We start from the raw sequence: 144179 nt of genomic DNA, 5'->3' as shown, positions 1-144179 counted from the left end.
CTAACGTTTACAAACATTTAAGTTTGACCTTTCAGATATTTTGCCACATATATTTCGCTATATATAATTCATCAGAAAAGGAGCATTGGAATTTATCTTGCTTGGACAACATATCAGCTGTTGGGCAACAGGAAAATTTTCACTAATTTTGATTTGGCCTCCCTTGATTAGAAATTACATTCCGGATATTAAATTGCAACTATGCATGGTCATTGCACCTTGAAGCCTGCCAGCTAGAGCGGCAAAATGAGCAAATTTGAAATGGCGCCTGTCAACTGTTTATGCGTGCATGAGCGCGCGGGTAAAGATCTTTACCAATAATTTCGCGAACACTGTCCCAAATATTTGCTGGATATTAGCATCTATGGAGAAGTCAAGGCGTTTTAACGCAAGCATATATAAAGGTTAATACCAGGTATGAACACTAAATGAAACATTAGCTATGATATAAGGAAAGTCATGACTTGGCCACTTTATTAGGCGCGCTTGCAATTATTTTCCTCCAAGCATTGAAATCAGGCTTATTGATGAATCATCAACAGAATTCGTATAACGGTTCTCTCGATTTAAACTAAAGTTTTTTTTCCTTGAGTGTATTTGCTTGGCTAAACTGTAGCTCTCTATTGACCATGCATATATATCGAAATATGACACGCATTCGAAGTAAGATTTCATATAGATGATCATGCAATTGTATATAACAAGACGTTCTCAATTGCATTTTATATATATGTTAACGCGAGTAAAATGTATTCGGATATAAATGCGCACTGCAATATACCTCTTTAGATTGCTTATCATGGCCGGTGGAATCAAGTTGGGCCACGATCATCCAATCATTCCGAATAAACATGACATGAAAGGTTGCCAGACCTTGAAAATGGCTTGGCTGAGGTTAGAAAAGTTGTTAGCTTGGGCCGTGGTGGTTACAATTTATAGGATGCATTTGCTTACATTGAAACAACAATTGTTTACAAACTTTGCTGACATTTTTCATAAAAAAGGGGTAGATGCTACCTCGAAATATATATAATTATATGATATAAAAAGATTTCGCCAGACAAAATGGATTAATGCTTTCATGCATGTCTTAAATAATCTTGATTAGTTAATTTTACTGTAAGCAGGAGGCACAAATTGTGTCACAAGTAGATGTCTCGAAGATGTTGAGGATCGTTTGTTTCTTAAAATGGTGAGTATAAACTCCCCTGTGCATGCATTTGGCATTGTCGTTTCTATATGGGCGGCAGCATTGCTATATGCTTTGCAGAAAAAATTATTTGCACTCTTTGTGATTTAAAAACCCGGTTTCTATATGGGCGTCTGCTATTGCTATATGCTTTAGTGAAAATACTGTGCAATCTTTTCTTGCTGCCGGGGTTGAGTATTAAGTTGTTTTGCAGGGCGGAACTGAATTCGGACCTTCGGGATTGCGGATTGCCGCGGTGGTTTGAAATGAAGATTTCGAAAATTATCCCATTAATTTACGCGCGTTCTATTTCTTTAGGTCACTATTGTTAGGCTCATGCAGGTAGCATAGGTATTTACACAGTTACCTATGTAGATGGTCGAATATTTGGGGAAAATAAAATATTTCCTGATGAATATGACCACCAGGAATTTAGTTAGCTAATTTAATATCACAAGTAACACATGCATATGTGGTCGTATGGTCACAAAACATATCACTTACATGAAAAAATATGGCGGCAGAAATAGGGACATTGCAGCTTTAGCTTTGCGAAGAAAATATGGCGATGGTGCATGCAGTGGATAAAATAGATTATTATCAAATTTTTAAATATTCTTAAGGTGTAATGATGCCCTTAGTTGCTACTGACAGTACTGTGTATAGGCGACATTCCGCGACAAGCTTGACCGCAGCTAGAGGCTATTGCCGCACGGAACATATTGTGAGCACTAGGTAAATATCCAAGCTTATATTTTAAATATTTTATTACCGCGCAATGCATTGCTGAAATTGAAATGTGGATTTTCACGTGCATAAATGGTTGGGATATTTAATGTAGTAGGCTATTTATACCAAATAAGTTTTGACAGCATGCAAGCACACGTTACTACGCTGGTTCGTATACAAACGAGCTTTGCGTATGCGATATTCTGTATAACTGTTATTAATGTCTGGTTATCATCTGTAAACAACTTGATCCTTGCGATAATTAATTTAGTCGTTTGCGCGTCAAAGAGTATAAGCAATAGTGTACAATGGAATCTCTTGTGTTTAGTTTAACATAAAATATGTATCCAGTAGCTGAAACTCAACCAAACTTAGACGGTGACCAATGACATTGCCTATGATATTATTATCGAAGCCAGGCCATTTATGGCAATCTTCGTTTACTCTCGGTTTAGAGCCGTGTTAATAAAACGGATGCATGCATGATGTGTTTATATGTCCTTAACCACCCATACATATAGTTTGTCCGTGGAAGATTTACAAAATCTGTTACGTTGTTGCAAATAAACACGCGCTGAATATTTTGATGGTATAGTTGCAGATGATGCATTGATTAATTTGACGTAACGATGATAATTTGTACTAATAACTGAAGGCTTTCTAACGATTAATAAACCCGAATTTTGATGCAAAATGCAAATGTATATATGTATATAAAGTATAAAATAATGTGATTTAGGTAGTTTAGCTAATAAATTTAGTTAAACATTCAAATGAAGGTATAGCTATTTATATGTACACGCATACTTGCGCCAACACATGTTACGTGTTTGAAAATATTTCCTATTCTTTTAATTAGTCAATAATATCTTGCGTCAATCATACGCGCAACAGGCGTTCAGACTAATTCGTTAAAACCGCGTTCATAAACATAAATTGTTCAAACGGCTTCAGATTGAACGTTTATTTATCCGTTCGTATTCTCGACTTTAAACGTTCACATTTTAGCTGAATTCGTCAAAACGTTTTTTGGGTTCGTTGAAACGTTATTACAGATCGTTCACTACCCGTTCGTTATCCGTTCGTTTTGCTGTTTCAACGAAATATCGTTAACGTACGTTTTCCCGTGGAAGGTCACAAATGTTAATCCTCTCATAAGTTGTTATACTGGAGATTTTACCGTGTTTTAAATAAATTTTTTTGTTTGATTGATTGATTGATTGGATTAGGCCAGCTGCATGTGTGAGAGTTGAACCGCTTTCTATATAGAAATCATTTCATATTATATTTGACATAACCATTTTTCATGCTGAAATAAATACGTGCATGTGTAAAATGTGGTGCAAAAGACAAAAAAATTGTGCTTACGAATTGTTCGCACAGCATATATTTATAAAGCTAATATTCGATGAAGTTTCATGTAACATCGAAATGGTGAAACTTGCATAATAGAATTAGCTCTTCGCGCATATTCGATTCGAAGGAATTTAGCGACCTATACTCAAAGATTTAGACAGTAATCTCTATGGATATTAATTCATCAATTCGGACAGAGATTGATACGTTTCGTCTTCGCACAGACGTCTGTCGGGACTGAGCGACAACGGGGCGCACGAAATAATAGGTGATGACACGCACTGCACAGAAATGGGAAGCAATATGGGTAAAATAAGGGATCTGCACAAAATTGAGTCAGTTGGTGATAGAGGGTCATAGTGTGCGAAACGGTCTGTGACTCGAGAGACGCGATATTAATTCGACATAGCTGCAACGTGAATTTTGGGTGAAGATTTAGTATAACTTTTAATTTTATTTGTTAATCAATATATTTCATAAACCCAATCGAATTGTGTGAATTGAGACTTGTCGAGGACAAACGATACTGAACGGAGGCTAATTCTCGACACCTGGCACCTCCGAGACGGGATTGCGAACTCGTTGAACAACGATGGAAGAAGAAAAAGAGAGTACTGCTGGAGAGACAGTTACGGAGATGGCCGTTCAACCAACCGGAGAAAGTATACCTCCAGAATTGACAAAGGAGACATCGAATTGGAGACGAAATTATCCCAGCTGAAATTGGTTACGAGAAGGTCAGATAAAATCCTGGCAACAGGTAAGCGTGAAACTATAAAACGCCATATCGAAACACTGCAATCTGTAAACACCGCGGCTAACGAGTGCAAGCGCAAAGTTGAGGAACAGAAAATCGCGAGAAAAACAAGCATGAGCGAAATTTCCGATTGGAGCGACAGTGTTGAGGCGACACTCGAAGTAGCTGATTTACAGATTTCAAAGTTGAGCGATTGGTTAGCTGAAGAGAAACGTAACGCTAAGGCTGCAGGACTAGAGCAGCAACGTGAAGCAGAACTAAAGTTGCATGAACAGAAACTACGCATGCAAAGGGAAATGACCCCACCCAAACCGGAAACTCAGGAATGCCCAAGTCGAAACGCAAAGCTACCGAAACTTGTGATCACGAAGTTTAATGGGTCATTTAAAGACTGGCCTAGGTTTTGGGGACAATTTACCGAAGGGATTGATAAGAGTTCCGTGGCCCCCATTACCAAGTTTACGTATTTGTTAGAATTATTGGGTCCAAAGGTCAAAACATGCGTCGAGTCCCTGCCCTTTTCAACCGAAGGTTACAATAGAGCCAAAGCCATTCTCCAAGACAATTACGGCAAGGAATCCGAGATTGTCAAAAGCTATATAAGGGAGATTCTCGATCTACCTCATATTACGAACAGTAACCCCCGTAGAATTGCCGAATTTAGTGAGACTTTGACCTATTGCGTGCGAGCCTTGCAGACCTTGAGGAAACTCGATCAGGTTAACGGAAATGTCTCGATGACATTAGATAAATTGTCAGGTATCAGGGGCGATTTAGTTAGAACCGATCCTGAATGGGAAACATGGGATTTCGAGAAGTTAGCTGAGGCATTGCGACAGTGGGTAAAACGCAATCCGGTAAACGAAAGCGACCCTCCGCGCAAAGATGATTACCGTAAGAAGTTGTTTCGCGCGAGCGGAAATGAACAAAAACTTTTGGGCTGTGTTTATTGCGGCGATCTTGGCCATAAGGCGGTTTCATGCACAAATGTCGTGAATCCCAGTGACCGAAAGCAAATTTTAGCAAGAAAGGGTTTGTGCTTTAACTGCGCTACGAAATTTCACCGAGCTTCGGACTGTGCCAGCAAGACGTCTTGTGGGCATTGCAACAAGCGTCATCACTCATCCATCTGCGAACAGTACAAGCATGAACGCGACGAAAGGTCTGGTCAAGATCATACAAAAGAAGGGGACCAATCACCCGGGGCTAAGAAAGTGATGACAGATGGGGCAAGCGCGGAAGGGATATTTCCAGTTGTTGTTGTGAAAGTTAATGGTGTAATGACTCGCGCACTTATTGATTCTGGCGCCGGCAGTTCCTATGCGTCCGCGAAACTTGTCAACGCGTTAAACATTAAACCCAGCGAAATAAAGAGCCAGCGAATAGACATGTTGATGACTTCGCAAACAAAGCGAATAGAAGTTTTCGATGTAGAAGTTAGTTCCTTGGACGATTCGTGCAAAATAAACGTGAGCTTGAACAAAGTTGAAAAGAGCGAGCTTCTGACAACTAGTAACCCCAATTACGACCAACTCGTGAGACGATATAAACATTTGAATTCGGTCAAAATGGACGAACGCGACACAAAGAGTGAGCTACCCATTCACCTCGTGCTGGGAAACGGCGAGTATGCTCGGATAAAAACAAGGACCAAACCCCTGGTAGGAAAGGACGGTGATCCCGTGGCGGAATTTACAAGGTTTGGTTGGATGATCATGAGTCCTGGAATCGAGTTGGACCAGAATACGATGCTACTGACCACAACATCTCAAAACGATTTCGAGCGATTGTGTCGGTTAGACGTCCTCGGTCTTGAAGATCCCACCGAGGAAGGCTCTCAAGCGATTTACGATGATTTTAAAGACGAGCTCACACGCGACAAAGAAGGCTGGTACGAGACTAGCTTACCGTGGAAATCGCATCATCCACACCTTCCGTCGAACGAAAGAGGAAGCATAAGGAGACTTAACAACCTGGTGAAACGTCTCGAGAAAAGAGGAATTTACAAAGAGTACAACGACATTATTCAAGATCAGCTCGTGAAAGGTATTGTCGAACCAGCACCTGCCACAGCAAAGGGTAAAGAGTTTTACATTCCCCACAAGCCCGTCGTAAAGGAGACCGCAGAGACGACGAAACTTCGGGTCGTTTACGACGCGTCCGCCAAAGAATCGGCATCTGATCCATCCTTGAACGAATGCTTGAACCCTGGCCCACCACTCCAGAACCACCTGTGGGATATTTTAGTTCGTCTACGTTTCCTCCCCATCGTGCTGACCGCTGATCTCGAGAAAGCCTTCCTGCAAGTCCGGATACGCGAAAACCAACGAGATTCCCTACGCTTCCATTGGAAGGCACCAGATAGTGACGACCTCACAGTCTATCGGTTTACTAGGGCGCTGTTTGGGCTGACCTGTTCTCCCTTCCTTCTTGGAGGTGTCCTGAACGAACACCTAAAGAGTTGGGAGAAAAGATATCCGGCTCTGGTGGAAGAGATAAAAGGCGGCCTGTATGTCGATGATGTGATGGAGGGAGGTGATAATGTTGAAGAGGTCAAAGAGAAGAAAGCGAAGACGGTTAGTATTTTTGAGGATGCCACTTTCCACCTGCATAAATGGCACTCAAACGCCTCTGAACTCGAGGATACCGACCAGAGCGCCAATGAAGGCAACGTGGGCAACCCGGAAACTACCTTCGCGAAACAGCAGCTGGGCACAAAGGGGACTGAGACAAAGATCCTCGGTATGGGTTGGAACAAAGCTCAAGACCGTTTAAGTGTTGTAGTAAACAAAGAACGAGACGCAGCATCTACGAAAAGGGAGGCCCTGTCGCAGGTTGCAAGTGTGTACGACCCACTCGGCCTGGTTTCCCCAACTACCCTAGTAGCAAAACTACTGTACCGTGAAATGTGTGAAGAGCAACTTGCCTGGGATGAAGAACTTAACGGTTCTTTGAAGAGACGGTGGAAAGAGTGGTACGAAAACCTGCCAGGCCAGTACACGGTCCCTCGAACTTTAGCCCCTCACAGAGAGCCAGTACAGTCAATCACCCTTCACGGATTCGGGGATGCCAGTAAGAACGGAGTTTCTGCGGTCGTCTACGCAGTCGCAGAGCAAGAGAGCGGAACAACCCAAGGTATCGTGTGTGCAAAGTCCAGACTTGCGAAGAAGAGCCTCACGATTCCCCGTTTAGAGCTTGTCGCTGGTCATATGACCGCAAACTTAGTGACGAACGTCGAGCGAGCGATCGGAATGGAGAAGGTGACCGAGATACACTGTTGGTTGGACTCGACAGTCGCGTTATATTGGATCAATGGACAAGGCGAGTACCGGCAATTCGTATCCAACCGAGTGAAAAAGGTCAAAGAACTCGACCGGATCAGATGGCATCACGTCCCAACGAACGAGAATCCCGCTGACCTAGGGAGCCGCGGAGGAGATGTGGTGGGAAACGAGTTATGGAAGCACGGTCCTACGTGGCTTAACAACCAGGAGACGTGGCCACCGGAAGTTGTGCCTGTGGCGAGTTCGGATTCGAAGCAAGAGGAAAAACCGTCGACGCGAGTTTTGGTCACGATGAATCAAACGGCACACGAGGACGTGTTTGACCAACTACTAGAGCGGTATACGTTGCGGAAAACCCTTCGAATTTGTGCTTGGATTAACCGCTTCATTCAACACACCCAAAGGAAAGCGAAGTCCCTGGGACCGATAAAGACGCAGGAGATCGAAGACGCACGGTTGTGGTGGATTAAACGAGTTCAAGATGGAGCTAGGGACGCACCGGAATTCGAGAGTACGAAAATCGAGCTAAACCTCCAACCTAACCAGAACGGAATTCTAGAGTGTCGCGGGCGAATCGAAGGCGAGTATCCGGTATACTTGCCTGCAAATTCGCAGTTTTCAAAGAAACTAGTCGAACAAGCGCACATCATCACTCTTCACGGGGGAGTACCGGCGACCATGGCTGAAGTTCGTGAGCGATACTGGATACCTAGACTACGTCGCCTTGTGAAGCAGGTACGAAGCAAATGTCATGGATGTGTGCGATTCCGCGCTCGTGCGTATCACAGACCACCGCCTGGACGACTACCAGTTACGCGAACGCAAGGAGAAACCCCATTCCAAGTGATAGGAGTCGACTTCGCTGGACCAATCAAATACAAAACAGCAGGAAAAGCGGAAAAGAAAGCGTATCTGGTACTTTACGCGTGCAGCCTCACAAGAGCAGTTCATTTGGAGCTGTTGAAATCATTGGAGGTTGTCCAATTTCTGCCTAGCCTAAAAAGATTGATCGCTCGAAGGGGGAGACCACAAATCATATACTCAGATAATGCCACTACGTTCAAGGCTGCGGCAAACTGGCTGAAAAAGGCAATTGGAAATGAGATCATAAACGGTTTCCTTACGGACAAGGAGATCCATTGGAGGTTTAACCTGAGTCGCGCACCCTGGTGGGGTGGACAGTTCGAGCGGTTGATCGGGCTCTTTAAACGATGTTTTTATAAAAGTATCGGGAACGGTAATCTAACCTTTGAAGAATTATCAGACGTGATCCTAGACATAGAAGTTGTAATGAACAATCGACCGTTAACATACGTTGAAGACGACGTAGAACAAACTGTTCTCACCCCCGCAAGAATGTTGCAGATAAATCCAGTTATCTTACCTGAAGTGGAATCTTATCACGTTGAGGACCACAGCCTTCGGAAGAGAGCGAAGTTTCTTCGTAGATGCAAGGATTTGTTGTGGAGACGGTGGTATAGAGAATACGTTCGTGGGCTAAGAGATCGACACCGACAAGATAATGGGAAAAACGCAGATCATCCCAACCGTGGTGATGCTGTTATCATCGAAGGAGAGGAGAAGAACAGAAATTTATGGAAGATGGGCGTAGTCGAAGAGCTGATTCGAGGGCGTGATGACGTAGTACGGGGAGCAAAGATCAGGACGCCAAATGGAATTCTTGAACGTGCAATACAGCAACTCTACCCGATAGAACTTTCCTGTGACTTACCACCTCCAACCACGTTAAACCCAGACACCCCTCCCTTCCAACCCCGACCGAAACGTGATGCAGCAGCAGCGGCAGCAATCCGCTTACGGGATCAAGCAGAAGAAGATGAACGGTGACACTTATCCATATTAGGACACTAATATTAGATTGCATTTAAGGCTTGAATCAGTAGCACTAGCTCAGACCCTTTGTAGACATATATCACAGCACTAAGATATATGGGGGAGTGTGTCGGGACTGAGCGACAACGGGGCGCACGAAATAATAGGTGATGACACGCACTGCACAGAAATGGGAAGCAATATGGGTAAAATAAGGGATCTGCACAAAATTGAGTCAGTTGGTGATAGAGGGTCATAGTGTGCGAAACGGTCTGTGACTCGAGAGACGCGATATTAATTCGACATAGCTGCAACGTGAATCTTGGGTGAAGATTTAGTATAACTTTTAATTTTATTTGTTAATCAATATATTTCATAAACCCAATCGAATTTGTGTGAATTGAGACTTGTCGAGGACAAACGATACTGAACGGAGGCTAATTCTCGACACGTCATACATAAGTATAATTTTCTTGAAACAGCTATTTTCTGTAGTGCGTATAATTTATATACATAATAAGAAGCTTAAGGGTTGCCAGCCTTTTTCTCGCCCGCTGTTCTATGGCACAACAGCAGACAAACATTGACTGGAAAAGTGTCACAGGGGCATTTCGAAAACCCCAAAGACTTCGCCTGGAAAGAGGTAAAGAAGGATTCTCTCATGTCACAACCCCAAATTGTGATCATCAAGCTCTTTCCTATCAAAGAGAATGCCGAAAGCATGTGAAAATAAAGCACCCATCGTCACACGTACTTTGAAACGCCGATCCTTGGAGGAAGCCATGAAATAACATCTGATATAAGGCAGTCGTGTTCGACGGCAAGCAAGGCAACAATGCCATGTTGTGCTACAGATTCTGAGTTAGGGCGATCATTTTGTGTTTGGCTTCAAAGCACGACCGCCGGTGGAAAACAAGCGGAGCAAACCGAAATATCGGTGCCAGAGCATTCAAATTCGTAAAGTACTGATGCGATCAGGCGCAGATGAATAATCGGTGTTGTCAACGGTTGAACTTTTTTATGTTCTTCCAGATTTTGAACAGACTTTCACGATCATTTAGAAAGTGTTTGGCAAATAGGACAATCTGGCGGCCTTGGCTACGTGAACGGTATAGCATATTTCATTCACCTGGGCCCGTCCTTCAAAACTTCTCCGTCACCGAAGTATATATAAAGCGAGCAAGACAATGTTTGACAAAACATGCAGATGCGTTCTCACTGGACGAAAGACTTAGATATTGAAACCCTGGAATACGGAAATACCTTCATCCGATAAGATATAGGCAGATCATATAATAGAAACAGAAAGCGCGAGCAGCTTAGATGTGCAAGCACAACGACGTGTATCATGACCAGAAACAGAGCTCAAACGTAGCAAGAGTTCATCATCGGAAGCTGCAAACTCGTAATTTCGCTCCAAAAGGACGATCCCATATGGAAAAGTTGCGCGATCAAAATGGAAAAGTTATGGACATGTGCGTGCAGCAACTGAGATACAGCGAGTCCAACGTTCCTTGTCAAGAAGTCAAACATATGAAAACAATGATACCTTGCAGAACCCTGTCAGTGGAACGCCAATTCGTGCGAAAGATAAAACAGGCAAGTGCAGATACGAGTAATTCGACTGACGCAAGAGGAAGATAATTATCTGAGAAAAGGACTGGAAAAGTTTGACATGCGCTGGACTTGCATTTTCAAGTGCCCTCTCCACAAATTTCAAGAATGCAGAATACCAATGTAATTATAAATGATTAGTCTACAAGTGTATAAATATATTGTTTTCTTTCAACCGAAATGTTTTGCAACGTTAATTAATCGGAACATGCGGTTCCTTTGATTGAATTTGATATTGACAGAATCGCAAGGCATTGAAATGCAGATAGTATAAAGTGAAATAACAAAATTATCATTCACGCCTCCTTATCCGGTCGTTCAAAATAAAAGTAAAGAAGGAACTGCCATGCAAAACCGTAATGAGTCACTGACATGAAAAGCGTCCTTTCTGTAATATTTAATCATTTGCAGACGTTTATATAGAAAGGCCACCACAAATTAAGTTTATGATGTATTGAAACGTTCCTTAATTAACGCATAAGGAACCATTCATGCATTAGTTCCGATAATAGAGTACGGAAAATTAATGAACAAACGGTTGCTGTTGTTCTTTTGCTCAAAAGCGAAATATAAGTTCGCATTCATGGCTCTTTATTATATAGGAGAACAACTGAATTGTTCCGAAAATAGAGTTCCTAAAATAAGGAACGAATTTTTGCAGTTCCTTTACAAAAACAATTAACAATACATTATATAGGCATGTAAAGAATCGAATGCGTGCAGTTCCTAAACATAATCGGTCCATGCATTAAGTTCCATTCACCACGTCCCAATAACCAAGACAAACAACAGCTTATATCATACTTGACCGTAAAATTGCTTCGATATTTGCTCATTGCCACGTTTATGGTTTGATTAATAGTACAGAACACACCTAACCGTATAGTGTATACGATCCCGTCGAGGCCTTTTCGCTTATAGAGAGACAACTTAGAGATACAACAACCGAAAATCAATCACAATTAAGAACAGAATATAAGGAAATGTCATAAACAATTTAAAGACATATGCAAAGACTTAACGATTAGATTAATATCTAGCGATAAATCAACCACAATTGCGCAATGGATTAATTCTTTCCATTAGGTATAGACATGGTGGCATGATACATTTTCTGAAATATAATTTTGTGCTAAAAATATTCATACTTACATTAAATATTTGAGAGACTTGGTCATTTGTTCTAGCAGGCTTTCTCAAATTCCGGCTACAGGTGAAGTACTGGCGTGAGTTCATTGGACCGACTTCTTGTAGATTTAAAAAATTAATAGCCTATAAAGCAAACAAAAATTCGAAATTAGGAGAAAAATTACAAAGAAATCAAATGATGCGTGAGGTCACAAGGCACGAACATCAAAGCTTTTTGCGATGTTGTATTTTTGCTATACTAATATACAAATTAAAGCAATGATAGCCAATAAGTAAATTTATAAACAATATAAAACTCTGTTATAACGTCTATAAAAGATGTATTAAAAAAGAGGTAATCCAAATTTTTCGCGCTATTGTACGTGAGCTACTCATTCTAGTAACGAATTTTTTTCGCATTCGGAAAGATCAGGCTTTTAACTATTGAATGACATGCTTTTAATACCAAAATAAATAGCGAAAAAGGAGCAAATAGGAGGTTGATAAAAAAAGTTGGTAAAAATAGCTTATATATTTTATTGAAAAATTCCGCTTCTGAGTAAACTCGCCGCACATGCATATTAAATAGGAATAAATCACATCAGAAGAACATTCCAAGCAATGCAAATTTTTTTCATTTCTTGTTTTCGTGCGTAGCGAAACTCTCGAAGCATATTTCCGGTGTTAAAACTTAATTGCCATTTCGTGAAGCTAAGATATCTTTAAAATTTTCCGTTTGTTGGAATTAAGAGCCTTTAATTTTATAGAGTGCTCTCCTGATCATGGATTTATCGACAAGGGAAACGGTTAGTTTATTATCATATATATTAGGCTATACATGCATCTATATTTCTGACGTTTACGACAGACACTGATGCATTAGGAATCCATCAATGTCGTTGGTATCATCCGTCTTAATAATTTATATAATTGTCCCTTTAGTATTTCCCACACAAATCCTGCTTGTTAGTAGATAATATATGGTCTAAATTATATAAATTATGGTGATGTTATAATTATGAATACTCAGCAGTATTAATCACCTCCTTTTTTGATATTTCATCTGATTCTTTCAAGAGTAAAACACTTTTATCCAGGGCAGAAATAGCCACACGCGAGCCAGGTTTGGCTTTCATAACAATTGTTGTTTTTTCCCCGGGCTTTTTCTCTTCGTCGACGAAATTCACATACAACTAAAAATAAGGCAGCAGTTAATATCAAGCAAACTCTGATCAATCCCTAAATTTCAGTAATTCTTAACAACAATTTTAATATATTGCTTTCATTGATTGGTATTTATAGACTCATTGTACGTGAATTTCATATTTGAGCCCATCAAATCACAGGCAACAGAGACATGCACCGCTGGCGGACAGGGCTCATATGTGATGGCTAAAACTAGGTTGCTCCTTGCAATCACACTCGGTTATATATCTACCTCTCTATTATTGGAGAGTAGGCATGATTAGAGCTCTGAGAAGGACGATAGTTAGATGATATAATGCTATTAGGGTACAATAATTATTAAAAACAGGTAAACATTTTAGAACTCTCAATCCTTATGCACATATTTACAGTGGCGTAGCCAGCCTGACGATTTTGTCCCTCTATGTAAATTTCGAGTTATCATAATTATTCATGTCTTTAGAAATCTTTTGTTTTTACAGTCAGTGAACACCAAAATATTAGGATAGCGGGACAAATCGACAGGCTGGCTACGCTACTGCATATTTACTATATATTATACGTATATTTTGTCAGGAGAGCTACCTAGTATGATAGAAAAAATAGCACGTGCCTTCTGTGAGGGCGAAAAAGCGGTTAAAATAAACAAATAGCAAAAAAACCCAATCATTTATTGCATCTCATGCAAGAAAATGTCGTTTGCTTTCGGTGAAAGTAGAAATCTCTATGAACAAGGTTTAATCAAAAGCGCGAGTCTGTTAACTATACCAGAATGACTCTTGTTAATAATTTTAGTATTTTTTCGTCTGGGATACGCCTCCAAGATTGCTTGCTATTGTTTTCATAGTTCACAATCATACGGCGTCTCCCTGACAACGGTTCTTTTTGGTTTATTTTTCTGTGTCATTCTCTTTTATAACCCGAGGTCAAAACGTCGATAAATATTTTGTGTATATTGGCAATATTTATTTCTTATTTCGTGCAAAGCTTTAAAACGCGCTCACACGTTTGGCCTAAAGCGGAATTTTTGTTAGGTACCTGATTCTCAAGTTTATCTTCCACGTCATAAACAACACTGTCACCGATAGTCTCCTTATCCATCTTGACAAAGTATACTAAGATTCTGCAACTCGGAACCATTTCCTGAGTAACATTGAAGTAAAGCTCAAATTTATTCATTGATCTTCCAGCTATGCTTCTTCTGTTATACGTAAATTGTCTATGATTACGATTCGAGGAATTTTTCAGAGTTTGCCAATCCTGTGTTCTCCAAGTAACGCCAGATAACAGCAGATTTCCTTTACACAAAATCTTTAAAACGATGAATAATGTAATGAGTCTGGTTACGCGTTTAGCAAAAAATAAGTTGATAATCTGAAGAATTGTGTGAGGAAGATTAATTCGAAGAATTGTGTGTTACAGCGAGTTCTGCCTAACATCAATATACTCCCATTAAACAATCCAGTGCCAAATTAGTTTAAATAACCATGTCGTGATCATATTAATGGTGATACATGGCTTAACAGCTTTTCTTCGAATAGTCATTATGTACGACGTTAAAATGTTCGTACCTCGTTTAAGTGAATGTTTTATAATTTAATATTTAATAACTATACTTTGTAAAAGAATGGAATATTTCTTCGCATGTTATCAGGGACAGTGTAAAAGACTTTCACAGATCCTTCGCTTCCGACCTGAAAGAAAACATTATATCATCCTAAAAAATACTAATAAAAGTTGAGAAAAAAATTGGTGAAAAGCATGCATTGCGGAGTACATATATATAAACTTAGTGTAAGCGGTTTGATAAAAAGCTGTAAATACACTACTGATCAACCGAAATAATAGCGCGTGCACACTATATGCGTAAGGCGACACGTTCTCTACTATGTGCTTATGCGCATATGAATATTTTACAGAATATGCGCAATATAAATTTGAAATATTATTATTATTATTATTATAACGATCGTCCATTTTAATAAGAAACAAATTTTAGACTAATAAATTCCCAAATCCTAGCTTGCCTATATAAATAGTTAATATTCCATTAAATTTACCTTCGCAGGTAAGCCGTGATCAGGTAAGACCAATTTCAAAAAACAAACTTGGAGAGTACCAAGAATTGGAAGTTTTTACTTTCAACAATTGGTCTGAGTTGTAGTTGGCCTAAATGTTTAAAAAATAGCCTAAAGTAAGGCTACAGGTAATAAATTTTAATTCCAACTTAAAAAGGGACATTTGCAGCAATACCACATATATCCAAATCTTATTTACGAAATATATTAATATATAAATATATAATGAGTTCATGAATAAATTGAACCTATATAAAGTGAACCTACAAAATTTTTCTCGACGAGATCCTTCTTGAAGTAACATATGTACGCAGTTTTACCCGCGGTTAATCGCCATTTTACAAAATAAAATTATTATAAATCATATATATCATCCGCATCGATTTCACAACTATACGGACTCTGCATGCAACTGCTCAAATTCAAACGCAAATTAATCCTTGTGAGGATTAATTAATTGTACTAAAATGTTACAAGATTTGATAGCTGCATTAGATTCGGATTATAGCATTACCGTAAAGGTGAGTGCCTTTGCGTAAGGCGACACGTTCTCTAGGGGGACAACAATCACACCGTTTGCCACAGAATACCACCTGCGGAATATTTTACTTGATGTTCGAACATTGTGCTGACGTTCAGACACGTCAACTCGTATTGTTCCATCAGTTACAGGTGTCCCATCAAGGTATTTAATCTGGACCTAAAAACGAAAAAAAATTTTCTCGTGGACACCGTGGTGCGGATATTTTACGTATGTCACGTTTAAGGGTGATCGACATAATGAGTTTCCCCCCCATTTTCTTTGTTGTTGCTGTGAAAATATGGTCTTTGTCTGGTTCGTATATAAAACGAGATTAAAGTTGGAAATACAAACGAAAACACTTAAAAGACATATTTAAATAAGTAATATTTATTCTACTTTAATGTTTAGGCTATAATTTAAAAAAACATTAATTAGCTTTTGTAACGGTCTTTCACGACTTATTCTTCCGCCGATAGGAAGTGGATATATTTCTTCTGAATATTTGTCAAACAAGGCTTTGAAATGTTAATTATCACTGAAACCTTTCTTTAGATATCACTTCGAATTCCCAAAAGCAGAACATTTTTCATTCAAGCAACCATATTTAGCAGAAGATAACTTTGTTATTTCTGTTCGTGCTGATTCTTTTAAATTGTAAACGCTGGCTTTAAAGCATATATTCAACAACCCCCCAACTAAGTATTCAAATCGCTACAAAGTTTATCTTAAAACAAAATCAACTACCTTAAATTTTATTGGAAAACCAGGTTTAAATTTCTGAGGAACATCAATTAGTGACATGGCTTTAGACTTCAACACCATATTAGGACTTCGGGCTGTTTCTTTTATTTTAACCCCAGTAGAGATTTCGGTAAACATAGCAGTAATATGTAAATAATATCCAACAGGGGTATGTGAATTGATTAGTTCTTTAGCATCAATATGAGCGCATCCTGTTATCTAAAAAATAAAACACATAAATATTAGCTACAGGTTTGACCATGAAAGCCTTAAAAATAGATATAGTAGAATAGTAAAAATAAATAGTAATTCACCTATACACGTTTTGAAATTTTACTAAAAAGCGTCCTATAGATGGTAAGCAGGGGTGCCCATAAGTAACGGAGGGGGGAGGGTAACAAATTATATGTTTTTGACTTTTAAGTATTATAAATAACATAAACTAACTATTTTGTGCCGTTTTTACTAACGTTTAACGATCTCCTATTTTTTTCCGGTCGGTCACGATTGTCATTGTTTCGTAATTTGCAGAATGACGTCACTGCCATAGTGTTCGTATTCAAAATGCGAACGAATTGTAGTAAGGCTTTTGTCACGAACTAGTGGCCATGATTGAGTGAATGCGCTCCAATTAAAGGGGCTTTATATCCATGCAGTGGGGGGAACAAATATAATTATATACAGAGTAAATTCACTATATTATTACACCACGAAATAAGTGCGGTGTTAGTCAACGTATGCAATGCAACATGTTTGAGGTTTTAGCGCCTTCTTTTGCTACATGTACGTACATTTTTGGTTTCTTTCAAACAATTTTGTTCCACTTGGTTGTTCTTGAGACACAATGTTGTTTCCAGTCGACCAGTAACAAATTTCCCGTAAGTATACCTTTATGAATCAAACGTCAGAAGAAAAAATGAAACTTTTAAATTGACAATATCCCAATTTTCGCGAGTTATAACCAAAAACGAATTACGAAAATGTTGGCATAATGAAAGTAGTTATCACAAAGGGGTTCCAGTTATACAGGGTTGTGGGGGAAGTCAGGAGGTGGGAACCCGTGAGAAAAGGCTAGAGGAGAGGGGGGGGGTTGTGGGAGGAGATTGAGCGGCATGCGGGGGTCATGGGAGGACGGGAGAAGAATGAGGGACATTCCAGCGGTTTTAATAACTTTTGGTTCCTTTTTAAGCAAACTATGAAAAATCAGAACGCAAAAAAATTCTTAAGCTACTGCAATATTTGAACGTCAGAACCTACACACACTAAGTGTTTTTGTAACAAGTACAATCCTAACCAAAAGTTACCTCGCACATATTGTAAAAACAATTTCCCGTTGATCCAATGCAAAGTATGCTGGTGGCTTTATGTCCAGTTCAAATTTAGGAAGAACTAAGTAAAGTAAAGTAGAGCAAAATTCTATTGGGCTTATAATAGATTTATAAATTATTTTGGAATGCTCTGTAGCTACTAGAAGGTTGCAGAATAAATTACTACAGCCTATAATTTGAATCGCATTAGCAGACTTTAAAAAAATATTCAATATGTAAAAATATTATTTTCAAATCTATAACTAATAGCGTTGTTATTAAGGTGTTTAGAATTTAAAATTAAGCTATGTAATTTATTCTCCACACCCATAGATCCGTCACTGGTCGAATCGTTATTCACTGATTTCGGAAGTAAACTTACCATACTTGTCAATTTCGATAGCTTTTGTCACCGTCTTTCGCTAAATACCAAAATTCTTTTTTTTAAAATATATCACTGAGATCATCAAATATCATGCTTTAAACTGCTGCCTGCTTATACGAAAATAATGTACGTACAAATTTTGCAGCAATTACATGCAGTACTGTCCCGAAATAACCTAACAAAAAGCGCGGTTAGCCTAGGTCAAACCTCGCTTCAAGTGATGTCAGACCGAGGTCGAACCGTGGTGAGAAAACTCGCTCTTACTGAGTAACTGACTCTGACAGAAAGAGTACTTCTTACCAAAATCAAGCCGGCTTTTGTTAGAATGCGTTATGATGAATTTACGATTTGAATGCCTGAACCCTTCATTTTATAGTGTCATTCTTTACGTAATGAAAAGAAATGTTTCAACAAAAAAAAACCTTTTACTTACACGGCTGTTGGAAATTAGAATCATCTCCCCCCCCCCTACACACACTTTTCTGTTCATATTTTGAAAAATCTCAAAAGCGAGTGGGGGACTCGTCCTGGCGATGCCACTCCCTGAATTTGAATGCTTTTACCTAACTACATACTATGCTATTTCACCAGTGCATTAACCATGCATTCAAATTTTAACAAAAGATTAATTTCAATAAGGGGTTCTTTTTTGATATAGCCTAATTAAGACTTTTTTTCCTTATTGCGAAGGGTTTCCCAAAAACTCTTTGTTTTATTAAATGAGTAATTGACGTCAACATACAATAGTAAAGTTGTTGGAGAATGCGATCTTTCATGCTGTATTTGCTTGCAAAATGTAAGGGGGTACGTTTGATTACAATTAACGTTTCGCACATTTTCAAGACATATTCATTAATTACATAATCATTTTGTCCTTTTTGGCCTTTTCAGGGAAGCGACGCCACTTGCTATTCTTAATTCTGTACTGCGCAATATGTATCGACGCACACACATCAGTAATAATTTTTGAGAGCATGAACTTCTTGCATGCAAGCCCGTTATTAATATTTGCAACTTTATGATACCTCAAAGGTTACTTTGATAAGCCATTTACCCAGAACTGGCTCTTTTGACAGCTGAAGTTCCAAACTACCGACACCTAACAATTTTAATAATTTTTATGATATCATTATAGCCGCATTTCTTGATCAAAACATCATTTCGTTACCATTTCATTGCAACAAGTACAAAAGTAGTTTTACCGTCTTGTAGTTGAACATCGGTCCATTGCATAATCTTGGAACCACTTGGTTCCTGTGTGACAAGAAACACAGAGAATATTTTTGTTAGACTGTATTTCGTAAGTTAACGTAATAGATTTCTGCCAAAACAAAGGCACTTTACAGTCGATTTACGCTGCATTCACAGTCTTCAGCTACATTTGAAATTTTTGCTCTAGGGTTTCCCTCTCATCGCCGCTATGAATGTGTATTGTAACATTAATATTATATTACTAAACCAGGTATGGTCGTTATAACAACTCACTTATGCTAAGCGTCGATAATGTAAAAAATAAAGTAGGTATACATACCTGAATTATCACCGAGGAAACCTATTAAGACGAAAGAATAGAATGCAATGAATCTATTACTTCTAATCAATTTAGAAATTTTATTGCATGAAAGGGGGTTATTGAGATGGAAATTTTATATATATTTGAAACGATTCGTATGCATTGTCTATGGTGATTATGGGTTTCGAATATGAGTGTTGTAGTTTTAATATTTTTCATCCGTATGAAAAATATCAATTATACGAGTTACGATTGCGTCGAATACCTTAGGTCCAGCGGGCCTCATTTCAGCATAAAAGAACGCTTAAATGATAAGATTACTTTTCATTTCTTTTTTTTCTTCCTAATTATCACCTCTCAGCTAATTGTATGAATTTTACAGATTGTATTCTCTCCAACGAAGAAGCAAGAATTCTGAAAAACCTTTTTGTCCAGGTTTATAAATTGGTTTATCGGTTTGAATGAAGACTTTCTTTAGCGGAGAAGCTTTGTACGAAACTGCTTTTCTCATTGTTCTAACTCCACACACTGTAGCTTCAACCTTTGCAAGAGATAATCCTTTAGGTACCTGAAAAAAAATCGGTGTCAAAATGCCGATTGCGATAGCTACTTGGAAAAAATTTCGCTCGATCTGTATTCGCAGTGGCGTATGAAGCACAATAATCGGAGGGGAGGGGTGCATATTCATATATTCATGTTCTGTCTGATTATCTCTACAGGCAGTTAAGAAGTGGCATATTTTTTATACTTCACTTGGAAATTTTTTCATTTGATTTGATTTGAATTTCCTTCATTAAAATTTCAGAACAGGCATAAATCAATTTTGTTAAATGTGTTTTTTGCGGATTAGAATTTGGGCGACTATATTGCCAACCTGAAGCTCCAGTGTTCCGGCTTCATTTGGTTTAAAATGACCTCTAGCGCGGCTCCTGACGACATTGAAGGATGAACCGTACAGTCTGACCTCCACATCACAGGATACAGTACCAAAAATATTTATTCCCAGCTTGACATTTTCACCAGCACGAAAAACTCTCGGAATTGTGATCAAATAATCACCATTACCTAACGCACCACTTCTGTAAAATAATAAATATTATATTGCGTCAAGCTGTTTGTCCCTGCCCAAGATACCATTTCAGACCTAATTATTTTGGCCTTTTCTAAAAAATCTGCGTCGTTTCTGGGTCGTTTTTGACGTCCACACGAAAAGATGAAAACGATTTGAAACTATTTGTTCTCTTGTTTTTAAAAACACGTGGACGTAACCTGTACCATGAAGAGATTAATATTATCCGTTTTTAAATATCTCCAGATTTGTATTTAGCTATGTTTTCTGATGTAGCAGGTTGCAAGGTTGAGTGCCGGTCTTTGGCCTGTGGTTTGATATTTTTATTGGACAAAATAAGAACTCTTTTTTCACATGCAAGAATTGGCCCTATATGGCTTGTGGAAAAAACCTTTTAGCTAAAAATGTTTCACTTGAGATATTATTTTTCTAAAAGTATACTAATAAGCTCAGGGTTTCTAGCTTCTCTAATCTCTCTTTTATGTGTATAAATCAATGTTTTCTTATGAATAGTGAATTTAATACATTTGATCTTGTTATATAGGTGCTGTGTATTTTAAATGTAATGGGTTTATTCCTAGTCACATGACTATAAATAAATGCAATGTTTCCCGCCAGTGAAACAAGTGAAAAATGATTGCTCGCTTCTTGTCACAACAAAGTAAAGTGTTTTTTTAATTAAATTGTTCTGTAACATGCATGTTTTTGTTCTTATATAAAAAAACCCTTATTTTACATTACTTTGGGTGGGAAATAGTGAGTTTTGTTTTACTCTTTTAGACTCTTCGAGTCTTAATGTTTCCCTCGACTTCCTCTCGGGAGACATTCAGGTCTTGGGAAAACAAAACTCACTATTTCCCTCGGGAGCTTACAATTATTAAGTGCATGATAGCCAGCTCATGCACAGTTAAAGGCTTTTTCAAAATTTTTTAGTTTAGAGATTTTTCTTTCAAGGTGATATATATATATATATATAATTATATATATACAGTAGGAGGCAAAAGTTTGAGTCCAGTCGTTGTAGAATTCCAGTATTAAACCCTGGCAGTGTATTCGAGCTAAGACATGCGTATTAGTGTTTCAGTATTTTAAACCATATTAATTACACACTGTTTTGGTCCTAATGATCTAAATCATAACAAAATAAAGTTCTTATTCCTTTACACTGCCCAAGATGGGTGGGAAAAAGGGCAAAGTGATGGTGCATAAGGACAAATAGTTGCATTAAGTATTGAAGGATTCTTTCCTCGCAAGATCGCAGAAAAAGTGAGAATTTAAAAAGGTGGTATGCAACTAACCTTGGAGAGGTTCGAAGAAACTAAATCCTACTCAAGCAAACTTTTAGCTTCTTCGGTCATGCTCGGTTTGGCAATATTGAAATATATATAGGATCCTAATTAAAGTAAAGTATCATCCAATTCTTCAAGGACATGGAATTTCATCTGGTACAAGGATGATCGCGTGTCTAACTACATGATAATCCCCCTAAACACCTGCACATCTTCTATGTGCCAGAAATCTTTTAGAAGCAAACACGTTTTGGTGCTCTCGTTCTCATGGCTTTCCACCTCAAATTCCAGATCTGAAACCTATCGAGTACTTGTAGGACCGTTTTAACCGGAAAAGGGCGAGGCACAGGCCCGCCAGCCAGAATGACTTGAGACAAGTGGTCAACGAATGCTGGCAAGGTATTAAACGTGCGACATTAAAAAACCTATGGAATCTATACCAGCAAGAATAAACGTCATTTCAAGAGCAAAAAAGAGGGACACTAAGCATTGACATGAAATGCATTTTTGCACATTAACATACGTAAAATGAATATCATAACGTCTCATAGTTGTTGTACAGCATGTATTTTTCTGTTTACTCGTGTACTTTTTTGTAGTTCACTTATCGGTAAGGTTTTCTGTAGAATATTAATATATGCTGCTAAAACAATGAAATACAGTCACTGGACTCAAACTTTTGCCTCCTACTGAATATATATATATATATATATATATATATATATATATATATATATATATTTATATATATATATATATAATATATTATATATATTATATATATATAAAATATAATACTTGTATAAACTTGGGTTAAAGGTAACGTCAACTCAAATCTTGCTGCCACCTTGTGCCAAGCTTTGTTATCACGTGTTATCCCATTGTATACAAACGAGAAAACTTTAAAAACTTTAAAAACAAAGTTTATTGACTTTATCCTATTGCCATTTACACAAAAATGACGTACAGTGATCACGTCTCACTAATTTCCCAAAGTTATTAGAGCCGATCAGCCTTATTCTATCCTGTCACCCCTTGCAAACACTATGCGTCATTAGCCAGCATGTACCAGCATGTGGAAGTCATTATCCGTGATTCACAGCATGATCAGATTAAAGGGAAGCAATTTTCACTTTCATAGGAAGACATGCAAAAACACACATATATATGAACATTTGCAGAATTAACTGCAAAACGACATTTAAGGACGAAACTCCGTAATGTCAATAACAGTAAAAATCACTGTCGTTTCCAACTTGGCCTTGTAGCTCAGACGGTAGAGCATCGTTCTAGAATAGCGAAGGTCGCGGGTTCGATTCCCACCGCGGTCAAGTAGAATTTCTGCTTGCCTGGTTGGCTATACTTATGAAGAGGAACATATAAAACACACAACCTACACACATATATATATAGCTATATATATACATTAGCGAGGTATTGCATTTAAGGGAGAATGAAGCACGGTATCAACTATGAAATTTTTACTAAAATAATCAAATTAGCCTTATTAGTTCTAACCAGTCACCCCTTGCAAACACAAAGCGTTATTAGCCAGCATGTGCAAGTCATTAGCCGTCATTCACGACGTGATGAGATAAAAGAGAAGCAATTTTTACTTCTATAGGAAGACATGCAAGACCATCAGATTTGTGTTTATTATATTATACGTGAATTATCCAGTGTGAAAATGGAGAAAAATAGGACAAAGCCAAATTGGGAAACCGTAGCTACATCATTTGCTCTCCATACAGCGAAAAATACTATCGTTAAGGTTATTTCGAACTTAGGAAAATACTAATCGAAGTTTTACATTGTCAATAAATAGACTATAAAACCATATTCAATACCGACAATTCGCGTGGTTTTTTGCAAAAACTAAAAGTCAGTATTGGAACATATACGGAAAATCAAAAAGAAGAATATTAAACATTGAAAAACACAAAAACCCCCGATTTCGTTTAAATGCAAGAAAAAGCACAATTATAGATAAAAACGTGTGGTCAATAAGTTATACTAACGTTGAATACAATAAAAAGGCTATCCAGCTGTTTTTACTGCTATAGCTACTACGAGCGACCTGGGTCAAAATGAATTTCAAGCTAAATAAAATTATTATGAAGCTAGGGTAGGCGATATGTAGACAATATGTAGAGTAGGCGATACGCTGAAAGCCAGCATCAAAGCTAATATTTCATGCCTAGTAACACAAGAACAATTTTCTTAGAGGATGGGGTCAGAAAGCCTCACTATCCTCTGGGTTATTAGAGAAAGCAGTTGTTTGTTCAAGCTGTTTGAAAATGTAAAAAATCTTTCCAAATATGAAACCAAAAGTACATTCCTACACTATAGTCTTTACATAGGTATTCAAGGCAGTTAACAGAGCATATAGTTCTTTTTATTCGAACTATAAACATTTTAAATATCCTGCTCAAATTGTTTTCAACATGTACTTACTTAATAGTATATTTTACATGAATCATTGCCCAAGCGATTTTTAACTCGAAATTTAATAAACTTTTAGCCTATGATAATGAATTAAGATTGAAACTGTCCATTTTGGTGCGCAATACTTGTTTAGCTCTTTGAAATTAACCCTTCCTTTCATATCGATACAAAATTTTTTATTCAAACTCAGGGTTAAATTGTTAAGTGACCCTAAAATACCTATAGTTCTTGGTGTTCACGTTCAAGGCTTTATTAGACGAAGTGGCAGACGCATTCAACGGAATTTTAGGAAATAGCAAGTAGTTTCTTGAACCGGAAAATATATATTTTTCCCGCGTGACTATAATACCTGTCTATAGCGTATACGTCTATAAAAACATATACAAACTGAAAGCGGATTCACGTTTTGATGCGATGAAGCCGAAGCGAATAAATTATACAGTATAACGATATATATATGAAACGTTTTAGTAATGCCGCGGACAAACTAAGATGCTGCTTAATCCCACTGGCTTCAGAAACGCTCCCTCCACATGCAGCAATGAGCAATATAGCGACAAGCAGTCAAGCAACTGGCCATTGGATCATTTGGATGGTTGGTGCCGACCATAAACACAAGGTTTTATTAAACATAATAATACCTGCTGATCTACTAAATTGAAGTGCTGATGATGGCATTGGCATACGCTTTCAACAGAGTTTCAGGAAAGAGCAAGTAGCTATTTGAACCGGAAAATAATTTATATATATATATATATATATATATATATATATATATATATATATATATATATATATATATATATATATATATTTAGCAAAGTATGCCTCCTACTTATAAATAAAGTGGATTCACGTTTTGATTTGACGAAGCGATATAAAACCTTTCAGTAATGCAGGACATCGAAAGAGACGCTGATACCTAAATTAAGTTAGCGCTTTCAATATGTTTAAAGTAAGCTAGAAAGTTGTTAACTCATGTCCAATCGAACGCTTCAACGCTTTCACGTCGCAATTTAACCCATGCAAGTTTATAACCATGTATTATTCACACAATTAATTTAATACGACTAGTATTTAGCTTAATAACGATTATTAGTTCCATTCGATACGTTTTACCAAATGGAAAATGATGCAATCAATGACTCACCTTTCAGGAAAGGTTGAGAAAAGATGAAGAAAAAATGTCAATATAAATGATTTCATCGTTAACTTTTGCCCAACCTTTGCTGTTGAGCCGTGAACAATAATCTGATCATGTTCTTAAATAAATGTAACTTTATATGCCTATTGTCACTAATAGAATAATCACGTCTCGCTAATTTCCCTTTTAACAGACAAAGTCATCAGAGCTGATTAACCCTGATTGTATAATGTATCCAGCCACCTTTTGCAAACACAATGCGTTATAAGCTACAAAGTTCACAGCATTGTAAGTATGTGTGGATTGATTAGCTTTTCTCCCGCTGCGAGTAAGCCAGTTAATTAAGAAGTAAATATTATTGTAGGACAGACAGAAATGTCCAGAAATAACCGAAACGAAAACCGCTGTTAAATCTTGGTCAAATCTTGGCCTATCATTTTTGCTAGGGCTGCTTTCCATATACCTGTTTTTTAAACGCACGTATACACGCACGTGAAAGTCAAAATCCTTACCCATGTCATAATTATTTGAAAAAGCTATGTGAATAAATCGAAATAACTCAGTTTTCCACATACTTTAGTATGCATTTGTTGACAAATGTGTTATGCATTTGTTGACACATGTATTGCATGTAAGTGTAAGGAGTAAATAGAGTAAGTAACGAGTGTTTTCGCTTGTGCTTTGGCCGGAGAAAGTTTATAAACGAAACTGAGATGAGAGCAGTCGTGAAGTTTTGATCGAAGAGGAGAAGGCAGAATTTGCGTACAGACCTTTAATTTTGATCTCCCAGAATATGCTTGTCGTCGTTTAGTTTTATTGGGTATACAGAATATACATGCAGTTTGATTTAACTTTGATGAGTACACAACAGATGCATGTGCTGTCCTTTAGCTTCGATTGAGTACGCCTAGAAAGGGTACAAACAGACTGACACTGAAACAAAAAATACGTATGTGCACATCACAAATGACAAATACCTGCCCTGGAGCTATGCAGGGTGCCCATTTTAAAACGCACTATCATTACAGTTTTTTAATGTAACGTGTCATATGCCAGAAAACGGCATTGGCAGTTGACAGAAGATATAGTTTGATTTTTTATGAGAACTAAAAAACCAAAACACTGATTGTATAGTAAATATCCTGCTCAAATTGTTTTCCGTATTTAGTTTCACTTTACTTAGCCATATAGTACGTACAATTTCCTGTAATTTCATGCATGTTATATATTTATTACAGATTAATCTGAGATTAATTTCATGCTATAAACAATTGCGCATTTAAGCAAGGGGCACACGACGTGATTTTTCACTATGCCTCATAAGCCACAAAGCTCACTGCATGGTGAGATTAATGGGAATCGATTTTCACTTTGATAGAAAGCTGGTCTATTTTTGGCGCGAATAGACAACAGCTGTGGACATTAGCATTTCTCCCGCTGGGAGGGAGTCAGGGAGTTCGCATTTTGTGAATTAGGAAGTCAATATTGCGCCTAGAAATTAAAATATTCCAATATTGTTGTCCCAAACCGGGATCGCGTATAATGGATCGGCGTGAGCAAAGGTTGTCCTATATTCAAACAGTAGACACAAAATGGTGCAAATCATAAAATCATTATTTTCTCCAGGCCCCTTCCCTTTCTCTTCGCCGCCTGCATTAGGCGAAGAATTCTTGAGCTGCAGCTATCTCGGTTATTTTTTAATGGCTGTTTGATGGGCTGGATAACGTAAATCTATTCAAATCGTTTCGAGACTGTTTCTTCACAGTGTTGCATTACCATCACGGTTATATTTTGTCATATGTAATATTATTATTAACTCGCATTGCGTATGCGTGTGCAGGCGAGTTCTTAAAATGGGAAGCGTTCTTATTAATATTTTTATGTTCGAGAATTTCGCGACCCGCAAGGTGCGATAAGGTGCGCTCACCTGCAAGCCACGAGCTATGCAGGCGTGGTTGCTAAGCTAACGTGCATGCTGCACTGCTGAGTGCATTCGTTCATGACGTTCATCGTTTTCTTGTGGACAAAAGACGATAAAAATTCAAGATATTTCGAAATGTGGCTTCCAAGTGTCATGTTTATCTTAACGCTGACCTTACATACAACTGCACACGCCGAGCACAGTAGCCCTACACTAAAAGATGCCGAGCGTTTTCGAACGGGGTGTTCTGTTGCTCTCATGCTTTCAACTTCATATCGCTATGAATTCTCTGATCAAACTGAATACAATCTCAAATCAATCTCACGAGTTCTCACTAGTACTATCAATTGAAAACAATACAACGACGTTGTCAATGAACTGTGTCATGACGTGCTACGAATATCTGAACATAGCCCTACGAATATTGTCATAGCCCTAGCTCGACTCAAGCAATGTCAGTTTAATGCCTAGCGGGCATCTTGTTTATTATATAATATGCAGTGTTTTATTGACGAGTCCGCCATTTTGAAAAGCGATAATAACGCATGTGCGAATATTCATGATATTAAAGCCGGTTTTCCACTAGCGATATTTTTCGCGCGAAGCGACATTTTACTTTTGTTTCAGAGCTCTTAACTGCAACCATCTGGAACAAATACAAAGGAATAAAGGCGGTTTTCCACTAGGCGGAATTTTTCGATCGAACGAAATTTTTCGCTCAATTTTCTTTTCAATTGTGAGAAGTCGACCGAAGCGGATTCGCTTGACCGACCACAATTGAAAAGAAAATTGAGCGAAAATTTTCGTTCGATCGAAAAATTCCGCCTAGTGGAAAACCGCCTTAAAGTCGCTTCGCGCGAAAAATATCGCTAGTGGAAAACCGGCTTAAAGCCGGTTATCGTGTTTGATCCACCGATGTGGAATTAAGAAGGGGGATAAAAAACTTTTCAAAAAAAACAGTTTTTATTATATAATAAGCAAAATAATACATGGATGCTTGGAAATATGGAATTTATTTCTCGTGTTGAGAAAGATATCTCACTCATTCGCTGCGCTCACTCGTTCGATATCATTCTCAACACTCGAAATAAATTCCATATTTCTGCGCGTCCATGTATTATTCTCTATAATATACTCCATCGAGTTCTACTGATGGATGGATATTATTTATAGACTTTTATTCCATTTTTTTGGTTGTTTTTTAAAATTGTGTATTTATATTCATTTACTTTTAATTCCTGTATAGCGAATCCTATCGTGCAGATAGCTTTTTTTAATTTTTTTATTTTGCATTGCTTCAAATCGACCGGTATGATTTGCAAGCCTAGCTCACAATTAGCTACAACTCATGGAGCAGTTCTATTTATTTATTACTGAAATGAAATGGCATTATGAGAAAGTATGTTACCTAAAAGTTCCGTTCAATCGGCAAATAATAAAAGCTATCGTTTTTAAATTAAGAGGGAGCGCATTTATCTAACTACAATTTAGCCGCAGATCTTGATGAAACATCATTAATAAGCTGGAACTCGGAACATTAGACTTGTAGATTGGCGATCAACTCGATGTTATTTAAACTAACCGGCTGTTAAACAACTGGTTACTAAGCTAGCTGTGATAGCCTGCATATCCTGGAGTTCTGCGCACGGGTACCCTGAGGAAGTTAATTGAAGCAAAACAATATGACACCTACATTCTTTGCTGGAAAAGCGTTCAACCAAAAGTGACAGCTTATAATAGATAATATTATTGCCTGATTATTATTTTGAAAATATATTTTGCTGCTCTGCGTGTACGTTAAGTTTAAGGTGGTGGCAAAGGTGGTAGGAATGTATCCTAGCTTTAGTAGCTAAATCTCTGCATGCCCCCGCCACAAAAACTGTTTTCTTCGCCCCGGCATGCATGAATATAGTGAATTAAATAAAGTACATACTTCTTTATTTTCTTGTCGAAACCCTTAGCTTAGATCGAAACTTTCAGAATTTCAGATTTTTTTGCGTATAATAGCTATTTGATATAGCTATATATATATATATTTACACAACACGTATATGATGCTGAAAATTGTAAATCAAAGATCTAATAAGGTCTGGGCTTTTGCGGTCGAGTTGACAATCAAATAAAACATAATAATAAAAATTAAAGACTTCGCTGTGTATACTGTACATAGTGGAATGATTTGAAGTTGGATTTCAGTTTTCCAGCGCAGCGTTAAATGTCGTCCTCTTTGCGAAACACCATTTTGATAACCTCAAGGCTATCCATTGTAAATCCGACGGTGTTATATAAAAACAAACGATTGTTGTTCCTGTCTCCTGAATACGTTTGCGGCGATAAGGTTGCGTTAAAACCCTTTTAGACCATGCGTCATATTTCCCACGAACCGAAAGAAGCCTACATTTAACAGACGCCAAAACGCACAGTTTGTAACAAGTCTGTAAATAGTTTGTTCACAAGCTGACAACAAGATGTGTTCACATTGCTTAATCCAAGTCAGTGTAGCTTGCGACAAGCTGTCAACAAAATGTCACATTGCTTGCTTCTAGTTGTTGTAACAAGTTTTGACAAGTTGTTGACAACTTGTGGCAAAGTGCGGTGACATTTAAATTTCAAATTATACTCTTAGGCCGAAGTTACCTCCGTCGGAATATTATCATAAAGTTTATAATATGTTACATGTTTGCAGGGAGTTTTTTAGGTGTATTTTATCATCATGAGAGCTTTATTTAAGTCCCAACAGGAGGGAAAGTAAAGTAAATATTTAGCTATTTAATCATAGATAGTTGCTGGGAAATCATAATGCACTTGCGAATTAATAAGCTATCTAAACGTTATATTTGTAGTTTGGTGGCATCTCGGCTTTAATTAAACTGACTGGATGTTGAAGAAGGTTGCTTCCATGCTGTGTTGGACGACATATCCCGGAGTTCTACGCACAGTACAACCAGAAAGTTCATTGAAGCGGAACAATATGACACCAGAAAAATATTCAACCAAAATACGAACTGCATGAATATCCATAACTATTCCTATATTCATCACTAAAAATATGCTTCAATTTTATATTTATTTCATAATAAAAATGATCATTTTGAAAGTGAATCATACTGATGATGAAGGCCTATGCAAACATCTTTCATTTCTTCTCATTTGGGTTAAAATCAATCATCCGGATAAATGACATCAACGCTAAAACATTTGAAAGCTGAAGTTTTATAAGATGGGCATGTCAGAGATAAGAAGCAATCCTTCTATCTTCGTCTTCGCGCCGGTAAAGTTCTTTGCAGCGCAGTATCTGGATCACTGTTTTTCCAAAATTTAGGAGAGGAATTGAAGTTATTGTTCACAGAAGATAAAGTAAGGGTAACACTGCCTTAACAGTCCAGTCCACTGCATGAACATTTTTATTCAAACTCGATTGTTTGCAAAACTTATCAACAGAGAACGTAATGCTAGAGATTGCCGTAATATAATTATGTAAATTCAAAGGGAAATTATTCATTTTTTACATTTTACTATGAAACACGTGTGATTGTACCGTTTAACAATTGAGTATAATGAAAGTGCATTTTTTCGAAGATTTAGTTGAGTTGATAAATTTTATTTTTAATTTTTAGAACATCAACGAGCGAGGATAGAAATATGAACTGCGCGTTTGTCTTAATGTTCGTTGTTCTCGTTCCGGGAGCAATTTCAAGTGTTGCAGTTGGTAGGTCGTCAAACACAATGCAAACATGAATATTGTAGAATAATATCTCTATTAAAACTTAAAAGTTGTAGACGTGTTAGAACTGGTAACTAACCAACGTGTGATTGTTTAATCACAAAATTTTGGGAAAAAGTATTTCAAACTATATATTTGAAATTTCGCGAAAACTGTTTGTATGTAGTACATTCATGCACAATTGAATTTTATAGCTCGAGTTAATTGTATTTGATTTTACTCATGTGACTATAGTTTTGTCTTTCACTATACTTCTCTTGTTATTTAAGGGTTAGAGACTGTTTTAGCCGAGAGCAATCTTGAACTTTTTAGTTCATTTTAAGTAAAGAAAATACGAACATTATAGTCTCTAACAGTTTTAATATACAATCTGAGTTAATTGATTGCTGAAGATCCAATGTAAGAGCTATATTTATATTAAGAAATGATATTAAAAAGACGTTCAAAAAGGAAATCAAACGGTTCAACAATTTATCATCAAAATTATTTAACCAGAAGAAATTTAAATTTGGCTTCTCCACATTGTTGTGTCATTATTGTATTTTCCAATTATACCTTTAAAGATGGATACACTCCATAATAACTTTGCTTTTACGGTATGGAATCATCGATAAATCACGGTTTTCATTGGTTGTTGCGAATAAACTAGGATTCCTATGATCTGTCGCCAGGCAACAAGAAACAACGTGGTTAATTTGATTGATTGAATCCACGCGATGATTGTATGATTAAATGCATATGCAAAAAAAGAGAACTGCATTTCACAAGAACTTTTCACTGTTGAAAATGCTAGCATTTTATATTAGCGCCAAGGGACTTTGGATGCGTGTATTTATAGTTAGAACTGAGTATTGCTGGATATATAGATACTGTAGTAAATATACTGATATCTGCCCAGTCCAAACATATTTATTTGGCAGACCCATTCAATTCGAGATGTTTACAAAATAAAAAAAATAACAAAAAAATTAATAAATCTCAAACTCAAAACATTCAAAACCAGCACATGCATATCGCAATATATAGTTTGAATATGTACCTCCCCGTTTGGTTTATAGTTTGTACCTTCGAAGTATGGAAAAATTTTCTGAAACTGCCATCTGCTATCGACTCTTCCTATTCTTCCCTAAAACTAGAATTTCCCAGAGGAGCGTGGGTCCTTTTTTCAAGTTTCAAAACAGTATTATAATGATTTTAGGTGTATAGTTCTTTCCTTTTCTTTCTCATTCTAGAATATAACTTTGAAGGTTCAATTCCGAGCGAAATCAGCCCAAAAACCAATTTGCAAATCACCACAAGTCGCTTCAAAAAAGGATCAAAATCACTGAAATGGCAATGGAGTGCGGCACAGAAGCTGACTTGGGATCTTTCCGCAAAGAACGTGCAAATCAAAAGGAACGCTGGAATACAAATTTGGGTTCATAATTCGGAAGCATTGGCTAATAAGTGTCTATCTATCTGTGTTCGGCAATTGCAAGATTCCAGTGAGAAAAATTTTTGTTTTCCCTTTTCTCTCAATTTTAAAGGCTGGAGAGGAGCATGGGTATCATACTCGGAATTTTTTGGATGTTCTACAACATCATCTGCATCAGTCCGCGGGCAACAAAACTACGTCGGAAAAGTCAAACAGTTTACAATTACAGCTCCTTCCGGCGTAACATCATCGAAAACCTTGCACATTGACTTTTTAAGATTTCTTGATAAGCTTCCCACTGGAACACGAGATTTAATCGTCCCACCTCTAACATATGTAGAGTCAAACCAAAACTACTGTACGAGTTGTAGCAAAATATTTTCTGGTTTAACTCAAGAAGATGCTTTGTTAAGACACAGGCGAAAATCGTTCTGGCATCAAATATACCGTTGGAGCCTACAACCTGCGTATCCCTCATTACCCTCTACAGTGGATTCCTCAAAAATGACCGCTATTACTGAAATAACTCGACGTTTAATTAATTGGTACGCAAGTGACACCCATGCATTTACAACAATCCCTCACAGTGTCTCTACAACTGACTCGTTTCTTAAACATCGGTGGGACAGTTTGGTGAAATATTTTGACGATGCACGAGTACAATATCAGAAGTTGTTAAAAGGTGGTTCGACCACTCCCAATTCTGGATTATTTTCACGAAATGACAAATCGAAAGCTCGCGGTGGAATAGAAGAATTTTCGTTCGTTCACCATAGGGTCCTACTTCCGTTGACGTTAGAATTTCATCTTAAGTCGCGTACAGTCGAGGTCGAACATGTCGCCTGTGAATTCGCTAAAAAGTATAACTGTGATTCCGGAAATACCCTCGCTGATGCGGATGTGGAAGCAATTACTGGCAAAGATGCTTCATTAAAGGCGTCTTTTAGAGCTTCCTATAGCCGTTCGTTTGATTCTACCAGCAACGATATGGCTCCTAAATGCTCAACAGTAAAAAAAGCCTGCGTTGAACATGTCAAGGGAGCTTTAGAGAGCATCAGTAATCTTCGTAAAACAAAGATAATTGGGCTTATGAATTACTTAAAAGATCAAGGGTTGAGCAAAGGAAGTGCGCTTGGCTCCATGGACCACGAACTCCTTCAAATGACGGGCTTTCTGCATTCAATGTTCTTGATGCGAAAACATCTCGCTTCAGACATGGTTGAAACGATGAAATGGTATGTGGAGTTTGGAGAGGTTTACCAAGAAACGTTTGAGTTCAAGGGCAGTACCGCGGACAGGATACGAAGTGCAATGTTGTATCGATTGATGGCCGTGCTTGCGATGCCTGAAAGTAATAAGGAAGAGAAGACTAAAAAGATTCGAGATATGGACGCATTTAAAAGATGGGTTGAGAACGCCTTGAGTGTCACTGAAGGACTTTCGGGACTTGTTAAGCCAGATTACACGGTTTTCCATCACAAGACATTTTACGCCTCTGCATATGGTCCTCAAGCATTGCATACAGTTGCTTTGATTTCTTCCCTGCTGGAAGAAACAGCTTTTGAGTTAAGTAGCCAGATAAAATTGAATATAATCGACTCATTAAAAGTCCTTCGAATAAGCGCTGTTCTCTATTCGACTCCTAGTTCGATTGGTGCGCGTTTTCCGCGTTATGATCAAGCCATTCTTGCTGAAATGGTGCCAGCCTATTGTTACATGGCCACGAAATCTCCTTCAAAAGACTACCTGGCCAACGGTGATCCGAATTTCAACTCTGATTTAGCTGAAGTTCGCATGTGTCTCCGACTCTATCAACCAGTTCCTGGAAGCTGTACCGGCGAATTAAATGAAAGACTTTGCCAGGGTAAAGCATCAAGGATTTACTACTTGAACACGCTGGGTTCTTTGGAAATCATAGAAAGAGTAAAACGCCTCGCCGCCACATACAAAATTGGCCCAAGAAAATGGTTTTATAAAGCGGAAGAATCACCAATAGGTCACTGGGCAAAACAGTTTGGATCGTTTAGCGTACATCGCAGAGATGACTGGGCAGTTTCCATGAAAGGTTTTGACAAGTTTGTTTGGGATTTTGAAAGTGGCAAGGATAATATCTATGGAATGTATGGCAGTCATGGAGCAATGCTAATAGCAAACAGTGAGGCAGCCCTGAGTTCGAAAAACATAGACAAAGGATGGGATTGGAGAAATTCCTGGTACCACTGCAGTTAACCTGCCGTATACAGATATGGCAACCTATAGCCGCAGTGTGCACGACAGTACAACCCGGCGGATAATGCTATGGCCGGTGGTTTGTTCCTCGAAGGTAGTAAAGGCAAAAGACAATCTCGGAATGGTGTATTTGGTATGGACTTTAAACAACCCACATATATTGGGGAAAAAAGTTCACCTTTTAAGACAGTTGATTTTCGCTTCAAGAAATCAGTGTTTTTCTACGACGATCTCATTGTATCGCTTGGATCAAACATTCAACACAATGGTCAAAATTATGAAGTTCATACCACATTGTTCCAAGATTTGATGCCTTCAACCAGTTCTTCATCCAGCAGCACTTCGTCTTCAAATATCTTTTCTTGCAATAATAATGGTTTATCGACCAAAACATCCTGGTCAAATATTGAACTGGCAATACTGGTGGATGTTAATGGAAACAGGTGAGAAATATGTATTTTCACCAAATACCAGCACCAGATATATTTGTAGAATTATAAAGAGGGAAATGCCAACGATTCCACCTAAATCGACATCTTGTTATGTATTCTCGCAGTCGACAAACTTTATTAATTGTGATGATAGATATATTTTTTAAATAATTATGTTCAACTTTATTATTGTGATGATAAATTTCGAAATAATGCAATCAAGGCCAGAAATGCAACCAAATACTGGTGTCAAATACTAAACTAAAAACTGAGTTCAAAACTGAACCGCATGAGCACTCACACCTCACCACTTACCTGCATTTCTGGCCATGGATAGTTTTTTAAGCATGGTAAGTATTTGCCTTCTAGTAAAAAAGTTTACAACTTTAATACACTTACGCAAAGATGACTATAATAGATATAAAACTAATCAAGGCATTATCAATGCTGGCAAAAGTGGTTCTTCATACATTTTTTTATGAAAACGCATTTGTTTTTATGCCGCGTGCTTACCATGATGCATGCATTAGCATAATGCATGATGCATGATGGCATAGCAATTCACTTTGAATGCAGTGTAGGATACACGCGCTCATCGAAGAAGGAGCGCTTTTTGTAAAGCGATATTATAGCATGATAGTTTTAGAAACAAAAATACACAAACTTTATGTATAAATATTTTCTATTTTTGAGACTTGCGGTGTAAGATAATTAGGTACTGTTATCTGATTAATGATCGATCTGTTATGCGCTTTAAAGGTATTATGTCCCTAATCCAGACAGCCAAGGTTTGGTACTTCATCGTAACCAAAGGCAAGATTCCTATAAGGCAAATAGAAATCCACCCGAAGCAACAAATGGCATGTATTGTACAGCGTGGTTTAACCACGGTAGAAATCCCTCAGGAGCAAAATCGAAATATGAATATGCTGTGCAAGTAAACGCAGAACCGTCCAGTGGTACAAAAAAGGCGCAACTCGTTCCGAGCAACAGATATCGTGTCATTAAGAAATCTGCAAAAACACATGTTGTAGAATTCAAAGAACATAACGGCAGAGGTCTTGTCTATGGCTACGTCGTCTTCCCTATTTCTCCTTCAAAGGCAGTGAGAGTAGGAAAAAGTGGTCCAATAAAATCTGTTTTACAACAAAGTATTATGATGACAGAGGAAACAACAAGTCCTAAACGGTTGTATATAAGCGTGAAATCACCCCAATTGAAGCTGGAACAAATAGATCAATCACCATCGTGGTGCAAGGGAGGAAAGACTAATCCATCGAGGAACGGAGACGTTGATGAAACTTTGCTGTATTGTTCCAAGAGCGCTGATCAATCTGTTCACATTAATTTACGCAAACCCAACCAATGGTCAAGATTACTATCTTTATACGTTGGAGGAAAAAATAAAACGGGTTCTAAAAGTGATTACCTGGAACGAGCAGAGGCCCCAAATCATAGCCTTCTGAAATTCAACAAACTACAAAACGGAGCAGAAACAGAAGTGGCTTTCCAGTAATATAATTGGAACATTTCCTCCATCTGTTCTTGAACAAAAGGGAGAATAATAACTATTATTTGACTAGAAAAAAAACAGAACTCCATGTTTGCAATTTAGCGTAACCTTTGTCCGTCTGCATGTATAAACATTACATTCTATTAGTGTAGTTTCAACATGAAATATAGTCCATATTTCCGCGCATCCATGTATTATTCTTTAATTTATTATAATTTACAGCTGTATCCTCTATAAAAAAGTGAACAGCTGAAAAATGGCGAGAGTTTCAACTGTTCCAACGTATCGACATAAGTATATGAGGGGGCAAAATAATTCTTAAAGCTTGCTGATTGGCTAAGACAAAAAGAGAGCATGCACGATAGCGTCAGCATTTTAACCGTCATTTTTCAAACTATATTTAAAAATATAAAATGAAATCATGGAGTGAAATATTACAACAATAATAAAAGATTTAAAGATCATCACAGCACAGAAACAGTTGGTGAAATAGGAACGACTCGTAGTTTACAATCTTTGAAGTGGTAGGTGTCTATATTTTGCTTATTCAGTGTTTGCTGTAAGAATGCATTGTTTTTTTGACAAGTACGAGCTTGGTATGTCGTTTTGCAAGGAGCTAACTGACCGTTTAAGGCTTTACATCATCGCTTAAACTTTAAAAAGAGTTCTCAAAAGTGTACTTCAGAGTTTTGATGAAACAAATATCACTTTGCAGCTTATATAGTTGCTAAAATCATTGAATGAAATAAATAATCGAAAAACAACATTCGACGTTTAGTGCTTGTATTGTTTATTATAAATATTTGTGCTGTTTTGACGTTTTGAAGGTTTAGCTATAGAAAATTTTGACACTCACTTAAACTGCAACGTAATGCAGCAGGCCATCAGGTGATTTCTGTTCACCTTCACGACTGTCTTTGTTTCCGAAAAATTTGCACGAGTTATTTCATAATATTAGCGTAGAAAGTTAGGTCTGGCTAGCTCAGGAAATATTTTGCTTCGTTCAAAATGGCGAGGGGTTGCTATATATGCATGTATTTCTAGTAAAGTCTTGCTTTCCATCTTCGGGTAGTTGAGTCTGTTTACCGATCTAGACAGATGTAATGTTAATCGTTCCTTATATTTATTTACCTTTACTAAGTACATGAAAAAGTAAGAAGAATTAAATTTTTCAACTGGAATTTTGTAACTTCTTAATGTTACTTCACGCATTTTTGCACACAAAAGTTTATGAGATGTGTAATCGAATTAAATGTCACCTTTGCCATTGAGCCATGGCTATGCAGGTGCTTTTTCCGCGTTTTATATACACTCATTTCCGCGTCTTACACCCTTTTTCGTGTTTTACCCTCTTTTCCACGTTTTACCCTTTTTTCCGCGTTTTCCCTCATCTCCGCGTTTTACCCTTTTTTCCGCGTTTTACTCCCTTTCTTGCGTTTTACCCTTTTCCGCACTTACCTTTTTCCGCTTCCGCAATTCCGCTTCCGCTTTTTACTCTTACCCGGAGAGAAAGTGATAAAGCAGTAGTAAAAATAATGAATAAAAGTCTGGCAGGACTGTTACTAAATTAAAGGAGCCGTCGCTAATCGCTTTTCGTTTAAATATTTTCCATGTAACCTGTAACATCGGTATCGAGTTCTCTTAAGATCGAAGGAAATTTTCTTCAAGGCCATTTTTATCATAGTACGATTATTCATTATTATTATTAATATTATTATTCCCTCATTGTAGGCTATCACGTATCACGCGTTCTTATTGGCTACGGTATTAGTGCGATATTAATGATGGACTATAATAATATGATAGAGGGCTGACTAAACATTATAAAAATGTCACTGAAGTAATCAGAAAATGAAAATAAACTTTTTGCAGTTACTTTTCAGCTATGAGAGTAGAAATATAGGTTTAGCTAACGGATTTAAAAAAAATTACTATAGGTGCATGCAAGGTAAACTATAACGGTTATTACGTTCATGACATTGATAAGTTGTTCTTCCGGCTTAAAAATAACATTTTTTGCCTTTTCCTAGCTTGTGCTTACATCCCTTAGATATCTTTCTCCCAAACTTGTCGGTGAGTTCTACCGTGAGAAAATCTGTTCCTTGATAACTCCAACTGCCAATTGCATACATTTCTCTCTTCGGCCCGGACAGCGCAGTCGTTATGTCTTGATGAACTTCTTGACCATTCTGCCATCTTGCGGAATGTTTCCCTACTAATTCAAAGACGGCTTTCCACGTGCACTTTACGTCGAGCGGTGTTCTGAAGAAATTGATTAGAATTGCTTTTTTCTTTGGTACCTTAACCGAGACTTCCGTCTTATCAGGTATATTGTACATTTTCGTTTTACTAGCTTCGATATTAAAAGAGGTTGCGGCAAAAATTTCACTCCGAAAAATTGGTTTTGTCCCTGCTCCAGAAAAATCACCACTAATGTTTACAGATGTTCCAACATTTACAGCCAGAGACAATCCAGTACCGATTTTAAGTGATGATCTAGTTGAAAACGTTGTAAACAATTTGGTGCACCTGTATGGAATAAAAAAAGCTGAGCATAACAACGGATGGCCAACTTTAACTGGACGAGTAGTTTTGGTGTCGTTAGGTGGATTCTTGTCTTCAACGATGAATTTTAGAGCATTTAGTGCCAACATGTTTGTATGTTCCGAGATATCCGCGCACTTATATGTGCTACTGTCTGCCGATTTATCCATTGCATTCATTGAGCAACGTTTAAAGTGTCCGGATGCATCTTTCACATTTATCGCGAGATCAGGTCTTTCAACCCACGAGTCTCCATTGTAGGCCCCCATCTTACAACATTTAAACTCTTCCAAGCAGTACAACTTTTGGCACGACGACCTATATAGACCCGTCATGTAGTATCCAGATGCACACGAACTCCACCCTTTGCGATCAAACGAACTCCAGACATTGTGATTGTAACAGTTGCCCCAACTCTTTACTTGGGATTTTGGTCGACAGCATTTGGCTTCTTCTATATTGTATAAATTATGTCCCGACGTTCTATAGAGTCCTGTCATGTAATAGCCATTTCCGCAGACAGACCAACCCTTGCGATCAAAACTTCCCCACCAGTTGTGGTTGTAACAATCTTGATCTTTCTTTGATGGATACAGATAACCCGGCGCATCGACACACTTTGCTTCTTCGAGGAGGTAAATAGGGTCGGACCCAGATCGCGTGTTCCGATACATTCCTGTCATGTATGTGCCACTTCGACACAATGACCAACCTACACGATCAAAGCTTCCCCACCAGTTTTCGATGTGACTTTGTACACCAGGTATTGTAACATATGCCTTCATGTATCTTCGGTATCCGTTGTTTGTCTCCCACTCATGACTGAGTCTACGAAGCACTTGTTTAGCGACGTCAATGTCGCCAACTTCGCTGACGGAATATGCACTAGGTCCACCACAGCAGCTTTGTGGTCCATGACAGGGTGACCACGAGCGGCATTTGGTTGTGCATCGACTTTGCTTCACTTTTTGTCCGTTTGGATAGACATTTCCACATTGACATTCATCGCCTTTTGTCGCAGCCAAAATATATCCCTTATTTCTGCAGGTATCTTGACACATAAGATTTGAGTTGTGACCTCCCATTTGCTTTGTCAGGCCTGCAAATGGGAATGAAGAAAAACATCCTTCTACTGCATTGTAGTTTACTGATCGTTTTTTCTGAATTGTACCACTTGACGTCGATACCGCAAACGGTGACATGAATGTAATCAAAACCAACACTTTTGGGAGGAACATTTTCAATCTCTATCAATAAAAAAGTAAATCATGTTGAAAGTACATTCCATTAGAAGTTAAGTTGGAAGCTAAATTTATAGGCTAAATTGAGTTCGTTGCATTTAAATTTCCCGCGAAATCGAGTATTTTAAGTGTAAAGTTCATATTAACGGTCGACATACATCATGGCAACCGCTAAAAGAAAATAATAGCGATCAAAATCACTCTGCGGATTTAATGAACTTCAACTTGATAAAGTTTAGACAATATTTCGCAACTTGTTTGGGCTGAACTTCGCCTTTGTTTTACTTATTTTTCGAAACTTTTAAGCTTGGTTTCATCGTTGTTATCATAGATTTCAGGATAGTTTCATTAATCTTTTCGGCTGCTTTCGTCGGAGAAATATGGAATAGGCCAAAAAAAACGCAGGTGAAAAATTAGTTTTTTCCAAACTACTTCGTCTGACGTTTTGAAAATGTATTTCATTTTTCTTCTTCTTCTCTGTGCAAAATTTGGCGACATCTATTTCGTGCAAAATCTATGTTTTTGTTATAAAAAGTATTAGAAACTAAATGAAAAGTGACAGTCAGATTATATAATTTTCAAACCTGATGACTGAAATGGTTTCATTAATTCAAATTTATTCACAAAGATCACTGTATTTTTTATCTTTATACCATGCACAATGATACTGTTAAAATGGTAAAAAGTAACTGACTGAAATGTTTTTGTTTATTTCGTTTTGATAAAGGACATGCATACGATGCATGGCACCTGAAGGCCGATTTTATTTAAAAGTCGAATTCGAATGCATCTGACGTTCTCTATATTTTGTGTCACTACAAAACACTAATCTTTCTATCTACTACCGTGCAATAGATGCATGTTTAATAACCACCGGAATAGTTGAAAAGAAAAGGACACCATTATAAAAGGAAAACACTTCCGAATTTTCAGGTTTAATACTTTTTTCGCCTTCGGCTTTGCCATCATGTTTTGTACATCTTCAACACGGCTGCTCGCATTGTGGTTACTTTTAGCATAATATTGTGGGAAAATAAATATTAAATGGCAATTCAAAATAGATAATGATATTATGTCTTAGTTATGAATATTTTACCGTCCATGTCATGCATGAGTGCCAAGTTCAAAAGTTGTTTTGCTTTTCAGTCGGTATGCATGACATCACATGTACTGTAGTCTATATACACAGGGAAAATAAACTAAAAAACTCCGTTGTATATTATATCTCTTATAGTTTTCAGTGGCGTAGGAAGGGCCAAGATTTTTCAAGGGACCAAAGGTGACCTTTTTGTGAAAAAAAAGCCTTTTTGGGAAGCGAAAAGAAACAAAAAAGTATCTACTATTTCCCAATAATCCTTAAATTGAGAGGGATTTGCGGCCATTTCAGAGGCCTATATCTCAAAATTTTCTGGGGAGAGCATGCCCCCGGACCCCCCTAGCAGTAAGAAGCCCAAGAAATACGAAAAATGCTCTGCGGTTGGCGGTCTCTGAATTTTTCGTCCCCTATATATATATTTTTATTAACCATTTTAACCGTCCTTTTTATTAACCAAAAGTGCCCCTAGAAGCTGGTGCCCCCCAAACCTCTGGATGCTTCCTACGCCCTTGATAGTTTTTGCCAACAGATTTCTGCTATTTTTTTTTTGATGAGTTGTAAAATTGCTGTAGAATTACAGCTTATTGATCGATAAAATTGGTATAAAATAATTTTAAATGAGAAATGTGAACATGGTGGTGGTTCGACCGTGACTTTTCAATAATTTTAGTCACAAAAACATAAATTTTGCACCAAATACAGTAGGGGGCTAGAGTTTGAGTCCAGTCGTCTTAGAATTCCAGTAATAAATCCTGGCAGTGTATTCGAGTTAAAACATGCGTGCTAATGTTTCAGTATTTTAAACCATATTAATTGCACACTGTTTTGGTCCCAATTAATGATCTAAATTATAACACAATAAAGTTCTCATTCTTTTTCACTGCCCAAGATGGGTGGGGAAAAGGGCAAAGTGATGGTGCACCAGGACAAATAGTTGCATTAAGTATTGAAGGATTTTTTTCTCGTATAATCGCAGAAAAAGTGGAAATTTCAAAAGGTGGTATGCAACTAACCTTGGAGAGGTTTCGAAGAAATTAAATTCTACTCAAGCAAACTTTTAGCTGCTTCGGTCATGCTGGGTTTGGCAATATTGAAAGATATAATAGAATCCTAATTAAAGAGAAGTATCATCCAGTTCTTCAAGGAAATGGAATTTCATCTGGTACAAAGAAGATCGCGCGTCTAACTACATGATAATCACCCTAAGCACATGCACATCTTCTATGTGCCAGAAATCTTTTAGAAGCAAACTCGTTCTGGTGATCTCGTTTTCATGACTTTCCACCTCAAATTCCAGATCTAAAACTTATGAGACACTTTTAGGACTGTTTTAATCGGAAAAGGGCAAGGCACATACCCACCAGCCAGGATGACTTGAGGCAAGTGGTCAACGAATGCTGGCAAGGTAGTGAACGTGCGAAATTAAAAACCTAAGAAATCTATGCCAGCAAGAGTATAAAGGCCGTTTCAAGAGCAAAAATAAGGGATACGGCTAAGCATTGAAATGGAATGCATGTTTGCACATTAACATACGTTTAATGAATATCATAACATCTCATAGTTGTTGTGCAGCATGTACTTTTCAGTTTACTTATTTACTTTTTTGCAGTTCACTTATCGGTAAGGTTTTCTATAGAAAATTAATATATGCCGCTAAAACAATGAAATACAGTCACTGGACTCAAACTTTTGCCTCCTCCTTTATATGTCGCCAAATTTTGCACAAATAACAGGAAAAAAAATAATTTTTTTTTTTTTAAAAATTGAGACGAAATAGTTTGGAAAAAACTAAATTTTAACCTGAGTTTGTGTCGGCCCTTATCATATTTCCCCCCAAGAAAGCAGCCGAAAAGGTTGATGAAAACATCACAAAAACGTCTCAAATGAAAGGCAAAACTCCTTCACCTAAAAAACAATTATAACAACGATGAAGGTATCGAAAAGTGTGTAAACGAAAGGCGAAAACAGGGATATAAAACGGCGAAAAGCTTTGTACTGCAGAAATACGTTTTTTGCATAATAAGCCTCATTATGCTTAGTCAGGTGCATCATATCTTCTCTGATTAAAGCTGTTAAAAAGTAAGTTTTATCAAACCTAATATTATATACTATTAATATTGAGAGTAGTTTGGAAAATCTAATACTCAGTTCTAGCTTTTATATTAAACTGAAAAACACTAAGAACTTTGCCCCCTCCCATGCATGCCCTACATTTTCATAGCTTAATAGAAGTAGCAGGTTTGAGGTCTACTCCCAGTGTATTTATAAACAGATTTGGTACATTTTTCTCACTATAACCTTACTATAACCTTTCTTCAGTAGAAAGAAATCAAGCTTGTTTATCCAGCACATACCATGGTTAGAAAAGCAGCACTTATTTATCACTAGCTATTTGTTTTCCGAACAGGTTGACAAGTCTTCACTTTGTTGTACATATATGACATTTTAATTGTCATTTAGCTTAGGGTTGTTCAATTGTCACATTGATTTGCATTGGTGTAAAGGCCTTCAAATTTATTTTGAGGAATTCAGCTTCCTCATTCATATGTCTGACTTTCATTTTACCACCGAAATATATTTTTGAGGATTCACGAAGAAATACTAAAATGATTTATTTTGCTACCAGTGCAATATCATCTGATGAATTTCATTGGTCCCTAGCTATGTACTGATGACTGAAAATTTTCTATGGCATGCTCATCAAGTGCAATTAATACTTGTTGCACTTAAACACAATGGAGTAGATACTGACAACCAGGGGTGCATAATATACATATTCACAACCCCTCGTTTTCAGTATCTATACTCCATTAATTGTGTTAAGGTGCAACAAGTATGAATTGCACTTGATGAACATGCATGCCATAATTAAGCTAAGCATTTTATAGGCTGGCCTTTGATTTCTTTCTTATAACTAGGAAAAGTTATGAACTCAAGCTGCTCAAACCTACTTACATTTCCAACTTCCTTTTCTGGTCTAAGTGTGGTATGATTAAAATCAGATGGGGCTGTTGCTGTTTATGTGCAGTGCATCCAACTGGCTCTAGTAGAAAAATGTATCAATTAAATCCGGTTACACTGGTAGCACCCTAGTCAGGCAACTCTAAATAGTAATATTACTTATATTAGGTTTGATAAAACTTACTTCAGTTTTAATAGCTTTAATCAGAGAAGATGTAAAAGCGCCTTACTATACACAAAAGAGCTGAAAAGAGAGTTCACTTTATAACTTTTTCACGGACATGGACATCACATTATTGATATTGATTATTGAATGACTTCAACTATTTGTCCTGTATTCCAAAGTGCATGTCCTAGGTTAGACAGTGAGGAAAAGGACGACGACGATCAAAGCGAAGAAAAAGCATCAAGTTTGAAAAATTAACAAATTGCGTGCGTATATTAGCAATGTAGCAGGGCTACAGAATTCAAGGGCCAGGCTCATTTTATCAAAAATTGACTGTTTTTATGGAAAAATGTTGATATCGAATGACACAATTTGCTTTTGAACGGAATTTATTTTACTGCTTCTTCTGTTTACATGTTTCTCATTCCGGGTTTTAAAGATTCCGGAAGTTCTCATTCCGGCTTTTAAAGATTCAGCAGATTCTCCTTCCTGGTTTTAAAGATTCCGCAGATTCCCATTCCGGCTTTAATTATTCCGGAGATTCTCATTCCGGCTTTTAAAGATTCCGGAGATTCTCATTCCGGGTTTTAATCATTCCGGAGATTCTCATTCCGACTTTTAAAGACTCCGGAAATTCTCGTTCCGGGTTTTAAAGATTCCGCAGATTCTCATTCCCCGTTCCCCGTTCTTGGCTCCCCGTCCCTCGATTACCCGCTCTTGGTTTTTAGGAAAAAGCGTAGAGCCTAACGTGACAATGCGGGAATATTTGTTTTACACAATAATTAATACAACTTTTTTGCTATCTTAGATTTAGTCACTTGGAATTATATATAAACATAAACTTATAATACTAAACAATGTCTATCAAGTGTATTTTGCGATGAAATTTTAGCTTTTAGGATATCCGTTGCGTACAAATATTGGTATCAAAATTGCACATCGCTATAAACTTTACGAAAACAGTCATAAGGTAGCATTCCAGTTATTTATTACAGTTCACTGGTAATTCGTAACAACCGAGTAGAATATGTACCCTCCTAGACGCTCGCTTGGTGATAACAAAACAGTCGAACCCCAACCGTCCAGCTTTCACGATCCATGACATAGAATTTTGACAATAAGTATGACGAGTAAGAATAAGTTTGACGAGTATAGCTCCTACCTATATACGATGAAATTAACTATATAGCAGATATATACATACAGTATACATGCTAGTTTTATTTATTGCATGCATCTACTGATTTTCAATCATTGCTATCATGAAATATAGAAACGTTTTATATAACGTTTTTCAAATTAAACAAGACGTTTGCAAAGCGTTTACTCGAGCTAAAGAAGCTGCTTTTAGCCAAGAAAGTTTATAAATAAAAGTAGAAGACTGCAAAAACATCGCATGTTTAACTTAAAACGAGGGCCATCTTTAAGAGCGGAAGAAAAGTCCATATTGATTGCCCATGTCCATTTTAGCAACATGCTTAATAGCTTACTAGATTTTAAAATTAAAATAACACATGGAGTACAAAAAATATGCGCAGTCCGCCTTTTAGTTTTGATCGAGTTGGTCTAGAAAGGGTACATTCAAAAATACCTGGGCGCACATAATAAAACGCACTATTATATTACTAATTTACTATCATTCGGAATCATATGTATAATCAAATAGCTTCATAAAAAGTTAACATCGCCTGTTTCCCAGCTGCTTCAAGCTGGAAATTTATTAGTCGATGCCCCATCAGTTATAATTTATCGACTCTTGCAGCTTATAGTAATGGTTAAAAAATCGACCTTCAAAACGTCAAAACAGTACAAAACTTAACTCTGGAACTAAAGCGTCAAACGCCGGCTTTAAAAGCTCGGAATAGAAATTTTTTAAAAATTAAATCCAAATTTGAACTTTGAAAAATTCTAAAAGCTCTGCTCATATGATGTGGAAATTTGAGTCTGAAATGCATTTAATCTAAATCTGAAATATCAGTATTTCCAATTGTGGCCTGCATGCAAATAGTTATGTAATTTTTATATCCTCTTATATACTGTACATACCTCAAAATCCTTATTTCTTTCTTTCTCCATCAGTTAGTATTCGTTGGGAACTCAAATTCATATGCCTGATAAAGCTTGCGTGCCAGCTTCTTTTAATGTCTGGGTTGTTATTGCGCAGAACTGAGTTCCGTTTCAGCTCCGTGATCCATATTTGGCGGCGATTATAGGTTAATAATCGCATGTTTTATCTTATCATTTTAATTTCCTAACAAAGACATGTATATTGAACACAATCAATACATTGCTATAAACTGTCTAACTTGCTATAAACTAGAAAAATTTCGTATGAGCACAGAAAAAAGGTCGTAAGATCTACGCGATTCATTTGACAAAACTTGTTCCTATAGTAGAATTAGAATACAATCATTATTTACCATCAGCCTACCGATTAAGTTCCGGCAGGGAGATTTTGGAGTATGTGAATTTCAATGACACATTTATTTCACTTATCAATCAGATTGAGGATATATGAAATAGATAGTATAGATGGTTTGATATCATAACTTCACAAAACAACCGCTATAATTATACTGTCATTGCTATCAATAAATACACAAACGGTATCGCGATGTTTCTCCACTCGATGAAAGCGTTTTAATAATTAAATAAGCCGAGTACGTAGCGAAACGGAGCGATACGCTAAGTTACGTTGTAACATAAAGAATACAGAATTTGTTAATTAGGAAAATTTTAAGATTGCAATTTTAACAATTAAATAGCACCGCCAGGAAGTTTATACCAATTTCTACATTCCGAAGCCAAGGTAAGCAACTTTAAATTTTTTAATGAATTTAACCACGCACCGTTTTTTATGTTAAGATTAGCTGTTAAATATATTCAAAAGTTGCTCAAATCAATGCCAAAGTTAATAATGTATGTTATAATTTATGCTAGATGTCATTAAATTGAATAATTTACAAAGCTTTTATTAAACAAATGCACGGTATAGCGTATTTCTTTTGCTACATGCCACGAGATCTTAAGGGTAAAAGGGCAGAAAGTTGTTACTAAACCAACAGAACTACAGTACTGTCTAGAAATAACCTAACACTGCGGTTGCGGTTCGGTTACGATTAGGTTGCGGTTCAGTAATTGTTCACCGATAGAAACTCCAGACGACTGCAAGAGAAAAATACCTTTGCAGTTGCCGTTCGTTTCCGAAGGAAATGTTATGAGCAGCTGAGAAGGACAACAAAATTACCAAATCGAAAAAATCTTAAGAATCTGTTAGACCGAGTTAGGCCGAGGTTCAATCTCCGTCTCGCCGTGGTTCGACCTCGGTCGGTGCTCGGTTTAACCGTAATCAGACCGATGTTTGACCTAGATTAACCGCGGTTTTTATTTTCGGAAAGTACCGTACATAATGAACAAGAAAGGTTCGAAACAACAGGAAATGAACTAAAGCATTTGAAACTTCTATCATGATTGTATTTTTATTGTTATTTTGGAATTCCAAGTCTGTCCAACGTGTCGTAAATCAAGAACAAAATCATACAACGTTCTTCACAGCAGTTGGCGGATCTAGGGGTACGTGCAGAATAAATTACACCAACTAATTTTAAATTCAAAACACCTTAATAACAACGCTACTGGCTACAGATTTGAAAACAATATTTTTACATTAAAATCTGTCAATGCGATTCCGATTTTAAGCTGTGGTAAGGTATTCTGCACACCCTTAGATCTGCCAGCGCTTTACAGCTTTATGAAAGGTTATGGATATGCTAGGTTCTGATCGCCTATTGTACAAGAACTCAATCAAATTCAAATCACGGCATCACGCAAATAATAACCTACATGTATGCACGCTTTGAAAAATTGTAAAAGCTTTTATTGTATAACGTGGAAATTTGAACGCTATCTTGCAGCAAATGCATTTCAATATATTTAATCCAAATTTTAAATATATTCGTAATTGTGGACCACATCCAAATGGTCGTGCACTTTTTATATCATTATATATATATATATATATATATATAATATATATATATTATAATATATTATATAAATATATATATAATATATATATATATATATATATATATTAATATATATGTATATATATATATTATACAGTATAAGCCTTGAAATTTCCTATTCCTTTCGTATAATTATATTCTTCAGCTAAGACTGGCCGATTAGTATTCGTTGGGAGCTCAAATTCACATGCCAGACATAGCTTGCGTGCCGGCTGGTTTTAATATCTATAGGTTGTTATTGTGCAGAACTGAGTTCGTTTCAGCTCCGTGATCTATATTTGGTGGCAATTATATGCTAATCGAATATTATTTCTTTTGATTTTCCTAGCAAAGTTACGTATATCGAATACAATTAATACATTCAAACTGATATAGCTGTCTAGAAAACTTTAGAATGAGTACAGAAAAACAGTCGTAAGATTTCACGCAATCGACAAAACTTGTTCCTGGTAGACTTAATAATCGTTATTTACAATCGGCCTTACCGATTTACAGTTCCGCTATAGCGGAAGTTTGCATTATTTTAAGTACACAATTCTCAGTTCTCAATCAGAATGAGGATATAATTTATATGAACCGATAGATGATATAAAAGATTTGGTATCATAACTTCACAAAGTGACAGCATAATAATATTATATACTTATGTAGTGTCACCGTATATAATGTGGCTCTTCCGTTCGTGCAAAGCCTAGAGGCTGGACAACGAAAATGGCCTATTAGTATAGAATATTTTTTATAAGATAATTTTTATATGCAATTCGCATAATATTCACTAAAAAGCACGACAGTGATGCAAATTATTGATTTAGACATGTTATAGAACGAGTTGATTTCAAGCTTCCGCCTACCATACAAATGAATATCTGCAGCATACGGCATAACCATGCAGCATACTCACCATTGAGCAAAGCTATTATAGTATACAAGCATGCAGCAATATGTTTATCACTCATGCAGTCTTTCAAAGAATTTCAACTGTATGATCCGATCAAATAGTTTCCCAAGCTTAAAAAAGGAATAAGAATGCTAAGATTTGAAGTTCAAACAATCTCTAAAAACGAGTCCAACAACAATTCTTTATGAATTATCAAATTCAAGTATAGTGTCGTCAAGTGGGTCTTTAAATTTTACAACATCCGCCCTTTGAAGGTTATAAAATAAATTATGTGCTCGATTCTGATTACCTATTACAAGAATTAGATCAAATTCATATTACCGCATTCCTCAAGTGATACCTTTATATGTTTACATGCATTGCAAAAGTTTTGCTCATATATAAGGTGCAAATTTCAGTGTAATCTGGAAATACGTTTGAATCTTAGATTATTTAATTTGCAAATAATGACGTCATTTTATATTCATACCTCGAAATTCTCATTCTTATTCTGTCTTCAGCTAAGTCGGATATTATGTACTCGTTGCATTGGGGGTAGGGAATGAAAAACATCTGACGTAGCTTGCGTGCTAGGTTTTTTAAATCTGTAGTTTGTTGTTTTCTAAAGTGATTTTCATTGCAGTTTCGTGATCTATATCTGTCTAATTATGTGTGGCGACAATTATAATTCACAGATAAAACTTGTATATTACGGATTTTTGACTGGTATATTGACAGCAGGCATTTGGCAATATTGCACGTTTTGGCGCCAGCGCACGCCTCAGGCATGCTTAATATTATAGTTATAACTATCAAATCTTATCATCATATTGTTGTCGCAATATTAACAAAAATATATTCTATATTTTGGTGTAAACGTGCCCTTTAGACTAATTAATGCATTTCCACGTTCATGCATTGGCGTCGCGATATTTACGTGCATGCATATATACTCAGAAATCTTGTAAATACATCGTGGTTATACGACAGAGCATGGACATGCTATTGCGGCTCCGAATATGGCCGAGAATACATTTGATAACTTGATAGCTGTCTTTTAGGCCTGACTTTTCCTAAAATTAAAATCTATAAAATTCCTTAATGATTTTTAACCTGATAAAATTGGAAAATTTTAAAGTTTTCTTTATCGTAATCTTTTAGGACATACCACTTATTAACCGAATTTGAGGTCCGTACTAGAAAAATATCAGACCGAGGTCTTGACAGTACGGAACGAGCGATAGCGAGGCCATTCGCCAAGCAAGCACTGTTCAGTGGCTAACAAAACTTTTTTTTACTCGTTAAATAAGAATGATACAGTAATATAAACAAACATTAAAGATGAATAAATATATAATATTTAAATGTACCAAATAATGCTGTTCTTTGTCCATTCTCCGTCGATATTTTTCGTGTCAAACAAAAAGTGGAAGCTTTTTTTGTTCAAAAATATGAGGGTTGGACCGTTACAACGGCAACAGTCTAATACTGGGGGATTCCAGAACGGCAAAGAACCAATCAGCGCACGCCAATTTAGTCACGAGACCGCGTGCCATATAATATAAATAGTTTTATTGCATATATCACCGCAGTCCTCGCTGACTTTTATCTAAAATTTTCACGTTTGCCCGTATTTTCGTTCACCTTTATTGCCGCCTTTGTTGGTTTCTCCAACACTGTTTAGTTTATAAATCGGAAAAAATCATATATTAGCTGCCTAAAACGAAAGGATCTCTTTGTTTTCATTTAATCGAATTCAGTGCCGTGACTGGCCGTCGCTAGAAGCTAAATTGGGTGAGGAGAAAGAGGGGGGTTTTATTAATCTATTCTCATATTCACATATGCCTATGCCTGTCTGATTTATTTTGTTTGCTATTCTTTCTACGGTTGTGCGAACATGAATATATTAATATACTCCCCCCCCCCATTAAAATTCTAGCAACGGCCCTAATCACATTAAAACATCGGTATAATTATGTGACCTCTGTATCAGGTCTGGTCAGCGAATTAGGTGCGCATGCAGGAAGATTCACAGTTGTAGAATAAAAAAACAATACAGGTAATATAAGCCATCCCATTGGCAACGACCTGCATGAGCAAACATGAAAATCTATGCCTAAGGATAAAACGTGAATCATTTCAAATTTTTCAAGTTATAAGTTAAAACTTATAGGAAAAATCTCTTCCGATAACTTTGTTATGAGCATAAGTAAGGAAATATTTGACTTTTACATTTTAATTTTTTTCTCATCACGCATGCAGATGATTAAAGATTTAAATAATTATCATAAAATCACTTTTCTTTGCCATTCTTGACCGTGCAAGCGTTTTTTGTATGTTGAATAAAATTTAAAGACTGCTGGAGCCATCAAAAACACATAAAATCTACTATTTCTCCCCTGGATCCTTTCAAAAATAAGTATATTAGTTCTTTAGTTAGTAAATGGTGCCAGCAACTTCAAGTTTTGAGTGAAAATGTCAAATTCCAACCCCAAGCAGAATACACGGCGTTTGTCTCACGTTTTCGGCACAGATGTAATTATCACATTCGTGCCATTCCAGGTATCAAGACCGCTCCTTCATGGACTTCATGCGCTCCTTGATAACCGTAGCTTGTCCATCCACGGACAACAATTGATTTCGCTCAAAGCTTGTATAGTATTCCGAACTTGGTATTACGATCCTCAACGTCATCTGTGATGAAGAGCATTTGACTTCCACAATCATCTGTCATGTTCTCTTAAGTAGAATCATCCACTAGATTGGTACACCATCAGCAGAACATAGAAATTCCATCCACGATCTTCGCTTGATATCACAAAACAACGTCAAGCTATGAATGTTTGCTGCTATAGAGCTTGAGATAAGCATGAGTGAAGAGCAGATTCAAGCAAATTACCTCACCCAGTTGAAAGGATCCTTAGCTTGGCTAAAAGCTTTGCCACTTGCGATAATGGTTCTGTGATGCAATCTACATGCGTTATATCCATGATCTTTGAAACGACTTTGTGCCTAAAATGAGCCTTTGTCCATCCAAGACATCATGAGATCAGTGATCTACTTGCTGTTGATATTGATGACGTTGCTTACGACTTTCAATTGAACCTGCCCTTGCTCCCTTGACAGGCGAGGTTCCTCCATCCAGTGCTAATTCAGCTGATGACGCCAGAGTAGACATTGCTGCGAGAGGTTTCTGGCAGAGATGTGAAAGGTATTATTTGATGTAAGGTTGTTTAACCCATACGCCTCAAAACATCGAAGCAAGACGTTGACCAGCTCGTTTAAAGCCAACGAACGGGAAAATTTTTTTGGACGCATAATGATTTTAGGTCGGCACTAGATCATAGACAACATATTCACAAATACGAAATCGCTGTAAAGTTTTTTTAGTTAACCCTAAGATTTTGATAGTATGAATTATTTACCAAGCTTTAATGAGGAAGTATCATGTGAAAGCTACCTTTTAAACAGATTTTTAAAAATTTAGCGAAATATAGCAATATAGCTATATATTGATTTTTTTTGGAGTTGTTGGTACGTACGAAAAAATGTTCTATAGAATCCTATAGAACAGGCTTTATCATATTCTAAGTCCTAAAGAATAATCTAAATGACCTCTTATCCTATAGAATGTTCTATATTCTGTAGCATTTGCTATATTCTAAAGAATTTGACTGCAGATCCTATAGAATATTCTGCTGTACTTGTATATTCGCATGCAATATCATGTTATATATATAATTATTATATATCTCTAGAATGTTATATACAGAATGTAGCCTTTATGTAATAAGGCAAATTAAGATAAATATAACATTTTAGGACAAATATGATTGCTCGAGAAGTCTGTTTTCATCTCTCTAGAAACACAAAAGCTGAATTAGGAATAATTTCTACCCCGGGGCTAAGAACTTCAGCTCTGGGTGTGAATATGCGCTTAAAAGCCCACGAATAACAAATTCGCATTTTGTTTTCACTCACATGCGTAAATGGCACAACTGCGCATGTTTGAATAACTTCAACCCTGGGTTGAAACGATTACATGACAAATTTTTCAGTCTCGGGGCTAATTTTACCCCAGGATTGAGATTTCAGGTCGGCCATGCAGCTCGGATGAAATTTCAACCCCGTGGCTGAATTCATCCCGGGGGCTAAAAATTTGTCATGTAATCGCGCATTCTATTTTATAGGATATTAATAGTTATAAAGGGCTGAAATTTCATCCCGGTCAGCAGGGCTGAATTCAACCCGGGTGTTGAGTATTTGTTTAGTATTCATTTCGATTTCGTATTATTTCCATTTCCCCAAAATACCCAGGTGTAATTTCAAAGCTCCCGGAGGAATAAGTGCACATGCACACTAGGCGCTTCTGTTAGGGCCAGCTTGAAGAATAAATTTCACTGTTATTGACGGAACTTCATATAAACTTTTAAACGTTCTTGCGGGATATCGTATTGTATCCTACTGCCTTTAATGCTTTCATTAGGTTACGAGTTATAGAATTAGTTGTTTGTATGAGCTAAAATGTGGCATTTTTAATAGTTTAGTTGATCAGAATATAATTTAGGAAATACTAGCTGAGAATATGTTGTTACTTCTTTGGAAAAACCTTCAGTGCATTTCAAATTTAAATCTGAATTCTGACATAAGAAATATGAAAGTGACAGAAATTAAATTGAAATTGATTAAAAATGCATTTACTTGGACGTGCTACAGAGGTTCTAATTTAATGACAACTTGTCAAATTAAAAACCAAAGCTGCATGGCCGAGGCCTTTGACTTGTATTGACTGACACACGTCTCATATCATGCCTACTTTTCTTAATCTAACAAACAAAAATTAAAATAAATTCTTTCAAATAGTCCCGATTTGTTCAAAATTGAATTCTGAATTATTATGTTTTACTTGCCAATATTTGTCGTTAAATGAATTCATTAATTATTGACTTCGTGGTTATTATTTTATAAGGATAAAACAATTTGCAAATGTCGGCATAGAAAAGTAATGAAACCTTTTATGATTATAATAAACCATGTCACTTTGGAAATGTAAGGGCAGGTGATCATTCATATTTTGTCTCGTTCATCTGCAGCATATAATCTACTGTGGACTTAAGAGTACTTCGCACACACGTAATATTATCAGATCGCAATCAACTCTTTTCGTCGCACTCCTTTTTATGTGCAATTACATCAAGTGAGTAACAATGAATATCGTTGCGATCCATTTTTTGTTGATGAAGAGTTTTGTTGATTTAATCACAGCAGAACAATCCCAGCCACGATTATACTCCAAAGGAAAATACGCTACTTTCAAGATTGTATCAAAATATGGTGAGTATGACATTTTGATGAATGCAAAAGATTTTTTAAATTGGTTACCAATGTAATGCGTTTGTCCCACACCTAAATATTTAGACTTTTTGCATTTCACGCCTGAGTCTCTTTTTATGACGAAATATTTTTGCGAATATTATTTATATTGTACGAAATCTAGGTTTTACCAAAACAATTCACCTATGGCTGTGTACTTTCCCTTATGCAGTATTTTTCGACAAAATGTTTCCCTGGGTGGTTTGGTAATCTTACAGTTGTCTTTTGACGGTGCCACACAGGCGAAATTTAGACTTGGAAGGATGTATTTCAAGCATAATATATCTGTTACATGATATGTCATTTCGTTGAAACCTAATCAATTATTTATAGGGGCGGGGCACATTAAAATTTTGTTTGTTCATCATTATATTCACTATATGCTCCTATAACGGTGTAACGCTGAGTGACATCTGCACGCTTGTAGTTTGGTTAAAGCATCTTTTTCGGATTGAGCGATAATATAAATTTCTGATCTCATTTTACTGACTTTTAACGTTTTAAACTAGCCGGCCGGGGAAGCAATGCCTAGGGCTTTCTCGGCCCAGCTTTCTTTGCGCTTCGGATTTAATTATGAGTTTAATTTTGTTCCGAAGCCGTCACCGTTATACTGTTATAGAGTCATGCTGTATAATTATTAATTAACATTAGCCGCCTTTGATACTTTAATAAAGAAACGCTAAATCTCCGGTTTGTGAAAAATAAGGCATGCTTTGGACTGTGATCTTATAGTACGTTTACACTTGAGATTTCTGCTGCGATTTTATGTGCGATTTTCTTCTTTTGATAGACGTGTGAACGAGTAATAAGTTACGAACGCACTGTCACCGATGTGTACGAGTTCCTATTTGAACATCCGTAACTAATTGACTCCTTCACATCTTTCAAAAGAAAATCGCACATAAAATCGAAAGTGTAAACTGGCCTTTAATACCCTTTGGAAAATCAAACTATATCGAGTTAAGTGCCACAAATTCGCAACTGATTAACGCTAACTGATCAGAAAATACGACTTCACTATTTTTATTAATTGATATTTCACCTACTAAAACTAACGTGCATGCCCATCAACGATCAGTAGCAGTAAATCTTCTTTTAACGTTTTGAATTTAATCTGCTCTATTTTTACCTTCCAACTAAGAAGATTCCCATTTTAATTTTGGAAGTTCGCCATAATATGAAAAATCTTATAAAAAGGGTTTAGTCTTTAGAACTTTTCAATCTTTGCGAGACATGAATTTGAAACAAAGAAGCATACTAATGATATACAAATTAGATACGGGGCCATTAAAGCACCCCGGGTCTCAGGTATTTTTCCTCCATGCTCCCCTTACTCTACATAGCTAAGTTACAGAGGAACTTTAGTAGTACCTACGAGTAGGAACGACAAGTACAAGATTTGTCATTTTTACGCCATTAGCCAAAACTCGTATTCATCGAACTTGTTGGTCAATTTTGCACTCGAAAGCCCTGGAGTTTCGTCATGTAGCGCGGGCATAAACACAGAGCTAGGCTGACCACCGACCAGTCCTGTTGAAGGGCATCTGAGACGAGGGCTAACGGGTCCGGCCTCCAACTGAAGAACTGGGGTAGCTGCGAGTTCAGACGATCGGCAAAAAGATCGATCATACAAGGCCCTCGAATCCGCATCAGGGAGCTGAAGATCTCCGGGCAAAGCTTCCAGTTGCTCGAATCTAGGAAATTGCGTGACTCCCAATCGGCCGAGATGTTCAGAGATCCCGCAAGGTGTTCGGCACTGAGGAAAATGTTGCGTGCCAAAGCCCATTCCCAAAGAGCTAGGGCAAGGTTGGAGAGGACTAATGACCGTGTTCCTCCCAGGCGGTTGAGGTACGCCACTGCAGAAGTATTGTCCATACGCAGGCGTACATGAACACAAACGGTCTTTCACAAAGCTCTTGACCGCAAACGAACCGGCCAGAAGTTCCAGACAGTTGATGTGGAGTTTCCTCTCCATCTGGGACCACAAACCGCCTGTTCTGACTCCCTGACAAACAGCGCCCCAACCCAACCGAGATGCATCGGTCTCGATTACGACATCCGGGGACGGGTGAAGAAGCGCCCGTCCGTTCCAGGCGTCCAAATGTGCTAGCCACCATCGAAGTTCGTCCGTTGCCTCCAAGGAAAGAGCTATTCTCGAGTCGAAATTCCCTTGTTGGGCTAGAGCTTTGTGTTTCAAGCGTTGCAAGTGGCGATAATGCAATGGGGCCGGAAAAACGGCCTGTATTGACCGTTAACTTGCCTATCAACTGGGATAACTCCCTCACTGAAACATCTTGCTGCGAAAGAAGAGTGGAGCAAATCTCTCTGATTGACATTACCTTGCAATCTGGCAGGAGCAGAGTCATACCCCGGGAATTCACGACAAATCCGATAAATTCTATTTGTTGTGTTGGTTGGAAACACGATTTCTCGGGGTTTATTACAAACCCAAGGCTCTCTAATAGATACTGAGCTGTAATCATGTCTTGTTGTAGACCCTTTTTGGACGTGTTCATAAAGAGAATGTCGTCCAAATAAATTATCAATCGAACACCGGATCTCCGCAGAAGTGCCACAACTGGCTTCATGATCTTTGTAAACACCCTGGGGGCTACAGCTAGACCGAACGGAAGGCATGTGAACTCGAGGAGAGAGTTTTTCCAAACAAAGCGAAGATACTTCCTGTGGTTCCTCCAAATGGGAATCACAAAGTACGCATCCTTCAGATCGATCTTGCCCAGCCAATCGTTTGGCTGGAGTAAGTCGCGCAAGAGATGGATCCCTTCCATTTTGAAGTGATCGTACTGAAGAAACACATTTAGATCTTTTAAATTGATTACAGGACGAGAATTTCCGTCGCGTTTTGGAACTAGAAATATACTGCTTACAAATTGGTCGGGAAATGGACCGGTAACGTGTAAAGCTCCTTTTTCCTGAAAAAGAGCTATCTCGGAGTCGACCTTCTCTGACTCTAGCTGAGAAAAAACCAAAGGTGCCTTGGCCCTGGTTTGAATTGGCGGGGCCGTAAAGGGGAGTTTGTAGCCCGACACCGTGTCTAGAATCTCCGGATCTAGAGTTATTTGCCTCCAGTTGAGAAGAAAATGAACCAGCCGTCCTGCGAGCTTTGCTGGAGGAGCAATTGATCGAAAATCTATCTTTAAACGACTCGAAGGCAGTACGTTTACCTGCGAGTCCAGTTCCCGAGCCTTTTGTAAGGCGGGTACATGCAACATTGGTTGGACTTTTGCAATACCTGTTAGATTTTGTTCTCTGCCGGACGTGCGAACTGTGTCGCATGGCTTTTTCCCCGACGATACGAGTGCTGGCCTCCACGGTTTGAGAATCTCTGGCCCCACGGGCGAGTATTGAGAGGAGAGAAGATCTAATGAATCCGAAGAAATTTTTGCCAAAAGCCCTTTTCGGCGATCAGCGAGAGCACAAAAGCTCGCATTCCCGGTCAAAGCAACGGCACGTTGAACCAGCTCGACCACTTCAGCCGGATCCAAACCCGTTTTACTTTGCTCAGCTAAAAGGGCTTTTTGCCAAAGCTGGGCTAAAGGCCCAAGAGGATCCAAAATACGCCCGGCAATGTTCATTTGACGTCGATCCATGACCGGGTTAAAAGGCGTACCGTTTCTTTTTAGGTATTTTTTAACAAAAGAGTCACCTTTTTTAGGCCGTAAATCAGCATGATGAGGCATTGGCGTATCTTTCAAAAGGTCTTTACGAGCGTTCTTAGAAAGGCCGTTAAAAGCAGCCTCCGCTGCGAAATCAACTATTGAGGTGTCAAGGGAATAGTCAAGTTCCCCAGAAGTGCTCGCGATTTGACACGAAGAGTTGTTTTGGCGGGACGAAAAGTCCGATTCAGTATCAGAGCTACTGCTCGTGCTCGAGGAACTTTCACTCGATCCTGAAGTGGAGTACGACCGCTAAAACTTACTTCGCTTACTCCTAGCCTTTTTTGACGAATGTTTGTGCTTTGTATGAGACGAATGTCTCCGTTTTGTTGTCGAAGCCGAAGGGCTATGAGACACGGTTTTACTCGGCCGGTCAGCCGGCGTTTTTTCTCGCGACACAGCTCGGGAGCACTCTCAGTTTCCACAGAAACATTTTCCATAGTGGCCTGAACCATCTATAAAGCACAATATTTATAAATAACCACGAAAATAGACTCAAATGCGAAAGGTAGTCCTTAGAGCGACAAAATATCAACCGTTTTCGTGAGCTGTGAAGAACTGAAGAGTTGGTTGCTAGGAGACGGTGTAAACATAGCTAGTGACGTTTATTTTAGTACCTAGTCCTTCTTCAGCTGTATTCGGTGTTTTGATAAGAATAAAGCATTGTTATATCGAACTTCTGTGTTCGAAATATATTCGGCTCGACAGAGCGGGTTGGCAAAATGGACTTTGCCCAGTACGTCATCTGCCTCGCCAAGTGTCCAAAAATTATTTTGGTTATTTAATATAACCAAATAAAATAATGTCGGCAAAGTGGTTATTTAATATAAAACCAAAATTGATAGTGTCGGTGAAGGTGGTTATTTGATATAACCAATTCAAATCATGTGCACGAAATCTGGTTATTTGATATAACCAATTTATATTTTGTGCATCAAAACTGGTTATTTGATATAACCATATTATATTTTGTATACAAAAACTGGTTATTTGATATAACCAAAGTGTATTATTGGTTATTTAGTATAACGAAATAAATCAATAAAAAAACAACCCTAAAACCGATAAATAATAAAAACACATTTGGCGCCCCATATTTGATAGGAGTTAATTCACCATTCAAAATCCAGAAGACATTGAATTGTGTATTATTAGACAAATAAAAATTTTTCGAACAACTTTTTTATTTTCAGGCAACTCATTGGCATCAAGGGATATTGCATCAAATCATACTGTGCATTCTAAGATGGAGTGTTCTTGGAAATGCCTGGAAGAGAAAATGTGCCTTGGTTTCAACTACAGATCTAAATCCACAAATGACGCAGTGAATTGTCAAATTAGCAACAGAACTAAAAGCAGGGATACGTCTCAGAATGGAGACTGGTGGTTTTATCAAGATTTGGAAACCGTAAGCAAGTCATTGGGCTGATAAAAATATCCACCTTATCTATAATTATAAGCGGTAACCTTGTTACTAAATAATATAATATAAGAAGAATATTTGATTTTGCCCAGCCTTGCCTTGAGCTACACCTTTCTAGCGTGTTGAACGTGTCATGTTGAAATGGCAGCCCGGCAAGCGGTGAGGTGTTTGGGCCCATGCGGCTCAATTCAAGAAAGACAATATTGCGATTAACCAACTAAACATTCCAATACAGATACTGCATGATTATAAACAAAAGTAATTAATTATAAAAAATAATTTATATATAATAGTATACGTAGATAATTGTATAAAAAATTACCCCCGTTGATGCGACGCCATGCACTTAGTTCGAATACTTATAAAATATTGTTAAATATTTAATATTTGGGTTTAATTTTGAATTGCATCGTAGCAACAGCTAAAAGATGACAATAAATCACTCTGCAAAATGATGAACTGCTTCGCGTTGGGGAACACATTGCCACGTCTTTTTAAGCTTTTAAATGCGATGTAAATAAAGCTAGGATGTTTACGAGCCACGCACCTATATTTTTAAGTCTGTTTGCATAAACAAATCCAATATAACAATGCATATGCCTGATCAGACACTTTCTCCAAATCATTATAAAAATCTTTTAGTAGCCCAACCGAAATGAGGTCAGCAAAATACTCACCACGTGTTTTTTATAGTTGGTAAAAAGTTCAAACGATAAATCGCCTCTATCTCAAGGTATAAGATTCTTGGTCAACATATTATCATATTAATATTCATGCCACAAATATACAATTTCAGCAGCATTTGCACTCAATAATAACGTCATTTTATTTCATTTTCTTCTACTTCATTTAATATGATCATTTCATTTCTTGTTATTTAAACTAGTTCAATGCACAGATCCTGAACCATTGGGAATGCAAAGTGGTAAAATCCCGGATTCAGCAATTACAGCATCATCTTCTTATAATGAAAATTACAAACCTTACTATGGAAGATTAAAAAGGCCAGGTCCTTCCTGTTCGTGGGCACCAACTACAGGCGGAAGAGTTGGCTCGTGGTTTCAAGTTGATCTCGGCAAAATGACAACCGTTACTGGATTAGCTACCCAGGGGCAGTCATGTGGCTACAGCGAATGGGCGACCACTTACTCAGTATCGTACAGCACTAATGGTAATAAATGGACCTTATATGAAGAGTCGGGAGTACCAAAGGTAATTAAAATTGGGAAAATATATTAAAAATGTATTGCTATATTGTTATATTGTTGTATATGTGGTGCATGTTGATGTATGCATACATCTCGTTCATCCTTCCTTACCAGGATGATCAAGATGACAACAATTACTTTAAATCATTAAAAACAATAAGAATTATTAGAAAGGATTATTAAAACGATATAAATAGAAGTAAACAAAACCTTTTTTGCTTGATTTAGATTTTTCAGGGAAACAAAGATAAACATTCAATTGTTAACAACACATTTAAAATAGATATCAGATCTCGATTTATTCGTGTGTTGCCAAAGTCTTGGAGCAAATATCCTGCAACCAGGCTCGAATTGTACGGTTGTTATATCTAACTATTTAAAGCTTATTATTGTTGTGTGTTTCTCCCAATATTCTATTTCCGCTTTATTGGATTTATGACGACACGAATGTAATGCATGAAGAAACTTCTCGCTTGATAAAAATCAATGTCGCTTATTGTGATTATTGTGATTCTTCAACATCTGTAACACATTCAAAGAATCCTGACATAATGATTATGCAACAGCACCCATGAAAAGTTTGAAAACAATGGTAACGATTTGTGGTGAAAAGTGAAACCCTCGTTTATCAGGAAGTGTAAAGCCCGCTTTCCGCTGGGCAAATTATTCCCGCGATGCGAAGCGATATGTGAAATCCGGTGATGGGCTTGGTTTGCGAAAAAAATCGCCGAGAAATATTAGAATTGCTACCTACTTTTTATTTGTTCCTGCGAATTAATTCGCATAGTGGAAAACCAGCTTCGGTCAACCGCTCAGAAAAATGTTATATCTTAAAAAAAATTCTTGGACCAGCTTTGAGTATAATTATTTGCATCTGGCAAAAAATAATATTACCGAATGTGGGCTGCATATGCACATGAGCAATTTCAAGGCCCAAATTCAAAATAGCATCAAATGCGGTATAACAACTACCTAAAAAATACAAAACATTTCATGATGTTTTGACCTGAGGGCCTTCGTCAGGAGAGTTTCCATGAAAATAAATATAGGGGAGAATACATGTTTTGTATGGGGGCAAAACAAGTGATAAAAATAGGCCAATAGAAAACACAAAATCAAAACAAATTGGTATACATTACATTGCCAAACAGACGCTTGATTGTAAGCTAAGAAAAGCAAAAGGAAATTATAAATTTATGTAATGCGATTTTATAAACAGAATACTAAGGCAAGGTTTACCCCAAGGGGATACGCTGTGCAGACGATAATTAAAACACTTATAAGATCGGCTTGACACCCTATCTAAAAGACCGACAGGCAACGGAGTCCACGCAATATGGGGAAGGTGGTCAATGGCCAGCAGCAATTCGAAGACTAAAAAAGACCAAATACCCAAGCCACAAACGGTCAGTTTAAGCGTTACATTGCAAAAGACAGAGCTCATTTAAAATTGAAAGCTATTTTACCAACGTTTTCTTCTATTTTTTTGTATATAATTTGTATGCGTATGCATGATTTCCGAGCCTAGTGATGATGGACATATGCAAATTACTTTTCATAAACAACTTCAGTGGCAACCAACAATTTAGTTATTCCATGCTAATATTTTGGTGTTCATTGACTGTGAAAACAATGAATTTCTGAAGAAATTTATAATGATAATAACATAAAATTTGCGTAGCATGACTAAATCGTCAGGCTGGCTACGCCACTGCTCCTTTTAAAACCGATTATCCTTACAGCAGCAAAATGAATAATATGAATATGTGCTCCTTAATTATTGATGCTAGCTGCGCCACTGGAAATTTCATGTCGATTTTCACTATTTCTTATGGTATGCTTTTTGGGTGATTTATACCGTAAGAAACTGTAAAGTATATAAGGTAACCCACAAGTCTCAAAATAACCCCGTTGGTCTTAATTTTTTATTGGGGCGAGGCTGAGTGAGTCCAACGCCTTATTTTCAGTATTTTGAGGCGAATAATTAAATTTTGGAACGAAATTTTGAGAGCTATGGACCCAGCCTGCAAAAATGTGCTATCCTGGTGTATTTATCAAGACTGACATCGTAACATAATCAAACGTGGTTGCTTTTGGAAACTTTAAGGTTGGTTAAAATTGCATCGCGTTGTTCATGCGTGTGTGATCCTTAAGTCTCTGACAAAATGACTATGAGTATTGGCCTTATTGTAAAGTACTAAAGTACTGGACAATGTGACTAGGAGGAGGTGCATATTCATATACTTCATACACGCAATTTCTACACTAGAACTTTGAAAGTTGTATTACGCACGCATAATTTAGACAGCTGTTAATAAGGATTGCCAAAGAGAGAACTTTCTAACTGTAGAAAGTATAAAAACTACGGAATTGTGTGAAATATATTAGCATAGAATAGTTTTCGTTTTTTTTCGAGACATATTGTAGGATCAATAATTAGGGGGGACAAATTCATATATTACTCATTTTGCTACTGGAATGACAAATGGACAATCGGTTTCAAAAGGAATTAATCATGCATCACATAGTGGGCCTAAATCCTGCAATTCAAACAATAGATAATGAGATAATAATGAAGCTTAATGAGGTTTATCATCTTATTATCGCGACGAAAATGCGACATTTAACCTAGGCCTTATTTTTTGCTTCCGTATCCAAATAACTAATGCAGGCTTTCAAATATACATATATTGAAATCATTCATTGTTAAAATTTGAATGCCGTGTTCACGAATTTTAGCCCGTGGGAATTTAATGCAACTTATAAAACGCTAAATTCAAAAAAATTGAAATTCTGAATATGATTAAATTTAAATTAGCCTTGTTATTGCTTCGAAAAATGGTATAGCTGACCGCGGAACAACGAGTGTTTATTGGGGTAATAATTATGATCCCAACAGTGAGTGCTTAGGCATTGAAACTCTAACAATTACATTGTTATGGGTGATTTCAATAGTTTTTGGGTTTTTTGAGACACCCTGTATAGCTGCGCCACTGTGAATTTTATTTGTATTTAATTGTATGTGTAGCTATATTGCAAATTTTGTAATATATATCACAAATGTGTATTCTATATGGTCACTTTTGTTGCACTTTCTTGAAAGCACATGTGGCGCTTAATTTGCCACATTCTTTCTGGTTCAACCATTAAAATTCGGGCACATTGTATAATTCAAAAATCAGCCGATATTTTTTTGCGCAACCCCCCCCCCCCTAACGAAGTTGAGCTCGTACGCCTATTGAGATATGAAATTATTTTTTCTAGTCCAGTGATTATTTTGTGCAAATTTCCCAGCTGTCTGTTAGCCTTAAGTCAGTATGACTATGACTATTAATTTTAATGTAAAGTACTAAAGTACTGGACAATGTGACTAGGGATCAAGAGGTGGATATTCATATACTTCATGCGCACTATTCATGTAGAAGTTTTATGACCCACGCATCATTATTTTATGTAAACAGCTGTTGACAGAGATACCCAAAGAAAGAAGATCTATTTCTTTTCAAATCAATTGTCTTTACAAGTCTGTTAACATGAATATATTTTTATATGTGCCAAAACACAATTAGCGTGCTTCTACGCCACTGATTGGAGTTGACTTGAAATCTTCTACATCTCAGCCATCGTCATTCAAAACCCGGTCAATGAATAAAATAATTTATTTAGAATAAAATATGATTCGATGATAAATCACGGCGTATATTGGGTTACGCAACCAGGCGTCTTCGTTCCATTCTGGCGTATGTGAAATAGTTGCCTCATATGCATAATCTTGTTTACTGAAACAAAACCTCAAATTCTTTGTCTTGAAGTTTTTGTAAGGCATACAAATCACTCAAGTTCACGTCCAGTTGAGAACAATGGCATGGCGATTTTCTTCTCTGCGACCAATCAGAACCAGAGAATTTGATGACGCGAAGGAAAGAGTTTGCAGCATGGTGTTGGGCGCGTGTTTTCGTATGGAAATTACAAAATCATTCTTGAATATTTTCTTGTTGTTGCAAAACGTTTGAGAAAAATTCTGTGAAAAAATGCCCAAAAGAAGCGAACGTTGATCAACTAACAACCTAAGACGTCTAACTTGTTAGAGCTGTTGATGGCTACATATCTGCAGGTATTTATTTGAAGCAACCAATTTTTAAATCACACCGACACGGATCAACGCGTGTATGTTGTTAAATTTAAAAGATGAACATTAGCATTGCCGGTTGCTACTAAATGAGTAATTTTGCTTGTCTTTTGCCGCTGAATCTTCTCAATATTTGATTAGTTTTGCCATCATAAGTTTCGTGTAACTGATCACTTGCATTCCTTATCGTTTAAAAGCAACAAATCCTTGGGAAAAGACGCAGAATTCCTAGGACGTCGTGTAAGGTTGGTTCATGTGAAACTTGATTTATACCTAAGGAAATACCCCGCCGATGAAGCAACACGTTTCACTGAATAAACCCACAGCTCAAAAATGTTCTAAAACTAAATCCACATAATTTATTTTAAGTAAGTGAAAGCTGACCCACAACTGATTAGTTAATTTGTAGAGAATGAGTTGGTTATTTCAATTGATATGTATGTAGTTAATAACTTAGTGGGGTATTTTATAATTTCCGTGTAACTCTTTGATTTGCATTGTATTTTGTTTAATACGAGACAAACACTTCTATTATAATTCGGACAGTTTTATGTCATGTTGTATCCTAGTAAAGACACAGAGTGTAAAATAGATTGATAGTCAGTCAGTCGGCAATGAATTACATAATTGTACCAGAGATCTTTGCAGACACTGAAATTTTTTTTCAACTTTTAGAAAGAATTTCTCTCTATCTTCGAAAGAAAAGAGCTAAGGAAGGTGACTAGGCAATCCCTAACTGAGCGCAAATGTGAAAAGTTTCTACTGAGAAATTGCATGTGCCACTTTTAAGGTCAAGGAAATAATGATCGCAAGTGGGACTTAATGGGGTGAGGGCATGGAGATTATTTCATTTTTGTGCACTTTTGACCCTTTCTAAAAATTAAATGCTTTCGATCGAGGTTGTGCTCTTAAAGTAGGAATCTTTGTGAACACTCCAGTGACTTCACAGTTCAGTCGCCTGCAGTGGAACATGCTTCCGACCGTCCCCGAGCTTGTTTCGGTTTAAGCAACTGAACTGCGAAGTCACTGGAGTGTTTACAAAGACTGGTTGAGTTGTTCACGTGTTGCTCCTTACGCAAAGGTCTCTCGGCTCGTGTGTAATGCAATTGTAATTGTTGAGGATATTCTTATACTGTGGTCTAATAAATGGCTATGGTAAGATTTCAAAACATGATTTTTCACGCTAAAATTTAAAATAAAATCATCAAGTGAATTCACAATGAAAGTTGAGGCTAATTGCTCTTGCGTTATAAGCACCGTTAACAGCGTTTTTCCATTTGAAAAAAAGCTGTGGCGCTAATTACCAAGCTTTAAATTATTTTTGGCGCTTTATTATTGCATGTTGCTTCGAGTTCATTCAGACCGTTAAAGCAAAAAGTTTTAAAAACGCAGCGCTTGCAATCGTGGCAAAAATGAAATGAAATCAAATTCGCAATGTCGATACTTGGTACTTGAAAACTTTAACGAATCGTAGTTCTGCGGGAATTACATAAGATTGTGTTAACGTCGGAATGAGATTCGTTGAAAGTATGCGACGCACTAAATGAAGAACGGCATTTTAAAGCTAAAATGTTGTTTCTGCGAAAGTTAAATGGGAGTTTACTAACAGACAATCGTTATAGGGCAACCGGCCCAGTGTGTGGAAGATCAACAGAGTGCGATATAGGATGCATCATAGGCTAAGTTAGGTTAGGTGCATGATTGAGAATCCACATCTGGGTTTATCTGACACGACGTACATTGCGCGCACTAATTCCTATTTCAACCTTCTAAAATGCCAGTAAAATATTCAACGCGGCAGCGATTTTTTTATAACCTGTCCAAGGTTGTAAATAAATATCTAATAAAATGAATGTAATGATGTAAACATTATGTAACTAGTTAATTTCGGAACTCCTGCTATTTCCGATTAGGTTTTCGGAACTGCGACATTTCGATTTCGGCAAAGGGTTTTTCTCCGGGTACTCCCTACGGTTTCCCTCCTTAGTAAAAAAAAAGTTTGGGGCCAAAGTGACGGGGTTGTGATTATAAAACGAGGCAAGCATTTCTGGTAGAAACTGGAAATAATCGTTTTACTGGTATATTACATGCAGTTTTCACATGCAGTTTACTTGATTTAGATGTCGTCGACCTTGATTTCTTTGGATAAGAATGCATAACGCCCATCCTAGACAAAAAGCTACTGGCCAAAAAGGTCCATAACCAACATTTAACTTTTTACAAGAAAATTATCTAGATAAAGGTAAATATAGGTACATGACAGCAAACTAAAACCCAAGAAATTCTCTTGCCTCTCGGTAACCAGAACACTGAGTGATTCATGATCACTGGGAAAGTCTTCAAATAAAATTAAAGGGATTCACTATTAGTAGACACAGCAACCAAGCCAAGACCACAAGAAGTTAGACAGTTTTGCAGCCTCGAGAAGAGTCCACAACCATCAGCTTTTGAATCCTTAAAAAGAGTCGAAGATCATCAGCTCTTATAAACTCAAGAAAAGTCAAAGATCACCAGCTCTTGAAGACTCAAGAAAAGTAAAAGATCAGCATCTTTAGAAGCCTCAAGGAAAGTTAAAGATTGACAGCTCTTGAAGCCTTAAGAAGAGTCAAAAATCATCAAAGTCTTGACAACAATCGACAATCATGACGTTTGAAGTCACGAGAAGAATCGAAGACTCCCATGCAGCTTTTAAAAGCTTGAGAAGATCATGATCAAGCTGATCAAGTGAAGACTTCAGAAGAGTAAAAGTACATCCACTGTAGAATTATAAGAAAAGCAACAAAAAAACCAATACCTGCCGACAATTTCAAGAAATACAAAACAAAACAAAAACCGAAGATTAAACATCTTGCATTATAGGTTAAAGCAAGAAAAAGAAAGAGTTCGTGATAATTATTTAGATTTTATTACAAAATTTTATTACAATGATTTTGCAATAAAATCGAAATATCGCAAAGTCATTCTTTGCGTTCTTAATTTTATTCAAGTCATCTTTATTTGATCTGAATCGAACATCTGTTTTACATTCTAAAATTTTTTGAATAATCTGCAGGTAAGTCTTAAAATAATTATCTTCCCAATAATATTATCATGTTGCGGAAAATAATTATTGATTAATGCATTATATCGGGAGTGTCCAAAACGTAAGAATTATGTTCATCACAAATTTTACAACAGGTGCATATGCCCATGATTGAATGCATGCATGAAGGGCCCTTCACCTTTTACTATATATTATTGACATATTTTTCAAGCGAACGTGTTCACGAACACGACTTCAGAAGCAGGTATTTTGCAGACATAAGTAAATAAGGAGTTTTACACACACTAAGTGACATCAAAACTAGCGCTTTTCGCCCACAGACAGAAAATTATCGTCGGCGTACAGTTCACGAGGTTTCACTGTTAACCTGCGAGAAAAATATTTTAGAATTAGCAATCCTCAAAATTGATAAAATTATTTTTCACACCTTACAGCAAGTGCACCCTCCGGAATGATGACGAATATGTCGCATTTTTGGGGTACTTTTTTCAAAACCACCAGCGTGAGGCATCATAACGGCCACAGTCTTTAATACATACGTTAGTTGTAAAAAAAAACGTGTTTTAAAATACAAAACTTGTCCATTTACCTGTGGAAAAACGGACGCATGCCTGTTACCGTTTACATATTACCGGATGGCATCGGAGCGGAGCAATTCTCGTACTGGATCGGGCTGCTGTTTACACCCCGCTGTAATCTGGTGCACATGCCGCGGAAATTACTCCGCTTTTGAGGTGGTATGAAAAGTGATCCTGTGTGTCTCGGAGCAGTGTAAACGGACCAAGCCCGTACAAAACCTATTTTCATGCGAAATTTGTATCATAATATTATTACAACACAAATTTTGAAAATGGCCGCAATAAAACAATTAAAACAATAACATTTAGGTTTACGGAAGCAAGCGTCCTTCAAATCTTGCCCAGTCTATTTTGTATGTTAATTGACCATAACCAATATTCATTAAGGCGACGACTCCGGCAAGCAATCCAAACTTCTAATTTTCGTTTCTTTTTCGTAGAATCCAATTTTTACACCTCAAAATTGTAAATATTCTTTACAAATGCATGGCTAATGTCGTTGTTATTAGGGTAATGGGAATTTAGATTTAGAACAATTTTTCTATGACAACTTTTTATGTGACGAGTTTTAATTGTTCGTCTGTACACCCAACTTTGACATTTATTTTTTTCCAATGGCAAGTAAACTTGTTCAAAATCCAGTAAGGGACTTTAGATTCATAAGGAATATATATAAATTCGCACCAACGGTGAATTACAATAAGACTAGTGTGATTATAACTATAAATTATAAAAAAAGAAATTATATTACAGTAAATTAATAACATTTGTTATTTATTACAAGTTTTGTCATAAAATTTTGTCATAACCGGTAAGAAACTACTCTTAAATCCATCGGTCCCAACTCACGTTAGTGCGTGCATGGTAAAATTAAAATTGCGTGATAAAATTGAAGGTGTCAAAATTAATTTTTTTAACTGCCTAACGCTAGATCCGCCCCTCAAGTGACGTCATTACAAACCTTAAAAAAAACCTTAAAACATGCAGATGGAAATGTCTGTCTATATTATTGTCCTGTACGTTCAAACAAAGAAAACATTCAGTGTCATTTGGTGAATTGTGGATCAATTTTTTACCGCTGGTTTATACACAGGTATGAGGTATTATCATTAATCTACATATTTATGGTAGACATCAATATGCCAACAACTACATAATTATAGACTATTAATTTTGAATCTTAGCCAAAATCGAATTCCGACTTAGAAACTGCATCACCAGATGTTTATGACAAACGAGCTTCTTTGACTTTAATAATTTTACATCTATTTTCGGTTTAACTTCGAGTGTAAATATGAAAAATAGAATTGTCGCAATAGGCACAAACGCCGGACACTTAGCAGGAACCGGTTGTATCAAGCCCGTTTAGCTTAAACGTTGGATAAGTTCAAAATAGAAAGCAAGTCTATTGTTTTATAGAACAAGCGAACTAAATGTTTTTTACCTTCATACAAAAATACTGTTTACAACTACATGTTCAGTGCATAATATTCACGTTCACTCATTCAAGAGAGATGTAAGAGTGTTATTTAATTTTGACTTATACACCGTTTAAGCTAAACGGGCTTGATACAACCGGCCCCAGACCGCTAATCTATAGGTACAGTAACTGAAAAAGTAGTAGCCGTTTAGGCACGGCCTTTGGCAGTTTCTACGATCTGCTAAACTAAAAAATAGGCTACTTTCAATTATTGCTCTTCACCTCAGCGAAGTTATGAAATCAATCATTTCCTTAAGAATATTGTGATTTCGATAGTAAATTAAAGCCCCAGATGAAACGTCACATTTTGATCGCGTCGAATGCAATTCAACAAGAGATAATAATATTCTTGTAAGTTTGCATGGTAACATGAAATAAGTAAAGTAACTTGTAGGTACACCACAAAAGTATCTAAATACTGCAAAGCTTTCGGTCCATTAACCTATTATCACATACGTTGCACTGTTGAAGGCCTGGGTTAACGGACCGAAAGCTTTTCCAGTGTTTTAATATTTACGTGGTGTACCTACAAGCTAATTTACTTAAGAGATAAGAGGTGATAAACCTCATTATCTATTCCTTGAGGTGATAAACCTCGTTATCTATTCTATTCGATGTTTAACATTGGATTTTAGAGCGCGGGCGGAATGGGCACATGCAGGTAGCAACTTTAGCCGTGCCGTGCACATAAATCGGATGCACTGTAAACGGGTACATGTGGATTTTGATTTTATCTTAACAATATCGCTGCTGTTGAAGTTTGAAATACATACGTATATTCTCCGCTTCTAACGCTCCCCTTCATACAATACTTCTCTCTTTCTGTCTTTCTATATTTAGCCCCCTATCTACATGCAACGTACACTACACCCCTCCTTTCCTTTAAACGTAAATGCAATCTGTCCAATATCAACCTTAATTACTTTTACTGTTCGTGTATAACCCCAATGTATGTTCGATAATCTAAAGGTTTATTAAGTTCAGATTTATAGGATTTTTATACTGTTCGGTTTGAATGCGGTTTCTGGTCGATCTTCGCAGTGTTGATGTTTGCTCTCCGTTGTTCAATCCTGTTGTTGTTGCTTCTCGTTCGTCGAGGTCCTCACTCTCATCTGATTCTCTCGCATCACCATTTATCTGTTTAAAAAAGGATGCATTCCTGGTGACTACGTGTCCTCGATTTTCAGCTGTTATCCGAGTTCCTTTCCGTTCGATTATTATATATGGTTCCAGTTCGAATTTTGTTGTGAACTTGTTTCTCTTTCTCTTTTTAAGTATGACTTTATCCCCACTTTTAGTGCCGATGGTTTTGCATGTCTCCTTTCACTTGCGTATTTTTTTCCTTTTGTTTTTGCTTTTGCACCGTTCGCCTTAGCTTCCTTGTGTCGGTTTACTACTATTTTATCTTTCTGTCTTTCTATATTTAGCCCCCTTGTCCGATTGTCAATCAGGAGGCGTGTCTACAACACTACAGCTGCTAATTCGCAGTTTTTAAGATGTGGTCGCGTTTTACACGTTGATATAAACTATATAAGGTTTTCATACGAACAAAGGTTTTTAATATATTCCAAAGGGTTAGACAGTCCTGAGTGAACGTCATGTCAGTATGTAAACATATGGTTTATTTACATTTTTGTTAGGGGGCGACGCTCGTTAAAAAACCCTTAAGGCGCTAGCATTACTTGTTTGATCGGAATGAAACTTGGCAGAATTATTCTAAACAATATTCCGCATCGATTGACCGATTTTGATTTTACCTTTGAGGCAAGTTACAAGCAATTCTTGACTATATTTGCAGCAAATGATATATACATGTCATTAATATTCAGCCTATATAAGTATAGGTAAACGCAAACAATTAGAAATACATTGTCCTCTCCATTGTTGTAAATACAATCACAGTTAATGCCGGTAAAGCTGCTCACGAATGTGGACGACTAATTATGATTAATTATAAGCTTTATTTGTTTATCAAGTCATAATCTTGGAGCTTTTGAGATTTTCACAAGATCGAAAATCGGTCACGCAGTTCCTGGTCCACTATGTACGATCGTACTTGTTTATAGTACGATGTGCTCAATGGCAGATCTAGAGGTAGTGAAGATAAATTGCGCCGATAAATTTAAAATTGAAAACACCTTGGAAATAAAAATCTACCAATGCGATTGCGATTTTATTAAGGTGTAGTGATTTATTCTTATTACCCCCAGATCCGCAACTGGCAAGCCAACAACATTTACGTTCTACAGTATATACTTTATAAAATTATAACGTGTTGTCTGAATATCGAACAACATTTAGGATCGCAACGCGTCTAAATGAATATGAACTATGGTGTATATGTTCAGCGAGTTATCCCGGCTAGGCGAGGTGAAAAGCGCATAACATTAAAGGCTGATTAGCATTTCATTATTAATTCGAATATTTTGACCCTTTTTAATTTTGGCCGTGTTTCGAGATCGCTCGTTGGCGAAGCTGTTTCTATTGTTTACCAACCCAACCCATGCGATGCCGCAGGGCGAGGTGCTGTCCATTGATTCTCTCAAATAGTGGTTTGGGTTGAGGCTTCTAGGCTACTTAAAACACAGCCTGCTTAAATTAGTATGTAAATGAATTCATACATGCGTATAGAATTCGAAAGCAGAAACGTCATGCAGGACTGCGGATAGAAGCATATCAGTAAAAATTCCGATGGAAGCTGTAAGAGATTGTTGATCAACTTATGTCTCCCTAATTTGTCAACCTAATTTTGGCATAGTCCATCAGCGTCGATCTTCCACTCGACAAATTATTTCTCAACTGGAAACTTCAAGTCCCATAGTTACAACCAAGGAAAACATTTATTGTGATTTGTATATTACTGTAAAACTACATAATTACGGTATAATAGACAGATTCATTTTGGACTAATTCATTCATGTGAATAATTTCGATTCGGATAGCTAAATGAAACGTGTAAATTACAAAGAAATATTTTTCGTATTCTTTTGTAGTCATTATATAAACTTATTAAGTAAGGCTTATTGCAAATTTTGATAATAGCAAAAAAAACAATGATGTCAATTATTTGAAATTATTTTGTTTTGTATTAAGCGCGGAATATATTATTTCGGTATACGTACACCAGCCTCCAATGTACAATCGAACGTACAGTTTTTAGGTCCACCTCATTTGAGTAAAAGATATTGAGTTGTATGTGCGCTAAGAACCAAGTTTCAACTTCCAACCGATCTTCAAGAAAATACATTCAATTAAGTTGGTGTCGACTCGACATTTAAAAAAATATTATAAAAGCTCACCATCTGAATGACCATGCAATGAACTGATTTATCTCAAATGTTGTAATAATATATATGGCATAAATCATTTTCATAGAATGGGAATTAGACGAAGGCAACGTAAACCCATCATATTTGGCAACTGTAAAGAGGTTTTGCAGATAGTTATAATGAATTTTTTGACTGCAAACCTCGTTTTCGGGGAAGAAGAAGAGTCTAAGTTTTGTAAAAGAGGATGGTCTGAATTTGTTCAAGACAGAAAGCAATGGGAAAGAGAATGCTTAAATGACATTGATATCAAAATATCACAGTGTTGTAACGAGACATTTCACTATCTTGATGAAAGATTTAATGACTACATAAAGTTGTGTCCCATTGTGGGTAAGTTGTTTGTTGTAATTGTTACTGTTCTGGTGATTAATTGATTCATCGATTGATTGATCGATAAGCTTTACTGGAGAAATATTTTGGCTCTTGGTGTTTTAAATTAAACAAAACAAATAAACAACAAAAGGATTTATTAACCTATTATTATCTACGCCCTTCTTAATCGTGATAGCATGTCCATTGCATTCTTAGAATCTAGTTTGATATTTATTTTTTTTCATTAGAAGGCAAATGCACATGCGATGTTCTAGAGAAAAAAATTGACCGCTTTACTTACCGTAACATGTCGGACCCAGTATCATGGATGAAACCAAATATTTCATGCAAGCACAAGTTTCAACTCCGTCGTCTAAAAGTGGAGCCAGACGTAAGATCACCGCACAGTTTTCCTGTTGGTTTTAATAAAATCAAGAATATATTTCAACTGTATGGAGGGCGGGAGAAATCATGCGATATTATGGTTTATGTTCGACCCTGTAAATATGAAGGCAAGTAGTTTATTTAATTTGATATTTTAAGAGAAGCAATCATAAAACATTGTGTGATTGCACCATAATTATGGACCTCACAGTAACATAAAATATAGCACGAGTGCTCAGCGAAAGAAACATTGTCTTGCCCACGTGAATATTAAGAAACAGAACGTATGGAACACATTCAGGAGTTGAAAACCGGCCCCCAGAAACTTAGATCTGAGTGGGATGGTTTAAAGTGTTTAGCATGGCCACGCTTAGCTTGTTTGAATTAAGGCTGCTTTCCCTGCACTCAAGCGTTTTTCATACGCACGTCAAGTATATTAACTTTGAAATAAAGAAATGAATAAATCGGTAGAATTTAAGGCCATGTTACAATTTTTCTGGCAACTCGCAATGTACTTCTACTTTTAAGAGATGCAAAATGGTGAGGAGTGCAAAATGTAAGTGCGAGAAACAATTATGGGGTGTAATAAACATATTAGTAGCCAAATTTACATCTCTCAAACGTAGATATGCATTGCAAGTTGCAAGAGAAACTGCACCGTGTAACAGGGCAGCCATGTGTCATCCATCTATGTGAATGTAATATATCTGCATGTAAGTATAGAAAGTCTAATTTTCAAAGTAGTTTAGGCAGCGACACTATACACGTTTCCCACTTATATTTAGAGTTCAAAGAAATTGTCAAGAACGTTGCTAACAGAAGAGGTATAGAACAACACTATATAGCTATTTATTATTGCTATCAGGAAGGCCGAACAGGGGGGAAATATAGCTGCCCCACCCACTTTTTTATCAACAAGGCCAAATGGGGCAAAAGAATACATTCTATATCATAATGCAATTCTATATAATGTTATATGATAATGTCACAAATGCAACAAATGAGCTTCAAGAGCAGCACTCAGACAAAGTGTCTATACCTGCCCGTGCTCCATCCATATTTTAAAAAGTACTTGCACCTTTGCATTCTAGCATCAGTGTTGGAGTTTCGTTCGAATTATAACTTTTAGAAGACGAGTCTCCTTAGTTAAACATGTTCCAGGAGTGAAATGTCCTTAAACTATCTCGGCCCGAAGGCACGTTCGCATGCAATAGCTTAACAGAACGCACATACACGGCTAAAAGGCGCAAGTTAGTCATGGCTGATGAACAAAAGCGTAACTAGAACCACTATTCATATGTTCAATTTCGCCCGTCGGATGTCTATTGTAAGCTATTCCACTTGCAAAAGAGACCTTCGGGCAAAATGACTATATGAACTCCTCCTCCTCACCAATTATTGTTCTAGTTTGGCAACTGTTGATAACAACGTTGTTCGTCGGGCTTAGCCCAAAGTAATGAACAACATGCTTTTTAATGAGTAAGTATATTGTTTATAGTTTCAGATTGCAAAAAAGATATTCTTGCTCTTTGGGACAATTACAATTTTCCTGGCTTAAACCCGCACGTGAAAAGATTTTTGAAGAATTTTATCAGAAATAAGAGACTGGGCGTGGAGGAACACGGAACCCATCTTGGTTTCATTAGCTTCACCAACGACAACACAGGAAGAGAATTATTGAAAATCGGGGAACTTAAGAATAAAACAGAATTGATAAAGTGGTTGGATAATTTTGAAAATAGCATTGATCCGAGCAGAAATACGACCATCATAAGAAAATCATATGAACTCGAACATGTAACTAATGTAAGTCAAACCCACTGGCAGAAGTACTCAGAAACTCCTGGGATATCCGTCATTTTCTCAATATTCTGTAATCAATTGTTGAAAGTTTAATTCCCTCTTCCACTGCATTTGCTTGCTTTTAGCTTAAAAACGGTCCAAATTAAATGTGAATAAGCAATCGTTTGAAGATAATACTGAATCATCAAACATCGACTTTTATCAGTACGATTACATTTTCACTGACTATAGCCAACAATTAATTAAGGTTGAATAATTTTTGTTCGGAATGCTTGCTCCTTTCAGGCTCGCTCGCTCAATGAAAGGAATAGAGAAAATAAATAAACCAACAAATTCTCATCTTCAATTTAAGGTGTTCAACAACGGCAGTATCAACAAAACTTCCCGTCCTAACGTGGACGACGTCATTTTGTTGCTATTATTGAGCAACGGAACGGACGCTAGGGTGGAAAATCAAACCAGATTTAAGGATGAGTTTATGACAAAAATAAAGAAAAATGTCACTATCATTGCCCTGCTTGGAGACGATATAGAAGACTTGAAACTTCACATCAAGCATTGGTCGTCACCACAGCTAGTGTTCGATTCAATTGTCTCGGACAATTTTGACAATGTTGTGAATAAAATCGTTGATGCTTCGTGCTCACATTCAGGTATGCAGATGATGTTAAAAGTTAAAAAATAAAAAGTTACGAACCAAGTAAATAAAAACTTGCTATAAACCGACTTTTTAAACCAAAATTTGCACCCGGTCATCATTTTAAAAACAGATGAATGGATATATGTTATTTACAGTGGATAAAAAAATATTTTCCCGCGGAGGATTAAAAAAAAGTTCTATTATATAGGTTTTACCCTGAGCTAACAAAAGGGGTCCATTGGCTTATTCTATTGTGTTCTGTTGTATTGTTCGTATAATTTATGAATATTACCTCAAATGCCTCAATTCCTGGGGCCGGTTGTTCAAAAGATGGATAACTTATCCAACGGATAAGTCCTATCCAACGGATAAATCTGCTATCCAGTGGATACTTATCCATTGGATAAAAACGCGTTGCACGAAGCGTGGATAGTGAAGTGGATAGCTATCCAATAGATAAGTTAAAATTTACCAGAAGATCGAAAACAGGATTATCCTGAAATTTCGTACCACAACGTCAGCTGTTGCTAAGCATTTACAACATTGAATTCATCATCATTACGAATTCTCGAGTATAGTTACTGAATGGAAAAGACTTGAACAAGTGATTTGCTCGAACTTTGCACTTCACAACATAGTGATTTTATTAATTAAACACATTGCAATTTTATTCCTTGACCTTGCAACGCTTTGCCTTTTGGTTCCATAGCAAATTTAGGAACACTATTTTAATGTTCGTGAATGAAATTACTTAGATATTAGCAAGTTTCCTTGGAATAGGGTGAATCTTTCTTTGCATATTCGCGTTTATAAACTGATTAGAAGCGTATAGTAAATTTACCGCCTGTTATAAATGCGAGGATCTCCAAAAAATCGCCGCTCAGAACGGAATGTGTAGGCAACGTGAAACGCTGCTGCGACAAATTGCACTTCGAAAACATTTCTAATAGTGAATACAATCATGATGTGTATTAGTTTGTTGAAACACAGTAACAGGAATATGGCATTTTTGTCCTATTTTATATAAATGTTTACAGTGTTACCTTGTATCTTTGAATTTATCCACTGGATAGTGGATTTAAACCACCTCCGGACCTTGGATAAATTTATCCGGTAGATAGCGATTTTTATCCGCTGGACAAAGTTATCCAACCTTCGTGCAACGCAAATCACACGCTGGATAAAACTTATCCGTTGGATAGCGATATCCGTTGGATAGCGACTTATCCACCTTTCGAACAACCGGCCCCTGAAGTACAATAATTTTATTTACCTTTTTACCTGATTACCTTTGCTTAAAAAATGTAAACAAATATGGCGATTAGTTTAAAACGAAATTCCTCCTTGTTCAAGTAACTCACGTGTCGCTAAATTATTGTTAGCTCCAAAATGCACGATTCTGATTGCCCATTTATGTCACTAGCAACGAGTAACAGCTTCTTTAAACAAGCATTTTCCCTTTTTCTTAGGAGGATGTGGGTGCATAAGTGAACAGGAGTTCATTGCATATTCTAAACCAGGAGCCCTTACTGGATTAGTTAATTGGACAATACCCGAAGTCACATGTTCTGATTACAAAAGGGGCCAGGTTGATCCACCTTATGACGCGTCTCCTGCAAATTTCTCAGTGGGCAAGCACGTGATTACCTACCCGTACTCGTTTAAACGTGATGGCAAAATGGTTCAATTTAAATGTTTTGTCAACTTTACTGTAGTTCGTGAGTATTTAGCCGATTTCATTTATTCACAACCGGGGTTAGTAGCGCAGATAAACTGGGCTAAGGTTAGGACTGCTTTCCAATGTCGCGTTTTTCCTATACGCACGTACACGATTGTACAAGTCTAAATCCTTATACATGTCATATTTGAAAAAGCCAGGTGAATAAAACGAAAGATCTTAGTTTTCCGCATATTTTAAAATGTGTTTGTTGACTCATATGTGTTTATTGACGTGGTAAATAATAAAAATTTTGAAGCATTCAAACTTTTCCGCCCGTGAAAAATTAAACGCGACAGTGAAAAGCAGCCCTAAGAGGTAATTAAGGAAAGAATAATCCCTCAGTTAGATCAACTATTTTTCTCACCTAACTCTAGGGTTAACGTTAGAATTATATTTTTCCGATCGAATTTGAAAATTTTAATCGTGTATAAATTTCATAATTACATACAAACAGATGATGACGCACGCTCAGCTACCACAAGAGAAACGTTTCCCTTTTATATTCCAATTAGCCGTGAATTGATTGGGCTCGCCATGGCGTTACATCACACCATTAGAATTATAACACATGCAATTCCCAAAGAAAGCAAGATTTATCTTTTATAAGGGAAACATAATTATGTTGCTTTTTCCGAAGGAGAGGGAGAGTTGAAGATCAATTTTCTTTGACTTTGCGCCAGACGTATGGAATACCGATGTTTGCGCAAAAAACTCGTTTTGTTCAACATTGTCAAATATTTTTTTCATATTTTTTTCATCTAAAAGTCTAAATTTAAAATATTTACCCAATATAAGCCGTCAAAGCTACCTCAGAAAAATGATTTAGGGCGCTTTCCATTAAGCGGCCAAAATGGTCAGACCGGTCGTATTTTGAATTGAAATACAGGATTTCATTAAAAATATAATAGATGTAAATAACATTAAATCTGGATTCAGATTTCTTAAAACACTCCAAAATACCAGTATTCTGTCCGTACTGAAATACAACAGGACCGGTCTGGCCGTTTTTAAGGTATAAAAGGAAAGCGCCCTCAGAACTTTGTACCGATCAGTTGCTATTTTGGTATACAGAATCCTTAGTTGTTTTCTTTTCTTCGTGTTTAAAAACGTTTTCCTTTTTTAGCCTGTGAATGTCCATGTCCGCAAAAAGTGGAAAAAGATGTAAACTATTCGGGAAGGGCCTTTGTCAGTTGGGTAGAACCTAAACCGAGTTGCCCAACCATACAAAGTTCAGGTAATCCGATAACAACCAGTGGATATTTTGCTGTTGGAAATTACACACAGAACTACAGCTATACGTACAGCAACGAGATTCAATCATTTGTTATTGAATGCCATGTAACAATTGTGGTAACTAAAGGTAGGTTAATAGCATTTTAACTACTGAACATAGTAACGCTGCTGTATTTATTATACTTTGACCTACGTTAATCTGAGGCTTCATCACTTAATTAATTAACTGATTAATAATGGTAATTGCACTGAGTGGAGTGCGATTTGGTGTGAAATCAAACGCAGGATTACAAAATCGCACGATCGCGAAGTGGGAGTGTGACTTGTAGTCACAAGTGTGATTTGGACAATTACTACTCTTAACTAAAATCTACTATATAAGATAATTGCCATAGTCTCTCCCCACCCCCCTCCCCCTAATCAGTGTTGGTTACACGTTTTCGAACAAAATGTCCGTCTATTTGGGACACAACACTGAAAAGGGGGGGAGAGGGATCTGGGCTCGCGTTTTAAATCGGAAATTTGGTTACCTCTCCCAACCCTTTTGCAAATGATTAGGAAACTTAAGCACTGACGTTTTTGAACGCGGCGACGGCTACCGGAAGTCAGTTTCACTTCCGGTAAATAGTTTTTGGTTTAGTTGTTGCCGTCGCGACTCGGCGCCAACCTTTAATGGGCTATTTTAAGGGCCGTAACTAGAACGATAATTGGGGGGGGGGGGTATTATTCATATATTCAGTTCTGCCCGACGGGTTTCTTTTGTAAGTGCAATAGCTTACAATAACAAGTACGATCGTACTATTGGACCAGGAACTGGTGAAGTATAGATTCAATCTTTCCCTCCAGGATGAAATTTCAAATATGTATGAACCTAGGCAATCTTGCGGTTATGTTAAAATTATCGCTTTTCTACATTTTTCATCTACTTTCAATACAAAGCCACTTAAAATATGCCGAGTTGCACATCTATGTCCTAATCTATGCCGCTGTAGCTGGCGAGAAGCTAGCGTTGCGTGCACCGTGCCACTGTCATTATAGTCGTTTTTATGTATATGTATGCTGGGCAAACCCTAAACAAATAAATAAAAAATAAGAAATGCCCTAGAGAGAAACGCATTTAACGCAATGGTCTTATAGTCATGAATATATATTGTGTACAAAACAAAGAGTATATGAATATTAATAATATTAAAATTTGCCTCCCGTCACAATCTGACATGGCTTGCAAATCTTCTGCAGAATACAAGCACAAACAATTTAACTCCGTAAGTCGATAGAGAATAACCTTTAAGATAGTTGTGTGAAGTTTTATCACGATCTGGTGCGAAATGACGGAGCCTTAGCCATACGAACTTGCTTCAGTTACGCATACTAATATTGAATATAATCTATACGCATTACTACGCTACAATTTTGAGTTGCTTCTAAATTTCTTTAAAATAGAAAAATCAAAATTGTAACTCCGTCAATCGATGGGAATATCGCTAAGGATAGTTGTGCGAAGTTTAATTGCGATCTGATGCGAATTGACGGAGCCTTAGGCTTTTTTATAATAAAGAGCGTCACCCCCTAACAACAACAACAACAACAACAACAACAACAACAACAACAACAACAACAACAACAACAACAACAACAACAAAAACAACAACAAACACAACAACAACAACAACAACAACAACAACAACAACAACAACAACAACAACAACAACAACAACAACAACAACAACAACAACAACAACAAGATTAGCCGCGTGTGGGGACAAGTTCCTGGTCCAAAAATCCGTCGGGCAAAACTTAATATGTGAATATATAAACACCCCCCAATTATCGTTCTAGTTACGGTCCTGGCTATTTTGCCGTTATCTCTAAAACGTGGCGGAAACAGGCTATAAAATTTGGCTACAAATGGCAACTAAGCCTAGATTTAGAACGTGTGGGTTCCATTGAATTACTCTATGTCCGTGATTATCATGTATAAAATCAGTAAATAAATTTGATATCATTCACATTTCCGGAACCGATTGGCCAAAGCGTTAAATCATATCGGAGTATCGACATGGATATGCGAGGCGGTACAAGACCATACACAGTCCTTTAAGTCCAGAACAGGTCGTTCTTTGTGGGCATTTAATTACATCGGGAATTTGTAGAGTTTTCTGAAGAAATACAACTGAAGGTCGCGCTTTTGTATTCTAAATTCTGCTAAACATTCGGCTTCGTTCATGTCATCCAGACAAAGCGAATAGCGAATAATTGCTGTTTGGAAACTCTGGATTCCTTGAATCGTACGCTAAGTGCAATAAAATAAACTCTTCTTCCGTCAGAACACCTTCTTCAAACAGTACTAAACAAAACTCTCTAATTTCTCAAAACGAAGACATCTCCCGTCGCTGCAGTTTGCTTAAATGCTTTGAAATTCGCGGGGAACGGCATAGCAGTTTCCATGCAGGCTTTTTGCGACAGTCACATTGCCGTTGGCTGTAAGAACGTCACTTGCTTAAGTTATTGTAGGCCACACGGCAGACTGGCAGAGGTCATAAAAACAATGACGTAATGACAAATGAAAGATATCACACAGTATATCACGTAATAGACATTTGCCAGCAAAACTGCAAGAGGTCTGCATTTGGACACTTTACACCTGAGATGGGTATCTATCCATCCTCCCTTTATGCCAGGGTGTAATTCCTATAGTCTCCAAGAATAACTTTACAAAAATTAATTAATATGATTGCAAGTTAGAGACGTATTAATCTAATCTCGCTCACTTACGCTGGAACCGCCACTGGTCGCTTACTAGTCCGTTGTCATAATTTCCAGGTCAACCAATCCAGTTAAAAGGGCCCTCAAGTTCAAATGGTAATGGTCGTGTGGAGATATTCTATAACGGAAATTGGGGAACGATCTGTGACAGCCAATGGGATATCAAGAGTGCTACAGTTGTGTGTCGTCAACTTGGTTACCAGAAAGCCCTTGCGGCCCTTAAGGGAAATCTTGTTCCTTCTGGTTCAGGGCAGATATGGTTAGACAATGTTCGTTGTTCTGGGAATGAGCAAAATCTGGCCAGTTGTTCCCATAGAGGCTGGGGAGTCCATGACTGTCATCATTCTGAAGATGCTGGAGTGAACTGCTTTGGTAATCGGCGTTTACATTTTTGCAACCTAATCTTATCAATCAGCTTCCTTCAATCCTCAGCCTTGTACCCAGGCGCTTTAATAGGAAAATATATGACGTTGCGTTCAGCTACTATTTAGGCTCATAATCACCGAGCCTGAGGGTAACTGGAAACAGCAAAACAACTAGAGCTGTAGATTGTAAATTTAACTAGGCATAAACATTTCCTAGTAATTTTTTTATGTTTATTGTAATATTCAGCAGTTTCAGATAAAAGTTGCGGACATTGGTACAAGTCTGGCAGGAGATCTGATTGAATTTACATAACAAATCCGACACCTAACTATCTTTTCAAAACGCTTGAATTGCATATTTTTTATAGTTATTGCTCAGTTTTATGCTATCTTTTCACATTTTATTTTGTATAAAGTTTTTAAAGGACTTTTACAAAAACGTTTGCAAAATTACAGTTATTTTTGTATTTTGCCATGCGATCAGAAAGTTGCTAATTTCCAGTTTTTATCCGTTCAGATTTTGTGCGTACGTACAAATTCCAATGATCACGGCCCATTACATAGAATTTGGGCAACCTGTTGCATACCCGCGACACAGAATACGTACTATCCGAAATGTAACTTTGTGTCCTAAGATTTTCCCGAAATACAGGCGTCATACAGAAGCCATCATTCCTTGTCATTTTTCATTATTTCGCCGTTTAATTTTAGTAGTAATTTTTGGGTTTTAATTCATAAAAATAAATTAATTTATTTTGAAATGTGTTTTCATCTCCGTAAATGCCAAGACATTAGTGAAATACAATCATTTTTAAAAGTAATTGGGCAATTACTATTTTTAAACAAAATCTATATTAAAATTTGCTATATACGATATTACTATATACGATCATTCCCATACATCTCAGCCCACCCTCCTTCCCCCAATCAGTGATGGTTACACGTTTACAAAATAAATATCCGATTTCTTGGGACACAACACTGAAAAGGGGGCGAGAAGGATCTGGGCTCGTGTTTTAAATCGGAAATTTGGTTACCTGTCAACCCTTTGGAAGATGATTGTAGGTCACATGCACGGCAGATGTTATAAAAACAATGACGTAATGACAAATGAAGAATATCAAACATTATATCACGTAATAAACATTTGCCAGCAAAACTGCAAGAGGTCTGCATTTGGACACGTTACACCTGAGATGGATATCTATCCAGCTTCCCTTTATGCCAGGGTGTAATTTCTGTAATCTCCAACAATAACTTTACAAAAATCTCTTAATATGATTGCAAGTTAGAGCTGTATTAATTTAATCCGACTTAATCTGGAACCGCCACTGGTCGCTTATAATTTGGTTTTAATAATTTCCAGGTGTATCAATCCAGTTAAAAGGGCCTTCAAGTTCAAATGGTGTTGGTCGTGTGGAGATATTCTATAACGGAAAATGGGGAACAATCTGTGACGACCAATGGGATATTAAGGATGCTAAAGTTGTGTGTCGTCAACTTGGTTATAAGAAAGCCCTTGCGGCCCTTCAGGGAAATCTTGTTCCTTCTGGTTCAGGGCAGATATGGTTAGACGATGTTCGTTGTTCTGGGAAGCAGCGAAATCTATCCAGTTGTTCCCATAGAGGCTGGGGAGTCCACAACTGTGTTCATAATGAAGATGCTGGAGTGAAATGCTTTGGTAATTGGCATTTACATTTTTGCAACTAAATCTTATCAATCAGCTTCCTTCAATCTTCAGTCTCGTACCCAGGCGCTTTAGGAGAAAAACCTATAACGTTGCGTTCAGCTACTATCTAGGCTCGTAATCACCGAGCCTGGGGCTAACTGAAAGCACCAAAACAACTACAGCTGTAGATTATAAATTTTAACCAGGCATAAACATTTCCTAGAACTCTTTTTTATGTTTAATGTAATATTCAGCAGTTTCAGATAAAAGTTGCGCACATTGGTACAAGTCTGGCAGAAGATCTGATGGAATTTACATTATAAATCCGACACCTACCTTTTCAAAAGCCTTAAATTGTATATATTTTTTTTAGTTATCGCTCAGTTTTATCCAATCTTTTCAATTTTTTTCTTTATAAAGTTTTTAAAGCACTTTTACAAAAACGTTTGCGAAGTTACAGTTAATTTTGTATTTTGCCATGCGATCAGAAAGTTGCTAATTACCAGTTTTTATTCGTTCAGATTTTGCGCGTACGTAAAAATTCTGATGATCACGGCCCATTACATAGAATTTGGGCAACCTGTTACATACCCGCGTCACAGAATACGTATTATCAGAAATGTAACTTCGTGTCCTAAAATTTTCCCAAAATACAGATGTCATACAGAAGCCATCATTCCTTGTCATTTTTCATTATTTCTGCCGTTTAATTTTAGTAGTAAGTTTTGGGTTTTTTAATTGATATAAAAAAAATAATTTATTTTGAAATGTGTTTTCATCTCCGGAAATGCAAAAACAGTGAAATTACAATCATTTTTAATGGTAGTTAGGTATTACTATTCTTTACTAATATTTACTATATATGATTATAACCATACATCTCACCCCACCCACTTTCCCCCAATCAGTGTTGGTTACACGTTTGCGAACAACTACTACTTGGGACATAACATTGAAAAGGGGGCGCCGGGGATCTGGGTTTGTGTTTTAAGTCGCTAATTTGGTTACCTTTCCCAAGCTTTTAAAAATGATTGAAGGTCACACGGCAGATGTCATAAAACAATGACGTAATGACAAATGAAGAATATCACACAATATATCACGTAATAAACATTTGCCAGCAAAAATGCAAGAGGTCTGCATTTGGGCACTTTACAGCTGAGATGGATATCTATCCATCTTTCCTTTATGCCATGGTGTAATTCCTATAATCTCCAAGAATAATTTTGCAAAAATTTATTAATATGATTGCAAGTTGGAGCTGTATTAATTTAATCTTACTAACGCTGGAAGCGCAGCTGGTCGCTTACTAGTCTGTTGTCATATATTCCAGGTCTATCAATCCAGTTAAAAGGGCCTTCAAGTTCAAATGGTGCTGGTCGTGTGGAGATATTCTATAACGGAAAATGGGGAACAATCTGTGACAACAAATGGGATATCAAGGATGCTCAAGTTGTGTGTCGTCAACTTGGTTATCAGGAAGCCTTTGCGGCCCTTCAGGGAAATCTTGTTCCTTCTGGTTCAGGGCAGATATGGTTAGACGATGTGCATTGTTCTGGGAATGAGCAAAATCTGGCCAGTTGTTCCCATAGAGGCTGGGGAGTCCACAACTGTCGTCATTCTGAAGACGCTGGAGTGAACTGTGGTAATCGGCATTTACATTTTTGTAACCAAATCTTATCAATCAGCTTCCTTCAATCTTCAGCCTTGTACCCAGGCGCTTTAGCAGAAAAACATATAACGTTGCGTTCAGCTACTATTTGACAAGGCATAAACATTTCCTAGTACATTTTTTTTATGTTTATTGTAATATTAACCAGTTTCAGATAAAAGTTGCGCATATTGGTACAAGTCTGGTAGGAGATCTGATGGAATTTACACAATAAATCCGGATGGTAAGGGTTCTTTTAAAGTCTGGTGTGATATGACAACCAATGGAGGAGGATGGACGGTGATTCAGAGAAGGAAAGATCCAAGTGTGGATTTTTATCGTGGTTGGTCCGAATATAAAGCAGGATTTGGCACTCTCTCTGGGAATTTTTGGCTTGGTTTAGACAAAATACATCGTTTAACAGAATCTGGTCAAAACACATCAAGAATTATCCTGAAGTCTGGTGATGCGATAGCTTCTGTAAACTATTCGATGTTTTCTGTGAGTTCTGAATCTGATGGTTATAAACTGCACGTTGATGGATTTTCCACAGAGGGTAAATATACATGTACTGTCCAGAAATAACCTAAGGCCGATTTTCCACGAGGCGGAATTATTCGACCGAAGGCGGAATTTTTCGTCTGATATTCTTTTCAAATGTGAGAGTTCGACCCTGGCGGATTCCCTTCACCGCGGTCAAAATTAAAAAGAAAATCGAAGAAAAATTTCGTTCGGTCGAAAAATTCCGCATAGTGGAAAACTGCCCTGACACTGCAGTTGCGGTTGCGATTCGGTCGCGGTCGACCGAATAGAAACCGCGGTTGACTGCAAATGAAAGAATACGTTTGCAGTTGCTTTTCGGTTCCTAACGATGTTTTATATATTAACAGCTGAGATCGACAGCACAATAATCATATCGAAAAAATCTTCAGAAATGTTAGTCAGACCAAGTTAATATAAGCCGAGGTGTTAAACTTCCGTCTCACCACGGTTTGACCTCGGTCTGAGCTCGGTTCAACCGCGATCAGACCGAGGTTTAACGTAGATTAACCATTATTTGTTAAGTTATTTTTTGACAGTACTGTAGTCAACCAGATTTTTGAGTCATTTCACAATTTTAGTGTGGATTCAACCCTGTGTAACTGAGTCTGTTGCATGCATGGGTTCTTGCAATCATATAAAGTATTAAAAAACTGGTCAACCCTCTTTCGTGGCAAGTATTTTGTATTTTACTAGTAATGGCTAAAATGGAAGGCCAAAATTTAGGCTCAATTTCAATTTGCAATCCATAATTGAGAAGATAATAAATCTTATCGTGATCTTAAAAAATCAGCCGTTTTATTATTATCGCATCCTCATTTTCAGGACCAACTATCAGGTTACGGGGGCCATTAAGATCAAATGGTACAGGTCGTGTGGAAGTATTCCATAACGGAAAATGGGGGACAATCTGTGACGATAACTGGGATATTAAAGATGCTGAAGTTGTGTGTCGTCAACTTGGTTATCAAAAAGCTAACGAGGCCTTGCAAGGAAAGTATGTTCCCTCTGGCACTGGACCGATATGGTTAGACGACGTTCATTGCACTGGGAATGAACAAGAACTAACTAATTGTCTGTCTAAGAACTGGGGAATTCATAATTGTCAACATTCTGATGATGCTGGGGTAAATTGTTTTGAAACAGGTGAATTTGATAATCCAACATTCCTTGCAACGAAATAATTGGAATTAGCTTTTTTCCGCTTGCGAACAGACTTCAGTTAAACCATGTCTTCTCTTTGGTTCGTCAAAAATGAAATTTTAAATAATAACTCTCCTCTTTTGGAAATAAATTTTTGACATGGAACGTCTTGGTCAAAGGCCAGTTCAATGAGAAAAGATTGAATGTTTAATTGTTTACGTACTGCAGTGTATAATTATTGCGTTAATAAAAGCATTTCAAAGTCTTGTTTTGAATGAATCTCATTCAGTAATTCTAAAACAGATAAAATAGTAATTCTTAAATTTTCCCGGAATTGCTAAAGAACTATTTTGCTCTTTGGAGTGGTATTTAGCTCCTAAATTCACTATATGTTGGTTTAGTGAACTGTTGGTGATAACTCACAGGATCATTACCATAATTTTAGATCAAACAGTGAGGCTGCAAGGGCCATTAAGTTTCATGGGTATTGGTCGTGTGGAGGTATTTCATAACGGAACATGGGGAACAATCTGTGACGACGAATGGGATATCAAGGATGCTCAAGTTGTGTGTCGTCAACTTGGTTATAAGAAAGCCCTTGCCGCCCTTCAGGGAAATCTTGTTCCTTCTGGTTCAGGGCAGATATGGTTAGACAATGTTGATTGTTCTGGGTATGAGCAAAATCTGGCCAGTTGCTCCCATAGAGGCTGGGGAGTCCACAACTGTCATCATTCTGAAGATGCTAGAATAAAATGCGCTCCAAAAGGTATGTAATCCATCATGATATCCAATACATTTAGCAAATCAGCCTCCTTCACGTTTTCACGTGAAATATTTTTAGCTTTTTTTTAATGTCATCAGAATGCAAACACAGATAACATAATGTTGCATGCTTCGGAAAAAAATTGCATGAAATTTGGAAAAAATACGGTAGAAGTTATGTTTTCAAAAATTATGTCCTACTCTTATACAGTGATTTACTGTCAAATTACCTCCCTGGATTTAAAACTGTGATTTCTTAAGTCTCAACGAGGAAAACAAAATGAAATTACATGTTTTACCTCGCTTTCATTGTTCTTGCTTAGGCTCGCCCCATGATGCTTAGCATCTTCCTAGGCCTAGTTACGAAGACAAGGCGAACTGAATAGTGAAGAATGGCTTGTTTTATAAAGCATGATAACTTACAAGAAACTGATGGTAAAAAACTGGAATTGCTTTTAATGAGCCTTGTATATTTTTGCCAGGGAGGTGAACTTGCACTTAAGATTTATCAGTTACTAGTGCAAGTTCCCTCCTAGTGTAGTGGGACGCGTAGAAATAGGTACCTAAGTACCAAAGCATTTCAAAGTCTTCTTTTTAAAAGCATTTTTAATGAATTTTATTTAGGAATGCTAAAAAAGATAAAATAGTAATTTATAAATTTGCCCGGAATTACTAAAGAATTATTTTGCTCTTTTGAATGATATTTTGCTCCTAAATTTACTCAATGTTGGTTTAGTGAACAGTTTTTAATAACTCACAGGATCATTACCATAATTTTAGATCAAACAGTGAGGCTGCAAGGGCCATTAAGTTTCATGGGTATTGGTCGTGTGGAGGTATTTCATTAGGGAAAATGGGGAACAATCTGTGACGACAAATGGGATATCAAGGATGCTCAAGTTGTGTGTCGTCAACTTGGTTATCAGAAAGCCCTTGCGGCCCTTCAGGGAAAACTTGTTCCTTCTGGTTCAGGGATGATATGGTTAGACGATGTTCGTTGTTCTGGGAATGAGCAAAATCTGGTCAGTTGTTCCCATAGAGGCTGGGGAGTCCATGACTGTCATCATTTTGAAGATGCTGGAGTGAAATGTGCTCCAAAAGGTATGTAATATGTACGCCATCATGATATTTAAAACATTTATAGCAAATCAGTTTCCTTCACGTTTTCACGTGAAAAACAAAATGAAATCACATGTTTTACCTCGATCTCATTTTCTCTTTGTTCCTGCTTAAACTCACCCCATGATGCTTAGCATCTTCAAAGGCCTAGTTACGATGAAAAGGCAAACCGAATAGTGGAGAATTACTGGCTTGTTTTATAAAGCATGATAACTTACGAGAAACTGATGTTAAAAAAGTGGAATTGCTTTTAATAAGCGTTGTAAATTTTTGCCTAGGAGGTGAACTGGCACTAGTTACTGATAAGATTGATGTAATAATAAAAGTCCGGCCGACTTTGGACTGCCATAAATTTAGGGCTGTTTTCCATAGTGGCGTTTCTTGTACGTACGTAAACGCACGTAAAATTTAAAATGAAACTTAAGGCTGCTTTCCATGCACTTACGCGTTTTTTATACGCACGTATTCGTACGGATCTATTTTATATGCTTTTAAATTTTTATTATTTAGCATCTAGGTCAACTAAATGCGTACTAAAATATATACAGAAAACTAAGTTCTTTCGATTTATTCACTTGACCTTGGTGTTAAATAATAAAAATTTAGGAGCATTTAAAAATTTCCGTGCGTGTACCTGCGTATAGAAAACGCGTAACTGCGTGGAAAGCAGCCATAAGGCCTAAAAGAATAGTTAAATTTAATATTTTCATGATACAATAAGTTTGTGTTGTTGTATCTGCTATAGTAAATACGAACTGAAAATTAATATAATTTAATTTTAGAAAATGCTGGAGATTCATTGATTGATAATAACGGGGCAAAATTCAGTACCAAAGATAGAGATAACGACATATGTCGAGTGAATTTAACTGTGCTGTTCTCCACACTAGTGCATGGTGGTACAGTAACCATGACAACACATGCGGAAACTCCAATCTCAACGGTTTATTCCCCAGGGCAGGTATATCTTCAGGCGGAATGACATGGTACAACTGGAACAACAATCGACGATCGATGGCAAAAAGTGAGATGAAACTCCGGCAGGCTGATTTGTAGAACAGCATTCCACGCAGGATTGTTGGTAATTTACAACACAGGCCTAGAAAACATCATTTCACAGTTAAATACTGTAACAGAAGGTTGTAGAAATGATCATATTAATGTTATTAATTATTAGACTAATGATGAATGTGTATGATACTATGATATACAATTGTAGGAATATTTCACGAGGCGAAAGATGGAATGTTCTTTCACTGAAATAGACATATGGAAGCATATAATACGACAGCTGTAGCATTTCTTAATCATAAATATAGATTAAGAATTGTGTTTCTTCTTCTTCTTTTGACTCATAATTTATCATATTAAACGCGGGGATGTTTATTTTAGAAAATCGCTATAGACTGGAATAAAGAGATAAAGACAAATTTATATCCGGATTATTTCTCAATGACAACGTCATTGTACAGTATGTAATATTATTTTTAGTATAATCCTACAATAATTTAGCTAGACTCGCTTATTCAATAAACAATAAAAAAACCTGCAAAAATAAAAACGTTTTTCAGAAATCTATCATTTTCTGCCAGGCGCTTCCTCGCAAAATATAACCACCCCAAGCACCACCACGCGCTTGGCTTAATTCTTTCAGCTGACCTCTATATAATAACTGAATGCAACGTTATATAATTTACAATGTTTTTTATTAAAGCGCCTGGGTACGAGGCTAGCTTTGGCCCTCCCAGAAAACGTTTTAGTGTCAAAACAAATGTGTTTGCGTTGAAAAAATCATTAATTCAAACATTTTGAAACCTTGTTTCGGGTGCCCGATTATTGGAAGCTTGCAAATGGTTGTATAGCTTTACATAGACGCATACAAAAATAACGACTTCCTTGTCTCGTGTCTTCACTTGTACTTCCGCTTGGGGTTTCTAACAGAAATCACTAGAGGCGGTTCAGGGTTAGGCGGAATAAATTTCTACAGCTCAAAATCGTAATTGCATTGGTTGATTTTTATTTTAAAATATTCTTTAAAAATGCATGACAAATATCGTTGTTGTTAAGGTATTTTGAGTTTTAAATTAAACCTTTTAATTTATTCTGCCGCTACAACCGTAATTAGTGACGTCACAACAAATCTTTGAAATCAGCTGGAGATTTCAGCTGTCCTACACCTTCAACCGCGAAAAAAACATTTATCATCTTTGGTGAATTGTGAAGCTTCAAGTTTTTAGCTCTGGCTTGTACACAGGTATTATCATGATATTACATGATTAGAGTAGACATTATATAATAAGCATTAGCCCAACAACAACAAAATTATAGGCTATTTTCGATCTTATCAAAAATAGTATTCTGTCTTAGACTGTGCATCACCAGATGTTTATGGCAAAAGAGCTGCGGCTTTTCTAGCTTGTACTTTATAATTTTACATCTATTTTCAGTTTTATATCGAGTGTAATTATGAAAAACTAAATAGAACTGTTGCATTAAGCACAGACGCCGGGCATTAAGCAGACCGCTATAGTTTATAGGTAAAAAGGTAGTGGTTCGGTTTGCCTGTCTTGGGAATTTTGTACGATCTGCCAAACTAAAAAATGTGTTACTTTAAATTATAGGCCTACCGTAAATGATCGATTAAGCGCCGCTACTCGAATAAGCGCCGCTGTCGAATAAGCGCCGCACCTCAATAAAAAAAAATTAATAAGCGCCGCTGTTGAATAAGCGCCGCGGCGACTATTTAGGAAGATATAAATAAACGCTTAAAAATGTAGAAATAAACGATTCTTTATTTAGACGCGTTAATCCTAACATTTAAACTATTGAGAACGACTGCCAGTATTGAAACTTTAAAGTTTCATTGTCGAATATCTCTTACAATCGGGCTCATATGACAGTTCTGATAGTTTAAAATTTTCCTTCTTCCTAATTACCTCCGTGTCTAACACTTGGGCATGTCGTCGATTCGCCGTATTGCTGTGAACTTAGCGGGAATCACCAGCCCAACCTTGCGCTTTCTTTTTCCTGTAACCTCTACCAAAAGTTTACTCGATCCATCGGCCTTCAGAAAACAATCTATTTGTGCACTTTGAAATAAGCGCCGCTGTCGAATAAGCGCCGCTGTCAAATAAGCGCCGTGTCTTTAAATCGATATTTGCAATAAGCGCCGCGGCGCTTAATCGATCATTTACGGTAGGTTAAACGTCGCATTTTCATCGCGTCGAATGCAATTCGAACAATAGTTAATGAGATGTTAAACTCATTATCATGTATTGTTTGAATTGCATTCGACACGACTAAAGTGCGACGTTGAACCTAGGCCAAAGTGTGATGTACGATGAAATTTCGTTCAATATGATATTAATAACATTGTCTTTCGTATTCATGGTACAATTTTTTCTGAAGGGAGTGTTTCTTCAACTTTAAAACAATCAGTCTCATCAGGCAGTTTAACCACATTATACACCTTTGAAATGTTTTGTATAACGGATTAAGAAGGCACTTTCTGTTTGGCTTTGCTTATCTTTGCGCCCTAACCTACCTCTGTAACATAGCTTTTTAGCCCTTTTTACACTGCATCGGATTCGCATGGTCCCGATATCACTGAAAATTAGCCATGTCTGTACGAGTTTTAATCCCAAAATTATGATAGCATGATTGCTTTAGCATGATATGGCAAATGAAAAGAATCTGGGTACGGGGATACTGTAAAACAAGTTAAAATGATGTCGTGACTATGTGAATCCGGCATAGTGTAAACGGTCTTTGATGGCAGCTGTACATCATGTTAGCAAACAGTAAAAAACAAATTTCAAAAGAAACTAATGACGCTGAACGTGAATAATTATATGAATATTAGCCTTCAATTCAAGTGCCTCAGACATAAAATGCGAAATGAAAAGACCATCGAAAATGCGGATTCATGGGTCCGAAAAACGAAAAAAATTTAAAGACATTTTGAATGTTGATCTATATATTTTTTAACCCATGGCAGTCAATAACAGAACACTGGTAATAGCAATTTTCGCGACGTCACGCAAGTTCATCAGTGTAAACTCATTGTCTTATTTCCTGGGGTTCTATGCTGTTTTGTTCACAGTATTTCAAATATTTTCGACCGCAGACCCAAATTTTATCAAAATTATTTTAATTTTATGTTTTGCATTGTTAAAAAAGAAAATTCTGAAGAATAACAGCCCTAATTTGAAGCGTTGTTTGAAGCGAGCATTTTCTTTTAATAAGTGCGCCCAATATTCAAAGATGACAACTGAAAATTGTGCTCGGCTTAGCATATCGTGAAGAGCCTCTAGCTAACGAAGAATGGACAGAAATCTATGGCGAATAAAACAAACTCATATTAAACACAGAACAAACTGCATAATTTCTAACGTTAATTCCGACAAGCAAAATTTTAAGTCCATGGACGCAAAAGCATTCAAAATATCGGAGCATTCAAATAAAATTATCGTTAAATAATCAACAAGAATGTACGTATAAGAAACGGTTAACCTTTGTTTGCTTTTGGAGTTTTTAAAACTTTTGAAGATGATGTAAAGTCCGTTCTGAGCATATATTCTGCGCATAACAATGTTTGTTTACGTTGGTTATATAATCTTTACATGACGTATGCGTCGTTATAATTTTCTTATTTTCTTCTCGCTCGACCGGCTGTGATCTGTGATGAATATGCTTATTTTATATTATATTTTGAAGAAAATATTGTTATATTTTGAAGAAAATATAAAGCGAAGCTTGTAAATAAACCGGCCGTTATTTAAACGTTATATATTTGCATGTAATTGTAGGACAAGCGAGAAGGTAGCGTCTGTAGCGACAACAAATAGCCTCGCCATTTCGGGCCTCATTCAACAAATAAATTCTTGGAGCATTCCTTTCAGCATAATATTGCTTTTTTCTAGCAGGCTTATGATAAGATAAGTTATCGTCGTGACTCGCAATTCGAGCCTCTTCGCCTTGCGACATAAAATAAAATAATTGTGCTCCCGAACTGCCGTTTGTAATACAACGCGCTAATATCGCATAAAATGGTCGACCGTCCAGCGTCCATGACATAAAATTTGGACAACTTTGAATTCCGCAACGTTCTCCCAAATTCCGGGTGTAATTCCTAATAATCTCCCAGCGGAATTAGTACCAATAAGGTTTCCATATGTACAAGGGTTTTTAATACACTGGCGGTCAAAAAGAACTGCTTAAATGTTGCTAATGTCGTATGTAACAGGAATCGTAACAATCAACCTTTTATTGTAAACTAATAAAGAAGAAGCTAATAAAGAAGAAGCGAATATAGGAGAGAGCTTCATAGGCATTTTGGAAATTCTCTTATTCCAAACAATATTGACATATAAACAATATTCCATATTCACAAGAGTTTTTCAGTAATATAAGCACGAATCCCAACGGGTAAGACAGTCCTATATATAAGTGAAAGACTATGTGCACACGAGCGTCGTTTTCGAGCGTTTTCAAAATCGTTTTTATCCAGTTTATCGATTTGACGCCCTGTCCACACGATCCAAGGGAAAATATGCTTAATATGTTAAATTAGCTTCAACTTCTATTGTAAATTGACGGTGTTTGAAACCGTTTTGGCGTAAAAACGAAAATGAAAACGCTCGAAAACGTTACCGTGTGCACATAGTCAAAGTTATCTCCGTAAATAAACATGGTTTATTTACATCTTCTAACTTCTTCCTCAATCTTTGAACTTCTATATGCTTTTCGTATAGTACCTTGTGCTGTCTGAATTCGAATTAGGTTTGCAACGCTTCTAAATGAATATGAACCGTATAGTATTTATCCTCGTGAAAGGACAAGGACATATTCACAAACATAAACAAAGCGACGACAAACGAGCTTTAAAATTATGTATTGCTTGAATATTTTGGCCCTTTTTTAGCCATGATTCGGGAGCGCGTGTAGGCGAGGCCTTTTTGTATTGTTTACCAAAGTTGTACTTAAGGCCCGATTTCGGTTGAAAAAAAAGGAAACATCGAGGTTTTAGACAGAGGTAAAGACGTTTATGATTTGACCTCTTTGATGTCTATATTTCATTTTATATATTATATATCACATTTTTATACGATGCTTGCCAAGGGTTAATACTTTAATTCTTTAATACTTCTATTTTTGTAGTGATTATAGTGAATTCAATACATAATGGCAGGCCTGTAGAATGAAATTTCGAACTGGAAAGAGAAACATATGATTTCGGACTATTATATTTTAGTTATCAACTAATACGTATCTTCATACACGCTATACATAATGACTAGTTTGCGCTAGGAACCTGGAAACGAGTCGCACAATTGCAATGAAACACTGCAGTATCGTGTTGTCGGATTTTGTTGGCAGCTAATGTTGATATTTCTTACACTGATCAAAACTCGAAAGCTTGTTGTAATGTTGAATTCTGGGTCTTGTTGGCGTGGACATGACCACATGAACAGATTAATATCAAGAGTATGTGTGCTCCTTTAGCTGTCGCTCACACTCAATGATTTCAAACTACGTTAGCATTTCGATTCTGAACTTCTGTGGAGTATTGTTTTGTATAAATTATTAAATAGTTAAGATTCCTGGTCCTCTACGCAAATTACACGAATAAGCGAAATAGGCTTACTTGAAAAAGTATTTTCCTGCGGGAGTAGCTTATCGCATTGATGAAAATGAGTACACGAATTTTTATAGGGCTATAAGAGTGAGTGTGAACAATACTGTAGTAGCATCACGTGTAGCACGTACGCCCCGAGAACCATCTGATTTTTTCGGTGAAAGCTATTTCAGATATGTCAGAGCACCTCGGTACCAGGCCTCCAACCCGTACGCGGCCATACTTTTTACCTATTTTCAATTTTACCTATTGTCAATTAATATTTTCATCCTGACAAAATATCAATATTATCTTAACAAAGGGTTATATATAGACCTGTCTAATTAAATTTAACATAGTAATTCCATATTAATCACTTTCTGAGTAACACTAACACAACAAGTAACTTCAAAGGTGCTGGGGAAGTGGGGGAGCTTGCCCTATATATGCATGCTCATGGACATTGGATGTATGAATCTTACCAGTCTAACTTTTCCAAGTTAGGATTGTATAGTTTGTTGCTTTTTGCATATTTACAATTTTAAATAATTGAATAAAGACAGCCTTTTGGATATTATAGCCGCGAACAGGTTGGAGGCCTGGTACCGAGGTGCTCTGACATATCTGAAATAGCCTTCACCGTGAACACAGAGCATACAGAGGTTTGACTTGGCATTAATTATGCGTTCCTAGCGGCCATGTTGTTAGCCAGTGCGCTAAAGAGAGACCCTATCCCCCCCGAACATTATAAATATCCATATATTCCACATTTTCACTTTATTTAAACAATCGCTCCCACTTCTATACTCTTCTAAAGGATAAGAACTAACAAAATCTGGTTTTGAGAAAAAAATTGAGCGTTTTTGTCAAAAATACGATTTCTCCAGATAGTTCTGTCTCGGCTGTTTATATTCAAGCCGCCGCCATATGCATGATTTCCCGGGGGGAGAAGGTCTCTCTTGAGCGCACTGGCTAAGCCAAGGGGTACGCAAAATTAACGGCAGTCAAACCTCTGTATGCTCTGTGCCGTGAAGGGCATTTATCAATGTTGTAATAATTTATGGCATAAATAATTTTCATAGAATGGGAATTGGACGAAGCCAACGTAAACCAATCATATTTGGCAACTGTAAAGAAGTTTTACAGACGGTTATAATGATTTATTTTGCACAAACCTCGTTATTGGAGAAGAAGATGAGACTGAGTTTTGTGAAAGAGGGTGGTCTGAATTTGTTGAAGACAGAAAGCAATGGGAAAGAGAATGTTTAAATGACGATAATATCAAAATATCACAGTGTTGTAACGAGACATTTCACTATCTGGATGAAAGATTTAATGACTACATAAAGTTGTGTCCCATTGTGGGTATGTTTTTTGTTGTTATTGCTAATGTCACAGTTGTTGTCATTTTGCTGATTGATTGATAGATTGAATAATTGATTGATTAATTGATTGATTGATTGATTAATTAATTGATCACCTCTTCGAAATATTTCCCAGCTATGCAGAAGCTTGCTAAGCTTTACTGGAAAAATATTTTGGCTCTTTGTGTTTTAAACGTAACAAAATAAGTAAACAACAAAAGCATTTAATAAACTATTATTTAATCATGATTGATTTGATTTTTTTTATTAGAAGACAAATGCACATGCGAAGTTCTAGAGAAAAAAATTGATCGTTTTACATACCGTAATATGTCGGACCCAGTATCATGGATGAAGCTAAATATTTCATGTCGACACAAGTTTCAACATCGTCGTCTAAAAGTGGAGCCAGACGTAAGATCACCGCACAGTTTTCCTGTTGGTTTTAATAAAATCAAGAATATATTTCAACTGTATGGAGGGCGGGAGAAATCATGCGATATTATGGTTTATGTTCGCTCCTGTAAATATGAGGGCAAGTATTTATTTATCGAAAGCAATCAAGAATTGGATCATTCAAAAATGTTGAACATGGCCACGCTTAGCTTGTTTTAATTAGGGCTGCTTTCCATACGCACGTGAAGGTCTAAATCCTTTTTTATGTTAATAGAAGAGTGTTAAAATCGGAAGAACTTAGTTTTGCAGCCATGCGTCATCCATCTATGCATGTGTAGGTAATGTATCTGCATGTTAGCATAGCATGCTGTATAGAAATCTCATTTTCATAGTAGTTACGTAACGACATTATACACGTTTATCACATAATATTTAGGGCTTAAAGAAATGGTCAAGAACTTTACTAACAGAAGAGGTATAGAACTACACTATAGCTACTTATTATTGCTATCAGGAACGCCCGAACAGAGAGGACGATATAACTGCCCCGCCCCTCCCCTTCTCTTTTTATCAGCAGGAACAATTCTGAAGGTCGAGCTTAGTTGCAGGCTGTCATTTTCTAATAATGCCTGATTTTCATGGGTTATTTTCGAATAAATGGTTATTAATTATTATGGGTTATTGTGATTCATTTTGACCAATCGCGTGAGTAGATTTAGGCCAATGCACGAAAATTGTATATAGAGGATATTACACGGTTGCGAGAAGATATGGATTTTATGTTCGAGTGGCAAAACTGAACAATATCTCACGAGTGAGCGCAGCGAACGAGTGAGATATTGTTCCTGCCACGAGAACATAAAATCTATATCTTCGAGCAAACCGTGTAATGTTCTGTTTATTATATGGACTAAATTATGAGTGAAAAAAATACACACAAAGGCGACAAGAAAATTAGCCGCGGAAGACCATTATAAAAGCAAATATTTTCTAAATTATAACCTAAACACTAAAGTAGATTAATTTTTCCTTATCTAAGGATGTATTATGTGTTTTTGTTTGTATTTCTAACGTTAATTTCGTTTTATAAACGAACCAAAGGCCATTTGTATTTTCACAACAACAACAAAGAAAATGGCGAGAAAATTTTCGAAACTCGTTATGTCACCCCTAAACGTGACATACGGAAAATACGCACACCTGGTCCCGGATGTAGTGACGTATGAGTTCTACGAGTGTTTTAGTTCTCAGTAAAATACCCCCAATTAAAATATTGTAAATTACGTTTTGGTTTCCGATACCCATGCATTAATTATCCCTTGGTATTCACCACCATAAATTTTGCAATGATTTTTCCAGCTAGAAAGACGTTAAAAAATAAAAGAAGAGTATAAAAGGACCCTCAACAAACTTTGAAAAAATTGGGCTGTTCGAATATTCCAGTAATAGATATTTCCAAAAGTATACATTATCAATGTTAGACATTGCAATCCCAGTTAACTCAATGAGCCTTAGGGATTATAATATCCTAGAACTATAAACTGATAGCTGTGTTGAACTAAGAACTAAATGTGTGAAGAAGTGGTAAAAATCCCCTGTGAAGAAGAGGTAGTAATCCACTGTGAAGAAGTGATAATAATTCCCTTTGAAAAAGTGGTTGTTATATCCTGTGAATAAGTGGTAGTAACCCCGTTTGAAGAAGTGATACTAATCCCATGTGAAGAAACGGTGGTAATACCCTGTAAAAAATTGGTAGTAATCCCCTGTGGAGAAGCGAGAGTAACCCCCCCACGTGAAGAATTGGTAGCAATCCCTTGGGAAGACGGGGTAGTAATCTTCTGAAGATGTGAGTAACTTCGTGTGAAGAAGTGATAGTACAACCCCGTGAAGAGATTTTAGTAATCCCCTTTGAAGGAACGGTGGTAATCCCCTGTGCAAAAATGGTGGTAATCTCCTGTTAAGAAGTGATAGTAATCCCTTGTAAAGAAGTGGTAGTAATCCCGTATGAAAAAGTGGTAGTAATCCCCTTTGAAGGAGTGGTAGTATTCTTCTGAAGTAGTGGTACGCAATAACTCCGTGTGATCTTCACAGTGATAGAAACCCCTGTGAAGAAATGTTAGTAGTCCCGAGACAGTTAAAAAGGAGGAAATGTCTTCGGTAAATAAGGAGCGATAATTCACTGCACATAAGGAAGCCAGGTACTGCTCATGGCCACAATGTGACCATCGGGGAATGCCAGATTTGAAAACGTTTTTAAGACATACGGCCTATAAAAAGGCCCTCGAAAACAAGCCATAGGTAAACAAATACTTTTTTTTTATTTTAGGCTACTCATTGGCATATAAAGATATTATATCCAATCATACTATCAATTCGGAGGTTGAGTGTTCCTGGAATTGTCTTAAAGAACCCACATGCTTAGGATACAACTACAGAGCCAACAAACATGCAGTGAATTGCCAAACCAGTAACAAAACGCAAGACAGTGATATGGTCCAAAATGGAGAATGGACCTTTTTTCAGGTTGGGTGAGATAATTTATAGCAATTATATCTTCAGGTTAATCATTCCCAGTCACAATCTTAGGTAAATTATCCCCGAGCGTTTCCCTGCGGGGGTACTAAATCAGCTAGGAGATCAATTACACCCGGGTATTTTGACAGAACATAGCGGAATCCAAAGTTGCCCAAATTCTATGTCATGGACCATGGACGTTCAATGGTCATGGTATTTGTGTGCACACGCAAAATTTTAACGAGTGAAAACTAGTAATTAGCAACTTGCTGATTGGTTAAGATGAAACGTTTGTGTTTCAGTGAAAAACGTCAACAATCTAACTGTCATTTTGCAAACTATTTTTTAAAAACATGTTTCCAAAACACAACATTAAATGGCATGGAATTAAATCAAATAAAAGATGAAAACAACGGGAAGAGTTATAAAATATTATCAGAACTGGAAGCGTTAGCGGTGAAAAGGAACAGCTCGTAGCTTATAATCCTTGCAATGGTAATTTTTAATTTCGAGGTTTATTTCGTGTTGGCTGTACAAATACATTTCATAACTTTGGTACAGCATGTCATTTTGCTCGGTTTTGCAACATAACCGACTATTTAAGGCTTAAAATCATCGTTTTAATTTCAGAGTTTTAATGTAAGAAATATCAAATAAAGCTTTTATAGAGTCGACTGCAATCACGGCATTAATTCAACAATGAAAAACAACATTCGACGTTTACTGCTTGGTTATTTATATTATTTGTGCTGTCTTGACGTTTTGTGTGAAAATCTATAACTTTATTCAACGTAATGCAGCAGGCGAACGGGTAATTCACTTCACCTTTTCGACTGTGTTTGTTTCCGGAAAATTTGAAACACCACTCATCAGCTCAGTATAGCCATAGGCTTTACACATGTCATTTCAAAATATATACTTATGAGGTCTGGCTAGTTAAGGAAATATTTTGCTTCGTTTGAAATGGCGAGGGGTTGCTGCATGCATGTGTTTCTAGTATGTATCTAATTATGTTCAGTATTTAGCTTGTAAATGTTTGGATATTCCTAGGCTACCAGTCTTGAAGGAACGACTTTAAACTTGAAGTTTCTGTACATCGCCGCGAAAAAACTGTTTAATTAAAAAACGATGCCTGTCGTCTTTTGCAGTTGAGGATTAAAGCAAAGTACGTCACTCTATGGAATGTAATAAAAAGCAAATATTTTCTTTGCTTTGGAATTGCGAGGAAAAAGGTCTTTATTGCGGAGTGAACAAAATGACATAAAACCTATAATTATCATGTCTATATTCGTTGCAGAAAAATTAATAGTCTTAAAATATGCAAATATCAGCTTTCTCATGGTATCAAGCAGGGATATTTACATTTTTTTTCGACGATAAGCCGCTCTATCTCCCATGCTATTGAATTAAAAAATCAAAATTTGTAGTTTTTTAAAAGTCACTCGTATTTCTCGTAGAGCCTTCGCACCGATTGCACGGTAGTTTATACCTGCTAGGGAACTCTATTCACTTGTAACTTACACCAATACTCCCTTCATTAATTTGACGTTTAGATCTCTGAAAAATCGTATCTTACGAATGGCTGTAGTTGATGGCTGTGTTTACAAAACTAGTTGAAAAATCAACATGCACACTTTCAAAAAATTCAAAAATTGTACGTCAAATTTCTTATTTGAAAAAAAGCATTAAAGCAATAGTCACTGGCCAGTGACTAAATCACTTCAGAAACAGTAAATTTTGACCAATTAGAATACATTGTCCGAATCAATATAGTGACCTCGAAATTTATACTAATTATTATTATATTTTGTCGATGGCAAAATAATGACTTAATTGACGAAATATCTACAATCTGATTTAAACGCTGTCCTACCCAGTTCATGCAAAAGCGCCATTCAACACGAAACGTGAAACTTTGCAGGTTGACGAATCGTCAACACAATTTTATAACATTAGAGATCTTAAGATTGGATTGCTGTGCTCTTCAAATGTGAGAAAAGGCATACACAGGTTCTCTTCTAAGATATAAAGGATAACAACAAGGGAATGCTTCAAATTTATTTAAGCATTTCGTAAACACATCCTGAATGCACTGTAAACATTCGATAAAAAGTTTTTTCCATTATCTCAAAGTGAATTAATTTTCCTTAGCTTTTACAGGATCCTGCGCTGAGCCATTCTTAATTGTTTATGTGAAGACCAATGAAATCTTAGCAATGGATACGGCGACTCTTAATACAGAAGTCAGAAATCTTAGTAATCACTACATCGTCTCATTAGATATCGATAGTGGGGATAAAAAGATATACTTCAGCGATTAGTATCATTTATATCAAGCAAATTTTAGCGGAGATGTTCGAAAAGTAATTCATAACGGTACTGGCGTAAAATATATAACTAACAATTGATTGGATTCAAAATCGTATATTTTGGAGTAATTGGAATACGTTTGCTATATATGTTGCTAATTCAGACGGTGAAGATAGCAGGGTGTTTATCAGATACACTCGATTCGAAGCCCCACTTAAGCCGGTTTTCCACTAGGCGGAATTTTGCGCGCGGAGCGACATTTTCCGCGCGACATTTTCCGCTCGCAAATCAACGGTAATTTCCACTTGGGCATTGTTCTGCAGCGGGAAAACCATTCAAAATGGCAACCTCGTAGCTAAGGTCTTTACTCGTGGGGAGAAAATATTTTCTTCCCACGAGTAAAGACCCTGGGTACGAGGTTGTCAAAATGGCGGCAGTAAACAAATGATTTCTGATGAGAAAGCTTTTGATACTTCTGCTGCTTAGAAGAAGAATTAAAAGAAGGGAGCTGAAGTACAAGAAAGACTTTTGGGTTCGGAAGATATTTCAAGAAAGAACCTCAAAAGGTGAATACCATTTGCTCGTGCAAGACCTCAGGTTATTCGACACCTTGTATTTCTTCCAGTGCTTCAGGATGACCCCTACCACATATGAAAAGCTACTGTCTTGGGTTGGCCCTTTAATCACACGAAAATCAACAAGAATGCGTGAGCCAATAGGGGCTAGTGAAAGACTTTGTGTTACTCTGAGGTACCTAGTTTCTGGAGATGCTCAAGTTAGCATAGCTGCAAGCTATCGAATAAGCCCTTCTGTTGTTGGTCGTATTATAAAAGAAACTTGCCAAGTCATATGGGACACACTAACTGAGAAAGGTTTTCTTAGTGTCCCAAATTGTGGAGAAGACTGGAAGAAAATTGCTAATACTTTTGAGGAAAAGTGGAATTTTCCTCATGCTCTTGGAGCTATTGATGGAAAACATATTGTCATACAAGCCCCAGCTCGTGGAGGGTCAGACTTTTTCAATTACAAGAAAACTCATGGCATAGTCTTGATGGCAGTATGTAATGCAGACTACAAGTTTCTGCTTGTGGATATTGGTGATGCAGGACGGCAAAGTGATGGGAGTGTTTATACAAACAGCCATCTTGGTTATGCTATATTGACAATAACCTCTTAAATATTCCCAACCCAGAGAAGATTGGAAATTCAGATGAGATATTTCCCTATGTATTTTTGGCAGATGATGCCTTTGGATTGAAAACCTACCTAATGAAGCCTTATCCTGGTCAGAATGTACCAGAAGACCAAAGAATTTTCAACTATCGACTCTCTCGAGGTTGAAGGATAATAGAAAATACATTTGGTATTGCAGCTTCACGATTTCGAGTTCTGAGAAAGCCAATCATTGCAGAGTTGACACTGTTATACAAATTACAAAGGCTGTAGTTGGACTACGCAATTTCTTAATGCAGAACAGATTACCGGACGACAGCCATAGTTATTGTCCATTTAACTATGTTGATCAAGAAAGTGTAAATGGTGTTAAGGCTGGTCAGTGGAGAAATGACACATCCCCAAATACCTCTCTATATCCAATTTCAAGGGTTGGTTCAAACAACTACTCAAAAAGTGCAAAAACAACTCGTGACAACTTCAAGAAGTATTTTAATTCTCCAGAAGGAGAAGTTAGTTGGCAATGGGACATGGTACGCCGGGTTACAATCCCCTTTGATGAAAATGTATGAGAAGTATGTATTATATAATACGTTTTTGGCATTATTGAATTATAAATGAACAATATTTATTACAAACAAATAAAATTATATTACACTGATATATATAAATTATAATAAATATTATTTAAAATATCTGTTAATAACATAATTAATATCTATATAATTCACTAATCATGTACAAAATAAATATATTTGTAATAAAATTACATGTTATACAATATTAATTTTAGCAGTTAATATTATAACATGTTCAAGGCACTTTAATCGATTATTACATCACATATACATACTTTTTGGTCTTGGAGCCTCGCTCTCATTAGTAAATTATGCAAGGTGATTGGCTCATGATTAATGAGAGTGAGGCTCCCAGGCCAAATGATATAATTATCAAAAGGGTTCAACTTTGCAACAAAAACTGATTCAACTTTGCAACAAAACGTGATTCAACTTTGGAACAAAAACTTTGTAAACTAATTATAACAGATGTTTACAAATACAGCTCAAATGCATTTCAACCAATAACTAATCTAATTCCTCAAATTCTAGGTCATACAATACTTGCTGAATCTTAAGTTTGGCTTGTCTATTTTTTTTGGCAGGAAGCCCCTTCAAAGTGGGAATAAGACTCTTACAAAATAGAGTGTCTGCATCTGTTGTTTCACTTACTGCAGGAATTTTGGGTTTCTCCATGTCTTTCAGTGTTTTCACTAGCATGGTATCAATAGCATAACCAATCTCAGCCCTCTCCTTAGCAGATTTTTTGGACTTCATGTTGATAGGGCTATTATCAACCACTTCCTGAAAATTTCTTTTTGTTCCAACTTGGGTTACAATCTCTTGTGTATGTTTACTACTTGATGATTGGACATCCACTTTTTCATCAGGGACTGTGATTATGTTAAATTTGCTTTGTGTGGGCTTGTTGGCTGTCTTGTCACAAAGAAATGCAAGTTCATTATAATACTTGCACATAGCAACTTTGGATGCAGCAGCACCTGACTTTGTTGCCCTGGCTTGTCTGTCCAGGCATCTTTTCAAATTATCCCTCAAATACTTGAACTGGGTCTTTAGGAATTCAACTATAGAAACATATATCTTAATTGTAATATGGCATTGGAGAGAATAACATGTTAAAGGCTGTTTTGGCATGAAAGGGTTTCTATAAACTACCATAAAGCACACTTCTCCCCCATTAACAATGTTATGTCATGAAATGTTTAAAATCACTAGAACTATAGTTTAATCACTCAATAAAACTATTATTGCATTCATCTTCAGCCATTATGGCAAAGACAAATCCAATAAGGGCCATTCCAGTTAATATTTACATCCCCCAGTTCACTAGCTCTTGATATATTTACCGCTTAGGAAATATTTTTAAGTCACTACCGGTACCCCTCAGAAAATTGTTTGAAATTTAAGTCATCCATGTGAAATTTTATGTTGCCCTTTGAAATGTACAGTTCACAAAGTCATGAAATATTGACTCCCCTTAATATTGAACTCTCTTAACCCCTGAAATTTTTACACAATTTTTTTAACCTTAAGAAATCTTACAATTTTTTGTCATCTTCGGCTTCAGAAATTTGATAGGGCTGCATGTCCCTGTCCATATGTTAAAATGGCTATCAATAACTTTACTCAAAGCTTTATAAGTATATATACATTAATTAGGACACTCACCTTCTTTACCGAACATGACTGAAAGTCTGTTCCAAGCATAGGCAATTGTCTTATTTCCTCGATGAATATACCCGTATCAAACTCAACAACGTTGTCCTCATCAAGGTCTGCATTTACAACATTTTCCGAGACAAGGGTCTCTTCTGCCAAATTTTCATCAATTTCAAATTGACTGTCAGCTATTTGTTCGTTAAAATCACAAGAAAAACTGTTACCTGGAACTCCTGAAAGATTCAACTGGGAGGCCATCTTGATTGTTGAGGTTAGATTTCTAGCGTTTTGATTGGTTGTTTCTATTCATCGGTCGCGCGGAAACTGAAAAAGTTGAACTGCTTTCCACTTTGTGGCTGCACAATTAGTGCAAAAAAATGCACAAAAGCGCAACAGCAGCGCAGGAATATATTACTTTTGCGCATGCCCGAAAAATGTTTTGGCGGAAAATGTCGCTCCGCGCGCAAAATTCCGCCTAGTGGAAAACCGGCTTTACATAGCAGTGGATCCAATCAAAGGGTAAGTACGAAATCTGCTGGGAGTTTTAAGCTTTATTTCGTAAATATATAAAGATAAATTAAGCGTCTCGTGACCAATCAGACAGCAGCACTAATTTTAGCAGGGCTTTTTGCACTAGCAGTACGCGAAAAACCCGGGAACGAAGATTCACTAGCTCGATGGTTTCACTCAATAGCTATATTTTCTTTACCACTCGAAATAAAATTTCATCTTTCCGTGTAACTGTGTAATATTCCCTATTCATTCAACGTAGTTAATAGCTTCCACTACAAACACATTTTCAATTTCTGTTTCATACATGCGTGTAGATTCTTGTTTTGGGTTGAAAACTATGAAAACGTGAAACGAAGAAACCTAAAAGCACAAGATACGAAAATTTTAAACACGCCGTTTACGTCGTACAGAAGCCTGACCTTAGACCACCACAACCAACCGAGTATATTTGGTAACTCGTGACAGCAACGTGTTTTCAATGGATTATGATGGAGGCCGAGGAGACACGCTTTCACTGCAAATATTTCATTATTACAAAATATTACATTACGGAATAATAAATCATTACAGCTGGTTCGACATCTTCGAAGATTATATTTTCTTCCAGAAACTACATTCATCTGCCATATTTAAAATGGATATCCTAACCAGAAATATATATATCGCGGTATCTTCCTTTAAAATACAGCTACATTCGTAATTTTTATGTTATCGGGAGTTCTCGCCAACCAGCAGGTAAGCTTATTCATTAAATGTAACGTTCCTATCTACGAAGTGAACCAAAGAGTTCCACGTTTGATTTGTATGAATTTTTGCCTTCTTTATAATAAATTAGTTGAATTAATCACGAGGAAATCGCGGGAAAATACAATGTAGTAAAAAAGCCTTTCAAGCTTACATAAGCTCACCTACTATAGCCGAAACTTCACGTCTGTGGGAAAAATAGAATGGCTAACCCAAGAACATTAATTGTGTTTAAAATGTTGCATGGAGAAGCTGGCATTTTCCGTTTTGCACAATGAAAACTCAGTAGTTTACTCAACATGACGACTGAAGCAGGAGTTCGAGTTATAAGCGAGTTCAAGTTAAGCGGAGTAAATTGCTATAAAAAACACTGTCAAATTCAAGAGGAATTGGATTTAGTTCGAGTTAGCGAGGAGTTCAAAATGAGCGAGTTCGAGTTAGCAAAGGGCTATTTTTGTAATTTTAGTTCTATTTTTTCCAAAAAAGTTGTGACGTTTCTTTTCCGATCGAAATTATCAGTAGTGTTTCACTATGACTCATCCCTCGCTTTTTCTTAAAAAATAGGAGTATTTTCTTCACCATGAGTCAATTAAGATAGAGAATAATATGATGTGTCCATCAATCCTGTAATATTGGGTTAAATTCAAGTTCGAAAGGTGCTTTTTAGCCATTCTTAAAGGTCTAATTTATTCTTTTTTTCGTTGCTTAACCATGGTGTCCTATGTCAGTCAACTCAACTCATAGCCCCCTCCCCCTCCATTTAGGTTCAATATTGTGGTGCCACGCCTGTTTGTTATTCGAAAACCCAATATTCGTTATTTATATAATAATTACCATCGACTTTTTTTGAAATACAGCCTTCACTTCATAGTTCTTTGAAAATGTAAATAAAAATTCGAATTTATTTACAGGACAATGTCCATTGGAACCATGTGGTCCTTACAGTTACTGTACTAATGTCAATGGTTCATACTCATATTAGTGTGAACCAGGTTTTGAAGCACGAGACAGTGGAGAGTTTTGTTCAGGTAACTAATGAAATGTCAAATATTAGCTAATCATAAATTTTCAGTTTCAAAATTCGCATCAAAATAGTATTACCTCTCGTTTAGATATCGACGAATGCAGCTTGTTTAAATGTAATTCTACTGGATTTGAATCATGCCAGAATAATCAAGGATCTTAGTATAGACTGAACGGGATACAATACTTTTAGGTTCACGTCCGAGCCAATTGTCTTTAAGGTGGCTCGATATAGTATATCTAGTGGCGCTCTTGCGCGTGGAAATATACGGCTATATATACGGCTATAGAAGCCTCGCGATATTTGTCTAGTTTTATTTTCGAACGCACTGCCAAAACCAGCGAGAAACATTAACATAAATGCTGCTATCAGAATCAGAACAATCAGAACAGCATGCGAGGGGTGTTTGTTTCACGTGATTCGTGTTTTAGACCCCGTGCGTGTAACACGCAAAAATTTCATTTTTTGCCAAAAAAGCGCGCTATATCTCGTTATTTCGTACGGTGACCTATGCTGAAATTTTGCATGCTGTATTGTACAATACATATGTCTCTCATAATATTAAAAATAAAAAAAAATCTTCAAAAAAATGTCATTTTTGCATTTTTCAAAAATTTAGCATTATAGAATTTTTTTATATTTTGCTAATTGTTAGTTTTTCTTCCAAGTAAAATAATGCATGAAAAAAAACTGGGTGTCACCGTGCTTCTTTTCCAATTATTCGAGGCGATTGGTCATTTTGAAGTGAATCTTGTACACGTATGTCGCATAGCAATGGACGATCTGTTACTAAATCTAATTAATACTATTCAAATGTAGAGACATCAAAATAAAAATTATAAAACTCCAATATCTGTGGAATATATCATGAAAATGCGTCGTTTGACTCATAGACAAACCAAAAAACAGGGAACAATAAACTGTTAAATTATTGCTTTTACCAACATATTCTTTGCGTTATTGAAGCTACATATCACCAAATACCTGCGTGCGTTGTCTTTTTGCTGAGAAGTGTCTCCATTGTTGTTCTCGAAAATTGAGTTTAACATGAGCCCGCGAAAACAATAGCATTTCCAGTCCCTGTTTTCTGGATTGTCTAAGTTTGAACGTGTCAAAGTGATGAACAATGGAATTTTTGAAAACTGTATCGAGCCACCCCTGGAGGATAAAACACTAATATAAAAAGTTTGATATTATTCTCAACATCCAAAATAAATTCCATATTTTCGCGCATCCATATAAATATTCTCTCAATATATACCGAGAAATATTGTTCATAGGCACATGCAGCACAGTATGAAATGTGTGTTTGCTTTCGTAGAACTTGATATTCGAGTGAATATTTCAAGCAACAATAGAAGTGGAAGAGTGGAAATCTTCCATCCACAATTGGGCTGGGGTTCGATATGTGACGATTACTGGGATATGGAAGATGGTAACGTGCTCCGTCGTCAGTTGGGTTTCACTGGAGCTTCAACTGTAAGAGGATCAACATATAATGGTCAAGGCAGTGGTCCTATTTTGCTTGACGATATTATGTGTTTCGGGAACGAAACATATATTTGGGAGTGTAAACCGCGGATGGGGTCTGCACGACTGTGATCATTCGGAGGATGCTGGTGCTGATTGTTACTAGTCGCATTAAGTTCATCCCTCTTTTTAAAAGTAAGCATGTCCGATCATTACACTAGGTTTATTAAAGCATGGATTAGATTTGATCTGTTGATGTAACAGGATTTATATTACCTTGTTCTTTGAACACTTGACGTCGAGTGAAAAAAGCTGTGAAGAATTTGTACAATATAATCCGCGATCACCGGGTGAGGGTACTAATTCAACCCGGAGATTTTAATTACGCCCGGGAATGCATATGCGAAATGAAAGTTGTCCGCCATGATAGACGTTGGGCGTTTTGTAAGTTATGCGCATGCGTGAGTTTAAGACGAGTTAAAACTGGTAACTAGCAAACGTTTTCAAGCGTGTGATTAGCTAAATTACTAGAAATACATGCATGCAGCAACCCCTCGCCTCGGTTAGGCGAAATGAGTTAAGCATAGGGATGGTAAAATGATAGTTGGAAAATTTTGCGTGAGTCGGGGAGTTTGGAGGGTACTTGGTATTGTTGGTATGTGAGAAGAGAAGAATAAAAATATATTTCTGGAAGCGGAAGCACCGTAGTCATAGCAACTCGCAACTAACATCGCAACGGCCGTATATTTTCAAAGAATCAAAGTTTACCCTCATATTTTTGTGAAAAAAAAGGCAAAAATACGACAAGATTCTAACCATTTTCTGGAAGTTAAGTTATTCATCTATAGTCAGTGTTATGGTAAATTATTTTAATTATTAATTACCATGAAATATAACATCAGACGTCTCATACGACTTCCGAAGTTTTATGTTTACGCATCGACTGGTTTTTGCACGCGAATATTTTGAAAAAATGGAGTTTTTAAATGAAATTATAATGTCGTCTATCATATTACACATTCAGATTTGTAGTGAAATACGTTTGAGAATGCTAAAGTTGTGTTTACCACAAAAGAATGACTTTTTATACCTGTGCCTGGTCTTATTTTCAAGTGTAAAGTCTTCCGAATTCATTATACACGTTGAATTCGGTCGAAAATTTAGTCTTGTTTTTTTTTGTTAAACCGTAAAAAGTCCTGACCACATTCGACTGATTCGAGTTTCCCTCTGATGTAATTAAAAAATATATATATTCCATATTTATGAAAATATAAATAATATGAAAATATATTTATAAGTTTCTTCAAAATTTTGCTAAATGACAGATATGCATGTTTAAAAATACAAATATTTGTCTCGACCAATCAAGAGCTTAGTACACTGACGCATGCGCATAACGTAGAAGACCGTCCATGGCGTGAGGTCCATTGCATAATGGCGGACAACTTTGATTTCGCCTTTGCATATCCTGGGTGTAAATATCCGAGCGGAATTAGTACCCTCGCACGGTGCTCCGCACCGGCTCGGGGAAAATTCTGGTTCGCGTCAGCATAACTGATATTTTGAATTGTAAAACATTTCTAAAAATATTTGGATGGTTTTGAAAATATACGAAAAAATTCACTCGTAAATTGATTAGAATGTAAAGAAAATGATGCTTTCGGAATCCGAATTTCGGATAGAAAAACTTTGATTCAAATAGATGGTGAAAAATCTACGATTTTAAAGCATTTATGGAGTGTTTTTGGACAGGTTAATGGGTAGATTTTGTATTATATGTGGACTTATCAATAAACGTACGACACCTCTTTTAATTTATTCGTCAATTTCGTTAAGATGATTTTGATTGGGAAAGCATTTATTTTTAGAGGTGAATCTGTTTAAAAAGCAATTAAAATTTCACTAAAAATTGTAGTATTTAAAACTATTCGTAGCACAAGTATAATGAATTATGAATATAGTTGAAAATGATAGCTCGAGAGTCGAATTTATAATTGTACCAAGATATAGGATTTTACTTATATGACTTCGATTATTCAGCTAAAATGAGTATCATAGAATTTCAATGATGGAAACTAGAAATACATGCATGCAGCAACCCCTCGCCTCCGTTAAGCCAAATTAGTTAAGCATAGGGATGGTGACATGATAGTTGGAAAATTTTGTGTGGGTTGGGGTGTTTGGAGGGTACTTGGTATTGTTGGTATGTGAGAAGGGAAGTATGGAAATATATTTCTGGAAGCGGAAGCACTGTAGTCATAGCAACTCGCAACCAACATCGCAACGGCCGTATATTTTCAAAGAATAAAAGTTTACCCTCATATTTTTGTGAAAAAAAAGGCAGAAATACGACAAGATTCTAATCATTTTCTGGAAGTTAAGTTACTCATCTATAGTCAGTCTTATGGTAAATTATTTTAATTATTAATTACCATGAAATATAACATCAGACGTCTCATACAACTTCCGAAGTTTTATGTTTACGCTTCGTCTGGTTTTTGCACGCGAATATTTTGAAAAAACTGAGTTTATAAATGAAATTATAATGTCGTCTATCACATAACACATTCAGATTTGTAGTGAAATACGTTTGAGAATACTAAAGTTGTGTTTACACAAAAGAATGACTTTTTATACCTGTGCCGGGTCCTATTTTCCAGTGTAAAATCTTCCGACTTCATTATACACGTTGAATTCGGTCGAAAATTTAGTCTTGTTTTTTTTGTTAAACCGTTAAAAGTCCTGACCTCATTCGAGTTTCACTCTAATGTAATTAAAATATATATATATTCCATATTTATGAAAATATAAATAATATGAAAATATATTCATAAGTTTCTTCAAAATTTTGCGAAATGACAGTTATGCAGGTTTAAAAATACAAATATTTGTCTCGACCAATCAAGAGCTGAGTAGTTTACACTGGCGCATGCGCATAACGTAGAAGACCGTCCATGGCGTGAGGTCCATTGCATAATGGCGGACCATCGCCAGAAAAACGCGACATGCGATTGCGTAACACCTCGAACGCACGTATCTAATTGCTTTAATTAAAATATTTTTTATGTGAAATTGTATCAGAAGAGCACAATTCATTCAAAATATTAGCTAAACTGTTTGTGAACCACAACAAACGAAAGCAAGGCATTGTAGAGTAAGCGTCGGCCTACATTGCCCACTAACTACTTATCGTATTCTACAAATCGCGACTTGTCCCCTCCGAATTTTATGAAATTTAGATTTCTATACGACCGTTACTGTAATAATGCATGTCAAATAGACGGCAATGATTATAAAACAGGCGATAAAAATGACATGAGCGGACAAAATTTGCCAACGAAACTTGAAGTTATTACTCGAAGTTGTCTAGTTCCGTAATATATAAATATTTCGTTCGCTTACGTTATTCCCGTTTGTCCCTCGTAAAATATATTTAAACGCACACAAAGCGCTCACAAATCCTCCGCTAATCCTCCGACATGATAATTTGCATGTATACTAATTTGCATTTAACTTTCAGCATAATGGCCTTCAACTTTTACTATAAAATACATAGAGTAAATATACAAAACTTAAAAATGCCGTTGCCTTAGACCTTGCCTACTGTTTGCCGACCTCTAGATCGGTAGAGCAGCTGTTTAGAATCGTTTCGGTGACCAAATTTTTTAGCTTGGGCATTTCTGCAATCTGCCAAATTTAAAAATATATTGCTCAAAGTTTTATCCGTGTTCTGTCAACGAACTTATAAAATCGCTCACATTGATTGGAATATCTCGATTCAGGTAGTTGATAAATTATTGACGTGTAATATACCAAAAAAATTGTTAAGATATTGTCTTTTTCTGTACGGCTCGGATTTTCACTGCAATCACTTGAACAAGGAACTTGAACAATACGAAGGCTATATACACATTTGTTCACAATCAGTTGGCCGAACGTAGAAATACCTAAGGTAAGTAATTCGATCATTAAAACTTTGGGAAACGGCTGTTCTATTGACCCAGAGGTCGGCAAACAGTAGGCACGGTCTAGGGCAACGGCATTTTTAGGTTTTGTATATTTACTATATGTATTTTACAGTAAAAGTTGAAGGCCATTATGCTGAAAGTTAAATGCAAATTAGTATAAATGCAAATTATCATGTCGCAAATTTCTGGTAATGCAACTTTGATTTCGCCTTTGCACATCCTGGGTGTAAATATCCGAGCGGAATTAGTACCCTCGCACGGTGCTCCGCACCGGCTCGGGGATAATTATATGTTTATTGCTTCAGGCCAGGGGATTTTGCATGCATGTATTTCTAAACTACCCAAATAGATGGTCATCCATACTAATTTCATCCTTAGCAACGTAAAATTGCGCGTAGGGTAAATGGGGTATAAGAAAGCGAGGAAATTGACATTGCGTCTGTCGTTTTCAGCAGCTTTTTCTCTCGACCTTAACGTAAATTTTAGGCTGAAAATTGTTTTATAGGATGACAGTAAGCAGTGGGATGCCAAACTGGTTTTGTCCATAATATTTGTGTTGTGTATTACTCATTTCTTTTGAAATAGATTGTTTATGCGGCATGAATTTGAGCGAGAATAAGTATAACTATATATGCATATGATAATGCCCCCTCCTAATTATCGTCCTTGCGGCGCTAATGTAATTGTTCGTTATATTTTATTTGCATATAAGAATAGGTTTAAGTGGGAAATATACTAGTACACACTGTATGTCACTTTTGGATGATTTCCTGAAGAGGCTTTTGAATTTAGATAAAGTTGTACTTATATGTTATATATCGCCTTAACGAGTGCTAATACAAGTCTTCAGATTAAGAAGACGTCATTTTCACCATATGCCTTTTATTAACCTGCACCAGCTCAGCCCTTCTCTTCCTCCAAATCCTGCATCAAATTAATGATAACTGTGGATAAACTTCTGCTTTTTTTATCAACCAGAATTCACTAATTTCATGGTGGAAAAGGGTTAAAAACATGATATTCTTACTTATAAGATCGGAATATGCCTAAAGGCATTTCACTCCATTTCCGAACTTAAAGGTAGCAATAAAACTGAGGCTGAGGATTTTTGGATGACGCCGATAGTCGAAGCATTCCCATTCTCATTAGGCTTTTTTCCTCAGAGAGGGTAAATACAGAACTAGACAGAGTCAGTACTAACCAGCCTAACATAACAATGTCTGAACTATACAGGAATCTCGTTTCTATAACAAGGAAATTAAAGACAGAATTTACGTGAATATCTGGGAGCCATTTTGTTTCAAAGCAAGAATGTATTGCTTGGGATTTTGATTGTTTGGAGTGCCATTTATTGTAAAGGCTCCGAGGCAGCTGCTGAGCTGCAAGTTTTTTGTATTTTTAAAGTTCGTGTTTAGAAATATCTTATAATATTGAACAAGAAAGTAAGATTTAAACAAAATGCGTCGTTTGAAAAAAATTAAATATTTCCGCTGCACAATCAAAATCGTCTGCGATACCTGGGTTGAAATTCAGGTAGAATGGTTTCAGGATGGCACTTTTAGGGGCGTATAAATATTCTGACAAAGCACATGATATTGCTCACATTACGGACTGTACCAAATCTTTGAACTACATTCATTCTAACTGAAAGAGGTAGGTCACAGATATTAGAAAACTGTTTGTGACGATCTTGAGAAAGAGACAGTTATAAGGAAGGTTCTATTTTAATAATATATGGGATGCACAGTGTCATCAAACCTTAAACTTAACATGAATAGTGTCAAAAACGCATTGCTACAAAGTCATATCTTGCAATGTTTGTTGCAAGATTTGTTATTCTTTGTATTCGTGTCAAAAAAGTGAATGTGCATGAAAACGTCTAAACGTTGAAGATAAATATTGCCAGATTTTCACTCGAAAAAGCCTGAGAACTAGTTTCGTTTATCGTTTGCAATGCGGGAGAAATCCGTTCTCGGCAGGTCGTCTTCAACATCACAGCATGTGGTTGTTTGATAACAAAGACCACTGTCGACAAAACCAGATTTTGATCAAAGATTAGGTTTGATTTGCCGAAAACGAAGATGACAAAATTTTGATCTAAATTATTCGTTTCATTCTCGAAGCTGTACGACGCTCTTTAATATGATGTGAACCATTGAACTGATTGAAGGTGGGTAAGTAGATTATTATCACAGTAATTTGCTTCAGCACTGCAGAAATCAGAAGCGACAAGAAATTATGTTATGGTTGAGTCGCATATTTGTGCAATGCATTTTGTGTCACATTATTGAATTGCCAAACTAACTACAAGAATTCTACATCAGCGAGTTAAGAAGTATTCATGTCAACCTCAGATGCATATTTTGGATTTAAAATGGGGGTATTTTGAAGTGAAGGTTCACACGACTCCATTTTAGTGGAACTAATTCGCTTGTGACATATGGAATGTAGTCTGTTATTACAAATAACAATATATTTCATTTAATGCTGGGGTCAGTAATCGGGCTGTAGTAAAATATAAAACAATTGGTCTGACCGTATTTGACGTGCAAAGAAAAACGGTAATTAAAGACCCAGACCAGGCTAGAAATGAAGGTGAAAACTGAAAAGTCAGACCTGTAGTCAGGGACGAAAATCTATTCGTGTTGTGTCTGACAGTTTGATTTCGTTCTAAGTCGTTGAACGCGTTTGCTCGGATTTTTTCTTTTATGAAATGAATAAAAATGGTGAAATACGAACAATCGTGGTTAGAGAATTTTGCCCTCTTCTGGTGCATTTGTACAGAACCGTCGTTAGAAGGTTTAAACAAGGTCAACATTCATAAGTCAATGCTTACACACTGTTAAACATCGCTTTCCAAAGAAGCTAGTCGGGCATAAGAAGAAATAGACGTCAAGCAACGCGCAACACAATTCATTTGCAATTTTCGGCTGTCTTTAATTGTATAGACCAATTGCGAAACTTAGTAACCGCGCCTTCGCTCAACATGGAAACGAGGCTTATTATGCAAAAAACAATATTTCCATTTTTTGTAGTACAAAGCTATTCGCCGAGTTATATGCCGTTTTTCGCCTTTGTTTTACATATTTTTCGATTCCTATCAGCTTGGTTTCATCGTTGTTATCATAGTTTTCAGGTTAGGAAGTTTTGCCTTTCAATTGAGGCGTTTTTGTGGTATTTTCATTAATCTTTTTGGCTGCTTTCGTCGAGGAAATATAGAAAAGGCCGACACAAACTCAGGTAAAACTTTAGTTTTTCCAAACTATTTGGTCTCAAGTTTTGAAAATGTATTTCATTTTTCTCCCTCTTATTTGTGCAAAATTTGGCGATATATAATTGGTGCAAAATCTATGTTTTTTATGTCAAAAATTATTGAAAAGTCACGATCGAACAAACCACCATGTTCACATTTCTCATCTAAAATTTTTTTATACCAATTTTATCGATCGATAAGATGTAATTACACAGCAATTTTTCAGCTCAGCAAAAAAAGTAGTAGAAATCTATAAGAGATAAAATAAGCAACGGAGTTTTATGTTTATTTTCCCTGTGTATATAGACTACAGAGTACAGTACATGTGATCTGATGCTGACTGAAAAGCAAAACAACTCTTCAACTTGGCACACATGCATGACATGGATAGTAAAATACTTATAACCAAAACATAATATCATTGTCTATTTTGAATTGCCATTTGAATATTCCTTTTCCCCCTATATTATACTATAAAGGTAGCCACAATGCGAGCTGCAGCGTTTTTTAAGATAAACCTTTACATGATGGCAAAGTCGAAAGCGAAAAATATTTAAACCGGAGTTTGCAAGTGTTTTTCCGTTTACGATGGTGAACGGGATCCTTTCCTTTTCAAGTATTCCTGGTTAAACCTTATTAAACATCTATTGCATGGTAGTAGATAGAAAGAATAGTGTTTTGTACTAACAAAAATGCAGAATTCAGATGCAAACTCAGATGCATTCGAATTCGACTTTTATAAAATTCGGCCTTCAGGCCGGCATGCAAGCTATACATCGTCTGTACTTTATTAAAACGAAAATAAACAAAAACATTTCAGTCAGTTACTTTTGAACATTTTAACAGTATTACTGTGGTATAAAGAAAAAAAAAACAGTGATATTTGTCAATAAATTTAAATAAATGAAGCCATTTCAGTCATCAGGTTTGAAAATTATATAATCTGACTGTCACTTTTCAATAATTTTTGACATAAAAAAACATAGATTTTGCACCAAATATATATCGCCAAATTTTGCACAAATAAGAGGGAGAAAAATGAAATACATTTTCAAAACTTGAGACGAAATAGTTTGGAAAAATTAAATTTTTACCTGAGTTTGTGTCGGCCTTTTCCATACTTCCCCGACGAAAGCAGCCGAAAAGATTAATGAAAACACCACAAAAATGCCTCAATTGAAAGGCAAAACTTCCTAACCTGAAAACTATGATAACAACGATGAAACCAAGCTGAAAGGTATCGAAAAATATGTAAAACAAAGGCGAAAACCGGCATATAACTCGGCGAATTGCTTTGTACTGCAAAAAATACAAATATTATTTTTTGCATAATAAGCCTCGTTTCCATGTTGCACGAAGGCGCGGTCACTAAGTTTCGCAATTGGTCTATTTCACTTTTTATTTTTCACTTCCAAGGATGCTTACTCGCGCGCTTGCTCAGCTTAGCCACTGATCTATGTTAAAGCCTGTAGTGTGCCTATTTAAAGTTCGCCCTGGGTACGAGCCTGAACGATACCCACTGGGCTTCTTTTTCACTTAAGAAACGATAGAAAAAAAATTCTTAACGGCGCGAGGCCTCCTCGAGACAAAATTGAGTCATTTTTACATTTTAGTGTGGAAGTACAAGTGTCTGCGAATATGGTCCAAAACATCTTCGAGACGATGAAATAACTTCTCAGAGTCCAATGCAGTCTCCATCATTAGCAATTGTGAAGTTTTTGGTTAAATATTGTGGTGCTGATTTAAAGTGCAAAGATGAGTTGGAGAGATCTGCTTTACATCATGCTGTTGATGTTGGTGAAACAGACATTGTCAAATATTTTGTTGAACAATGTGGCGCTGATGTAAATGACAAGAATAAAGTAGGGTGGACAGTGCTTAAACATGCTGTTGCTGAAGGTTCGCTAGAAATTGTAAAATATCTTGTTGAAAATGGCGCTAATGTAAATTATAACAGTACATACGGATGGACAGTGCTTCACGATGCTGTTACTAAAGGTAGTCTAGAAATGGTAAAATATCTTGTTGAAAACGGTGCTGATGTAAACAGGAAGAAAATTAACGGGGAGACAGTCCTGTATGCTGCTGTTAGTGAAAATAGACTAGAAATGGTCAAATATTTTGTTGAAAAGGGCGCTGAAATAAATGGCAAAGATATTTACGGAGAGACAGTGCTGCACTCTGCTGTAACTCAAGGTTCGCTAGAAATGGTAAAATATCTCGTTGAAAACAGGGCTGATGTAAATAGTGGGAAAACTAACGGGTGGACAGTGCTGCACTCTGCCGTTACTGAAGGTACGCTAGAAATGGTAAAATATCTTGTTGAAAACGGCGCTGATTTAAATGGTAAGATGACTAACGGGTGGACAGTGCTGCACGCTGCCGTTACCAGAGGTACACTGGAAATAGTAAAATACCTTGTTGAAAAACGCGCTGATGTAAATGGAAAGAAAACTAACGGGTGGACAGTGCTGCACACTGCTGTTACTAAGGGTACACTAGAAATGGTAAAATATCTTGTTGAACATGGCGCTGATTTAAATCGCCAGAAAACCAAGGGGTTGACAGTGCTGCACAAAGCTGTTACTAAAGGTACGCTAGAAAGAGTGAAATATCTTGTTGAACATGGCGCTGATGTGAATGGAAAGGATACTGACGGATGGACAGTGCTGCGCTATGCTGTTACTAAAGGTAAACTAGAAATGGTAAAATATCTTGTTCAAAATGGAGCTGATGTAAATGGAAAAGATACTCACGGATCGAGAGTGCTGCACACTGCTGTTACTGAAGGTAGGCTAGATATAGTAAAATGTCTTGTTGAACATGGTGCCGACGTAACTCTTGAAAGTAAACGTAGCGTTCATACTCTTGGCATTGACATCCTGAAGAGGGCTGTTGAGAAAAATTCAGTTGCTTTAGTCAATCTTTTGTTGGAAAAGAACATCGCTGTGTGGAGAGCTGGAACATTTTTTGTTGAAGGAAAACAAATGAGCCTTCTTGAATGGAGTATTCACCTTGGTCATGATGAGATTACAACTATCCTCAAAAGGTCCGTAAATCATCGTGAGAAGATTCAGAGGTTGAAAACAATGAATTGCAACCAGTTAGATAAGGTAAATATTTTTTAAACATATATGAAGTTGTTTCAGTGAGCTTAGGCAGTAACCAAGGTTAATGGAAGTGTACCATCCACGACGTGGTAGCACGACAACGCAATTTTAAACACTCGAATGCTTTTTCTTGCTTCTTTCTTCTCCCCACAGAAAATCTATTGTTTTTTAATATTAATTTTCTCCCCATAGGTTGAAACACCGATGCAGGCTTTTGTGGCAAAGAACCAATTCAAAATTGGCGATGGTGGTTTTTCTTGTGTCTATGTTGGTCTCATGAAGGGTGAAAGTGAAGTTGCTGTTAAGAGAATTTTGATACAAAGTGAGGATAAAACAGTTGAAAACGAAAAGGAAATCATGAGACTCATTGAAGCAAACAACTCTCCATTCATAGTGAACTATCGACATTTTCACCGTGACGATACCTTCATGTATCTTATTGTTGATCTTTGCGAAGAAAACTTGAAGGAACTTGTTTATGCATGCAATATTGAACATCTACAAAAGCACGGGCCACGAATGATTTGGGAAATTTTATCAGGACTTGAATTTCTTCATGGTAAAGGAATATTGCACAGAGATCTAAAACCATCAAACGTTCTGGTTGATATCGAAGGTCGCATGAAATTGGCAGATTTTGGAATAAGCCGTGTTCTAGATGACGATGAAACGACAATTGAAACATTTGCTAAAGGTACTCCTGGATGGATGCCACCGGAAGTAATTGAAGCAATAGACAAAGGGGAAAAAGGTCCTTTTAAAAGGAAATCGGATGTTCAGGTCGCGGGTATGATTGCTTTCTTCATCTTGACTAAAGGTGAACATCCGTTTGGATCAAAGATAAATTGGATGCAAAATATTTTGGAGGGAAACTCTGTCAATTTGAGGAAACTTGCTAATCGCAGAGCTCGTAGGTTTGTGTCGTGGTTGATTAATCACAAGATTGACGATAGACCTTACGCTTACGAAGCATTGGGGGATTCTTATTTTTCAACACCACAACGAACACAGCAAACAATTAGACAACCAACCACGACGTTTGTTTGAAATGATGAATCCTTCTTAGCCCAACTTTGTCTTAAAGGGGAAACTAACTTGCAGCGACCCAAGAGCGACAGAACATAGCTAATTTTAAAATACTTATCACAATATTTTAGTAGAGGGAGGAGGGGACAGCCCAAGTTTGTCCTTGAAGGGGAACTTTTGAGCGACAAAAATTCGACACAAGGGCGACAGAACCAGTCTTATCAGGCGACAATAAAGCAATGCTGAACGCGAACGCTATGGATTTGCATTTCGTAGACGGTCGGTAGCAGCAACCTTGATGTTCGGTAGCATCATTTACCGCTTCGGAAGTCACCGTGCATTTCGCGACACTTTCCGAATCCTTTCGTCAAAAAATCGGTAAGACATTGAATACTGTTTAAGGTATTTTAATTATTTACGAATTTGCTCTATCGACGTGATTTTCAATTCTGTTTTAATCATCGTGATAATAGTTTAGCAGAATGTGCTGTAGTTCTTATTAATAAATTGAAATTAGCTCCAGTTATAATAAATATATATATTTCTTAGACTTTAAATATCCTAACACGACGTGTGGTTGGTTCAGGTAGAACCTCAATATTACAGTCTGCAATGTATTGTACAGTATTTGAAAGAAATATTTCATAATTGAGGGGCTGTTCACATTAGCCAGATTAGATGATTTTAGAAAAGCTGTTTGGACAATGGAGAACTAAGTAGCTATTTGTCATAACGTCTTTAAAATTATTGGATTATATTTGTTCGTTGCGAGAACGATTTCGCTAGGGACTTTTGATTTGAACTCATCTCTTGACGATTTAGTCTTTCAGACTGGACTTTGTGGATATCGTCTTCACCGTTATCGCAACATGAGCTGAGAGAGTTACGAGGAACTTCTTCGATTCCTTTTGCTTGTTCTCTGTCTCATGAAGTGTTCTCGCGTAATTTAATAATTCGGTTTATGAGAGAGCAGGTGTGCGGAATGAATATCGACCTAGTTTCTTAAAAATATATAATTGAAGTTCGCAGAAGCTTTTGTGGTGTTATAGATGCTCCAGGTCTGTGCATCCAGGTTTAATCTGTAACTCGAGCTGCAAAGCGGAAATTGGATCTTACTGGTTTATTGACTATTGTGAAATACCACAGACGATAGTTGATTTTGATGACAAAGATTTTTATTCGATATATTTGTTTCATTTTCAATGCTGCATCGACGCTCTTTATTATGATGTAGAACATAAACCATTGAAAGTCGGTAAGTAGATTAGAATCACAGTGATTCGCTTCAGCACTGGAGAATTCAGAAGCGACTAGAAATCATGTTATGATTGAGTTGCATATTTGTGCAATTTATTGTGTGTCGCATTATTAAATTGCCAAACTAACTACAAGAATTTTACATCAGTGATTTAAGAAGTGTTCATGTCAACCTCAGAGGGGTTACCTCAAATGGGGGTATTTTGTTGAGGTAAAGTTTCACACGATCGCGATTCCATTTTGGTAGAACCAATTCACTTGTGATGTATGGAATGTAGTCTGTTATTGATAAAGCAGTTCATTCGTTTTAGTTGTTTCCCTGTCCAGATATACATTGCAATTCAACAAACTATAAAACATCCATCAGAAGTGAATTGGATCTGACGAGTTTGATCGTGTGAACAGAACTTTAAAGTTCCATCATTACAGGGAATTACAAATAACAATTTGTTTCATTTAATGCTGGGGTCTTAAAGCAAAAGTTATAGCGGGCTGTAGTAAAATACAAAAGAACTGGTCTGCCCGTTTTTAACGTGCAAAGAAAACCGGTCCTAAAGACCCAAACCATGCTAGAAACGAATGTAAAAAGGGACAAAAATCTATTCGTCGTGTGTCTGAAAATTTGATTTCGTTCTAAGCCAATGAACGTGTTTGTTTACAAGGCCTCTTTTGTCTCCCTAGTTCCTTACTAATAACTCATAGAATTACAATCAAACTTCAACTTACACTTCCGGGTAAGTCTCGTTTAATTTTTAAGTTCTATTTCGTCATTAGTTACGTCACTAGGGAGTCACAATGAGACTTCAAAGCTGTGCAATCACTAGCAGGCCGAAGTAGTAATGCCTTTAATAATAACAATGTGCATTACATCCCATAAACTATAACAAAATAACATAACAAAACTCGTTTCTAGCTTAGCGACTGTAAAAGAGCCTCTCCAAAGTTTACAAGGACTCTTTTGTCTCGCCGGAAATTATAAAATGATGCTCTATTCTTTAAGCTATTTTCAAACATCTTTATCCAGTATTCTAAGTACTTTTCAAGTGCCCTTAAAACTGGTTCTTTTATTCATGCACTTTTCAAGTTTTTTTAAGGACCTCCACGAACCATGTGGCAATTTGATTTACAAGACATTTGAAAGTACAAAGTTGAGGTCAATTATAGTTTTATAGTCTTTTCAGGAACTGCGAGAGCACACGAGAGTCTTAACACTGAATTACTTCGAAATCTGGAATGAAAATATAGCTACAAGTATTCGCTGATGTCTTGCGATGGATTGGCTTCTATATACAGGTAAAGTAGCTCAGTTTTTTACCCAGGCCACAGCAGCCAAAAATTGCGTGATAATTTGTACGCAAGAAATTTTTCGGTAATTTTTCGGTAACATAGTGTAATAATATATAGTTAGATTAGGTAGGCATCACTTTTTATATTTACGAAACTTGCCCCTTATACAATAACAAAATACCCCAAATATTGAAATATAGTAAACTAATCTCTGATAATGTTCCTAAATTCTTACGAACGAAATGTACACAAAGGTAAAGTGTACACAAATATCGCGTTCAGCCAATAGTATATAGATCAGTAACTGAAAAAAGAAAGCGCGGCACGTGTTTCACTTTCTTGTTTTCCCTAATCTTTTTTGGAAAACGTAAAAGTTCCACACAGAAACTATATGCTGGTTTTTCCCAAAATTTTGTCGAATTTTTGTCGCTACAAATTTTCTTTTGAATTTCCACACAGAGATTTAGGGACCATTCGCAGATTTGTTAAGGTTATGAAGGTCTTGATATATGGCTTAATTTTAACTATCATATTTTTAAACACAGATTACAATATTGAAAATTTATGAAACCAGTAAGTTTCCTTTCAAAGAACGGAAAGTATATATATATATATAGACAATACTGCTATACATATAAATAGAACAAGTTAGTTTGACGTACAAACTCTCAACTATCATAAACAGTTTATATTTGTCAAGGTAAGTATTTGTCAGTCCGCGACTGATTCGACAGATTATCACTAAACAATCTGGCTACTAGTTCGGACATAAAACTCGCTGTCACTGTGCGTCATTTATATGAGCAGGAATTTTTAAGAATGCTTGTCAACTTCTTATGTTTCTTTCATCTCTGTAGAAAAGTTCTGTATTTCGTTTCTATTAGTTTCCATTAACGAAAGAATCTCTCAGTGCTTCGTGAGCGTGAGGTCTCTTATCAATATTGTGATTAATCAGCCACGACACAAACTTTCGAGCTCTGCGATCACCAAGTTTCTTTAAATTGACATAGTTTCCTTTAAAAATATTTTTCATTTGAACTAACTTAGAACCAAAAGGGTGTTCGCCTTCAGTTAAGATGAAGAAAGCAATCATACCCGTGACGTGGACATCTGATTTCTTTTTGAAGGGACCTTTTTCGTGCTTCTCTCCTGCTTCAATTACTTCCGGTGGAACCCATCCTTCAGTACCTTTAGCGTATGTTTGAACTGTCGTTTCATCGTCATTTAGAACGCGCCTTATTCCAAAGTCTGCCAATTTCATGCGGCCTTCGATATCAACCAGGACGTTTGATGGTTTTAGATCTCTGTGCAATATTCCTTTACTATGAAGAATATCAAATCCTGATAGAATTTCCCTAATCATTCGTGGCCCATGCTCTTGTAGATGTTCAATACTGCATGCATGAACACCTTCCCTCAAGGTTTCATCGCAAAGATCAAGAATAAGATACATGAAGGTATCGTCACGGTGAAAATGTCGATATTTCACTATAAAGGGAGAGTTGTCTGTTTTAATAAGATTCATGATTTCCTGTTCGGTTTCAACTGTTTTGTCCTCGCTTTGTACCAAAATTCTCTTAACAGCAACTTCACTTCCATCCTTCATGAGACCAACATAGACACAAGAAAAACCACCATCGCCAATTTTGAATTGATTCTTTGCAACAAAAGCCTGCATCTGTGTTTCAACCTATGGGGAGAAAATTAATATTAAAAAAGCATAAGTTTTCTGTGGTCTGAAGAACGAAGTAAAAAAGCATTTGAATGTTTACATAAATAAAGGCAATAAATCATTAACAATATTCACACATCACACGAGCCTGGCTAAACAGGGACGAAACCCAATTGTGTTGCAGTCGCGCAGCAGATTAAAGCTTGTCGTGCTACCACGTCGTGGATAGTAAACTTCGTGCTACCACGTCGTGGATCGTAAACTTCATGCTACCACGTCGTGGATCGTAAACTTCATGCTTCAAGATTGACCAAAGCAAGTGAATTCTTCACAACAGCGATCTTCAGGATGTCAATGCCAAGAGTATGAACGCTGCTTTTACTTTTCAGAGTTAAGTCAGCACCCTGTTAAACAATATATTTAACTATTTCTAGCCTACCTTCAGCGACAGCGGTGTACAGCACTGTCCATCCGTCAGTACCCTCGCCATTTACATCAGCGCCATGTTCAACAAGTTATTTCACTATTTCTAGCATACCTGTAGTAACAGCGTAGTGCAAGACTGTCTTCCCGTGAGTATCCTTGCCATTTACATCAGCGCCATGTTCAACAAGATATTCCACTATTTCTAGCATACCTTTAGTAACAGCGTAGTGCAAGACTGTCCTCCCGTAAGTATCCTTGCCATTTACATAAGCGCCATGTTCAAAAAGATATTCCACTATTTCTAGCATAGCTTCAGTAGCAGCGTAGTACAAAACTGTCCTCGTAAGTACCCTTGCCATTTACATCATCGCCATGTTCAACAAGATATTCCACTAGAAATCAGTGCTAGATATCTAGCAAACCTTTAGTAACAGCGTAGTGCAAGACTGTCCTCCCGTAAGTATCCTTGCCATTCACATAAGCGCCATGTTCAAAAAGATGGTAGATCTGTTTACGTTGTAACCAAAGCAAAGCATTCATGCCCTAAACCACAAAATTCTAAATCCGTATTTCGCTTATGCCATTTAACAAGTCCGCGGTAATTCTCAACAAGTGGGAAAATTGTCTGGGAACGCGCGTAGTTTTCAACGAACAGTTTATAAAAATATTTAAAATTTTTATCGAAATTAACAATCGAAAATTCGAATCGAAATTAACCGCTATATTTTTTGTGCTAACCGGCTGAACACGCCTTGGAAACTCGCCACAAATTAAGGAAACAGACATAATTAAAACTTAAATTATATTGTAAACTTTATTAATTTTAGATCGAATAAAAACCCAACATTGGATATACGATTTGGGAGTATTTCAGGCTAACCGGTCATTACAAAGATATGAGTATGTAAATGTAGCCTTCCTGCAGAGCCGATGCAAATGTCGATACAAGAGAAGTGCGATCTTTGATCAAAAACAGTAAGCTGTCTGTTATCGAGACAATAAGGAGGAATTTCGTTTTAAACTACACGCGTAAAAATCATCATGTTGATGCAAGTTGTTAAAAACAGAAGTGAACAATGTTGTGCTGCACCCTGCGAACAGTATTGTTAACAATGTTGTTGAATCTTGTTGAATATAATCGTCAATGTTGTTGCAACCATTGCATGTTTATATAGTCTACTATATAAACATGCATACATAATTTAAAAATTAAACGAGACTTATACCTGGAAGTGTAAGTTGAAGTTTGATTGTAATTCTATGAGTTATTAGTAAGGAACTAGGGAGTCACAATGAGATATGCGCGCGCATATCAAGCAGTCAGTCTTTAAAGCGGTGATAGTGATTGTACCCCCAGGGAGGGTAATGCATACCAACAAAGGGTGGGTGACTCCCTAGTTCCTTACTAATAACTCATAGAATTACAATCAAACTTCAACTTACACTTCCAGGTAAGTCTCGTTTAATTTTTAAATTCTATTTCGTCATTGGTTAATAATTTCAGCTAGCTTCTGTGATATTGCCGGGCCGGTGTCCTCTTGCTGCAAGAAGTCTTGTTCAATGTCAAACAACAGTGAGTCATTGCTGTCCGGTTGCTCAAGTCGAGCTGATTGATCACCTTCGGCCGAGTCGGCATTGGAAGGGTCAATAGAATGAACAGGCGGTGATAAATCGTCGACATTATCGTCCGTCACGTCCATAATAGATGCTTTTCTCTTCTTTAGCTGAACCGTCGCTGTTGAAGCTGGGGAATGCAGGCGTTTTAGCCAGTAGCGTAGCCAGCCTGTCGATTTGTCCCGCTATGCTAATATTTTAGTGTTCACTGACTGTGAAAACAATAGATTTCAAAAGACATGAATAATTATAATTGCTCGAAATTTACATAGCGGGACAAAATCGTCAGGCTGGCTACGCCACTGGTTTTAGCGATACTTCCATCGCTTGCATAGAGCCCGCCATAATTTAATGCGATTTCGAAAAGTTGGTCATCACATTCTTTACATCATTTGTTTCATCTTGTTGCTCCTGAACTTGGTCTTCGTCGTCTTCTGCCAAAAGTTCATCTTCGTCCACAACGTTTTGACTCATTTTTACCGACGTTACGTATGAATAGATGAATAAAAAATCTAATAAATGAATAAAAAATCTAAATATTTCCGCTTAAAAAATTTCACAGACTACTTGCTTGTAAACACGTGCAAAAACTGACTGCTTGATATGCGCGCGCATATCTCATTGTGACTCCATAGTGACGTAACTAATGACGAAATAGAATTTCTACCATTAAGGCACGTTCCACCAATATAATATGAATTATCAATATAAACAAAGCCATTGTTATCGGCCATCTCCTTAACTTTTTGTTGAGCTCCAATAGCTTAGCTGACATACAGTAGGAGGCAGAAGTTTGAGTTTAGTGACTGTATTTCATTTTTTTAGCAGCATATATTAATATTCTACAGAAAACCTTATACCGATAAGTGAACTAGAAAAAAGGAAAAAAGTAAAGTGAAAAATACATGCTATACAACAACTATGAGATGTTATGATATTCATTTAAAGTATGTTAATGTGCAAACATGCATTACATGTTAATGCTTAGTATGCCTCTTTTTTGCTCTTGAAACGGCCTTTATTCTTGCTGGCATATATTCCATAGGTTTTTTAATGTCGCACGTTCAATACCTTGCCAGCATTCGTTGACCACTTGCCTCAAGTCATCCTGGCTGGTGGGTCTGTGCCTCGCCCTTTTCCAGTTAAAACGGTCCTACAAGTGTTCCATAAGTTTAGATCTGGAATTTGAAGTGGAAAGTCATGAGATCGAGATCACCAGAACGAGTTTGCTTCTAAAAGATTTCTGGCACAAAGAAAATGTTCATGTGCTTATGGTGATTATCATGTAGTTAGACGCGCGATCATCTTTGTACCAGATGAAATTCCATGTCCTTGAAGAATTGGATGATACTTTTCTTTAATTAGGATCCTATTATATCTTTCAATATTGCCAAACCCAGCATGACCGAAGCAGCTAAAAGTTTGCTTAAGTAGGATTTAGTTTCTTCGAACCTCTCCAAGGTTAGTGGCATACCACCTTTTGAATTTCTCACTTTCTCTGCGATCTTACGAGGAAAGAATCTTTCAATACTTAATGCAACTATTTGTTCTTTTGCACCACCACTTTGCCCTTTTTCTTACCCGTCCTGGGCAGTGTAAAGGAAAGAGAACTTTATTGTGTTATAATTTAGATCATTGGGACCAAAACAGTGTGCAATTAATGTGGTTTACAGTACTGAAACACTAGCACGCATGTCTTAACTCGAATACACTGCCAAGATTTAATACTGTAATTCTACAACGACTGGACTCAAACTTTTGCCCTCCACTCTACATATTTATATTCTCTCTATGTATAAGGCTAGAGATGCCAATCTTAGAATTTTGAAATTTCCTATGGGTTTTCAAAGCCAGCTTTTGAATTTTCCGAGTACACGAGCCAACGCTTTCCGAGGGCAGATTAATTGTGCCAGCATGAATAATTATATGCGATAATTCGGTATTCATATGTATATTGTCTATTTAGTCGTCAATTTCTTCGATTCTTTTTCCAGGGAAGGATCGTTTATGTACTGTTTTTTTGGAGAGCTTTCGTTCGGGGGTCTCTATTTTTAATCATGGAGTCACCAATGATTAATACTGACTTCGGTTTATCACCTGGCTTGTCTAGATTCTTGTCGAGACCTTGCCCATTTGTTTCATGATCAAGTTTGAACAGGGTCTGTTTCGTTCTAAAAACATTAATAATAACGTATCGTATATTACATCATGCAGGGGCGTAACTAGAACAATAATTGCATGGGAGGGGGGGGGGGTGTTCATATATTCAGTTCTGCCCGACGGATTTCTATTGTAAGCTATTGCGCTATTGCGCTTATAAAAGAAATACATCGGGCAGAACTGAGTACATGAATATTCACCCCCAATTATCATTCTAGTTACGCCATTGCATCATGTGACTCATTTACACTGGCGGTCAAAAAGAACTGCTCCGAAGTTATTTTTTACGACTTAATACAGGAATGCATAAAGTCACTCTTCTGAAACTGTAAATTAAATTAAATATGTCCAATTTTTGTATTTAGTATTTAGTAGGCCCTCTTCTAGCCTTTGCGATGACTTTACACCTGCGAGGCATGCTATCTATCAAGTTCCTTAGGTTATCTTGAGGGAATTCTCTCCAAGCAGTTTGGACACTAGTACTGTCCCATAGTTCATTGCTATTTTTAGGATTTTTCTCTTGAACCATAGTTTTAACATGGTCCCACAGATTCTCTATCGGGTTGAGATCTGGTGATTTTGCTGGCCAGTCCATGACTGTAATTTCCTCATCCTCAAACCAATTCCTTGCTACCCTTGAGGTATACGTATGGTAGGTGGCATTGTCTTGCTGAAATACCCAGCCATTATGCATAGCCAACATGTGAGTTGTGGGAATAAGTGCATTCTCCAAGACAGAAATGTTCCCTGGCCCGTTAAGCCTACCGTTCACCTTAGAGAGACATCCAGTTCCCCTTGAATTGATGCATCCCCATACCATTATTCCGCCACTCCGCCAATTCGATCAGCTTCATTAATGTTCTCAAACATATCTTGTAGCTCTTTTACATAATATACATCCAAAGCAAATCTCTTCATTGGTGGTAATGGTAATTGACTATCATTCTTTGTTAAATCAACTTCTCGTCGAAAACCATGCTGAGATAATAGGTGTTTTATAAACATATGCGGCTGCATGGCAGTTTGTAAAAGGGTTTCTTTTTGTGTAGTGGCAGATGTAAACTCCAAAATTTGCTGAAATTCTGTTAGGTCATGTGAAAATGTAGTTTGTCCTACAGCTTTGTCTCTCATAAACTTTCTCATGATCTGAATACCTGTATAACATAAGGAAATTAATAAGCACATGGAAACCAAAGCCTATCTGTTAGCTGGAGGTTCAAGTTAGCGTGTTATTTCAATCTGAAATGCAAATCTCCTTTGCTTGCGCCACAGTGTTAATTTAAAGCATCACATGACTACTAATTGTTTACAGTGATGAGGAAATCTGCATTTTAGATCAATGCCATGATGACATAATACCTTACATTTTGTGGAAAATTATCTGAGGTTTTATGGAAAACTAAATAGACCCCTCTCAAATAACCCCCCCCCCCCTCTAATAACCCCACCGTCCAAAGGGTTTGAGAAGAGCAAGCCCGGGTTTAACCCTAACACTATCAGGACAGTCGTTATATATTTCACTCTTTCCAACGCCAAACAATTTTACTTGTTAATGTGGGGCCTTTAGTGGTGAAAGCGTTAATCGAGAGAATATGGTAATAATTAAATCAGTTAACAAACAATGCACCATAAAGGTAACACATTGTCAAACTTTACGATGGCCATATCATATTTTGCAACAACAACCCAATAGGAAAAGATCTAGACAACTACAGTGTTCAGTTCAATGGCAGACTACTTTGCATAGGCATAGGAACTAAGGGGAGACTGGGGGGGATCCAGCCCCCAGTTCTCAATGGAAGGTTGAGTCCCCTCTCTTCCCAAAAATGGGCAATTGAGTAAAATTATGACTGAATGTAATGCAGAGGGAGCACTGTATACAGGGAACCTGCTGACCATAATCTAATATGCATTTTTTGTGGCGAGGATGGAGATGCATATTTGGTGTGCACTTGTTCTTTCCATATAAGGTTTCAAACATCTTGCAGAAAGATACCAGATTGCTGTCTGCATCTATACACTCATCTTTTGTAATGATTCGTGAACATAACAGTTGGCAAGCACGTACAAACTTCGTCCACATTAGGTGGTGGTCTTCTGGGGTTATGTCCTTTAAGGCAAACAGGGAAAATATGCAAACCCAATTCTTCAACTGATCTTCAGTGAACCCTGCAAATCCATTACCAATTTTTTTTGGCAAACGTCCAATATTTGATGGAGCTTTTGCCACGTCCACACGTCTTTGTATCTTGTCAAAATCATCATCGCTGATAAGACCAAACTTTATCCATGTTTTAAGAACGTGTTTAGCAGTTCCTAATAGCAAGTTGTGCATTGGATCAATCAACAATGCTGAATAACGTGCTCCAGTTTCAGATGCAACTTTCTTTGCATCAGTTTGGGTCCTTGCAAAACATTCTCTCTCAGCATCAGTACGGTGTTTTTTGTTTGATCTACTGAGCCATTTTTCTCTGTCAAAACCTGAAAAGTCTGCTTTTTCTCCAAAACTGGACCTTGGAAATTCCTTGAAACATTTACTGCAACCTAAACATAAATTCAGACCTCTAAATAGTTCAAGCTTGAGCACTTTGTGCCTAACAAAAGTTAACTTTAGTCATCAAGGGACGCCTCCAGGCAACCATGGGTTTTGATCAAATGAAAGTTTCTTTGAGTTTAAAAGTGTCTGTTGTACTGGGTAGGGAGTCACTATAATCAGGAACAATAATTTCAAAGCAATTTCATCTATCCTCAACCAGAAACTTTGAAGAGTGCAGTACTGCTCAGAAGTATCATCCACTGCCTGAAAGAGAACAAACAGAGCTTCTCGACCGAAGGCCCTTCTCTTGATGGAGGCCCTTACGTCGAAACGTCGAGAAGCTCTGTTTTTCCTCTTTCAGGCAGTGGATGATACTCATTTTATTACAAGATTTTGGGCAACACTGCTACGCTGCTCCTTGGCTATTTTGGTACTGCTCAGAAGTAACTTGACAGTGCGTTCGCGTTCCATTTGTATTCCGAACGCGTCCGGGACGTGTTCCGAACGGTTCCAAAATGCGGTCATATGTTTATGTTTGACAGGTTATACAACGGAGATATTTTTTTCAGAAATGTTTGAGTAAAACACATAGAAAAATAAAATTCCTTCAACTGCCATTTCAGATATTGACGAATGCGTAACATCTCCCCCATATCATTCCAATGCTACGTGCAATAACACAGATGGATCTTATATGTGCACATGTAATACTGGGTATACAGGAGACGGGTTTAACTGCACAGGTTATACAACGGAGATAATTTTTTTCCAGAAATTTTTCAGTAAAAAACAATAAAAAATAAAATTGCTACAACTGCCATTTCAGATGTTGAAGAATGCATAACATCTCCCCCATGTCATTCCAATGCTACGTGCAAAACCAGGGTCAGCAGTTAGCCAACATCAAAGAGAAATATACTCGCCCGCGAAACATAAAGATATTACCCAAAATGCGTTCCAAACGCGTTCCACGGAAACCTGGGAACGCGTGCTGGGGCACTGGTTTGGTGCGTGGTTTGAAAACCGCGTTCCCACTTCGGAAATTCCCCACATTAAGTTAAGACAAATCCACAAGCATCCATTTTAGCCCAAAAGTGGTTATTTCTCCTGCACGTAATACAAAATTTATACAAAATTTACGAAACTCAGAGGACTAATATCTTCCGCGGCATTATACAACATTTAGCGACCAAACATTAAATTTTACTAAGTTTATTATGCTCTTTTCAGCTGTGGTGTTGGTTTTCATCTCTCTTAATTGCCGTTATAAAAATTTAGTCTAAGCTGGAATTGTCCAATGCTTCGCTTGATGGGTTGAGACACTGTGGTTGAGATAAACCATTTGACTGTGGTTTTTTGTCTCGAAAGCTTGTATTGGTGAAATACAGTATGTACATTTGCATATCTATCTGATAGATGATCAATAAATATTTTATCTTCAGGAAAACTAAATGTGTTTCACATCACAGAAAGTCTGTTACATATTAGCCACAATGTCAGTTTGGTAAGGGCATGGGCAACTTGCTTCAATGTATTCTTTATGCTGTACATATAAGTAAAATTCTAAGAGTTTTGGCAAGGATAAATAATTTGACAGCCTATTTATATACTGTATATATGTTTAAGGTTTGGGTAGTGCATTGTTGTCAAATAGAGCAAAATGGGAACATTCTTTCCATTTAAATTGTTTTAAATCTGATTTTCTTTTCTAAAGGATGATGTTCGGTTGCTGCACAACCAGCAAGACCACGAACGGCAATTTAATGGAAGTCAGGGGTATGTGTTTGCACACTCATACAACACATGTTCAGCCAATGTATCAATTATGCACAGCAAATACAGTGTAGAATAGTCATAATCGCCAAGAATTAATAGCTTGACTTTAATATTACTTTCATATTAATTTTCTCAGAGTACCGTATTCTATTTGTAGTTTATTTAATGCCCATTGTGGCATCACTGAGCCTATGGGCAAGACAAAATGTCCTTCCATCATTAGTTATTCAAAGGAAATTATGGCAATATATTTTTTTATTGTTGCCATGAAAAGAAAATTAAAAATGATTCAATAACTTCTTTTATGATTTCTATTTGCGATTGTATATTTCTATTCCCATATCTCTATTCATGCCCAAGTTATTCTATTTCCCATATCTCATCTATTCATGCCCAAGTTATTTCACTTCAAACTTTGTACATTTGGATCAAAGTATTGCAAAATATAACTCATATCTTGATGACATCCCAAGCTGGGTAGACTAGCTGCTAGAAACTGCTTCTGAAATAAGCGGATAAATCATAATTAAGATATTCTTAAATTGTTTAAAAGAGAATGTCTTTAAACTGTTAATTATTATAAGTTTCTGTTCGATAAAGCAGATTAAAAGTTAAAAAATAGACACCTTATTAATTTTAGATAAAAGCTCACTTGCCTGGGACGCTTGTGATGTTATCAGTAGTGCCTTTGCATACATAATTTACGCACACCAATTAGATCGTGGACGAAGTGAATGTTTTAAAGTGAAACAAGACGCCTACTAGGCGTTATGATCGCGTCGTTCACAGCGGCGTAGCCAGCCTAGCTATGCAAATTTTGTGTCGTAAATGTTCTTAATAATGAAAATGAACCATATACCGAACTATAGTCGCATGTTCAAAGCAGGAGAAACACACAACAGCCCATTTTGAAACTGCTCGCTACGCGACGCGATCAATAAGTTCGAAACAAAGAGAGGTATCAAAACTGTTAACAGGAAGTTATTGCAGTTATTGGATAATTTTTGAAGTTCTTTCATTCAGAAGAATAAAAATATGTTGTCATTTTCCTGTAACATCCAAAATTACAAAGTGCATTCACGGTATCTAATATATTTTTATTGCCTCTCCAACATCTGTTTAGTGTGGGTAGTGCTCATTACAATTCAGTTAAAGCTTTTCTCCTTGAAGAATTAGTGAAAGAGAATAGCACACACAGTAAAGCAACTATTTCAGGTAAGTAGATTTACTTATACCTCTCGACAAATATGATGGGTCCACGCAAACGTAACGTTGACAAAAATAAATGCGACGTGCCACGTTTAGCCACAGTTTACAACATTGTAAATCCGCCCGGCGCGTTTTATTGAAACTTCCGTCCATAGTGGAATCATAGAACAGGCTCTCGCCTGTCGGGAACATAGAGGGGACAAGGAACACACGGGTTTGACTGTAAAGTCGCAATTTAACGTATTTCCATTTTTTCGACTGTTCTGACAAGTTTTTGACACAGTCCCTGGCAATTCTATCGGACACTGCCCATGAGTCCTTGCAGCAAGCATTGCATATACTTAGAAATTGCGCGTAGAGGAACTGTGGAAGAGTCAGCTTGAACTGTACGTTTCTATACCGGCGGGCGATATTAATTGATAATTACATCACAACACAAAAAAATAATATTTGGGGCTCGCGAACCCGTTTGCAAAATAATTGGTACAAATATTATTCGAAGGAAATCCTAAAACGCCATTTTATGTTGCAGTGGACACTATACAGGGTGTATCAGAAAAAACTAGAAGATTTTAAAATGTCCAAAAAACTATCATTTTATCAAAATATCTCAAAAATATACTTACGTCTAAGTATTTTAGCATCTTCTGGCTTATCTAACAGTAAAAGCTATCAGAAAAATTAACCTAAAAAAGCTGGAGAACGGTTTGTAAAAGCCTCATTTTTAACCGCTTGCGCAAAGAAAATGAGAGGCTTAAAATCCAAGTTTATTTAAAGAGATGAAAGTTTGGACCCTTTTGTGCAATGTATCAAAATTTCAGGAAATTTGATAAACATTTAGTCTGCCGTGAAACGTTTCAAAATTGGACTTTTTCCCGTTTGCTCCGCTCTCTCGTAACCTTTTTTCATGCAAGAATGATTACATGCATGAGTGATGGTTCGAATGACGTACTTAAGCATAACTAACAATGAATACTCTTGTTTCATTGTTTTATTTAACAAAGAGTTCTGGTAATTACACCTGGAGAATGCAAAAGTAGGGCAGAAGTTTGCATGCAAAGAAATGGAGGACATGTTGAGAACTAACAACAAATTTTGTAAACTCTGCTCTTGTTTGCAATTGTGTACTGTTTGACGTTTTTGCGTAGTTTATTTTTAACAATAGCATTATTAGATACAGCATCAATGTAAGGAGGTATAACAATAGGATTGTAAGGACGTCATTTGAACCATTACTCATGCATGTAATCATTCTTGCATGAAAAAAGGTTACGAGAGAGCGGAGTAAACGGAAAAAAGTCCAATTTTGAAACGTTTCACGGCGGACTTAATGTTTATCAAATTTCCTGAAATTTTAATACATTGCACAAAAGAGTCCAAACTTTCATCTCTTTAAATGAACTTGGGTTTTGAACCTCTCATTTTCTTTGCGCAAGCGGTTAAAAATGAGGCTTTTACAAACCGTTCTCCCGCTTTTTTAGGTTAATTTTTCTGATAGTTTTCCTGTTAGATAATCCAGGAGATGCTAAAATACTTAGACGTAAATATATTTTTGAGATATTTTGATAAAATGATAGTTTTCTGGACATTTTAAAATATTCTAGTTTTTTCTGATACACCCTGTATTATGAATATATTATGTCAATGTATTTTAATTCCCTTTAATTTTCCTGTACTTCAATATAATTGTTACACTTTGTCTAATGTATTAAAATAACTACTAAGTTATTTACGGACCCTGATTTTTCTTGTTAAAAAGAACGTGTAGGAATCCACCTAAATGTTAATACGTGTTTCTTTGTCTACAAGGGGCTATCAGCAGATATTACGAAACAAAACGGGTGCAATTTCTTGATAACCTACCAGAAAGACGAGAAGCGGCAGACAAGAAACAAAGGGACAAAAAGATGACATCTGGGAGAAGAAGAGTGAGTACGTCCTTAGTAATAGCTATTATCATTCACTTTATTATTTGCTCAATTTTGATTGGTTAATTTACCTGCAAATAACTGCTGCAAATAATACGTCAACTGCAAATAATAGGTACAAGCAGTTTATTGACCATGCGCAATTCGTCAAAACGCGATTGAACTGCAAATATTGGTTGTTCATGCGCATTTGAGTCCACTTCGGTCGTTGACTACCGCTCTTTGTTTTTGCAAACATAGCAGTTCAGTCCTGAATTATCCGAAGGTGATTTATACTAACTTATGAAAATTGTATTGTTTTTCCGTTTTAATGAAACGTTGTTGTAAAATAGTTTTTTGTCACTTGCATGTAGTTTATGTATATGAATTCTACAAGTCTTGCCAGTCTTTGCACTTAAATGGCTTCTTAGCGGTGCAAGTGAAAAAAGTTCACAAATAATAAAGTGAATGATAAAACAATTATTGAACTCGGTCATCGCAAAATATCGTGATTTATCAGTGGTTCGCAGATCAATTATTTGCCTCGGCCTTCGGCATCGGCAAATGATTGACCTGCTCACCACTGATAAATCAACATATTTTGCTCAACCTCGTCCAATAATTGTTTAGTATTTCACCAGGTACTTGCAGGAGTCGTAAATGTATCTGCGTAAAATCGGCTTGCTTTATTCTACTGTACAACGATCGAATTCTGATTTCTACAGTGTCATCATTTTTGGATACACTCTACTTTGTGCACAACATATACTTGGTAACTACTTGCTAGAGTTTCTACTAACTGTCGTATTTTTTCCGGGCATCTAGCTTTTTCTGAGCCGATTGAAAATAGCAAATGAAGCAGAAAAGGAACGTATACGCGAAGTTGGTGCATATGCAATGAGTGACGAGGAGGACGGGAAAGGTGCCCAAAACGGTTCTTGGATCGTGCGCTCGGCCGTTTGGAGAAGTCCTGAATTGAATAAGATTATCTGGGAGACTCAGCTTAGGTTAGAAGAGGATGCGTCTTCCAGTCATCCAAAAAACAAGCGAATCAATGGCCCTCCCTCATCTAGAATTCCTCCACCTCATCTACCAAACTGGCCACTCAAAGCAAATTTTCAACCGGGTCGGAAGCAACGCAATTTAGCTATAGGCCTACAGCAAGATGGACGACATTGTGCTGGTAAAGAAATAGCGTCGAAAAGAAAAGTATCCCGGACTAAAAAGGCATCATCCGGTTCCCGCAGAAAGAGTGTTCGCAAAGAAACCACGTCGGCACCACCCGAAGTGAGCAAGGACCCACCAACTACCAGCTGTCAGTCAGAGACAGAAAGCCAGCTAGCACGGTGTATTCAGAGCGATGAAAGTGACCAGGATGACGTTGAAGGAAGCATTGTCGGCGGCGATGAAGAATCCTGCTAACTAGTTTTTCATATACAGTGTCTAAAATGTTTTTGTATCGAGATCGTTATATATCTACTTACAGTTAACCATATATTTAATTTAAAACGGAAACCTGATAGTGTAATAACAGTATTTTATTTATTCACCTGACATTATATAGCCTAGCTACATTTTAGCTAAACAACTTAGAATATTTATGTGTGTTTACTACTGAATGCAGTGCTGACGTTGAAGAAAAAATTCCATCGATAAAGTCCTTGCTTCCTTAATTAGTTTTTTTGCATATATAAATGTACGCGCGTACAGTAATAACTAAACTTTTCCGCAGGCCAATGCAATTTTCTCGTTTCTGGGCTTCTGGCCCGGTGATATCGCGATATTTCGGTATCATGATACTGCATGCATAATATATGCATTGCGATTCGGACAATATCAGTATAATTGATACTTGCGTACACGGCAAGGTTCAAGACCATATCAGCACCATGATACTTACACACACGCGATACTGGACAATGTCGCTATCATGATACTTGCACACACGGCGATACTGTACCCTGCAGCTGCTCATACGCCGCGATATTGGAAAATATCAGTACCGTTATACGTGGGTGCGCGCAATACCAAACAAGATCAGCATCATGATATTCAGTTACTTGCGAAGAATAAGCAAGTATTTTGTATATAGAAACGTGTAGATTCGGGTAGTCTCCAGACCAGTAAATTTCGTGATACGGACACTGTCCGAATCTGGAAAAATACGGATCCGTATATTGTTTGTATACGTTGCATGTCATGTTCAAGACACGTAGGTATTTTACTGCATTTGTGGGGAATCGTGGTACGTATCATCTAATCTCAGCACCATGACACGGGCCTTTTCGCGCAGTGATTTGCTGTTCATAAGCTATTTAATCTTCTCGACTGTTCACAAGACAACCCTGCAACCTATATAATATCGCCTTCGCCCTTCCCTGTATCCAATAATAGCCAAGCCGGCAAAGCTTTAGTCATGGACAATGCAAATTTTTATCGTATATCATTGTTCACTTCTTTAGAAATTGATGAATATATTACAACCATTTCACTGAAAGATTTACATTTGTGCGACCAAATGTCGAGCTGACTTCGCTCTTGGTTTTCAACTTTTATTTCATCAAAGAACAACTCAGTATCTCTGAAAGTCCATTATTCTAGCTTTATTTTCATCAGGAACTGCAATATCAGATCGGGGATAAACATGTGTACATAGCCTCTAAAAGCTTGATCATGAACTGACAGACGATATTGCACATTTTTATGAAAGCAAAATTATTTGCATTCAATAATCTATATTGATTTCATAAACTGGAGCACAGCCAATGCATTATGCAACATATAATTTTTATTATAATTTGCCAGTTTGTGGAAGTAAATAGTTCACGTACCGAAGTTTTTAAAAGCCTGCTATGTAATAATTTATTATAATTATTATTGTCCTAAAACGAGACAAACAATGTCATTAAATACACAGTCATGCATACAAGCGACAGCAAGTTTTGTCACTCTCTTTTTATACAAGGAACTAGTATTTATTAAAATCGACTTCAGCCTTTGCCTGTTTCTGAAAATAGTGTGATTTAGCATGGGCTATGTATTGATATTCCAAGTTATTTATTCGCTATTTATTTTTGCTTTTATTTTTCAATGCTGCGTAAAATAAGGACCAAAAAGCTTTACTCGATTTTCTATTTTAGTTAGCCGCGTGCGTCTTCAACTCATGTATACACCAGCTGTTGTTGCCATAGGCTAAAATGGCAAGCAATAATAATGTTTTGCATGTCAATATATGCACTTCACGCTATCCACTCTTTTTATGTACACATAGAATAATTTTGCTGTATTGTTTATGCCACGCAGGTGTCCTTGTATTCCTTGTTTCCACCTTTTCATATGCAGAAGACAGTTCTCAAGTTCGTACTAAATTTGACCTCCGTCAAACGTGGTTTATCAACTCCTCGTCGTTTTTTGCGAATTAAACAAATGAGTTTAAATGTATGTCATTTTCATTCTTCTCTTCTCGTTAAAAGTTTTACCTGGTTTCTTCACAGCAGAACAAGGCGCGGAAGAACCATCGTCGGTAAAACAGATGTATTTCAAAACAGTGAAAAAACATGGTGAGTAAGATATATCATGCATTGATGATTTATTACAATTGTTTCTCTTGCTTGATGGAAGTTGAATTATGTAGGTTTTCTATCCAAACTCCTGATGATCATCTCAAATTTTTTTTCAAAACTCCTCAAATTCGCGATTCAATGTCATAATGATGTATTGTTGAGTAGAAATATACACACGGTGCAAAGGAAAAAAATAGCACCGCTGCAGAGATAATCCTTTAACTAATCGCAATGTTCATCATATTATGTTCTTTGATGGTTCAAAGAACACTCAGTGGGATATCTACGCGATCGATATATTACTATATGTATGACATTCAGTGCGGATATTTACGAGATTGATATATGATACGTATACTTGTCGTTAAATAAAGGGGGCGTTTTCGCTTACTCATATTGTGTGAGCCAGCAAATTCTATATTTTATACTGATCATGAAAGAATACCCTGTAGGTTATTTTACTCCAATTTTAAAGCAAAATTTCTAACTATTTTTTCCACTCCATATTCTTTAACTATTCGATGTTCTACTTAATAGGATGAAATGTAGACCTTAATTATTCAAATTCACTCACATTTATGTTTTAATTTTATGCCATTTTCACATTTATTTTTCGTTTTATAATAAAGCAAAGCTATTAATGAGCTTTAGCATTTGAAATTTATCAACCATTTTCAAATGCATTTATAATTGCAGAATATATGACGCATAGCAAAATGTTGAGGTATAATAGGTATGCGCGGTGGCATTTATTCAAAAGGTAAAGAGATAATTACTAGATATTTCTGGTAATAGATTATTCCTAGTATACAACAATTACAGTGATGAAGCTAGCAAAATAATTTTGGTGGGGGCATGTGTATTCATAAATTCATGCCGTGCGTGACTAATTCCTTTTGTATGAAATCAATTGTCAATCTGTTTGTATGAAATCGATCATTTCAGTCTGTTAACGTTAAAGCCCTATTTACATAGGGAAGGAATTGTCCATTGTACATAGAGCGGCATTGTACATAGAGCGGCAATAAAATAAATACTGGGTTCAAATACTGGGACTCTGGGAGATCAACGGTCGCTAGAGCATAATTTATTCTGAGCGTGGGAGAGAAATAAAAATCAGCGGGTTGAGTGAGAAATGGTCATATTGATCAACTGTTAGCCCACAACCGTGCCAGCGTGCTGAACCTTTGCCTAGTAATCTTGGAAGTCAAGCAGGAGTAACTTCTATTCCCTTTTCTACTATGGCGCCTACTTTATCTCAATTTTTGGACCAGGAACTGGTCCCTAACCGCTGCTAATCTTGTTGTTGTTATTGTTGTTGTTGTGGTTGTGGTTGTGGTTGTGGTTGTTATTGTTGTTGTTGGTGTTGTTGTTGTTGTTGTTGTTGTTGTTGTTGTTGTTGTTGTTGTTGTTGTTGTTGTTGTTGTTGTTGTTGTTGTTGTTGTTGTTGTTGTTGTTGTTGTTGTTGCTGTTGCTGTTGCTGTTGTTGTTAGGGGGCGACGCTCTTTAAAAAAATCCTAAGGCTCTACCATTACTTGTTTGATCGGAAGGAAACTTGCCACAATTATTCTAAGCAATATTCCCCATCGATTGACGGAGTTTGAATTTTTACTTTCGACCTTTGAAGCAAGTTACAAGCAATTCTTGACTATATTTTCAGCAAATAATATATACATATCATTAATATTTAGCCTATATATAAGTAAACGCAAACGCAAACAAATTAAAAATACATTGTCCTCTCTATTGTTGTAAATACAATGCGGTTCAGAAACTCGACTGGGAGCGGACTTTAATTGAACCAGAAGAAGAGGTGTTATAATATGAAGTACTACTCATAGTTGTGCCTGCAATGAACACCGCTAGACACAATAACATATAATATATAACAACTGTTCGCCAATTGAATTATAGTCCTGTAGTCTTGTAACTTGTACTTAATTATTTTTACCAAGAAATATAACAATGATAAATTCCACTTTAGTTTTGACACAAGCATCATCCCTTTATATTTACCACAATAAATTTTGCAATGATTTTCTGGGCTAGAAAAACGTTAAAAATAAAACAAGAGTAAAAGAACCCTTAACAAACTTTTGGTTGTTCGTAAAAAATTCTTCGAATACTCCAGTAATAGATATTTCCAAAAGTATACACAATCAATGTTAGACATAGTAATCCCACTTGATTTAATCGGCCTTAGGGATTATTGTAATCCCCAGCGAAGTGTAAGTTGTAGTAATCCATGCGAAGGAGTGATAGTTATCCCCTGTAATCCCCTTTGAAAAGTGGTGGTAATCCCCTGTGAATAAAGAGAGTAACCCCCTTGAAGAAGTGAGAGCAACTTCCGGTGCAGAAGTGGTTGTAATCCCTTGTCGAGAAATTGTGGTAATCCCCTGTGAAGAAGTGGTGGTAATCCCGTGTAAATAAGTGGTGGTAATTCGTGTGAAGAAGTTGTGCAGTCACCTATGAAGAAGTGGAGGTAATCCCCCGTTAAGAAGTTATAGTAACCCGCTGTAAAGAAGTGGTAGTAATCCCGTATGAAGAAGTGAGAGAAACCTCTTTGTGGAGAAGTGATAGTAATCCTTCTAAAGAAGTTGTGGTATTCCTTGTGGAGAAGTGGTAGTAATCCCTCTGTGAAGAAGTGTTACTAGTCCCCTGTGAAGAAGTGGAGGTAATCCCTATTAAGAAGTGGTGATAATCCTCTGTGAAGAAGTGCTTGTAATCCCAGTAAAGACGTGGTAGTAATCCCCTCTGAAGCAGTGGCAGAAATCACCTGTGAAGACGTGGTAGTAATCCCCTGTGAAGCAGTGGCAGCAATCACCTGTGAAAACGTGGTAGTAATCCCCTGTGAAGCAGTGGCAGTAATTCCCTCTGAAAAAGTGGTAGTTATCCCAAGACAGTAAAAAAAGGAGGGAAAGTCCTCGGTAAATAAGGGACGATAATTAACTGCACATAAGGAAGCCAGGTAATTCCTTGAAGCGCTGCTAATG

General features: G+C 36.9%; 8 protein-coding genes, 1 long non-coding RNA gene and 1 pseudogene across 11 annotated transcripts; 7 read left to right on the top strand and 3 right to left on the bottom strand.

The window, feature by feature from the left end:
• Positions 1 to 3966: 3966 nt before the first annotated feature.
• On the top strand, positions 3967 to 9199 carry LOC114536738. Its single transcript, XM_028558087.1, has one exon. It carries the CDS (start codon positions 4145 to 4147, stop codon positions 9161 to 9163), a length of 5019 nt encoding a protein of 1672 aa, XP_028413888.1. The 5' UTR covers positions 3967 to 4144; the 3' UTR covers positions 9164 to 9199.
• A 6019-nt stretch (positions 9200 to 15218) lies between these two features.
• Positions 15219 to 16614, bottom strand: LOC114536737. The gene is made up of 3 exons (XR_003688476.1): positions 16421 to 16614; positions 15668 to 15853; positions 15219 to 15244 (listed from the first exon to the last, which is right to left on the bottom strand). It is a non-coding gene; the product is annotated as an uncharacterized LOC114536737 (long non-coding RNA).
• Positions 16615 to 17178: 564 nt separating this feature from the next.
• On the bottom strand, positions 17179 to 20912 carry LOC114536773 (alpha-1-macroglobulin-like). Its single transcript, XM_028558125.1, has 8 exons — positions 20497 to 20912; positions 19888 to 20190; positions 19641 to 19661; positions 19312 to 19363; positions 19135 to 19208; positions 18107 to 18146; positions 17722 to 17806; positions 17179 to 17305 (listed from the first exon to the last, which is right to left on the bottom strand). Exons 2-8 carry the CDS (start codon positions 19906 to 19908, stop codon positions 17179 to 17181), a joined length of 420 nt encoding a protein of 139 aa, XP_028413926.1. The 5' UTR covers positions 19909 to 20190; positions 20497 to 20912.
• Positions 20913 to 30781: 9869 nt separating this feature from the next.
• LOC114536772 (chondroitin sulfate ABC exolyase-like) lies at positions 30782 to 36840 on the top strand. Its single transcript, XM_028558124.1, has 5 exons — positions 30782 to 30847; positions 31108 to 31199; positions 32447 to 34841; positions 34905 to 35300; positions 36048 to 36840. The coding sequence occupies exons 2-5, from the start codon at positions 31133 to 31135 to the stop codon at positions 36802 to 36804; spliced, it is 3615 nt and encodes a 1204-aa protein (XP_028413925.1). The 5' UTR covers positions 30782 to 30847; positions 31108 to 31132; the 3' UTR covers positions 36805 to 36840.
• A 1634-nt stretch (positions 36841 to 38474) lies between these two features.
• Positions 38475 to 46912, bottom strand: LOC114536743. 3 transcript variants are annotated; one of them, XM_028558094.1, is made up of 3 exons: positions 46856 to 46881; positions 44638 to 44725; positions 38475 to 40592 (listed from the first exon to the last, which is right to left on the bottom strand). In XM_028558094.1, exon 3 carries the CDS (start codon positions 40581 to 40583, stop codon positions 38802 to 38804), a length of 1782 nt encoding a protein of 593 aa, XP_028413895.1. In that variant the 5' UTR covers positions 40584 to 40592; positions 44638 to 44725; positions 46856 to 46881; the 3' UTR covers positions 38475 to 38801. The 3 variants fall into 3 exon arrangements, with proteins under 3 accessions (XP_028413895.1, XP_028413892.1, XP_028413893.1); XM_028558091.1 differs by lacking the exon at positions 44638 to 44725 and having other exon boundaries at positions 46856 to 46912; XM_028558092.1 differs by lacking the exons at positions 44638 to 44725; positions 46856 to 46881 and adding an exon at positions 41683 to 41741.
• Positions 46913 to 54860: 7948 nt separating this feature from the next.
• LOC114536748 (lactadherin-like) lies at positions 54861 to 61925 on the top strand. The gene is made up of 5 exons (XM_028558102.1): positions 54861 to 55048; positions 59958 to 60172; positions 60881 to 60920; positions 61074 to 61399; positions 61624 to 61925. Exons 1-5 carry the CDS (start codon positions 54922 to 54924, stop codon positions 61765 to 61767), a joined length of 852 nt encoding a protein of 283 aa, XP_028413903.1. The 5' UTR covers positions 54861 to 54921; the 3' UTR covers positions 61768 to 61925.
• Positions 61926 to 86770: 24845 nt separating this feature from the next.
• Positions 86771 to 91043, top strand: LOC114536771 (annotated as a pseudogene).
• Positions 91044 to 103895: 12852 nt separating this feature from the next.
• On the top strand, positions 103896 to 104438 carry LOC114536770. Its single transcript, XM_028558123.1, has one exon. The coding sequence runs from the start codon at positions 103896 to 103898 to the stop codon at positions 104436 to 104438; it is 543 nt and encodes a 180-aa protein (XP_028413924.1).
• A 5810-nt stretch (positions 104439 to 110248) lies between these two features.
• LOC114536769 (ankyrin repeat domain-containing protein 50-like) lies at positions 110249 to 122263 on the top strand. Its single transcript, XM_028558122.1, has 3 exons — positions 110249 to 110431; positions 119257 to 120756; positions 120946 to 122263. The coding sequence occupies exons 1-3, from the start codon at positions 110249 to 110251 to the stop codon at positions 121798 to 121800; spliced, it is 2538 nt and encodes an 845-aa protein (XP_028413923.1). The 3' UTR covers positions 121801 to 122263.
• Positions 122264 to 123831: 1568 nt separating this feature from the next.
• Positions 123832 to 139168, top strand: LOC114536768 (uncharacterized protein C14orf93 homolog). The gene is made up of 7 exons (XM_028558121.1): positions 123832 to 123869; positions 123950 to 123959; positions 124282 to 124329; positions 134446 to 134507; positions 135631 to 135722; positions 137526 to 137644; positions 138449 to 139168. Exons 1-7 carry the CDS (start codon positions 123832 to 123834, stop codon positions 139043 to 139045), a joined length of 966 nt encoding a protein of 321 aa, XP_028413922.1. The 3' UTR covers positions 139046 to 139168.
• Positions 139169 to 144179: the final 5011 nt, after the last annotated feature.

The sequence above is a fragment of the Dendronephthya gigantea genome, unplaced genomic scaffold, assembly GCF_004324835.1.
Source record: "Dendronephthya gigantea isolate DGI-Jeju-01 unplaced genomic scaffold, DenGig_1.0 000144F, whole genome shotgun sequence".
Lineage (NCBI taxonomy): Eukaryota > Metazoa > Cnidaria > Anthozoa > Malacalcyonacea > Nephtheidae > Dendronephthya > Dendronephthya gigantea.
This window is presented reverse-complemented; position numbering and strand designations above follow the sequence as displayed.

Excerpts from the sequence above, each read along its gene's own strand:
- LOC114536738 (XM_028558087.1), top strand. The coding sequence starts at position 4,145 with ATGAGCGAAATTTCCGATTGGAGCGACAGTGTTGAGGCGACACTCGAA.
- LOC114536743 (XM_028558091.1), bottom strand. The coding sequence starts at position 46,885 with ATGGAGAAAGAAAGAAATAAGGATTTTGAG. Across the intron at positions 40,593-46,855 it reads AAAGAAATAAGGATTTTGAG|AGATTGAAAATGTTCCTCCC; the intron begins GTATGTACAGTA and ends TTTTATTGATAG.
- LOC114536768 (XM_028558121.1), top strand. The coding sequence starts at position 123,832 with ATGAGACTTCAAAGCTGTGCAATCACTAGCAGGCCGAA. Across the intron at positions 124,330-134,445 it reads GGATTGGCTTCTATATACAG|GATGATGTTCGGTTGCTGCA; the intron begins GTAAAGTAGCTC and ends TCTTTTCTAAAG. Across the intron at positions 134,508-135,630 it reads CAATTTAATGGAAGTCAGGG|TGTGGGTAGTGCTCATTACA; the intron begins GTATGTGTTTGC and ends ACATCTGTTTAG.
- LOC114536748 (XM_028558102.1), top strand. The coding sequence starts at position 54,922 with ATGAATATCGTTGCGATCCATTTTTTGTTGATGAAGAGTTTTGTTGAT. Across the intron at positions 60,173-60,880 it reads TTTATCAAGATTTGGAAACC|TTGGTAAAAAGTTCAAACGA; the intron begins GTAAGCAAGTCA and ends TGTTTTTTATAG. Across the intron at positions 61,400-61,623 it reads AAGAGTCGGGAGTACCAAAG|ATTTTTCAGGGAAACAAAGA; the intron begins GTAATTAAAATT and ends TGCTTGATTTAG.
- LOC114536769 (XM_028558122.1), top strand. The coding sequence starts at position 110,249 with ATGAAATGTGTGTTTGCTTTCGTAGAACTTGATATTCGAGTGAATATT. Across the intron at positions 110,432-119,256 it reads GTTTCACTGGAGCTTCAACT|TGTGGAAGTACAAGTGTCTG; the intron begins GTAAGAGGATCA and ends TTTACATTTTAG. Across the intron at positions 120,757-120,945 it reads ATTGCAACCAGTTAGATAAG|GTTGAAACACCGATGCAGGC; the intron begins GTAAATATTTTT and ends TTCTCCCCATAG.
- LOC114536773 (XM_028558125.1), bottom strand. The coding sequence starts at position 19,908 with ATGAGGCCCGCTGGACCTAAG. Across the intron at positions 19,662-19,887 it reads TGAGGCCCGCTGGACCTAAG|GTTTCCTCGGTGATAATTCA; the intron begins GTATTCGACGCA and ends TCGTCTTAATAG. Across the intron at positions 17,306-17,721 it reads GTTTTTACAATATGTGCGAG|GTATACTTACGGGAAATTTG; the intron begins GTAACTTTTGGT and ends TGATTCATAAAG.
- LOC114536770 (XM_028558123.1), top strand. The coding sequence starts at position 103,896 with ATGACCCCTACCACATATGAAAAGCTACTGTCTTGGGTTGGCCCTTTA.
- LOC114536772 (XM_028558124.1), top strand. The coding sequence starts at position 31,133 with ATGAACTGCGCGTTTGTCTTAATGTTCGTTGTTCTCGTTCCGGGAGCA. Across the intron at positions 31,200-32,446 it reads AATTTCAAGTGTTGCAGTTG|AATATAACTTTGAAGGTTCA; the intron begins GTAGGTCGTCAA and ends TTCTCATTCTAG. Across the intron at positions 35,301-36,047 it reads GTGGATGTTAATGGAAACAG|GTATTATGTCCCTAATCCAG; the intron begins GTGAGAAATATG and ends TGCGCTTTAAAG.